Raw genomic sequence first — 111,587 nt, 5'->3', positions numbered from 1 at the left:
GGTGGCGCTGTGTGCTGCCGTAGCTGAGAATCAAGAGTGAAGGAGTGACGTCGGTATTATTGTGTGTGTGGGGTGGGTAGAGACGACCGGAGCAGCGGTGTATGAGTCTGTAAGACCTGTGTTTTTACATGCTGCAAAGTCATTAAAAAGAACCTCGAATCTCGTCAACAACTCAGTGTTTTGATGCTGTTTCTTCATGCTCAACTCAGCAACATATGAGTGAGGGAGTTAACCCCGAGGAAACTAGTAACTTCGGCCCTGGAGAAAGCGTCTCCCCTGTGTCATCAGACTACGGTCAGGGGACAGAAACAGGAAAGGTTAACAGTACTAATGTTTGATTTAGTGCATCAAACTGTTTCTTTTACGTGTTTACTGAATCAGGGAAAAGTTCCCTTTCACGTTTTAACTAACGTTTGATTTCAACTTCAACTTCATAGACTCCAATGCATTCCTAACATGCGGTTGGCTCTATTCAATAGACTTCTATGTAGAGGAGACCTTACCATGAGAGTGAATGGAGTTATCAGAACGCTGGTTTGTAGTGTATTAATAAAGTTTGACTGACTGACTTATCTGACTGTTTTGTTGACATTCTCTTTAGCACAGCTCCATCTAGTGGATGCATAACGCAACCCCAGTCAAACGTTTGACTGCAGTAGCTTCTATTCTATGCGCCTTATAATCCGGTGCGCCATATATATGAAAAAAGTTCTAAAATAGGCCATTCATTGAAGGTGCGCCTAATAATCCGGTGCGCCTTATAGTGCGGAAAATACGGTAACTTGAAATCTGTATGATTCGATTAAAATGACTTTGTAAAGTGCCATGAGACAACGTGTGTTGTGAATTGGCACTATATAAATAAAACAAATTCAATTGAATTCAATTAAATAGAACCTACGGAGAACCTTGCATGGTAGCCGGCGGCAGAGAAGCAGGAACATTGGAGGCCAGCGATGCAGAGAGTCTGGAGAATGGCCAGGGAACTGGGAGAATCAGTAAAGAACCTTGTCTGCAGGTTTGTCAGAGTGTGGAGGACCCTGTAGAAACCCTTTCTGGTTGTCGGCCGTGAAGGATGGAGGACCCTCTGGGAAACCTTTTCAGCAGGTGAACCACGAAGAAGCTTGCACGAAGATGTGGAGGGAACAAGGAGAATCTTTTCAGCTCATCAACCAATGATATATGCCAGTCAGCAGTAAAAGTATGTGAACAACAAAACAAAAAAGACATATTTCTCTTTTTGTCATAATATTTCTATTTCTTGGGGCTACTAAAAAATGTATGAGTCAAATGTAACGTGGGAGTTTAAAAGATAGTTATTGAATTTGTCCTGTGACTGTTAACATACTGTAATACAATAGATGACCAGTGCCTTCCACAGTGACAGCTAATATTCCTCAGAACATGTTACTTCCACCTGACCAGGTCCTGACCAAATAATTCATGGTATATTTCATCACCATGTTCTCACTTCAAGCAATCCTAAAGAGCCACTTTGAGGCGCAGGTTTCCTTTACTGAATAAAACTGAAATACTGACAACTCAACATTACAGAGAAGTGGAGAATTACAGAGAGGACAAAGTTACCAAGACAACCAGTTATTTCCTTACGCTACAGTAACTCGGATGGGACAATGAGTATCTGCACTTTCGCTCCCAAACCAAAAGCTTTTATTTCAATGAAATATGTAGTTTGGCCCAGTTGTTGGTGTCAGACTCCAGTGATTTCTGTTTCTGTTATGATGAGTGAGGTTGTTGCAGGACCAAAGTGCAGGGAGGGGGAGGCAGCATCATGGTAAGGAGATACGTGTATTTAATGATAAGAACTGATAAACTTACAGGTGCAAACAGGACAAGAAAAATACAGGCAGTTTCTAAGGACATGGAGCAAGTAGTACCCAGGGTAGTTTCCAGGAGGAATCAGTGGAGGACAATGATAACCAGAGAGTATAAATGCTGAGGAAGGGTGGACAATGGACCAATGAACACAGGGAACCAATCAGAGGGGAATTAGGAATAGCTGGTGGAACAGAGAGACTGAAGTCAACTGAGGGAGTTAGGCTAATTAACACAGATGAGCAGGGAGACCAGGGAGGTTACATAAAACATTTTAGTGAACAGCAATAAGTAAACAACGAGACTACCAAAAGAACATAAACAGGTAGAAAACAGATCTACCATGAAATACGAGCTAAAACATTTAACATAGGAATATAGGGAAATAACAAATACCTGACACCAGAATGAATCTAATATACATGAATGAACTAAAATATAGCAAATGGAGAACATGGCAGTGCAGAGAAAGTAGACAGAACTCAAACTAAAAACCCCTAACACAGGCAGATTCTGACAGTTTCTTTATTCATAACTTCACAGAAAGCAAGAATATTACCACATAACACCACATTGTGGTCACATGGAATATATAAAAGCTGACCGCAGTGGGATTGTTAGTAATAATACACACTCGTACTCGTACTTGTCGACTTCCACTTCATCCGGTACCGGGTCGAAGGGGGACCAGAATCATTAGAGACACCCAGACGTCCCTCTCCCCAGACACCTCCTCCAACTCCTCTGGAGGGAGCCCAAGGTGTTGCCAGGCCAGCCGAGAGACATAGTCCATCAGGCGTGTCCTACGCCGTGTCCTGGGCCTCCTCCCGCTGGAACGTGCCTGGAACACTTCCCAAGGAAGGCGTCCAGGAGGCATCTGGTATAGATGCCCGAGCAACCTCAACTGGCTCCTCTTGATGTGGAGGAAAAATGGCTCTACTCCGAGCTCCACCCTACGGAGGAAGCTCATTTCAGCCACTTGTATCCAGGATCTTGTTCTTTCGGTCATGACCTAAAGTTCATGGCCATGGGTGAGGGTAGGAACGTAGACTGACCGGTAAATCTCTTCACCACAACGCACAGCATCCCCAGTACTGCGGCAACCACACCGATCTGTCTGACGATCTCCCGCTCCATTCTTCGCCCACTCGTGAACAAGACCCCAAGATACTGGAACTACTCCACTTGAGGCAGGAACTCCCCTCCAAAGTGAAGAGGACAAGCCACCCGTTTCCAGTCGAGAACCATGGCCTTAGACTTGGATGAGCTTATCTTCTTCCCAGCGGCTTCACACTCGGCTGAGAACCGCCCCAGTGCATGATGTAGGTCCTAGCTAGATGTGGCCAGCAGGACCACGTCATCTGCAAAAACAAAGAGATGAAATCCACTGGTCCCTAAACTAGACCCCCTCCAGCCCTTGGCTGCACCTAGAAATACTGTCCATAAAAGTTATGAACAGCAGCGGTGACAAAGGGCAGCCTTGTCGAGTCCAACGTGCACCTGGAACATGTCCGACTTGCTGCCGGCAATGCGGACCAAACTCCTGCTCCGGATGGCCCCTAATAAAAGTCCCCCGACTCCATACTCCTGGAGCACCCCCCACAAGGCACCACAAGGGACACAGTCAAATGCCTTCTCCAGGTCCACATAACATTTGTGGACCGGTTGGGCAAACTTCCATAAACCCTCAAGTACCCTGTAGAGGGTATAGAGCTGGTCCAGTGTTCCACGGCTGGGATGAAAACCACATTGCTACTCCTGAAGCCGAGATTCGACTATTGGCCAGACTCTCCTCTCCAATACCCAGGCATAGACCTTACCAGGGAGGCTGAGGAGTGTAATCACCCTACAGTTGGAACGCATCCTCTGGTCACCCTTCTTATGAAGGGGGACCCCGGTCTGCCAGTCCAGAGGCAATGTCCCCGACCGCCACGCAATGTTGAAGAGGTGTGTCAACCATGACAGCCACAGCACATACATTTGAGGTACTCAGGGCGAATCTCATCTATCCCCGAAGCCCTGCCACCGTGGAGTTTTTTAACCACCTCGGTGACGTCAGCTTGGGAGATGAAAGAGTCCAACCCTGAGTCCCCAGCCTCTGCTTCCACCAGTGAATGCATCACAGCAGGATTGAGAAGATCCTCTAAGTACTCATTCCACCGCCCGATAATGTCCCTAGTCGAGGTCAGCAGCTCCCCACCCCCACTGTAAACAGTGTTGGCGAAGCACTGCTTACCCCTTCCTGAGGCACCGGACGGTTTGCCAGAATCACTTCAAGGCTAACTGGCAGTCGTTCTCCATGGCCTCACCGGACTCCTCCCGGGCCCAGGTGTTTGCCTCTGCCACAGCCCGGGCCACGGTATGCTTGGCCTCATGGAGCACATCAGCCACCTCAGGAGTCCCACAAGTCAACCACAGCCAATAGGACTCCTTCTTCAGCTTGACAGCATCCCTTACGGCCGGTGTCCACCACCGGGTTCGGGGATTGGCGCCGTGACAGGCACCACAGCCACAGCTACGGGCAGCAGCATTGACAATAGATACGGAGAACATGGTCCACTCTGACTCTATGTCTCCAACCTCCCCCGGGATTTTGTCAAAGCTCTCCCGGAGGTGGGAGTCGAATACATCCTTGGCCTAGGATTCCGCCAGACGTTCCCAGCAGGCCCTCACTATGCCTGTCCGGCTTTCTCCTCTTCTGGTGGATCCAACTCACCACCGGGTAGTGATCAGTGGACAGCTCAGCCCCTCTCTTCACCCAGGAGCCCAAACCATGCAGCCGAAGGTCTGAAGACACGACAACAAAGTCGATCATCGACCTCCTGCCTAGGGTGTCCTGGTGCCAAGCACACTGATGAACACACTTTTGCTGGAACATGGTGTTTATTATGGACAATCCGTGACTAGCACAGAAGTCCAATAATGAAACACCACTCAGGATTCAGATCAAGTAGGCAATTCCTCACAATCACGCCTCTCCAGTTGTCACTGTCATTTCCCACGTAGGCATTGTCCCCCAGCAGAATAATGGAGTACCTGGGAGGGGCACTATGCAGCACCCCCAACAGGGAAGGCAAGAAGGTCGGGCACTCCGCACTACAGCTCGGCCCGTAGGCCAAAACGACAATCAGAGACCTGTCCCCAACCCGAAGTCACAGGGATGCGACCCTCTCATCCACTGGGGCAAAGACTACATCCTGCTTCGCCTGTAAAATTTTGGATTACAAGCTGTTGCGCAGGAGGGTAGAGCTGTGTCCAGAGTGGCGCACGCCCTTTGCTATTGGCGTGCACATGAAGCAGCTGGTCAGTGCTGCGTCTGGGCTGACAACACCATAGGAGCGAGCACAACTTGTTAACTGTGTTGCAAGACGTAACTTGCAACAAATTGGCCAATCAACATTGGCCATATAAAAGACAAACGTGTCTGTCAATTAATTTAATAGAGGTTTGTCTCCCTTGATCTTTAAAATCTTTTCCGAGATTCACCATGTTCTTTTTTGAAAGTATGTGTTTGAACAGTTCAGAGTTTATCATAAACAGCCACAATATTCAAGCCTAAACCACTTAAAATAGTTTGTTGTAGGAGTTGGCAATCTGTATGTTTTAGCTTTGCAAATTTTAAAACGCAACATCACATCACTGTACTGCAAAGAATTTAAATCGAACATTTATATACATAAGAATAAATAATTTTCTAATGATTTTACTGACTTAATTTTGTTTGTTTTGCCAATATTTCATTGATATACGTGTTTAATTGTCAGTCAGTCAGTAATTTTCTATACCGCTTCTTCCATAGTGAGTCACGGGGAAGCTGGTCGCCAGTCCATCGCAGGGCAACACACAAACAACCATGCACACACTCATTCATACACCTAGGGACAATTTAGAGAGACCAATTAATCTAACAGGCATGTCTTTGGACTGTGGGAGGAAGCCGGAGTACCCGATGAGAACCCACACATGCATGGGGAAAACCAACAATATGGTGACTCAAATAACTGAATGTCCACGATTTAACTAGAATTTTATATGCTTTCTTTAATTAATAATGCTTTTGCAGGGGTCAGTAACAGCTTAAATTCGGCAACACAAAATAATTTAAATAATAGAAATGAATCAATCAACTCAACCTGTCTTTCCCTGATGCTGAAACTAGTGAGTTGGGAGAGGCTTTGAAGACGGAGGCTCATCCATGCACCTGATGGAGAAGATTCTTCAGGTAACAACGAGTGGTTTCTTGAAGGGAATACGACTCAATCTTCAGTTTTCGTCCTTTAGGTGGCAGGTACTGATGCTCCAGGCTTCGCTGGTTAAACAGGATCTTTGTTGTCATGTGTCTCCGAAGACAGTAGTTTCCAGAGGCTGAACAGTTGAAGGAAACCCGGAGACATAAATGGGGTTGATTCAGGACTTCCAGAAGCCTGAAACTTAGAGCAATCAGCTGTTCACCGATCAAGTTCACTTCTGTTGTCTGGATAAAAAGGCTTTAGATGAAATCAGATTCTTAATCTTGAGGCACAGTCCTTCTAAGGCAAACGGGTTGATCCTCTTTTTAATGCAGTCGATCAGTTGGGCTGTGTCTCTGTTCCTTTTCCATCTAAGCTTATTTTCTCTGTCCGATCTTGTTCGCTGGTCTTCTGCGAGGAAACAACCAACCAGTTCCTCTATTCTTGCCCATTTTATGGAGCATTTCCACCAGACTCTTTGTGCTCATTGGCCAGTGGTTGTTGCCATGGCTGTCCCATTGGTCACCCGTGACATAAGCTGATCTTCTTTTTCTGGAATTTCCCGAGTCGTGTCAATATCAGACATGCCATCATCATCTCAGTCCTGAGCTGTCTGCTGGCCTCTTCTTTGACCTGCGCCCCCGCCTCAGTCATCAGCCTTGTGCTGTAAGCTGCAGCTCTTACTTCCCCAATTCCTGAACATCTGCTCTATTCCTGTCTCACTCAACATTACACTTCCTCTTAAACAGAGGCTTTATTTCTTACATCGGTGCTGCTCAAACTTTTAGTTACAGCGCTCACTTCATTTACAGTTTAAAACCATCACTTCATTCTTTTTATTCATGCTTCACAAAGTATTAATGTTATATCTCTTTCATATATAGCTGATTGAGAATGTCAACCCTTAATGTTTTTTACTTTAACTATCAGTTCTTAACCACATTTCAATCATACATCTTTTAACTTTTAATCAAAGGTTACTAATTTTATTCAATACATGTGAAAGAATATAAAATCATCATACATCATTTCTTTGGATACACTTGTTTATATTTTTGCAAAAGATAAGACAGTTGATATATGGCAGGAAATACAGGTCCTTCTCAAAATATTAGCATATTGTGATAAAGTTTATTATTTTCCATAATGTCATGATGAAAATTTAACATTCATATATTTTAGATTCATTGCACACTAACTGAAATATTTCAGGTCTTTTATTGTCTTAATACAGATGATTTTGGCATACAGCTCATGAAAACCCAAAATTCCTATCTCACAAAATTAGCATATCATTAAAAGGGTCTCTAAACGAGCTATGAACCTAATCATCTGAATCAACAAGTTAACTCTAAACACCTGCAAAAGATTCCTGAGGCCTTTAAAACTCCCAGCCTGGTTCATCACTCAAAACCCCAATCATGGGTAAGACTGCCGACCTGACTGCTGTCCAGAAGGCCACTATTGACACCCTCAAGCAAGAGGGTAAGACACAGAAAGACATTTCTGAACGAATAGGCTGTTCCCAGAGTGCTGTATCAAGGCACCTCAGTGGGAAGTCTGTGGGAAGGAAAAAGTGTGGCAGAAAACACTGCACAACGAGAAGAGGTGACCGGACCCTGAGGAAGATTGTGGAGAAGGGCCGATTCCAGACCTTGGGGGACCTGCGGAAGCAGTGGACTGAGTCTGGAGTAGAAACATCCAGAGCCACCGTGCACAGGTGTGTGCAGGAAATGGGTTACAGGTGCCGCATTCCCCAAACCTGGGCTACAGAGAAGCAGCACTGGACTGTTGCTCAGTGGTCCAAAGTACTTTTTTCGGATGAAAGCAAATTCTGCATGTCATTCGGAAATCAAGGTGCCAGAGTCTGGAGGAAGACTGGGGAGAAGGAAATGCCAAAATGCCAGAAGTCCAGTGTCAAGTACCCACAGTCAGTGATGGTCTGGGGTGCCGTGTCAGCTGCTGGTGTTGGTCCACTGTGTTTTATCAAGGGCAGGGTCAATGCAGCTAGCTATCAGGAGATTTTGGAGCACTTCATGCTTCCATCTGCTGAAAAGCTTAATGGAGATGAAGATTTCATTTTTCAACACGACCTGGCACCTGCTCACAGTGCCAAAACCACTGGTAAATGGTTTACTGACCATGGTATCACTGTGCTCAATTGGCCTGCCAACTCTCCTGACCTGAACCCCATAGAGAATCTGTGGGATATTGTGAAGAGAACGTTGAGAGACTCAAGACCCAACACTCTGGATGAGCTAAAGGCCGCTATCGAAGCATCCTGGGCCTCCATAAGACCTCAGCAGTGCCACAGGCTGATTGCCTCCATGCCACGCCGCATTGAAGCAGTCATTTCTGCCAAAGGATTCCCGACCAAGTATTGAGTGCATAACTGTACGTGATTATTTGAAGGTTGATGTTTTTTGTATTAAAAACACTTTTCTTTTATTGGTTGGATGAAATATGCTAATTTTGTGAGATAGGAATTTTGGGTCTTCATGAGCTGTATGCCAAAATCATCCGTATTAAGACAATAAAAGACCTGAAATATTTCAGTTAGTGTGCAATGAATCTAAAATATATGAATGTTAAATTTTCATCATGACATTATGGAAAATAATGAACTTTATCACAATATGCTAATATTTTGAGAAGGACCTGTATGTGAGCGTGACTCGAAGACAGCAAAGGAAGCAGCTACACTCACAGAGGTCTTTACATCAGTCAGGAAGCCAAGTAAATCCACTGGGGGTGAACAGTGCTCTGGTGAAGCTCAGGCTAGACAATTTTCTAGTTCTAGGCAGTTCCCTGCCCAAAGATCTAGCAATTTTACAAAGGTATGTTCCAAGTCATCAGTTCAAGACATAGGATCTTATCACTGTCATAACTTTAGCCAAACACAACACTTTTGTCCTATTCTTAAAACAAAACTATTTCTTTTTTGTTTAGTCCCAAGACCAGAGACAGAAACTGTAGAAAAGAAAGTTTGCACTGTTCCTGTTCTGATTAATGGGCAGAAAGAAAAAGCTTTACTTGGCTCTGGGTGCTTCTGGGTGCACAAAGTGCAACGGCAATGCTGGAAGAGCTGCCCTTTTATGGAGAGCCTAGAAAGAGTAGAAAGTCCAGAGCTCATAAAAGCAGGGATAAGTTTAAAGGCTCAGGGGAAAATGAGAAAGCTTCCTAACCCAAATAATATGTTGGTGTTTGACAGTCCCTCAGACTTAGGTGCACCCAGAGAAGTGACCTGACTCTACAACCCTGGTTGGAAAAAGTAACCGAGGTGGAGGGAGTTCCTCAAGGCAATGTAAGCTGTCTGGAGGAAGCACTTGATTAAAGGAGGTATATTGTACCAGGAAAAAAGGTGTGAAGATTTAGCACTTCCACAGCAGTTTAGACTTGAGTTGATGGAGCTAGGCCACTCAATTCCATGGGCGGGTCATATGGCTTTTCACAAGACACTGAGTAAAATCAGCAGCCGTTTTGTTTGGCCAGGGATATATACTTAGGTTTCAAAGGTTTGTGAGTCCTGTGAAAAATGTCAGTTGACTTCAGGCAAAGGAGTAGCACAAGCCCAATCATTGAAACACCTTTTGAAAGGATAGGCATGGACATTGTAGGCCCCTTGGTAAGGAGCTCTGCAGGTCATCGCTACATATTGGTTATATGTGACTATGCTACACAGTATCTTGAGGCATTTCCACTCAGATCAGTTAAAGTCCGGCATATTGTTAACTGTCTCCTACAATTTTTCTCTAGGGTAGGAATACCAAGAGAAAATTTTATGGACGGTGGGACTAAAGTCTTGTCCCAAGTTATTGCAGCAGGTTTACAAGTTGTTAGGGATTAAGGGACTTAAGACCACACCTTATCACCCCCAAATGGATGGGCTGGTGGAAAGATACAACCAGACTTTGAAAAACATGCTGCTTAAGTTTGTCTCTGACACAGGTGCTGACTGGGATCATTGGCTGCCCTATCTTCAATTTGCTTGCCGGGAGGTCCCACAGGCTTTTCACCCTTTGAACTGTTGTATGGCCATCAAGTGAGAGGCCCAGTGGATCTGTTGAAGGACTGTTGGGAAGATCCCAAGGAGGGGGTAAACATTGCAGTGTACATCATCAAAATAAGAGAGAAGTTGGAGGAAATTACATCAACTGTACAGGACAGCATGAAAGCTGCTCAACAACATCAAAAGACCCGGTATGACAAAAAGGCAAGAGAAAGAGTGTTTCTTCCAGGACAGAGGGTATTCTTATTGCTTCCCACCAGTGACAACAAACTGCTGACAAAGTGGCATAGACCATATGAGATCACAAGGCAAGAGAGCTCTACATGCCGGAAACAACTATATTTTATGTCAGTTTTTTGAGAGACTTCCACAGTCAACAGGAACCTGTAATCCAGGAGTTGTTTGTACGTTCAGTAATGGATGAGGAGGTAACTGAAAAATTATTTCCAATCACAATACCAGAATGTGCTTCAGTTGACATTTCTCATTTGAGAAGGCAAACATAAAACCTCTTTTGGATCCTCAGCATGTTCAAGAAACACCAGGCTTCACATCACTGGTGCAACACAAGATTTGGGTGAAGGAAGATGCACCTAGTCATCAAAGGAGCTATCAAATACCAGAGCGGTTGGTACCAGTACTGGAAAAAGAAATAAAGCTGATTTTGGATTTGGGAATTATTGGGGAGTCAAGTAGTGAGTGGTGTAGCCCACTTGTTCTTGTACCAAAGAAGGATGGCTCCCTAAGATTCTGTATTGACTTCAGATGTTTAAATGCAATGTATAACTTTGATCTTTACCCAATATCCAGGGTTGATGACCTGTTGGAGAGAGTTGGCTTAGCAAGCAACATTACAACACTGGATTTATGCAAAGGACACTGGCAAGTGGCTTTAGAACCAGAGCCAAGAAGGATGACTGCGTTCCAAACTCCTGTTGGTTTGTACCAATTTAGAGACATGCCGTTTGGGCTTAAGGGGACACCAACAACATTTCAATGTTTAATGGATCATGTACTGGGAAATGTGTCAGCATTGTCTGCAGCATATCTGGGTGATGTTGTGGTGTACAGACAGTCCTGGGAGGAGCACGTGATCCATCTACAGGAGGTACTACACTGCATTAGAGTTTCCCTAGATTCCGCATCCTCCGCTCCGGTACGTGTCCGTTCCGTTCCGTTCCAGACTGCCTCCGTCAGTCGGTGAAAAGCAACACCTACTGCATGGTACTCTGTCGAGCTCCACTGCAAGTTCCATGGAGCATGCACGAGAGGTACATTGATTTACATGGCCGGAGACAGACGGACCGGAGCAGACCAGAAAACTGCAGTTGTTCCATAATTTTACAGAGAACAGCGGAGAGCCGGTCCGTCAACAGTGATGTTCGGAGCAGTCAAGGAGAATGTGGATCCGTTATCCTTAATTAACATAACAACGGAGTTGCTCCGTCTGACATACATGAACGGACCTGAGCGGAATGGAGTAGTAACGGAGGATGTGGAATTTAGGGGTTAGAGTGCCTGGACTGACTACAAACCCCAAGACGTGCACCATAGCCCAAAGAGAGATGGAGTACTTGGGCTTTGTTATTGGCTTTGTTACAGTAACAGACATTGTTTCTTTAACCAACCATCAAGTTGCAAATGTTTCTTCAGAGAAACATGTCTAAATAAGAGGAAATCTGTTACTGCTCTGATCTACCTTCTGTCTGTAGGTGGAAAACATTGATTTAAGTTTATAAACACAAAAATTTTTAAAGTGAACACGTATTAACTAATGAGATGTGCAACACCAAATCAGAGACATTTGCAGATGTTTCCTTTAATCTGCTTCTTGTGGCAGACATTAGATTCAGTGTTTTGCAGCTGAAAGCAGCAGGAATCAGATACGAGCAGCACAGAGATATAAGCACCTAACATATACAGCTTACATAGACACATAAACTCATACATAGACACATATACATATTTTTGGTACTAATGGAACCTGATAATTCTGGAACCTCATAAAACACTAAAAAGTTTGTGTCCACTGTTTGTCTCATTTTGCACACGATATTTGAATTGCACCTGGGTTGTAGATCGTTTTTTCGCACACAACCCAGTTTGCATTTTATACACGACACCTTTTGAAGATCAGGCCTATGTGTATATTTATAAACACTGACAGGTTGAACTGATGCTGCCCCCTTGTGGCATGAGTTAGTATTAAACCAGTAGTAAGTTTCTATTTGTGAAAAATCCCAAAGTGCTCATTTTATATTTACAGAAAACACAAAGTTACATCAACCAAATGAAATTACATGTGTGTCACAAAAGGCTGAAGTTTATCAGGAGTGTCTCATGTGATGCTGGAGAAGATGAGATCTTTGGTTTCACCTTCAGTTATCAAGAACACACTCCTTACATGAACTGAGGAGAAAAATCTCATTACAGTGAAGTTTGAAAAATTATTTTTGAAATTCTTCTGAGATGCATCAACAAAACAAAACCTGAATTAACTTTGAGAAAATAATAAAATGGAGACAAGAAGTTTTACAGAGGAAATATTTCACAAACTCTTGATTGTAAACAAGGAGAAAAAGGTTAGATTTACAGCTCTGCTGCTTATTCTGCAGGATGTAGAAACTTGATCTTCCTCCCTCTTCTTCCTGTGTCCAACCACAGCTTGTAGCTGGGTGGAATCAACATCTGCTGAAAGCTGATTGGCTGCAGCCTCTCTGCACTGACACGTGATTTGTAGATCAGAGCTTAAACTTGTTTCTGTTTTCAGAAAGTGAAACTCACAAAGTCACTGAGACTGAGAGGAGAAATGGAGCAGAATCAGCTGGACAGAGAAACCTTCTCCTGTTCGATCTGTCTGGATCTACTGAAGGATCCAGTGACTATTCCCTGTGGACACAGTTACTGTATGAACTGTATTAGAAGCTTCTGGGATGAGAAGGAGGAGAAGAAAAGCTACCACTGTCCTCAGTGCAGGCAGACCTTTACACCAAGGCCCGTTCTGAAGAAAAGCTCCATGTTAGCAGCTTTAGTGGAGCAGCTGAAGAAGACTGGACTCCAACCTTCTCCTGCTGATCACTGCTATGCTGGACCTGAAGATGTGGCCTGTGATTTCTGCACTGGAAGAAAACTGAAAGCCATCAAGTCCTGTTTATTCTGTCTGGCCTCTTACTGTGAGAAACACCTTCAGCCTCAATATGATTCAGCTACATTTAAGAAACACAAGCTGGTGGAGCCCTCCAAAAACCTCCAGGAGAACATCTGCTCTCGTCATGATGAGGTGATGAAGATGTTCCGTCGTACTGATCAGAAGTGTATCTGTTATCTCTGCTCTGTGGATGAACATAAAGGCCACGACACAGTCTCAGCTGCAGCAGAAAGGACTGAGAGGCAGAGAGAGCTGGAGGTGAGACGAGAAGAAATCCAGCAGAGAATCCAGGAGAGAGAATCAGAATCAGCTTTATTGCCAAGTTCGTACATACAAACAAGGAATTTGACTCCGGTACACTTTGCTCTTTGGTTTTGTTTTTGTATTACAGAATATACAAATTTACATTGTACAATATACACATATATAAATAATATATAAATAAAAAGGTGCATTTGCAACATCTGTATGCTGTTGTTTTGTACTCTATTAAATGTTCAACAGAGAAACAGCCTGGGGGAAGAAACTGTCTCTGTGGCGGCTGGTTTTAGCGAACAGAGCTCTGTAGCGCCACCTGAAGGTAAAACTCTAAACAGTTTATGTGCAGGGTGTGTGGGGTCTGCAGAGATTTTAGCAGCTCTTTTCCTGACCCTAGACCTTTATAAGTCCTGGATGGAGGGAAGGTCAGTTCTGATTATTCTCTCTGCATTCCTGATTATTTGTTGCAGTCTGGACTTGTCCTGTTTTGTGGATGAACCAAACCACACTGAGATGGATGAAGACAGGACAGATTGAATGATGGCAGTGTAGAAGATGACCAGCAGCTCCTGTGGAAGGTTGAACTTCTTGAGTTGCCTCAGGAAGTACAGTCTCTGCTGGGCCTTCTTTCGAACAGTGTCTATGTGTGAAGACCATCTCAGGTCCTCAGAGATGGTGGTTCCTAAGAACCTGAAGTGGTCCACGGCCGATACAGTGTTGTTGAGGATGGTGAGGGGGGTGTATGGGGGTGGTGTTCTCCGAACGTCCACCACCATTTCCACAGTCTTGAGTGGGTTCAGTTCAAGGTAGTTCTGACCGCACCAGTGTACCAGCCGATCCACCTGCTGTCTGTATGCAGACTCATCACCTTCCTGGATCAGTCCAATGACAGTGGTGTCGTCTGCAAACTTAAGGAGTTTCATGGACGAGTCCGGTGAGGTGCAGTCATTTGTGTACAGGAAGAAGAGGAGTGGGGATAGAACACCCCCCTGGGGGGCACCAGTACTTATTGATCTGGATCGGGAGAAGATGCTCCCCAGTCTCACCTGCTGCTGTCGGTCTGTCAGGAAGCTGTTGATCCACTGAAAGGTGGAGGCTGGGACGTTGAGCTGGGTGAGCTTCTGGTGGAGGATGTCTGGTATGATGGTGTTGAAGGCCGAGCTGAAGTCTACAAACAGGATCCTGGCGTACGTCCCTGGGTGGTCGAGGTGTTGCAGGATGAAGTGTAGACCTAAGTTAACAGCATCATCTGCCAACATGTTTGCTCAGTAAGCAAATTGCAGGGGGTCCAGCAGGGGGCCTGTGATGTCTTTCAGGTGCTTCAACACCAGCCGCTCAAAGGATTTCATGACCACAGACGTCAGGACTACAGGCCTGTAGTCATTTAATCCTAGGATGGTGGGTTTCTTGGGAACCGGGATGATGGTGGATCGTTTGAGGCAGGAGGGGACCTCACATTTCTCCAGTGACTTGTTGAAGATCCGGGTGAAGATTGGAGCGAGTTGATTTGCACAGGCCTTCAGACATGATGGGGAGACGTTATCAAGTCCTCCAGCTTTCTTTGTTTTCATGCGCTGAATGAGCCTGTTTACTTCTTCCTCGGAGATCTTTAGTGCCGGCAGAGGATCTGAAGGTAGGGGGTTGGTAGCTTTGTGGCAAGAACTTGTTCCTGAATGGGATGTGGAGGAGATGATTTGAGTGGCTTCTTGTCATGTCTGCACTAGAGGGTGACACGGGAGTGGATTTTCTCTCCTGTCCCATCCCGCTCCCACAGAAAAATGTCTTGTCCCATCCCAATCCCAGGCCAGCATAAAAATAAAATCCTGTCCCATCCCACTCCTGGTAAATTGACTCCCAATCCTGTGCCACTCCCATTTTTGTTTTCTTCATTTAGTCTTTTGGCAATTTCTTTGAAGGACCAGTTAGGACCCGTGGGACTCCCGAAAAAATGTCAGCCTCTATTCTGCAGTAGAAGCCATTCAGACGGTTGGCCAGGAGACGACTCTGTTCAGGATGAGTGGGGGGGCTTCTATAGGCAGTAAGGTTTCTCAGACCGGTCCATACCCCTGAAGTGTCACCAGTAGAAAGGCTGTTCTTAAGCTTCTCACTGTAGCTTCTCTTGGCTGCTTTGATCTCCTTTGTTAGTCTGTTCCTGGCCTGCTGTGAGCTTCTTCCTTTTCCGTGCGCAGATTCCTGAGAAAGATGTGAAACTGCTTCAACAGGAGGTGGAGGCCATCAATCGCTCTGCTGATAAAACAGTGGAGCAGTGACTTTAGTGGAGCAGCTGAAGAAGACTGGACTCCAAGCTGCTCCTGCTGATCACTGCTATGCTGGACCTGAAGATGTGGCCTGTGATTTCTGCACTGGAAGAAAACTGAAAGCTATCAAGTCCTGTTTAGTCTGTCTGGCCTCTTACTGTGAGAAACACCTTCAGCCTCATTATGATTCAGCTACATTTAAGAAACACAAGCTGGTGGAGCCCTCCAAGAACTTCCAGGAGAACATCTGCTCTCGTCATGATGAAGTGATGAAGATGTTCTGCCGTACTGATCAGAAGTGTATCTGTTATCTCTGCTCTGTGGATGAACATAAAGGTCACGACACAGTCTCAGCTGCAGCAGAAAGGACTGAGAGGCAGAGAGAGCTGGAGGTGAGACGAGAAGAAATCCAGCAGAGAATCCAGGACAGAGAGAAAGATGTGAAGCTGCTTCAACAGGAGGTGGAGGCCATCAATCACTCTGCTGATAAAACAGTGGAGGACAGTGAGAAGATCTTCACTGAGCTGATCCGTCTCATCCAGAAAAGAAGCTCTGATGTGAAGCAGCAGATCAGATCCCAGCAGGAAACTGAAGTGAGTCGAGTCAAAGAGCTTCAGGAGAAGCTGGAGCAGGAGATCACTGAGCTGAAGAGGAAAGACGCTGAGCTGAAGCAGCTCTCAAACACAGAAGATCACAACCAGTTTCTCCACAACTACCCCTCACTGTCAGCACTCAGTGAGTCTACACACTCATCCAGCATCAGTATCCGTCCTCTGAGATACTTTGAGGATGTAACAGCAGCTGTGTCAGAGCTCAGAGATAAACTACAGGACATCCTGAGAGACACATGGACAAACATCTCACTGACCCTCACTGAGGTGGAGGTTTTACTGTCAGAACCAGAACCAAAGAGCAGAGCTGGATTCTTAAAATATTCATGTGAAATCACACTGGATCCAAACACAGCAAACACACAACTGTTACTATCAGAGGAGAACAGGAAGGTGACAATGATGGATCAACATCAGTCTTATTCTAGACACCCAGACAGATTCACTAAAAATTCTCAGGTTCTGAGTAGAGAGAGTCTGACTGGATGTTGTTACTGGGAGGTGGAGAGGAGAGGGTTTCTAGTTTCTGTAGCAGTCGCATACAAGAACATCAGCAGAGCAGGAAAAGGGATTGAATGTGGATTTGGATGTAATGACAAATCTCGGGCTTTTTGAAAAAAATGGTAATTCATTTTGGTACAACAATACCAAAACCTGTATCTCAGGTCCTGGTTCCTCCAGAGTAGGAGTGTACCTGGATCACAGAGCAGGTCTTCTGTCCTTCTACAGCGTCTCTGAAACCATGACTCTCCTCCACAGAGTCCAGACCACATTCACTCAGCCGCTACATGCTGGAGTTTGAGTTAGGAGCCCTGGAAGTTCTGCAGAGTTCTGTAAACTCAAATAAACAGAATCACTTAAATATTCAATGAGTTTGGTTCAGATTATTTTCTTGATCATTGTTGTTTTATGTCTAAACTGCACAGGAATCAATAGTCAGAGATTGTCAGCACTTGTTTTTCTTCAGATTTGATGTTCTGGTTCTGTTGAATTTGTTCATTTCTCAACATTGTTCTCTAAAGCAGCTAATCAGAACCAGAATATTTGCTGTTTTTCCCTCCTTGTTGCTTTTAGCAGCAAAGACTGTGAACTCAGTAATAAAATGACAAATGATTCCCAGGTTGAAGAAGTGAAACCAGTTCTTTGATCACCTTCTTGTTTGAACACATTTTGTTGAGTCCTGACTCACAGGAGACAACAGATATTGTCTCATTGTGGACTTGAGCTGATTTCATGTCTTGTTGATTTTTAGGAGGAGAAACTTCACAATAAAGCTGTCATGTTGATTCACTGTTTAGCTCTGTTGGTGATGGCATACTGCCCCCTACAGGAAGGTTGTGTTGTTACATGACATGGAGTCCAGGAAGTGTTTATTATTGCTTCATTATTATTAGTTATATACAGGGTGGGCCATTTATATGGATAAACCTTAATAAAATGGGAATGGTTGGTCATAATAACTTCCTGTTTGTGGCACATTAGTATATGTGAGGGGAAAACTTTTCAAGATGGGTGGTGACCATGGTGGCCATTTTGAAGTCGGCCATTTTGAATCCAACTTTTGTTTTTCCAATAGGAAGAGGGTCATGTGACATATCAAACTTACGGAAAAATTCACAAGAAAAACAGTGGTGTGCTTCGTTTTAACATAACTTTATTCTTTCATGAGTTATTTACAAGTTTCTGACTTATAAAATGTGTTCAATGTGCTGCCCATTGTGTTGGATTGTCAATGCAACCCTCTTCTCCCACTCTTCACACACTGATAGCAACACCGCAGGAGAAATGCTAGCACAGGCTTCCTAGTATCCGTAGTCTCAGGTACTGCACATCTCGTATCTTCACAACATAGACAATTGCCTTCAGATGACCCCAAAAATAAAAGTCTAAGGGGGTCAGATCGGGAGACATTGGGGGCCATTCAACTGGCCCACGATGACCAATCCACTTTCCAGGAAACTGTTCATCTAGGAATGCTCGGACCTGACACCTATAATGTGGTGGTGCACCATCTTGCTGGAAAAACTCAGGGAACGTGCCAGCTTTGGTGCATAAAGAGGGAAACACATCATCGTGTTGCAATTTCGCATATCCAGTGGCCTTGAGGTTTCCATTGATGAAGAATGGCCCCACTATCTTTGTACACCATATACCACACCATACCATCAATTGTTTGGTTCCGACAGTCTTGGAGGGATCTATCCAATGTGGGTTAGTGTCAGACCAATAGCGGTGGTTTTGTTTGTTAACGTCACCATTCACATAAACGTTTGCCACACCACTGAACAAAATCTTCAGCGTAAACTGAGGGTCTTGTTCCAACTTTTGTTTTGCCCATTCTGCCAATTCAGTGCGCCGATCTGGGTCATCCTCGTTGAGATGCTGCAGTAGCTGGAGTTTGTAAGGGTGCCATTTGTGAGTAGCTAATATCCGCCGAAGGGATGTTCAACTAATGCCACTCTCCAGTGACATGCGGCGAGTGCTACGCTGTGGGCTCTTGCTGAATGAAGCTAGGACAACCACTGATGTTTCTTCATTAGTGACAGATTTCATGCGTCCACATTTTGGCAAATCCAACACTGAACCAGTTTCACGAAACTTAGCAAGCAGTTTGCGAACTGTAGCATGGGAGATGGGTGGTCTCGTAGGCTGCCTTGCATTAAAATCTGCAGCAATGACCCGGTTACTGCGTTCAACAGATATCAACACAATTTCTATCCGCTCCACACGTGTTAACCTCGGCAACATGTCAATGGCTGTAAACAAAAAGAAACTTGTAAATAACTCATGAAAGAATAAAGTTATGTTAAAGCAAGCACACCATTGTTTTACTTGTGAAATTCCCAATAAGTTTGATGTGTCACATGACCCTCTTCCTATTGAAGAAACAAATGTTGGATTCAAAATGGCCGACTTCAAAATGGCCACCACTCACATATACTAATGTGCCACAAACAGGAAGTTAATATGACCAACCATTCCCATTTTATTAAGGTTTATCCATATAAATGGCCCACCCTGTAGAATAAATCTGTGTTTTTAATCACTGTAAATAAAATTCTTGTTTGATTATTTTTGTGTTCTGAATCATGAAGATGGAAGAAAGAGGCTCAGTGTTGGTAGAACATGCAGTGGAGTGCAGTGAAACCTGCTGAAAGTGTCTGTGAGGAGGAAAACGTTCCAGGAAAGCTCCAACATTCCCACACGAACAGACAGCTGTTCATTTTCTTCATGTCATTTAAAGCAGGGATGTCCAACAGCAGCCAGGTGGACACGTCTGAAACATCTCAGCTAGAAACCACACTGTGTTGATGCTCTTTGACCTTTTGGCTCCATTAGTTCAGTGAAAAATGACAATGCAGCCGTTCAACATATTTTTATTTCAAACATAAAATTTAAAGGATGTTCAGCAGCAAAAACTGTAAGAAAGACAGAAAAATAATGTGAATTTATGGTATTTTTATGAAAGAGGCATTAAAGATATTCACTGTAAATTTGACCTAAATTTAATATTGTTGAGGTACATTAATGTGTTTTCAACAAATAAAGATCTAAAGTATTAAAGTAAGGTTTCTGGATTCAGGGCAATTTACTGTATCTGTTCCACTGATTCACTTTCTTCAGTTTTTTTATCATCATTTTTATAAACATTTTTAGCTTTAATTTATTCCAGATTTTTGTATGACCCAAACAGTTTGAAACTCAGAGAAGGTTAAACTTTCAATTTCCTTTTTGAGCAGCACTGCAGGGATTTCAGTTAATTTCAACCTGATTTTTGCTGGTTTTTTATTCTAATTCTGTTTATTTTGAACTATTTTTGCTGTTGGAAACAGTTCTTTGTTTCAGTTTGCAGACAGCAGCAGTAAAATGTGACTGAATATTGTTGAGAATTAAAATCATTTAGTTTCATACTATGTGTTTGCATGTGTATTCATAAAACTGAAATATATCATGTATAGAAGCTTAGTATGTTATATTTTCTGTTGTTCACTAGATGGCACTGTAGGCTCAGGTATATGAGCCAAGAGTTAACAGGTAGTAGGCAGGTGTTGAACCCAGAAGGGCATACAAGTTTTTGACCGCTATGGCGGAGTCTGTTAAGAATGCTGTTGTCGTGTATTTTAGAGTTACAAGGATTTGTACACTGATTACCAGTTGGGATGAATAAATAGTGAACCTGCAATCCAAAAGGATCTTTGGTATCGACTTTTTACACGCATCAGGTGGGAAAACAACAGGTCTAACGATTAGCCGCCTAGCGCGTCATAAGAAGCATCCAAGAATCAACACTTCAGTACAGTACTAGGCTGGCTGGTATACTGTCAAAAACTTGCCTTTTTCTTATGAGCAGACAAACTGAAATCACAGCTGCCTTGGTAAAGCATCAACAGTCTATGACTCTCCCACCACGTGACATTCCTGTGTTTGATGGCGATCCTCTGCAGTACAGAGCCTTTATTAAAGCCTTTGAACAAGGAGTTGAAATCAAAGCAACTAAAGCGGACAGTCTATACTACCTGGAGCAGTTTACTAGAGGCCAACCTCGTGAGTTGGTGCATAGCTGTCAGCATATGCATCCAGATCATGGTTATACTGTAGCAAAAACTTTGTTACAAGAACACTTTGGAAACCCTTACAAAGTTTCAACTGCATATATTAACAAGGCCATGTCCTGGCCAACAATAAGAGCTGAGGACATAAGGGCACTACAAAGTTATTCAGTATTTTTGCGTGGTTGCTGTAATGTAATGGATGAGCTGGAGTACATGCAGGAGCTGGACATGCCTGTGAATATAAGAGCAATCTTCACAAAGCTACCATATAAGTTACGAGAGTGCTGGAGGAGCAAAGCTTATGACATAATGGAAACAACTGGATATAGGGCAGGATTTAGTGATATGGTTGCATTCATCGAGCGACAGGTCAAGATTTTATCAGACCCTTTTTTCGGTGATTTACAAGACTACAGTTCCAGTACAACTTCCCTCAGTCGTCAAAGGCCCCAGTCTGTAGCTAAGATTAAGGGAAATGTAGTGGCCAGTACTGTAGCATCTGTGAGTGCGTCTGGAGAGGTCGAACAGCCATATTCTGCAGCTAGAGGAAGTGATAGCTGCTGTGTTTTTTGTTCATAAGCTCACTCACTTGAAGAATGTAAACAATTCGGAAGAAAACTGCATAAGGACAAAGTGTTTTTGTTAAGGAGAAAGGGTCTGTGTTTGGCTGTCTGCAGTGGGGTCATATCAGCAGGAATTGTGAAGCACGGTTAACGTCTGAGATTTGCAATGAAACCCATCCAACTGCGCTACATATAAGAAGACAAGCAACTTCTCCTGAGTGTGAAATAGGAACTCCAGAGCCTCTGGAAATTGTGAATGCAGCATGCGGCCATACAGGAGCTGGTAAGGGTCGTGGAATGCTGTCAGTGCTTCCTGTAAAGATTAAAGCAATGAAAGGGCAATGTGTTAGCGACTGTCAAACAAAGTCGCTGAGCAGCTGAATAGGGGAATCCTTGTTGACGCGCCAGCTTATCAAAACGCAATCCAAGATGCAGTTAAGATGGTTTTATTTTGTCGACATTGTCAATATCCAAGGTAGAACAGTATCCAAAGCAGCATAAAAATTGATCCGTAGGATTAAACAGTGATTAAGGACAAAAAACGTATTAGCTTAAGGCGGTCAGCAAAAAAAGGTAGACCTCCCCTATCACCGACTCACTAAAATCACCCAAGCCCAACAGGTGATCTACAATCACTAATAGCACCACGTGATCCCACGCTACACCTATCCACAACACAATGTATCATACAAACATATGCCTTCTTGGATCCAGGCAGCACCGGAACATTTGGTTCTGAAAGGCTGATGCATCAACTGAATCTCACTGGAAAGCGAACACATGTCCTTCAAACAATGGGTCAATCTAAGATAAGTCCAGCATTTTCGCTAGGTAATCTTGAGGTGGCTGGTCTGGAAAGTAATACATTCTATCCTCTGCCAGAAGTTATTACACAAAGACAAATGCCTGTCACCAAGGATGATATTGTAACATCTGAAGATCTAATAAGGTAGCCATACTTGTCAAGGATTCACATGCCATCCATACACGCTGAGGTTGATTTGTTGATTGGTACTAATGCTCCCAGGTTATTGGAACCTTAGGAGGTCATTAACAGCAAAGACAATGGTCCATATGCAGTCAGAACTGTGCTTGGCTGGGTGGTTAATGGGCCATTAGATAGCAAAAGTGCTCAGGAAGTCTCATCTGTAACCGTGAACAGAATCTCAGTGAGCAAGCTGGAGGAACTTCTCAAGACCCAGTATAACCGGGATTTCTGTGAAGGACCAACCAACAAACAGGAAATGTCTAGAGAAGATCAAAGGTTTCTCAATATTATGGAAACATCTGCAGTAATACAGGAAGGAAAGTACTGGTTGAACCTGCCCTTCAAAAGGATGGATGTCTGTTTACCAAACAACCTCACTGTAGCCAAACAGCGAATACAAAGACTCAGGAAAAGATTCAAATTCAATCAGCACTTTCAACAGGAGTATGTGGAGTATATGAACAACATCATCTCGTGCAGGTATGCAGAACGTATACCGGAGCATTTCTTACAATGTGACAATGGAAAAATCTGATATATTCCCCACCATGGGGTTTATCATCCCAGAAAAGGATATTTATGTGTGGTGTTTGTCTGTGCTGCAGCATTTAAAGGAGTGTCTCTGAATAGTGAGTTGCTCCCAGGCCACAATCTCACTAACACCCTGCTGGGTGTTCTTATAAAGTTCAAACAAGAGTCAATAAATATCATGGGAGACACAAAAGCTATGTTTCATCAGGTGCGGGTGCCAGAAGAGGACAGAGACTTCCTTCGCTTTCTCTGGTGGCCAGATGGAGATACTACACAGGAACCAGTGCCCTATAAGATGATGGTGCATTTATTTGGAGCTGTTTCCTCGCCCAGCTGTGCAGCTTATGCCTTAAGGAGAACCGCCCAAGACAATCAGAATCAGAGGTCATAAAACCGGCATACAGAACTTTTATGTTGATGATTGCCTGAAAATTGCAGGAACAGAAGAAGAAGTTATCCATTTGATACAGGATCTTGTTGCTCAGTGTGAAAAGGGAGGTTTTACATTGGAAAAATGGATAAGCAACAGTTGTGTTGTTCTGCAGTCCATCTCAGAGGAGCAGAGAGGTAAAGATTTGAAGATGCTGGATCTGGATATTGATAAGCTTCCAATGGAACGAGCTCTGGGTCTGCATTAGTGTGTAGAGACTGATGTTTTCCAGTTTAAGATGAGGCTGAAACAACAGGCTCTGAGAAGACGTGGAATGTTATCTGTGAACAGCTCTGTTTATGACCCTTTGGGTTTCTTGGCACCAGTGACATTACAGGGAAAAATTATACTGCAGGAATTATGTAAAAGAGGATGTAACTGGGATGATGCATTGCCACAAGATGTTTTACGTCAATGGAAAGGGTGGTTGGAGGAGCTGATGTCGCTAGCTACGTTTAGTGTGAACCGCTGCATAAAACCTGTGGGATTTGGAGCCATAAAGCATGCACAACTACACAATTTTTCAGATGCCAGTGAAGCTGGTTATGGGACCGTCATTTAACTTCGTATGATAAACTATGAAAATGTGATTCATGTTGCTTTCCTCATGGGGAAGGCTAGAATAACACCACTTAAGGTCGTCACCATTCCAAGGCTTGAACTGGAGGCAGCTGTTTTAGCTGTGAAGGTTGATGCTATGGTCAAATGGGAGCTGAATATGCACCTGGAAAAGTCAATGTTCTGGACTGATAGCACATCTGTGTTAAAGTACATCAATAATGAAAACAGACGCTTTCACACATTTGTGGCAAATAGAGTTGCGACCATCAGAGATTTGTCTGAACCTACTCAGTGGAAACATATCAGCTCAAAAGAAAATCCGGCTGATTATGTGTCTAGAGGGTTAAAGGTTTCAGATTCCATGAAAACCAGAGCATGGTTGGAAGGACCAGAATTCTTGTGGAAAAAAGATTAAAAGTGGCCTAAAGGGTTGATTGACGTAACTTTGGACGTTTGAGACAAAGAGGTCAGGAAGGAAGCTGCAGTCAACACGATTAACTTCGACACTCCTGCACCTACTGACCAGCTTATTGTACATTTTTCAGGCTGGAGAAGGCTTAAAAAAGCAGTGGCCTGGTACCTGAGACTAAAGTGTGCGTTGAAAGAGAAATATTGAAGGAGAAAACAACTAGATTTTTCGCTGGATAAGAAACCAGTTGTTCACCAAATGAACACCAGAAGGCGCCAAAGGACCATCAATATCCCAAAACCTAGAAGTCTGACATTGGCAGAGCTGCAGAGAGCAGTTATTTATCATTTCGTACTCCCAGCGGCAAAGGTTCCAGCATGAGATTACGGCTCACAAAACTCTAAAGTGAGCCGCCTGAGTCCCATCTATGTGTTGGATCCTGTGTTAGAAGATGAAATTTTGAGAGTCGGAGGCAGGCTTCATAAAAGTGCAATGCCAGAAGAAGCTAAGCACCCGATAATCCTTGCTAAAGAACAACACATCTCCTAATTAATCATCAAATATTATTAACCTCAAACTCTTGGACATGCAGGACGAGCTTACACACTGTCTGTTGTAAGGAGAAGGTTCTGGATTACTAAAGGGAGTTCTGCTGTGAGAAAAGTTATTGGCGAGTGCAGCATCTGCAGGCGGTACCAGAGTCAATCCTTGGTGCAGAAAATGGCTGACTTACCTGTCGCAAGGATTGTCCCAGACCATCCCCCATTTTTTAATACTGGGGTTGATTATTTTGGGCCAATTGAAGTTAAAAGAGGAAGAACATACTGCAGAAGATATGATGTTCTGTTTACCTGTATGGCAAGTCGAGCCATTCATTTGAAAGCAGCAGCTACACTTGACACAGATTCCTGCATCAATGCAATGAGGCGGTTCGTTAGCCGAAGAGGACAAGTGAAACACTTATGGTCTGACAATGGAACAAACTTTGTTGGTGCGGAGAGAGAACTGAAAGAAGCCCTTGTCAAACTGGACCAGGACAAAATAAGGTCATTCTTGGCACATGTAGAAATTAAGTGGGTTTTTAATCCCATTTTGTTGGTGTTTGGGAGAGAATGATTCGCCTAGTGAGAAGGGTGCTCAATTCAGTGTTGTGTCAACAAACCCTTGATGATGATGGGCTAAATACAGACTTGTGTGAAGCTGAAGCCATTTAAAATGATCGTCCTATTACAACTCTTTCAGATGATCCATCTTAAGATGGCGCCGCAGATGGTCGCCTCGGCGTGTTGGTGCGCATTGTTTTGTTTTGTTTTTTGCTTTAAAACGGTCTTCTGTGATGGTACCCGGAGCTCTCTCACCAGAGAAGAACTCATGAACATCAGGGCTGCTACACCAGAGGAGTTATTTCCAACTTTTCTACCTACTGCTCTGGAATATTTGGACATTCTGGTCAAAGGTGCGCTCACCTTAGTTCACTCGGTGAAACGCCGGAAGAGATGGAAACGGGCTGGGGTGCTGGTACGTCTTCGCCAGCGTGGACTACGAACACCGTTACCTGGAATATTTCTCTCTAACTCACTTCCCAACAAAATGGAGGAACTACAACTGTTGTTGGGGAAAAACAAGGACTTTTATTCATCGGCAGTTTTGTGCTTCACGGAGACGTGGCTGTGTGGATTAATACCGGACTCTGCGCTGCAGCTGGCAGGATTCCAGCTCTACAGAGCGGACAGAGACACGGAACTCTCCGGCAAAGTGAAAGGTGGAGGAATCTGTTTTTACCTCAACAGTGGTTGGTGCAACGACGTGACAGTGATTCAGCAGCACTGTTCTCCAGACCTGGAAGCCTTCATCTTAAACTGTAAGCCTTTCTATTCCCCCCGTGAGTTCACTTCGTTCATCCTGGTCGGTGTTTACATCCCGCCGCAAGCTAACGTGCAGGTCGCACAGCGCATGCTCGCCGACCAGATACTGAGTGTGGAGCGGACCAACCCGGACTCCTTAGTTATCGTCGTTGGCGACTTTAACAAAGGTAATCTCACCCACGAACTCCCCAAATATAGACAGTTTATAAAATGTCCGACCAGAGAGGACATCATTCTGGATCACTGTTACACCACCATCAGAGACGCTTATCACGCCGTCCCACGTGCTGCACTGGGCCAATCCGACCACATCATGGTCCACCTGATTCCTGCATACAGGCAGAAACTAAAGCTCTGCAAACCTGTTGTGAGGACGACAAGGAAGTGGAGCAGTGAGGCTGTGGAGAATCTCCAGGCGTGTTTAGGCTGTACAGACTGGGATGTGTTCAGGACTACTACCAACAGTCTGGACGAGTACACAGAGGCTGTGACTTCCTACATCAGCTTCTGTGAGGACAGCTGTGTACCATCATACACCAGGGTGAGTTACAACAACGACAAACCCTGGTTCACAGCTAAACTCAGAAGGTTAAGACTGGATAAGGAAGAGGCCTTCAGGAGTGGGAACAAAGACATATACAGAGAGGCTAAGTACAAGTTTGGCAAGGCAGTGAAAGAGGCCAAACGACTGTACTCTGAGAAGCTCCAAAACCAGTTCTCAGCCAACGACTCTGCGTCTGTCTGGAAAGGGCTCAAGCAAATCACCAACTACAAGCCGAAAGCCCCCCACTCCATCAACGACCGACGCCTCGCCAACGACCTGAACGAGTTCTACTGCCGCTTTGAAAGACAAAGGGACAGTCCTGCAACCATCTCCCACGACGCCCCCCAACAGCTGCAGCCACAATCCACCACCCCCATCTCTCCAACCTCAAGAGGGGCCTTGGCACCTCCAACCCCCACCCTGAAGTTCCCCCCCACCAGCCCCCTACCCACGCCGAGGACGGCTCTTTCCATCCAGGAGAGGGACGTCAACAAACTCTTCAGGAGACAGAACCCCCGGAAAGCTGCTGGTCCGGATTCTGTCTCACCAGCCAGCCTGAAGCACTGCGCTGATCAGCTGTCTCCAGTCTTCACAGACATTTTTAACACCTCACTGGAGACATGTCATGTGCCAGCCTGCTTCAAGTCCTCCACCATCGTCCCTGTTCCCAAGAAGCCAAGGACCACAGGGCTTAATGACTTCAGACCCGTCGCCCTGACCTCTGTGGTGATGAAGTCCTTTGAGCGCCTTGTGCTCTCACACCTAAAAGACATCACCGACCCCCTCCTGGACCCCCTGCAGTTTGCCTACAGAGCCAACAGGTCTGTAGATGATGCAGTCAACTTAGCCCTTCACTTCATCCTCCGGCACCTGGACTCCACAGGAACCTACGCCAGGATCCTGTTTGTGGATTTCAGCTCTGCCTTCAACACCATCGTCCCAGTTCTGCTACAGGAGAAGCTCTCCCAGCTGAGTGTGCCCGACTCCACCTGCAGGTGGATCACTGACTTCCTGTCTGACAGGAAGCAGCGCGTGAGGCTGGGGAAGCACGTCTCTGACTCCCTGACCATCAGCACCGGTTCCCCCCAAGGCTGTGTTCTCTCTCCTCTGCTCTTCTCCCTGTACACCAACAGCTGCACCTCCAGTCACCAGTCTGTCAAGCTTCTGAAGTTTGCGGACGACACCACCCTGATCGGACTCATCTCTGATGGTGATGAGTCCGCGTACAGATGGGAGGTGGACCATCTGTTGCACTGGTGCAGCCAGAACAACCTTGAGCTCAACGCTCTAAAGACAGTGGAGATGGTTGTGAACTTCAGGCAGAACCCAGCCCCACCTGCCCCCATCACCCTCTGTGACTCCACAATTGACACTGTGGAATCTTTCCGCTTCCTGGGAACCATCATCTCCCAGGATCTCAAGTGGGAGCCAAACATCAGGTCCCTCATCAAGAAAGCCCAGCAGAGGATGTTCTTCCTGCGGCAGCTGAAGAAATTCAACCTGCCAAAGACTATGATGGTGCACTTCTACACAGCCATCATTGAGTCCATCCTCACCTCCTCCATCACCATCTGGTACGCCGCTGCTACAGCCAAGGATAAGGGCAGGCTGCAGCGTGTCATTCGGTCTGCTGAGAAGGTGATTGGCTGCAGTCTACTGTCGCTCCAGGAACTGTACACCTCCAGGACCCTGAAGCGGGCAGGGAAGATTCTGGCTGATCCCTCCCACCCCGGTCACAGACTCTTTGAAACTCTCCCCTCTGGCAGGAGGCTGCGGTCCATCCGGACCAAAACCTCACGCCACAAGAACAGTTTTTTCCCATCTGCCACCAGCCTGGTTAACAAAGCCCGGAAACCACCCTGACACTGTCCCTTTCCCCCACACCCCCCCTTTTTTTGCTGACAGGACACCTGTAACCTGTAACTCTATGCGTTACATTAACGCTCAGCATGGACTCCTGCTTTACTTGCACAATGATCACCTGCACTGTTGTATTGCTCTTGCATCTTATACTGCTCTATATTTACTCTCACTCACTTAAAACTGTGCAAATATATTTATATTATATTGTAGATATGTTTATACTGTTTAATTTGTATTGTGTTGCACCGACTACGCCAAAACAAATTCCTTGTATGTCCAAAAACGTACTTGGCAATAAAGCTTTTCTGATTCTGATTCTGATTCTGACTTGGAGCCACACGTCTAATCATTTGCTCATGCTTAGAGGAAAACCATAATTTCCCCTTCAGTACAGTACTAGGCTGGCTGGTATAAGGAGTTTTAGTTATGCTTTTGATAGAAAAAAAACCTTAACATTACCCTCTAGTATTATAACACAATGAGTCTGCATTATTCAAGGTTAAAGCTTGCAGCTGTTTTCTGTCTGTATCGTGGGAAGCCGGCAGTGTATTAGGGAGGTGTGCTACTCCTCTCTGTGCTGGTCGAAACTTCTGATAATTATTCCACCCTGAAGATTCCTGAAGACGTGTGGGAAACAATTCTTTATTAAATGATGAAATGTATCTCTGTTTCTTTGATACTGTTTCTGGGGAGACATCCACTGATAGAATGATTGTGTATGTAACTGAAAAAAAGGTGCTGCATAGCAGCGTGGGGTTTAAAATGTATTGTAACACAGCCCCCAGTGAGACAACACACAGACGTTTCCAGGTACCCATGTAAGTGTGATGTCTCCCTCTCTGAATTCAGATTGGTTTTAATAAACTTGTGGAAACGTACAACTGATCTCTGACTGAGGATTGTCCTTTGGGGTGTCAAATTAAAAGAGTCGATGAGAGGTGAGGAGTAATGTAAGAGTTAACGGACGGCCAGGGAAGTTTTCCTACCTCGACAGTAGTGTAGTAGTTAAAATTTAGCTCCTCCATCTTTGCTATCTGGGTTTGATTCCCAGATAGAGAACATATTTTTTGTCTATCTTAGGAAAAATAAATAAATCACAAGGAGACTTCACCCGGTTAAATAAAGACCATTATTATAAGCATTATAAGTCTAAGTAACATAAGTAAATTCACATCACAACTACCTTTCCTTTTGACCCAGCCATGGTATCAAAAATACAAATTAAGATTCAATTCAAAAATACTTTATTAATTGAATTTGAGATTAAGATCATATCGACACCCTTTTCAGAATATATTGGCATCACAAACACCATTCATTTATCTAGTCAATTTAAAGCTTTATACAAAAAAATCATGTCATTATAATCATTCTGCCTATTTTACATTTATTGTCCACTTGTTGGCGCAGTAAAGCAAATGAAGCATGTTAATGCCTCGGCTCATTAATCGAATAATTGGGTGGAAAGCCTCAGTGCTTCAAGAGGCTTCATCTCACCATCACTACATCCCACTTGGTGTCAGGCCAAGCAACACAAAACCAAGAAATGACTCTCCCTGTCTCTACTCCTGTTCCCTCTTATCTTCTTCCCCACTGGTGAGTTCAATTACTGATCATCAACTCCTCTGCAGCAACAGCCCTTGTTCACCACAATAAACTTGGTGCACGTTTTTCACTAGTGGCAGTGTGGACCGATGCTACCACCTTGTGGCAGAAACCGGTATTAAACCAGCAGTAAGTTTCTGTTTCTGAAAAAAAATCCCAAAGTGCTCAGTTTATATTTACAGAAAACACAAAGTTACATCAATCAGATGAAAATACATGTGTGTCACAAAAGGCTGAAGTTTATCAGGAGTGTCTCATGTGATGCTGGAGAAGATGAGATCTTTGGTTTCACCTTCAGTTATCAAGAACACTCTCCTTACATGAACTGAAGAGAAACATTTTACTACAGTGAAGTTTGAAATATGATTTTTGAAATTCTTCTGAGATGCATCAACAAAACAAAACCTAAATTAACTTTAAGAAAATAATAAAATGGGGACAAGAAGTTTTACAGAGGAAATATTTAACAAACTCTTGATTGTAAACAAGGAGAAAAAGGTTAGATTTATAGCTCTGCTGCTTATTCTGCAGGATGTAGAAACTTGATTACCATCCCTCTCCTTCCTGCTCTCAAACACACCTTGAAGTTGGGTGGAACCAACATCTTCTGAAGGCTGATTGGCTGCAGCCTCTCTACACTGACACATGATTCATAGATCAGAGCTAAAACCTGTTTCTGTTTTCAGGAACTGAAACTCACAAAGTCACTGAGACTGAGAGGAGAAATGGAGCAGAATCAGCTGGACAGAGAAACCTTCTCCTGTTCGATCTGTCTGGATCTACTGAAGGATCCAGTGACTATTCCCTGTGGACACAGTTACTGTAGGAACTGTATTAAAACACACTGGGATGAAGAGGATCAGAAAGGAATCCACAGCTGTCCTCAGTGCAGGGAGAGCTTTACACCAAGGCCCGTTCTGAAGAAAAGCTCCATGTTAGCAGCTTTAGTGGAGCAGCTGAAGAAGACTGGACTCCAAGCTTCTCCTGCTGATCACTGCTATGCTGGACCTGAAGATGTGGCCTGTGATTTCTGCACTGGAAGAAAACTGAAAGCCATCAAGTCCTGTTTAGTCTGTCTGGCCTCTTACTGTGAGAAACATCTTCAGCCTCATTATGATTCAGCTACATTTAAGAAACACAAGCTGGTGGAGCCCTCCAAGAACCTCCATGAGAACATCTGCTCTCGTCATGATGAGGTGATGAAGATGTTCTGTCGTACTGATCAGAAGTGTATCTGTTATCTCTGCTCTGTGGATGAACATAAAGGTCACGACACAGTCTCAGCTGCAGCAGAAAGGACTGAGAGGCAGAGAGAGCTGGAGGTGAGACGAGAAGAAATCCAGCAGAGAATCCAGGACAGAGAGAAAGATGTGAAGCTGCTTCAACAGGAGGTGGAGGCCATCAATCACTCTGCTGATAAAACAGTGGAGGACAGTGAGAAGATCTTCACTGAGCTGATCCGTCTCATCCAGAAAAGAAGCTCTGATGTGAAGCAGCAGATCAGATCCCAGCAGGAAACTGAAGTGAGTCCAGTCAAAGAGCTTCAGGAGAAGCTGGAGCAGGAGATCACTGAGCTGAAGAGGAAAGACGCTGAGCTGAAGCAGCTCTCAAACACAGAGGATCACAACCAGTTTCTCCACAACTACCCCTCACTGTCAGCACTCAGTGAGTCTACACACTCATCCAGCATCAATATCCGTCCTCTGAGATACTTTGAGGATGTGACAGCAGCTGTGTCAGAGCTCAGAGATAAACTACAGGACATCCTGAGAGACACATGGACAAACATCTCACTGACCCTCACTGAGGTGGAGGTTTTACTGTCAGAACCAGAACCAAAGAGCAGAGCTGGATTCTTAAAATATTCATGTGAAATCACACTGGATCCAAACACAGCAAACACATGGTTGTTACTATCAGAGGAGAACAGGAAGGTGACAATGATGGATCAACATCAGTCTTATTCTAGTCATCCAGACAGATTCACTAAAAATTCTCAGGTTCTGAGTAGAGAGAGTCTGACTGGACGTTGTTACTGGGAGGTGGAGTGGAGAGGGTCATTAGTTTATGTAGCAGTCGCATACAAGAACATCAGCAGAGCAGGAAGTGAGAATGAATGTGGATTTGGATATAATGAAAAATCTTGGGCATTAAGATGTTACCAAAACGGTTCTAGGTTTGGTCACAACGACATCTGGACCTCCATCTCAGGTCCTGGTTCCTCCAGAGTAGGAGTGTACCTGGATCACAGAGCAGGTCTTCTGTCCTTCTACAGCGTCTCTGAAACCATGACTCTCCTCCACAGAGTCCAGAACACATTCACTCAGCCGCTACATGCTGGACTTTTGGTTGGTTATCCAAGTTCTGCAGAGTTCTGTAAACTCAAATAGACAGAATCCACTGAAGGTTCAGTGAGTTTGATTCTGATTTAATTCTCCAACAGATTATTTTCTTGATCATTGTTGTTTTATGTCTAAACTTAACAGGAATCAATAGTCAGAGATTGTCAGCACTTGTTTTTCTTCAGATTTGATGTTCTGGTTCTGTTGAATTTGTTAATTTCTCAACATTGTTCTCTAAAACAGCTGATCAGAACCAGAATATTTGCTGTTTTTCCCTCCTTGTTGCTTTTAGCAGCAAAGACTGTAAACTCAGTAATAAAATGACAAATGATTCCCAGGTTGAAGAAGTGAAACCAGTTCTTTGATCACCTTCTTGTTTGAACACATTTTGTTGAGTCCTGACTCACAGGAGACAACAGATATTGTCTCATTGTGGACTTGAGCTGATTTCATGTCTTGTTGATTTTTAGGAGGAGAAACTTCACAATAAAGCTGTCATGTTTCTTCACTGTTTAACTCTGTTGGTGATGGCATACTGCCCCCTACAGGAAGGTTGTGTTGTTACATGACATGGAGTCCAGGAAGTGTTTATTATTGCTTCATTATTATTAGTTATATAGAATAAATCTGTGTTTTTAATCACTGTAAATAAAGTTATTGTTTGATTATTTTTGTGTTTGTGTGTTTCGTGTTCTGTAAATCTAAAAGCTTCAGTTTGTGGATCCAGACCTCCAGGAGCTCCTCACACTTCATATATCTGTTCAACTCCTCATGTTCCAGCCTGAACTGTTTCCATTTCTACAAATCCAACTAGTCCACAGTTGTTCTGGGAGGAAAACCAATCAAAAAGCAGCAAGTCAGAAAGAAATAACACAGATGGTTTATTTTTATTCCAGCAGCAGATGCTTGTGCCTCGTTAACCAGCTATAATCCACTAATCTGGGCTCATTGTTTTAGGTCTGAGCTGTTGTGTTTGTTGTTCTACATGGAGCACACAGAACACTGTTAACATCAAGCAGCCTCAGTTTCTCAAGGCTTCAAGGTCCCAGACGGCCGATGCTCAGTGAGAGAGACTGATGGTGTGAAAGGCGTGGCCCAACATTCAGTTCAAACATCTGAATCATGAAGATGGAAGAAAGAGGCTCAGTGATTGTTTTTTCACACTAAAAAAACAATCATAGGAATCATCTTAACTATAGTAGAACTTCAGACATAAACATGATTTAAACTAAACAATGATAACTTACATACATTTTTCCAACAATTCCCTCCTGTTTATTATTGATTAGTTTAATATCACATCCATGTATACACTTCCAAAAAGCTTTATGCATAAACCTCATTAAACATTAAACTATTGTTAAGTTTAGTGACTTCTCTTCCAAAATGTCATCATAGTTCTGGTCCTTGTCCAGAAGTTGGTAATGTTGGGACAACATTGTACCAACAATTCCTCCAACCATCCTTAATATCATTGCTCTAATACAGGGAACAACGCACAGAGTAAAAAGGCAGAACAACAATAACACAGCGATGACAGGGGTCATGATTTTCAAAAGCAGTTGCCACCACGGTCCTGAAGTAAGCCACAAAAAAGGCTTCATCTGCTGGGATGGACATCCTGCTGCATACCCCTTTTCATTTCATTTAACTGGCGTATAGCATCGCTCACTCTGTGTCCGTCTTCGCCGTTGGTCTCATCAGGGATGTAGGTGCAGCAGGTCTCGTTCAGGAGAGCACAAACTCCCCCACAAACTCTGATTCTACCCCTCCCCCTACTTACTGGTCCTGCATAAAATATGTCATCTTCAGCATAGAAGGTATCAGTAGGGGGTTGTTTTTTCTTTCCACTGACCACCTTCTCAGCAAGCATTGCTCAGTTCTGCCAACTTCTAACCGAGCAGGTGGGTAGATCAATGTTATGTTTTGTGACCCAGTTATGAATCTCAGGTAAAGCATTTGCCTGGAGGGCTTTTTTTAACTGCTGTTGAAAAGGTCATCAGTATTATCATGTTGCAGTCCACTATTCCTTTTAAACACTTCTACCATTGTTATTTTGTACTCAATGATTGGTTCTTCTATTTTCTGTTTAGTCTAGTTAATGATGGTACGATCTGCTCTCTATCTAAACTTTCTTCCAACATTTTCCCACAACACCACAAGTCGTGGATTATCTGTTCCACTGGTGCTAAGGGTTCAGGGCTGTCGCAGCTGCAGCAGCGCCCTGGGGTGGTGGCTGCCTGACCCCCTGACCCTTAGTACACAACTGCATTATCTTCTTCTCTGGCTTCTGCTATATAAACCTCCTTGTGTTATGATTCTGGCCCGTCTGCCTGCTCTGCTCTGCTCTCATCCATGCAATCAACTCATCTGCTTCACCTGTCTGCTGCTGCGCTGCAGCGTAATCAACCTCATGCCACACACCTGTGGAGCTGCAGTTATATACAGGCCTCTGACAGGCAGATGGTGCCAGATTGTGGAGTAATTGTAATGATAAAAATGGACAAGTTATAGAAGAATGAATGGAAATAAAAAATCTAGTATGTATTAATGATGGGAGGGGAACAAGAATCAATGTAAGAACAGGGATGGAATCAGTTATTGATTTAACAATGGTTTCAAATGGTTTAGCTGGTAGTTGTGAGTGGGGCATTGATAAAAAATCAACAATAGGTAGTGATCATTATCCCATTACAATAAGAGTAGGATTAACTTTAAATAATAAGAATATAAATGTCAATAAAAAACTAAATTTTAATAAGGCAGGCTGGACTAAATTTAGATACTTGAGTCAAATAAACTTAGAGAAAGTAGATATGAGAATGGATATAAATGATGTAAATTTAAAAGTTTGTAAGGTAATCATGGAAGCAGCAGATAATTCTATAAAGAAAGCAGGGTGTAAAAGTAATAAGAAAATGGTACCATGGTGGACAAATGAATGTAAAGAAGCAAGTAAGTTAAGAAATAAAGCATTTAAGGTACTAAAAGGAAATCCAATTTATAAGAATTTAATTGATTATAAAAGAAAGCAAGCAATAGTAAGGAGAACTATTAAGAAGGTAAAAAGAGAATATTGGAGACATTTCTGTAGCACAATAGGGAAAGAAACAAAAATAGAAAACATTTGGAAAATAATTAAAAGAATGAATGGCATAAAGAGAGAGTTTGAATATCCTATATTAAAAATAAATAATATAAATATAGTAAAAGATGAAGATAAAGTTGAAATATTGGCAAGAATATTTAGTAAAATTAACAGTTAAAATAATATTAGTGAAGAGGGAAGAAAAGGAAGAGAAAATACAAAAGTTATATATAAAGATGTATTACAGAATGATGAAGAAACAAATAATCTGTTAAATGTTGAATTTACAAAAGCTGAATCAAATTATGCAGTTAGGAAGACAAAAAAATACAGCACCAGGTAAAGATCAAATTTGGTACAGAATGATAAGGCAACTTGGTGGAAAATGGAAAGATATAATATTACAATTATATAATAAAATATGGGAGGAGGGAAAATTACCACTGAGCTGGAAGGAATCAATTATAGTACCAATAGCTAAACCAGGAAAAGATAAATCAAATCCAGGAAATTATAGACCAATAGCCTTAACATCAAATCTATGTAAAATAATGGAAAAAATGATTAATAGTAGACTAGTATATTATTTAAATAATAAAGGATATATGTCAAAGTATCAAAGTGGTTTTAGAAAAGGGAGGAGTACTAATGATCCAATGCTATGCTTAGAGCATGAAATTAGAAGAGCACAGGTAAATAAAGAAAGTGTAGTGGCAGTATTTTTTGATATAGAAAAAGCATATGATATGATGTGGGTGGAAGGATTATTAATTAAATTACAAATACTGGGCATTAAAGGGAAAATATTTAAATGGATCAAATACTTTTTAACAAATAGGAAAATACAAGTTAGAATTGGGGAAGTGATCTCAGGAAAATATATAGTAGAAAATGGAACTCCACAGGGGAGTATTATAAGTCCGTTATTGTTTTCAATTATGATAAATGATGTATTTAAAGATATTGGAAAAGTAATGGGATGTTCACTTTTTGCAGACGATGGAGCTGTTTGGAAAAGAGGAAGAAATGTAGATTTCATTGTAAAGAAATTACAAGAGGTTATTATTGAAATAGAGAAATGGGCGTTACAATGGGGATTTAAGTTTTCAGTTGAAAAAACCAAAGTAATGATATTTAATAAGAAAAAAATAAACAAGGAAATAAAATTTTTATCATATAACCAAGAATTAGAGCAAGTAAAGTATATAAATTTTTTAGGATTATGGTTTGATGAAAAACTAAAATGGAATATACATATTCAAAAAGTTGTTGATAAATGTAAGAACATTTTAAATATTATGAGATGCTTGGCTGGCAGTGACTGGGGAGCAGATAGGAAATCACTAAAACAGATTTACACAGGAATGATAAGATCTAACATAGACTTTGGTTGTATAGTTTACGGTTCAGCAGCTAAAACACATCTGGTTAAATTAGATATTATCCAACATCAGGCATTAAGATTATGTACTGGAGCATTTAAAACTACACCAACAGCAGCAATAGAAATAGAAATGGGAGAAATGCCGTTAGAGTTAAGAAGAATAAAACTAGAAATAAATTATTGGTTAAATTTACAAGGTAATAACTTGGATCATCCAATTTGGGAAATTTTAAATCCATGTTGGGAAAAAGAAAAGAAAGAAATGAAGAGTTTTGGATGGACAATTGAAAATAAAGTAAAAGAATTTAAAATGATTGATTTAGAAATTAGTCAAACATCACTAATATCAATTATACCACCATGGATTCTACCAGAAGCAACAGTAGATATGTCAATAATGGAAAAGAAGCAAGATAAATCTTCCATAGTAGATAGTTATTCAGTATAGATACATTTAAATAATTATTATAGATATATTCAAATATATACAGATGCATCAAAAATAAATGGAAAAGTAGGAATAGCTTTTGTAGTACCAGAATTCAATCTAAAAATAGGAAAACGAATTACAGACGGCTTATCAGTATACACAGGAGAAATATTGGCTATATTATTAGCTTTACAATGGGTAGAATATATAAAACCATTAAAAACAGTCATTTGCTCAGATTTAAGCTCTGCATTATTAAGTTTAAAATATAACCAATGAAGGAAAAACAGGAATATGGTTTTATAAAATTCAGAAGATAGTAGGAGAAAGAAGAAATGGAAGACGAAATAGAAAGGAGGAAAGAGTGATAACAAGGTTGAGATTTGGGCATACAGGACTTAATTATACACTTTTTAAAATTCAAAAGCATGATACTGGTAAATGTGATTACTGTGGAAAATATGAAACAATAGAACATGTTATATTAGAATGTCATAAATATGAAAGAGAAAGAAGATATATGAGAAGAGAGTTTGAAGGTATTAAGGAAAAGGTTAATTTATTAGATATTTTGAGGAAGAATTTAGGGAGTAAACATGTACAAATAGTGATTCGTTTTTTAAAGAAAACTAAATTATTTCATAGAATTTGATATAGTAGATAAAATTGTGAAAGTATGGAGGATATAGATGGGTAGAATACAATGTAATGTGTAAGTATGTCTATATATATATATATACATATAGGTAAGATATATTTATTTATTTAATTTGTAGAATTAAATATATATATATAAATAGATAGACCGATACGAACCACAGTCCATACCAGTAAGTGGCGGTAATGCTACTAAAAGTTTGTTGCCAACCGCCAATAAAACCAACAAGAAGAAGAAGATGGTGCCAGATTTTTGAAAACATTTTGTGAGTAATTGTCCAGCCTTCTTTCCTGCCTGATCTCATTCTCTGACCTTGCCTTTCACAGATTATTCCCTCCTGCATGCCCCTTGTCTGACTGTTTGGATCCTGGTTTGTGACTCTGTTTTCTGCTTCTGGTTTCATGCCTCTGCCAGCCTCTTGTCTGACGCCTCTAGCCCTGGAACTCGACTCTGTTTCTGTCCATGGATTTACATCCCAGCCTTAGTGATGTCAAAAGGAGGTTTTTTGATGCATAGAATCATTTTGAACCATTGTGTCATAAAGTGGTTCACTACCCGAAGCTTCATTCAGTTCCCTTGGGTGACATCTAGTGGCAGCAGTGATTGTTGCACCAAATGAAGCCCTGCGAATGTGATGCACCTCTTGTGTAAATAATAGCACTTATGTATGTATAGATGCGTGTTGTACATATGTGTTTTTAGTAACCCAGTAAAGATTCTGAGTAATTAACTCATGAAAAAATTATAATTTATAAACAATGTAAACTGTAAGGGATTACAGATGAAAAAAAGCCATCAGGCTAATTCTGGCTTCTTAAACTTGAATTATCATTTGTTTTATGAAATTCCACTGTCCCATTTTAAATAAATGACTAAAAAAAATAAATGAAGTGAAAATCTTTGATTTGTCATTCATATCCATCCAGGACTTATACAGGTCTAGGGTCAGGAAAAGAGCTGCAAAAATCTCTGCAGACCCCACACATCCTGCACATAAACTGTTCAGAGTTTTACCTTCAGGCCGTCGTTACAGAGCGATGTTCACTAAAACCAGCCGCCACAGAGACAGTTTCCTCCCCCAGGCTGTTTCTCTGATGAACATTTAATAGAGTACCAAAGTCCCAATTCCACCTTGTATATGTGTATATTGTATATGTTTTTATGGACATAAAGATATATGCAGAATATATCTTATAATGCAAAAAAAAAAAAAAAAACCCAGAGAGCAAAGTGTCAAATTCCTTGTTTGTTGTAACCTGGTAATAAAGCTGATTCTGATATTTACTTTGGGAGTGTGCTTGTTGTACTGAGTGTTTTTGGACATTGTACTTGGTGTAATAAAGAGGGTGCTTGTGTTACTTCAGGTGTTTTTATTCAAGAAAAGTAATTTCTGCACAGTAGAAGGGCTCAAACTGTTTCTTTTTTTTTGGAGACAATTTCTTCAGCTTTGGAAAATCCTCTTTCACAGGGAACAGAGGAGGCTGGTTTAACAAGGAACTGTTTGGCTGGATGCTTTAGGTGTGAATACAATGAAAGGCTGGAAGTCCTTCACTATGAAGTTGCTTCCTGGATCCTAAAATAAATAAATAAAAGTAACTTCATTTTAACTAACAAACATTTAACTGTCATTATTTCTAATTCTGCATGTATATTTATGTTATGCTGACCTTGATTGGTGGCAGGAGGCTGAGTTTTCTTGTGTTTGTCTCTATAATGTCTCAGCATTGATGACGTATTATTATTATTATACGTCAGCAGCTGCGGGCAAAGCAAACACTGCACCTGTAAAACCAAGATAACAACCCGTTACTGCACCTCTTGGATAACATGATACCATGACTATAACACTACTGCATAGTATAGGCTATAGACCTTTTAATAAACACTTTGAATGTACATTACCTTGTTAGGTGGCATCAAATCGAAATATTCCCACACTTGGGAACGCTTCCTAGATGGTTGCTCCATGACAGAATAATCCAGCAAATCTCAGAATATCCAAAAACAAGATCTGTTTGTAACGTATAAAACGTGTTGAACAGGGATGTGAACCGGGGCTTGAGAGCATCTTAAATACACTGAATCGCGCCAGATGTTTGAAACTCCGCCAATCAACTCGAAGCAGTCAGCTGACTCGGTCTGAATGAAGCAGTGAAGTGGTTCACACGTCATCGGTGACGTCTCATGAAGCAAGCTCCGCCCCACTGCTTCACCATAGCAACCCTGTAGAGTTTTTGAAGCGTTGTTTGAAGCCTCGGTGTTAGAGGTGACATCACTACCTCAGCCTAGCCACTGGTTTATTCAGTCTGAGGACAACCTCGTGTTCCGGCCCATAAACTGTCTGGATCACTTCCTCTTCTGGATTCTGAACCTCGTTCCCAGGCTGAGAAGGTTAGTGGCTTTATTTAACTCTATTCAAGCTATGAGTTTTATTCAGTCACTAACTCGCCTCTCTGTTCTCAGTGGTACTTCGGTAAAGTTAGAAAGATATTCACAGTTTCGGCTTTTCCGGATCAATAACTCATCAGCGGAACATTGCCTCTAGAAAGCCAACACCTCTCTGCAACCACAGCAAGGCAGACAGTGAGCTACAATCATCTTTTCTTCAAAATGAGACTTGCATTGGCCTCTATGCAGAGATCGCTGCTCCTCTAATGCGCAGAGACCGTCTGCAAATTGCAACTCCAGAAAATATATGATGGAGAAATATTCAATAAAGTCGCCAAGGAGAGGTGTATTGTCATTGAAATCATTGTATGTGATCTGACGTTTTTCATTCTACATTTCTTGGATTGGAAATTAATACAAAAAAAAAAAAGGAATTTCCCAAAGACACCTAAATAGCCAAATATTCAGTAAAACATGGTCAATAACTTCACTTTAGCATGTTGTAGTGCCATCAAACTCATAGCACACAGGGAGAGCATCATCTTGAATCTTTTTAATAAACATAACATTGCCTTTATATATGCAGACATGCTCTTTTAATAAATCTGTATTACAACCAAATAATTAACTTTCCCTTTACTGTTTGCAGTGTGTCATAACCTGAAATCACTCAACATTACATCTTTGAGTTTTAACAAATTTTATTTCCCACACTATCAAGCATAAATAATTCAGTATTTGGTTACAGTCAGCAAACGTTACCAAGAGACTCTCTAGTTATTGCACAACACACAGTACCAAGGGGTGTCATGTCAATGCATTCAGTGTGGAACCATCGCTCACAGGTTTCACACTGTATCTACAACATGGGGATAAACATGTTTATCTTTGTAAAACTTTTAATATGAAGAAACTCATAGAGAATAAAATATTGTTAGGCACTGCAGTTAACGTATTGTTTATTAATTTAAAATTGAAATGAATCTATTAAACCTTTTTGTCTCACCCAAAGGGCAGCAATGACAGGATGGAGCAGGTCCCCATTTCCACAGAAGGAGGAGGACATATCCCTTGAATCTTGAAATAAACAAAGAGTATAAAATAACCTATTAGTTACAAAATAAAGGTTTAAAAAACTAATCTTTTATTACCTGATCCTTTGAGAATTTCTTCTGCCATGTCTTGTCTGAGTTTTTTAAAAGTTTTTAAATGGACTGAACTTATATAGTACCTTTCCAGTCATACAGACAAGTCAAAACCCTTTACACTAGAGCCACATTCACCCAATCACACTCACTAATGCTCACACATTCATACACCGATATGCAGATTGGTAGGCAACTTGAGGTTAAGTGCCTTGCCCAGAGGTACATTGACATATGTCAGGAGGAAGCTGGAATTGAACCCACAACCTTCTGATTGCAAGACAACTACTCTTCCTACTGAGCTTTTAATACCCATGTATCACCATCATCTTGGCCATCTGTATGAAAGCCAAACAAGCACATGCATTATGTTTGATCCCACACTGTAAATTCAACAATATCAAAAATGGTGTGTATAAATACCTCCATGACAAAACATTTACATTTCTTGATGAAAACGCATGTGTAAGGAAAAGGAAAAACAAAATATATATATTTCTGCTTTTATTTTTAATTTTGTCAAGATCGGTCCTCCATAAATCAGTGGGCCGTTGCGGCCAAAGAAGAAAATAATACTAATTCATGTAGTTCGCCTCCATACCAGTCGGTGGCGGTAATGCACCAAATCGTTGTTTGCCAACCGTCAATTAACAGAACAAGAAGACAACGACTTAGCAGCCAGAAAATGGAGAAGAAACGTTAGGGGGGAGCACAAAAATTAAGAGACAAGAAGAGGCTCGTCCTACAAACAGATGCGTCCAAATGTGAAAAACTGAAACATATTTTCTTCTGGAGCAACATCATCATCAGCTGTCGTGTTAACGTCTGGAGGACAACGTGACCGGGAGGAGGATGCTAGTCAGGTAAGTGGCTGTAATGTGATAACATTATTTTTCTAGCTTGTTACATTTTTTAAGACAACGTATTCAGGACAGTTTAGCTGTAAAAACATCGTTATCATGTGTGGACTAGCCTAGGCCCAGGTGGGGCTCAGTAGCCATTTGAGAGAAGTAAGTTAGGTCTTTCTAACATGTTTGATTTGAGACAACGTAGGGAGTCTCACTTTCATCTTGTGTTTAAAGAGCAGATTATAAACTACACAACATTTCTTAAATTGTGTTAATAGGCCAAGGACAAATCTGAGTTATGCAAAAATCAACTTTTTTTTCTGAACAAATGAGAAATGTTGAAAACTGGGTATTCTGAGAATGTGAAGCGGGAACGGAGTGGCGGCGGGAATTGAGAAGCGGGAAAAACAGTGAGATGGCGACATGGACGGAAAGTTTTGATATTGGAGCGATCTGTGACATTCAATTTATAATTTATGTGCATTAATTTAGTGGTGTTTGTTTTGTATATAAAGGATGATGCGCAGAATGAATGTGCAGCAGGCACTGGTGCTCTGTTTTAAACTGGTTTCCCTGAGTCAGCTGTTTTTTTACTGGGAAAGGTCAAATCTAAACCAGTCAAAAACTACCATATATACCTTTGACCTCAGAGGGTTAAAGCCTGTGAGCTAAATGCTGCTCTGCTGTCTTGTTGATTTATCAGGATTATATTGAAGTCAGTTTTATTCTTTTGTGTGGGTATTGTTGGATAATATATAAAATGAGACACTAGATGTAGAGTAAATGTGTACTTCTCTATGTTTCTCAGTCTATTATTCTGTCATTTAAATTAGTCTATAGTCTTATTATTTTTATTTTGTAAAACAGAAGCTTTACTTATTCAGTATAAATAACATGTAATTGTGCTTATCTGAGTCACAATACGTTAATATTTGTGAGATTTTTCTGTTTAGCTTAAATGAAATTTAAACATTCAAAGTAATATACCTGTTTGAAACATAGATATCAAACATGATGTAGGAGAATGTTTAATACATTTAAGTACATTTTAACATTTCAAATGCATTTACTGTTTAACAGTTAATAAAGCTACAGAATATGTTCACTTATGTGCAGGATGCAAAAAATCAACTTATTAGTGACTCAGATGATGTTAGCTAACCTTTACTAAACCTAGTTTAGAGACCATTGTTTACTTGAGAATCAACCACACATAGTACATTACATTTTTACCTGTGTTTACTTACCTGTTAAACCACAATTATCTGGAGGTATATTGTTTATTTTAATGCAGCTTTTTATATGGAAATTCCCCTAAATTTGAACCTAATGTCTCTACTCATATCTGCTGCCAGGCTGAATCACCATCCCAACAGAGTGAAAGTGTCAGGGAGGAGAGCAGCCTATACACACTTGATGAGGTAAAGACATATACATACACACACAAGGAAAATAATCTAGAGAAATGAATAAAACAATAAAAATTAGCTACAGCTACAAATGCTACAGTATATGACATGTTAAATGTATATATATATTTGTCTCTATCAAATAAACAAACAAATTATTGTGTACAACTATTAAATTCTAAAAACAAAAAGATTTAAAAAATCTTTACCAAATAGGGTTACTGGGTGTGACCAAATTAATATATACTGGTGTATTTAAAAAATACCAATAGTATCTCTTCCACTAGCCTGATATTTAAATTCTGCTGTGTAATGTGATATGGTTTATAATAATCCTATAAATGAGTAGAACTGTTCATGACATTTTAAACATGAGTAAAAGCAGCTAATACATGTTTGTAAAATATACATTGCTCCAAAAGTCAGTGCTCCTTAACTTTATGTGACGAGCATATTGTTGTGTCAAATGGCAGAACTGCCTAAAACTGTTGAATTATTCTTGATCCATTTTATTTACCTGGTTCAGACAGCAGGGGGCAGCACATGTGGCTTATGGCACTGATTGGGTTTTAAAAGCAGGTCTGCATCCTTTGTTTGAATCAATGCTGGAGAGAAGTGTAGACATGCACCGGTGAGTAAGAACCTTAGTTCTAGCAAAGTACATTTATTAAACTGCTTAGAACTTTGGAGAAGTTCTTTAAATTTAAGTTGGGTTTATGGTCAGAGGTGTTTGTAGTGCACAATAGGCTGTGTGTATTTAATAGGCCTGGTGAAGTCTGTGTTGATTTGATGCTGCTGTAAGTTGTTTGGTTCATTCTAATAGTGATTTTGTTTCAACATATGGGTTAAATGGGTTAAAGCATTATTTTGCTGTATAAAATGTTAATGGGAGATTTAGCCGGCAGATAGTTCAGGTTTTGGTTTCATTGATTGTAATGAATATTTCTTCATTGAGATTCAATTTAGAACAAATTTAGCTTTGTTTGCTTGCAAGGTTTTCAACCTGCTGATGCTGCTGATAAATCTGCTGTTGCAAACCTCATCTTGAATTAAAGTAATAAAGGATGATAAGAAGAGTTGAACCCTGTCTACTTCCTTCTCGATCCCATCAAGTCGGATCAGCGTTGGTTTAAAAAGACTTGACACATATTGTCCTCTTTCAGATGACTTCATGGCAGCCTGGCAGTTTTTGAAGAAATCTCTAACATGTGAGACGTCTGAATTAGACTCGGGCGACAACAAAGATGCACATGAGCGCATGGAAAGAAAACCCAAACCAATGCAGGTGTTCAAGTATGTACTCTGTGTGTTAATTAGTGTGTACTTGTAAATAGTTAACTGACATCAATGAGCTGTTACATGAAAATGACATAAATAATACATATAACTATGTTCTGATGTTTCTTTCTACATGGACATGAACATGGAGCTCTACTATATGCAAGCCTGAGATGTTGTTTTAGAAGCTAACTCTGCTTTAAACTTCTCCAGAACTTTCTCCATGACCCGTCTGCTGTGTTCCTTGGTCTTCATGATGCTGTTTGTTCTCTCATGTTCTCTAACAAACCTCTGAGGCCAGAAACAGAACAGCTGCATTTCTACACAGATAACATGTCATACAAGTGGACACTAGAGCATCCTGAAAGTATTCACAGCGCTGCACTTTTTCCACATTTAGTTATGTAACAGCTTTATTCCAAATGGTATCAAATTCATCTGTTTCCTCAAAACTCTCCACACAATACCCCATTATGACAATGTGAACTAAGTTTGATTGAGATTGTTGCAAATTTATTACAAATAGAAAACTAAGAAATCACATTTACGTAAGTATTTACAGCCTTTGCCATGAAGCTCAAAATTGAGCTGAAGTGTTTTCTGTTTCCACTGATCATCCTTGAGATGTTTCTACAGCTTAAATAGAGAACAAAAAACCCAACACCTAGACCTGCAGACGGCTTCTATAAACATCTGTGAAAGAATGGGTCGCTCTCAGGAGCTCAGTGAATTCCAGCTTGGTACCGTGACAGGATGCCACTGGGCACTGGGTCCAGTCATTACATTTCAATCATGTTTCCTTTTCTATGCTTAGTTCTCATGAACTGTAGTCCCCATTCAAATCCATAAAGATAGCTTTTAGGTCAGACCTTGGCAGGATTACTTCAACCTGACCTGACTTAGGTGCTCCTCTTCAGACATGATTGTAGTTCACCAAAACCAACTAAGTTCTGCTGATGAGGACTGCTGAATCCCAGCTACCTGTTCTTATCCAGGACTGCTCTATTCTACTTCAGTGAAACAGACTCCTGCATTTAAACGCAGCGGCTCCTGTATGTCCCCAGATTTCCTTGTTCCCTCCCCTTCAGATCTGCAGCTTAAAGCTGGGTGTAGCCAACGCTCCCTGAAGGTGAAAGCTGATTGGCTGCAGCCTCTCTGCACTGACACGTGATTCATAGATCAGAGCTCAAAGTTGTTTCTGTTTTCAGGAAGTGAAACTCTCACTGAGACTGAGCGGAGAAATGGAGCAGAATCAGCTGGACCGAGAAACCTTCTCCTGTTCGATCTGTCTGGATCTACTGAAGGATCCAGTGACTATTCCCTGTGGACACAGTTACTGTATGAACTGTATTAGAAGCTTCTGGGATGAGAAGGAGGAGAAGAAAAGCTACCACTGTCCTCAGTGCAGGCAGACCTTCACACCGAGGCCTGTCCTCCAGAAGAACACCATGTTAGCAGCTTTAGTGGAGCAGCTGAAGAAGACTGGACTCCAACCTTCTCCAGCTGATCACTGCTATGCTGGACCTGAAGATGTGGCCTGTGATTTCTGCACTGGAAGAAAACTGAAAGCCATCAAGTCCTGTTTATTCTGTCTGGCCTCTTACTGTGAGAAACATCTTCAGCCTCATTATGATGTGGCTCCATTAAAGAAACACAAGCTGGTGGAGCCCTCCAAGAACCTCCAGGAGAACATCTGCTCTCGTCATGATGAGGTGATGAAGATGTTCTGTCGTACTGATCAGAAGTGTATCTGTTATCTCTGCTCTGTGGATGAACATAAAGGTCACGACACAGTCTCAGCTGCAGCAGAAAGGACTGAGAGGCAGAGAGAGCTGGAGGTGAGACGAGAAGAAATCCAGCAGAGAATCCAGGACAGAGAGAAAGATGTGAAGCTGCTTCAACAGGAGGTGGAGGCCTTCAATCACTCTGCTGATAAAACAGTGGAGGACAGTGAGAAGATCTTCACTGAGCTGATCCGTCTCATCCAGAAAAGAAGCTCTGATGTGAAGCAGCAGATCAGATCCCAGCAGGAAACTGAAGTGAGTCGAGTCAAAGAGCTTCAGGAGAAGCTGGAGCAGGAGATCACTGAGCTGAAGAGGAAAGACGCTGAGCTGAAGCAGCTCTCAAACACAGAAGATCACAACCAGTTTCTCCACAACTACCCCTCACTGTCAGCACTCAGTGAGTCTACACACTCATCCAGCATCAATATCCGTCCTCTGAGATACTTTGAGGATGTGACAGCAGCTGTGTCAGAGCTCAGAGATAAACTACAGGACATCCTGAGAGACACATGGACAAACATCTCACTGACCCTCACTGAGGTGGAGGTTTTACAGTCAGAACCAGAACCAAAGAGCAGAGCTGGATTCTTAAAATATTCATGTGAAATCACACTGGATCCAAACACAGCAAACACAGAGCTGGTACTATCAGAGGAGAACAGGAAGGTGACATGGATGGGTCAACATCAGTCTTATTCTAGTCATCCAGACAGATTCACTAGTTATCCTCAGGTTCTGAGTAGAGAGAGTCTGACTGGACGTTGTTACTGGGAGGTGGAGTGGAGAAGGTTAGTTTATGTAGCAGTCGCATACAAGAACATCAGCAGAGCAGGAAGTGGGAATAAATGTATATTCGGTAATAATGACAAATCTTGGTCATTAAATTGTTCCCAAGAAGGTTATAAATTTGTTCACAACAACATCTGGACCTCCATCTCAGGTCCTGGTTCCTCCAGAGTAGGAGTGTACCTGGATCACAGAGCAGGTCTTCTGTCCTTCTACAGCGTCTCTGAAATCATGACTCTCCTCCACAGAGTCCAGACCACATTCACTCAGCCGCTACATGCTGGAGTTTGGGTTGGTTATCCAAGTTCTGCAGAGTTCTGTGAACCCAAATAGATGTTCTGTCTTGTTTCTGATTGTTGATCAGGGTTCATGGTTCTGATGTCTCTGCTCTGCTGTTCTGTTCTTCTTCATTGTTCTTGTTTAAATGTAGTTCTCTGTGTCTGTGTTCCAGGAACCAGAAAGGATTTCACTGCTGATGTTTTCTTTCATTCTTATTTGACACAGAAATATTTCTCCACATGAAAATCTAAACTTCTCTGGGCTCTAATGGTTCTGGTTTCATATTTGTATTGATGTATTTGGATCTTCTGGTTTCTCTTCCACTGTTCTGCAGAACAAATGTTGTTCTTGTTTAAATCAGTTGAGATTGAAGTGAACTGAACTTGCTTCTGGTTTCTTTATTGTGATCCAAAGAAGAAAACTGAAACTAACATCAACTTAGAACTGATGCTGTTTTCTTCTGAATCCTTTAGATTTAGATCAGAAAAATATATGTCTGCTGTTCTGTCTCTTTGGATTTCTTCAATAAAACAACTTGATTCCAGAGAAATGTGGAAAGTTTTATTTTCATTCTAACAATAAATTGTGAGTTTTGTCGTCTAAAGAGCAGAAACATTTCCTTCAGAGTGTCTCATGTGATGCTGGATCAGATCAGATGTTTGGTTTCACCTTCATTCATCAAGAACATCCTCTGCTTCCACCACTGCTGCAGAGAGATTACAGAAAGAAAGCATTTATTACAGGAACTGATCAGTTCACCTGTCAATACAAACAAATATCAATTCAATTAGTGATTTTTATCCAGAGATAATTGGCTCATCATACTTATTCTGATTTAGTTCATAATTTATGTTAAAAATATTAAAAGTCAGACTAAATATTTGATTCCAGCTTCCTCCACCACACGTCAAAGTGTCAGATCTGTGTTAGTGTGTGATGTGTGTGTGGATGGGTGAATGTAACTAGTGTTAAAGAGCTTTGAGTTGTCAGTATGACATTATATAAGCTCAGTCCGTTTAGATGCTGACCTGCAGGATGAAGAGGAAAGGTGAGAGGAAGTTCTCCTGTTCCTGTGCTGCAAACCTCCATGCAGATACACAACCCTGCAAACCCTGTCAAAGCACACAGAAACCTCTACAAGCAGCAGCTTCTGCAGCAGAGACGCTCATTTTAAAGATTCATTGGATATTCTCAACTATGTTGGCAGCGTTGGACAAAACCAAATAAATGGAGGCAGAAAACTTCAATGAGTTAATAAGATGTTTGAGAGCAGCTTCAGATCAGCTTCTATCCTCTTATTTTCTGTATTTTCTGTGATTTGATGAACAAACAATAAAACTACTGAGAAAAGAATAACAGTCTGTGAATCATCAGAAAATAGTTTTAATGTCCAGAACATAGCAGACAATATGTGTTTCTTTCTGGCTTTGTTGAAATAAAACATGTTAATTACAAAGAGATTAGGTTGTTTTTGATCAGTGAGATAAAGATCATGTTCCTCCGTCTCTCATTCCAAGGAAAAACAGCTAAAGAAGTGAAGCTCATCATTTCTCCTGTCACTGAGCAGCATCAGGGTTACAGGTTGGGTTTCATGTTAACAAACTCTTCTTCAACACTAGAGGGCGCCATCATCCTGGTAAAAGTCATCAAGAGAAGTTCCTCAGTGTGTCAGCATGATGGAGATTGTGGATTAAACCTGGGAGAAATGTTGTAGACGTGTCATAAAATGATAGTTTAGCTTTCAACAATGTAATAAACAGGAAGAAGTGTGTGACTGAGCTTCATCTGGAGACCAAAAAGGATTTAACAAGCTGCTGGTGAGTTGGAGTCTTGAACTAGAGTCTCCATCTCTGCTTTCCAACAAGTTACAAAGTGTTTTCATTTCAGTATTTTTCTTAAACTTAAGTTGTTAAAGACCCACAGTGAACTTAAACTATGAATGTTATAAAATATGAATGTTATGACTGAAGTAAAAGCAAGTTTTTAAAAATAATCTGTCGTTTGTAAATAGTTTTTATGAAAGGGTGAAAAAAAAGAGATGAATCAGATTTGGTTTAAAAAATGTGGAGATTATTTTCATCCTTTCCATATTATTATCTATCTACAATAAAGCTGCAGTAAATGAGAAGAAATAGATTTGTACATATTTTCATCTGCATCAGAAGTCAATCAGGAACTTTTCAGACTATAGCTGCAAATGTTGAATAATGCAACGTTACATAAATAAAAATGAAAAATAATGTAATTGCTCCTAGAAACACTCAACTAGATCTCCACTTTCCTCACTCTCTGTGTCCGACTCCTCCGATTCAGACCCAATCCACGTTTCTTCTTGGCTCTCTGCAGCAGCAGCTCATCCTGAGAAAAGTTTCTATCTTCTGCTCGTTTACGATTGTGAAGAAGCCGTATTGCCTTGACGATGTTGGCCCCGTTATCGGTTCTCTTCCCCTATACCCCACGCTTCCAGTGTCAGATCAATGCAGCCGGCGATGGCCTCCCCGGTATGTGGGGGCTCCATTCGGTGCAAGTTCAGCAGAGCATGGTGGACTTGGCCTCCAGGTGGGAGGTCAAAGCAAGCTGACACACCCATGAAAGATGCAGTTCATCCCCTTTTGCTCCAGCCATCTACACAGAGGGTTAGCTTTCTCACCTCTTTTATGAGCTCTTTCAGTTTGTTGTAAAATGGGAGTTTTTACTCTCTCTCCTCCCTGTGCACCACCGGGTCCGTTTCTCTCCAGTTCCGAGTCCCAACCAGTAAAACCAGCAAAGTATTTACCTTGTGAAATACTGAGAAATGGTTAAGTATAAAATCAAGATTTAATGCCAAAATGATCAGTATACAGAGTGTACAGTTGAACAGATACAGAGTGACATTCACCTTCGGTACCGGGCCCCCCTCAGCCCATCTTAGGGAAGAACCGAGAGGAGCAAAGAATGGAGCGTGAGTCCTGCTTTTATCTATGCCTGTTCTTAACCCTCCTAAAGGTTGTCATCCTCTTCTATCAGTTTATCTTTGACTATGTGTTGCGTCTTATGTGAAATCAACAGCTAATCCAGCATGACCAAATGAACACTGTCGGATTTAATTTCAACACTATTGAAGTGTCTATATGGGTCCACACCAGATAGTGTTCATTTAACTCTTTTTGGAGAGTTGGTACCTTAACTCTAATTTAGTGTCAAATAACAAATCTGTCTGGAGTTGATAGTTTAACACTTACTAACACCAACTAGGTGTTGAAACATCAACTCTTTCATAGGAATCTTTTAACTACTTAGGAGTTATCCTGCAAATAATACTAACATGTGTGCATTTACTGTTTTGAGCTTTTAAAATTTCCTTGGGAAATAACAATATTTTAAAAAGAGGCAATATTTTTATTTTCTGAAAAACATTTATTTCAAAATGTGCACCACAATTGTAAATGATTTTCTAAAACATGTAACAATGTGGAACAATGTACATGCTCTCGCCTTCATTAGAATATTGTTGATCTAAAGGTCTGACATAGGTGAGCTGGTCAATGCAAATAAGAGCGAGCTCATTACTTCTTTCCTTAATACAGTATGCATGAAAGTGTTCATCAAAGTACAAGGTGTTGACAGTACAGCCTATAATGAATGCATGTTGTTCATGTATTATGATATAGCACATTTTCTTAAACATAGGTAGATCGTTGGACTTTCCAGAACATAAAAACAGGCCAACCTGGTTTTCAGAGCCATAATTTCTGACCCAATTTGTAGTTAAAACATTTGAGCATGAATCCACATTTAATGTCTCACACAATAGATGTCCCCCTTCCAAGCTATCAACTATTCTTCATTTTAAAGGACCAAGCTCAAATCTTTTAAAACTATAGTTTTCATAGTAGAAGGCCAATTGACGCTGATGTCGCTTTACCAGAGATTTTGTAAGATTTTTAAACATTTTGACAGACTTTTTAAAAACCCTGTGCTTGGCTTCAAAATGCAAACACCATACATGGATAAGAGGGACAATTTTCTTGATACATCTTGGATAGTGAATCATTAGGTGGTGTTCAGGAATGAATTTTCTATCAGGGTACAAGTTCTTCAACATGTTGTGGTGATCACAGATCAGATGTTTCAGATAACATATCATGCCATCAGTAAGGATTGGGGACAATACGATGTCAACAATCTGCAACAACAGGAGAACAAGGTTCCAGTGGTTATTGCCCCGCTCAACAATGTCTCCAAAAATGAGTGGAGTATTGCGGAGGATGCATAATGACTGAATGGCGTTTAAACCTAAGTGCTTGCTGTTATCATCTATTTTTAACCCACTTGGTTTATTTTTACGCTCTAGAAAACCATAATTAAAACTCTGTATCCTGTCTAGTAATGTACTAATGGAGATGGAGCCATTTTTGATCATGTACTGAAAGAAAAGTTGGAGCTCATATTGCACAACCCCTTCCAAAAATAATCATGCATTATATCAACTGCATAATTGTCAGAGTTGTGAAAATATTCTAATGAATTGAGCAGACAAGATCTTTTAACTCCATAAACAGAAGAGAGAGCAGGGTCTTCATTTAATGCCTTACAATGTTCAATATGAAGTTCTCTGGAGCGCAGAACAAGCCCAGAATTATCTTCAGTAAAAACAGACTGAATTTCTTCCTTGTCAAACAAAACCTAAACCAGTTTGTTGCACTAAACGACTCAACAAAACCTCATAAGCCATTAAAAGCAAGGTTGTCTCCTGTTACTTGAATAACAGAACCAAACACTGGCTCTTCACTAAATGGAAGCAGAATTCCTTCAGTTTCTAAACTTTTCAAGTCATCAATCAGAGGCTTTAGTATTTCTTTAAAACCATATTTTCTTAAGTCTTCAGTGTAGAAAAGAGCAGCTAGATGTACATTCATCAGCACAGAGTTAACCTTTTGTGGAAGGTTTTTTAAAGTGAAATATATACAGCCATGTTTGTGGATCCCTTTCTTGGAACCCAGTGGGTTAACCGTTTCAAAATCATCATAATACAGCAAAATCTGTGAAGCATATTTCTTTGGTGAAAACAGAGGATGGTTTTAGAAATATAATCCATCATTAATGTCTGTGTATAACCCAGTCTGTCTTTGTTTCTCATGCAAGAAACTTTCTCTAATTTCGTTATTCTTGAAAACTGAATTCAATGTGCCTAAGATGGGTACATACATGTATTTGTCTGTCTCAGGTATTTGGCTATAAACACCTGTAGTTCTATGTCTATGTGTATCCAATCTTACACCAAGTACAAATTCTTCAGGCTCAACTATTTCCCATTTTTCATCATAATATTTCTGTGTTTTTTTCTCAGTGTTAAAGTCTGAAAAAGGGTTAATTAATTGATTTAAACTGAGCTCAAGTCTTTTGTAAATGTCTGATTCCTTACTATAAGGAGGAAATGTTTGGAGTACTACTTCCTGCTTGACTCTGAACATCACTGACAACTTCCTCAACAGAACAAATTATTATTTGAACACTTTCAGAAAGACCAGAAGCTTGTAAGTGAGCAACAATAGATCCACACATTCCAACAAGTGAGTCCAGTTTGATAATGGTGGGAACCTGTGATACAGATGCAGAAGTAGATGTTTCATCACTTAATAGGTCTCCTTGAGAATGAGTTTCTTTGACAACGTCCTGTTGCGTCTCTACATGTTTATCATGATAATAACTATGTACATTGTGAAGATGTTTTCTGAAGCCATTGTAAGAACAAAAAGATGAAAAACATCCCTGCTCTCCGCATTTTAAACGCAAATGTTTGGCTGGATATAAACCGTGATGAAAGTTGAAATGTTGACAAAGAACTGAGCAACTTTTGTGGTGCATTTTACAAACAAAGCATATGAACATTGTCAAACTGTTTTTTAAACCCTCCTATAAGTTTGTGGACCTTGGGGCATTTTAGCGCTCTCGCAGTAGATGTGCTCTCAGCTCCTTGACTCGTGGGCTTTCTTTGGTGTTCCCAACATCAATGTTGTAGATTGTGGTTTGAATGAAGGTGTAAAAACTGGAAAGAGCTTCATCATATGAGAGGCTGAAGACAAAGTGTGCTTTGAATAGCCTATCAAAAGCAGCTACTGATGTTGGAGCATCACAGGGTGTAGCTTTCTGGTCCCCAACAATGAAGAACCTCTGAATGTTCTTCCTTTGCTCACCGATGGAGAGAAGGAATGGCTGCCTGGTTGACATATAATGACTATGGTCCTAAGCAAGTAAACAGTTTAAAATTTTTTTACTCAAATTCTTCTGTTTGCTGGGAACAGGAGTGTGTATTGACCCCAAAATCTGCCGATCACGGTAACTTCCTCTGGAAAGCAAAGCCATTACAGACTTTGTTTCTCTGATCTCATAAGAGACACCAAAGGTAACTACATTTATGGCATCATTCCTATTTTTATCTTGTGGCTTACATTTTTACAAACTACTACAGCATACAAACCAAAAATTGTAAGTTAGAAAAAGTCCTAATGGTGCATACCTTGACCAATCTTAAAAGATCAGTGGCTGCCTGTGTGGAGCTAATCTTTGCTGTTTTTTAGTGGCCTCTTGATGTGGGGGGGCAGGAGATGCAGCAGCAAGAGAAGAGCTGCCACATCACTATCCCAACCTTAAAGACAAAAATCATTAATGAGACAAAAAGTTCAAATTTACTGGAAAACTTACTGTTAACTTTACTTAACTTTACTGTTTTTTTGTGGGAGATAGTTTTCAGTTCGCCGGGGATCCAGTGGCGCCATATTTTTATGCTAACATTCAACATTGTTTAAGGTGTATCTAACTTGATGAGTTTAGCCAACAAATACACTGAATATTCTTCTAAAAGCCAAGCCTTTTTAATGCTAAAGCATTTGCCTGCAAACATTAAATATTAATGAGCTAAAACGAATTATATTTTCACCAAGCAACGTGGCTAATGCCTATCACACAGCTTTGTCTTGACTCAAAAACATACAGAATTAGAAATCAATAAAACTACTTAAAACCATCTTAGAAAAAAATGACTTACCAAGCGTGGCAAACAAGACAGAAATAAAGAAAAATGGAGAACAAAATGTTCAGCTTTCGTCGGAACCTGTGGTTCTGGAGGTGGAGGCAGTGAATTTACTCTTTCAGTGTCAAGTCCACTGTGGGAGTTTAGGGTTAGGAGGTCAAGAGTTCATGTTTCCATGGCAACACCTGCAGATTTATATAGAGACACTCGATTTTAACTACTTATATTTGTCACCTCAGAGTTACATTATTTAAATGTAACTCTACTTAGAGTAAAATTAACTCTTCTTTTCCACAAAGTCTATTAACACCAAAATATTTAACACTTTTGAATTTGCTGTGCCGGGAAAGCGTTCTTGTCATCACTCTAATCTTTGGCTCCTTTCACGGATTAAAGCTGAGACTCTGCCTGGGTCGATCCAAAATATTAACATTACTTCCAGTCAGAATAAACATGTTGGTCAGATTATAACAAGGATTTAAACCTAAATCTTCCAGGAGTATGAATAATTGTGAGCTTAACTGTTGTTGTGCTGAGATGTTTGTTACCACCTGATTTAAAGCTATGACAGAATTCATGACATTTTCCTTTTTAAGATTGTTTGTTGGATTTTGAGTAACTGCTGCAAATTAAATCATGATGTTTAATAAATAAAAAACTTTCTTTCTTTCTTCTACACATGATTTTATCAGTCAGGAAACTGACTGAGGTGAAAATGGTATTTTTATGGACTTGTGTTCTTGTTAGATAAATCTGAGGTTCATTTTCTGTCTAGTTTTAAAACACATGGAGCAGTTTCTGTACACTGAATCATGTAGCAACAAATCATCTCTAATAACCATGTTCTTCTGGCCTGTAGATACCAGTTCTAAACGTCTCAATGTAGCTCCATGTTAAGGTTGTAATTTACAGTTCAATCTGATCCTAAATGAAGCGTAAACACAAAGTTTTTGATTTTGGGGTTTAATCCACACATTCTAATATCCACAACCCCATCAATTCTCTCCTTTATTTCAGTTTATTCTGACATGCAGATTTTCTGCTACATGACGACCGTGTTAAAAACATCCAGTTGTTTCACCCACACCATCTCTGCAGCTTGTTTTCCAGCTCTACAAACACTGATCATCCTCAGTCTCTGGGAGGTTTGATCAAAAACAGTCAGTGAAGCTGGACAATAAATGTCAGTTTAAGGGGAATTCAAACTGCTGACAGTTTCAGCAGGAGATCCATTTTACCCACTGAAATAAAATGATAAATGATTCCCCAGGTTGAAAAAGTGAAACCAATTCTTGGATCATGTTCTTGCTTGAACACATGTATTTTCAATGAGAGCTTGACCTCTAATCCATGAGTGACACCATTTATTTCCATAATCCTATTTTATACTGTGAATGACATAGAGCTATGAAAATCTCCATGATTGGGGACGAGGGATAGCTGTCGACCACAGTTTAAAAAAATTTCAAATACCATGTACGGATTCTCAGATATTAGACTTTGTTCGGGAGCATGTTCAGGCATTTTTGTCTTTTTCTCCATTTTCCTACTCTTTTCACCTTCTCTTGTGCCTTTATTATTATATTTTCAACAAAAATGTGTTAATATTCTCGATCCCCTGTCCGTTCTGATAAAAACGGTCCAAGAATGACATCCATCGCCCCTACGGTTTCCGAGTTATGGGCAGTAGTTCGAGAGCATGCGCCTCCATGTTATAAAGCCAGGCCAGGGGCAGAAACAAAGTGAGGTGCTGCTTGAGTGAGAAACAGCAGCTGTTGGGCGCTCATTAGTTACCATAGCAACAGAACACAGCTGCCAGTGACCTTAAGTAACCTCTGACAGAGACTGGCTCTGAGGCTGAGATCAGGCCAGAAACTTTCATAAGTGATCACAAGAAGTCAGTCATAGCTGACAACCACACTAGACTTTCAAAATAAGACCTACACATACTCTCCAAAATAAAAGCCTTTTTTTCACACTGAACATCAACCTTCCATATTTACAAATGACTTTTTAAAGCTGATAATAGCATACACGATTTCAGCCGAGCAAGCAGGTTCTATATGACTAATGGAAATAACCCAGACTTGAAAGGACAACCCTGCTAGATTTTCAAAATAAGACAAAACATGCTCTACAAAATAAAAGCCTTTACATTTTAAACTATAGAAAATTGCAACACTGGGCTTCACACTAATGTTGGAGCTCATCCAGTGTAGGAAATAGGACCTGGTCAGCCCTTTAAAATAAGGCTTACTGAAATGTTCAAAATAAAAGCCTCAATCTTTAATAGTTACTAGTGATTATTTAAGTTGATAATAGCATACATAATGATTTTAGAATAGCAAACAGGTTCTATGTAACTAATAAAAGTAACCCAGACCTGAAAGGACAACCATGCTGGATTTTCAAAATAAGACAAAACATGCTCTACAAAATAAAAGCCTTTACATTTTAAATTATAAATAATTGCAGGACTGGGCTTCACACTACTGTTGGAGCTCACCCAGTGTTGGAAATAGGACCATGTTGGCCTTTTAAACTAAAGCTTACTGAAACATTCAAAATTAAAGCCTCAGTCTTCCAGAGGTAGTAGTAATTTTTTAAGCTGATAATGGCATACATAATGATTTTAGAATAGCAACCAGGTTCTTTATATCTAGTGGAAGTTCGCCAGACCTGAAAGGACAAATATACTGGACTTTCAAAACAACACCTAGACATATCCTTCAAAATAAACGTCTTCATATTTCACACAGCGATAATCGCAGCATTGGTCTTAACACTATTGCTGGGACTCTGTGATGGAAATTGATCTACGTTATCCTTTCAAAATAAACTCAGATATTTACAAAATAAAAGCCTCAACATTCCTTAGTTGGGGCCTGCCATAGCACTGAAGGGAGAACAGTGAGTGACCTGACTCCCATGCCATTGCCTTGTGGCATCTATTACTACACATCTCTAAACTGGACTCTTTATTTATTGGCGAATGCCAAAGCAATGCAAGGACATATGATTACTGGTGAAACAAGAACAGGTATAGATAGACATCTTAACCTTCTACCCTCAATCATGATGCACACCGTTCTGTTGCTTTGGTTCCGTACCTCAGCCCCAAACCTTTGGCTCTGGTCCAAGAAGCACGCACCAAGAGGCAGGCCCCGTCTAAATTTCTTCAGAAATGTTCTAGTTTATTATTATTATTATTGTGTGAATGCTGAAGAATGAATAATTTTAAACGGCTATTTCATAGACTTTTGAATATAGGCTGTATTAAGCATTAGCATTTTAGCTAATTTTAGCTTATATATTGCTTTTTGCATGGTAGCTGGGTTAAATTAATATCAGCCTTCATGCTAGTGATAGCCACTATGCTTTTTAGCTTCTCTTTCTCCTCTCTTCTCTCTTAACTGAAGAACACGTTTGCCTTTTTTAGGCAATTTCTTCTTTGTTTTTGTGTTTGTTCAGCATATTTGTTGTTAGTTCATTCTTTTTCTGAATTTTCTGCTATTTTTTATGTATTTTAGCACTGATTTCAACTTCTTAGGATATATTTTTGCTTCAGTCTATGCTTTTTCAACTCATCCATGGGCAGCTCTTTCCTGCTTTTTTGAAGTTTTTGTCAGTTCTTGCATTTCAACAACTGTTCGAACAAGTAGTTTTGAGGTAACTTTACATTGTTCAATTCAATTCAATTCAGTTTATTTATATAGCACCAATTCACAACACACGTCGTCTCAAGGCACTTCACAAAAGTCAGGTACATACATTCCAATTAATCCTAACCATTGAACAGTGCAGTCAGATTCAGTTATTTATTCAAATTGGAAAAAAAGTTTTTCTATCTAAGGAAACCCAGCAGATTGCATCCAGTCAGTGACTTGCAGCATTCCCTCCTCCTGGATGAGCTTGTTAAGCTGTTTTATAGCTAATAAGTCTTCCTGCTTAAACAGAACAGATGACAGTTTTTCTTTGCTGTTTCTACTTCTACTAATTTATCAGATTTCAGCAGATTTTCTGCAGTCAATTTCAGCTTGTTTCTGCCAGCTTTCAGCTAAAATATTTAGCTTACAGCATTCACACTGCATTTTCGCAGGAAATGCAATTTTTCTAGTTAATAAAGGTCCCCCTTTAATTAGAAACTGTTTTAGACTATTATCTCCTATTTTGCTTTATGAAATGCACAAGAAGGACTTTCTTCTGCTCATAAAAATGTAACTGACTTTTACCAAAGAAAAAGGTTTTGAGGTACTTTTTACCTTTATTTGACACTGGTAACTTTACTATAATTTAAGTAAAATTTTATCAAAGTAACTGTACTTTTACTTGAGTACATTATGTTTGTACTCTTTCTTGTACTCCACCTCGGAAAGCCAGTACTGAAGATGCTAGAGAGTGAGAAGATTATAGATGGTGGAGCAGAAAACAGTCGTTTGCTGCAGAGGTTACTTATACAGGGAACAATGTAGAGGTATTTTATCAGATTGAACTTTCAGAACCTACTGTTGGTGATTTGTGTTAATTTCATTTTTATAAATGAGCAGTAGGATGTTGGACTTGAATGAAAGTTTTGCCTTGTAGGACTCTGCTGATATTACTTAGCAGTTTGGTGATTACAAAGCACAATTTCATTTATTATTAAAAGGAAAATGGAATTTTGAATGGAGAAAGAGATTATTAATAGATTTTTGTTCAACTGTATTTCTTCAGTGGTTTGTATTGTTTTATTATAAATATTTTAATTGTTTCACAGAACATACATTTCAAAAGACAAATTGGTCTTGAATAAGAAAAAAAATCAAATGGACTACATAAAGTATTTTAACTGAAGACATTCTTTTAAGTTTAACATGACATTAATATCAATTGGGAATAACACAAAAATTTAAGTTCGAATAAGAATAAAACAGTACAATTTAGAGAGACCAATGAACCTAATAGTCATGTTTTTGAACTGTGGGGCAAGCCTGAGCACCAGGAGAGAACCCACATATGAAAATATTTCTTTTTTCTTCATTTAAATGTTTTTACATGTTTTACATCATCCCTGTTTGGTTTAGATAAGGTTTCCTTTTAAATATATATATTTTTTTGGTATTTACCCAGGTTATCTATGTCATACTAAAAGTTAGAGTTTAAACAAAACCCAGGTGATAATTTCTGTTATAAAATGTAAGACTATAAGCATATCCCAGCATCTTCTGTGGCAATAAAACAAAATATTAACAGATCACCAAATAACCATTAATATCATATTTACTGAAATAGTTATTAAAAGGTTATTCTTTGATTGTTAGGTGTACCAGTCTCTACCTATTGCCAATGCCTTTAAATTCTTTTAAATATGGCCTGGCCTTATTTTGAGAGCTCAACTATAAGTAATGGAATTGCTAGAAAGATTCAAATAAAAATTTCAGGAACCAGTGTCAGAACTCTATCTGATAAAGACATCAAAAATACAGAAAGCCTTTGGAAAACTCTTCCAGCTATGTGCACACAAACCCCAGTTACTCTTTGAATCATATTGAAAGAAGCTAAAGTGCAGGTCTTGATCCAAGCAGGCTGCTGAGCTGCACTGGAGATGGAAGAGCTTTCTACAGCCCCCATAGAAGGGTTATTGTCCTCTGTATCTTCAGTCCTGTGTATTTTGTTATTTCTCCTTTGATTCAATCCTTGTCTTGATGGAGATGCTTTTTGAAAATTTATTTTGGGGTTTTCAAGAATTACTCTTAATTCATGTCTTCTCCTAGATGCAGAAGGGTCCAGATGTTCCGCAGACAACTGAGACATGTAGACGTTTTGTCTGCTTAGAGGAGAGACACCACTAGTTGGATCTTCTGTTTGAATTGAGGATGAAACTAAAGCCACTCCAGGAAAGTGTGATGTCTCTGCATTAGTTGATTCAAATGTCTCTCTTGTTGCCTCAGTCAAGTCTGGATGACTGCTGTTAGAGGGTCTTTGCTTCAGGTTGTCGGTATATAAATTCAGGTTCTGGATGATAGAAGGATTTCCTTGTAGTATTACAAAGATTACAGGATCTGCTGAAGTCAAAGAGGCGTTTCGGTGCAACTTTGTGCATCCATCAAATGTGTTTCTGGATCCATTGGTGGTCTGATTCAGAGGTGTATCAAAGTCTTTAAGATTCTGTTGTTCTGAAGCAGTTTGGGCTTTAGAAAAAGAATTACATTTAGATTTTGGCCCAGATGCTTGAGTCATATTGTCAGTGGTCTCATCTGGCTTTTGAACCACATTAGACACATAGCCAGTACTGGAAACCTGTTGGGTCCTTGCCTTAGTTGATTCTGTTTCTGGCAGGGTTCTGTTTGAGCAATTGTTTTTAGGCTTGAAGATTTGAACCTTCTTATCAGTTGTCTCTATTTTTGTCTGGATCTTAGCAGAAACACAGTTTGGGTCAGAAATCTTTGACGTTTGTCTTTTCTCAGTCAAGTCTTGATGACTGCTGTTAGAGGGTCTTTGCTTCAGGTTGTCGGTATATAAATTCAGGTTCTGGATGATAGAAGGATTTCCTTGTAGTATTACAAAGATTACAGGATCTGCTGAAGTCAAGGAGGCGTGTCGGTGCAACTTTGTGCATCCATCAAACGTGTTTCTGGATCCATTGCTGATCTGATTCAGAGGTGTATCAAAGACTTTAAGATTCTGTTGTCCTGAAGCACTTTGGGCTTTAGAAAAAGGATTATATTTAGATTTTGGCCCAGATGCTTGAGTCCTATTGTCAGTGGTCTCATCTGGCTTTTGAACCACATTAGACACATAGCCAGTACTGGAAACCTGTTGGGTCCTTGCCTTAGTTGATTGTGTTTCTGGCAGGGTTCTGTTTGAGCAATTGTTTTTAGAATTGAAGATTTGAACCTTCTTATCAGTTGTCTCTATTTTTGTCTGGATCTTAGCAGAAACACAGTTTGGGTCAGAAATCTGTGACGTTTGTCTTTTCTCAGTCAAGTCTTGATGAATGCTGTTAGAGGGTCTTTGCTTCAGGTTATCGGTATATAAATTCAGGTTGTAGATAATAGAAGGATTTCCTTGTAGTATTTCAAAGATTACAGGATCTGCTGAAGTCAAAGAGGCGTTTCGGTGTAACTTTGTGCATCCATCAAATGTGTTTCTGGATCCATTGCTGATCTGATTCAGAGGTGTATCAAAGTCTTTAAGATTCTGTTGTTCTGAAGCAGTTTGGGCTTTAGAAAAAGGATTATATTTAGATTTTGTCCCAGATGCTTGAGTCATATTGTCAATGGTCTCATCTGGCTTTTGAACCACATTAGACACATAGCCAGTACTGGAAACCTGTTGGGTCCTGGCCTTAGTTGATTCTGTTTCTGGCATGGTTCTGTTTGAGCAATTGTTTTTAGAATTGAAGATTTGAACCTTCTTATCAGTTGTCTCTACTTTTGTCTGGATCTTAGCAGAAACACAGTTTGGGTTAGAAATCTGTGACGTTTGTCTTTTCTCAGTCAAGTCTTGATGACTGCTGTTAGAGGGTCTTTGCTTCAGGTTATCGGTATATAAATTCAGGTTGTGGATGATAGAAGGATTTCCTTGTAGTATTACAAAGATTACAGGATCTGCTGAAGTCAAAGAGGCGTTTCGGTGCAACTTTGTGCATCCATCAAACGTGTTTCTGGATCCATTGCTGATCTGATTCAGAGGTGTATCAAAGTCTTTAAGATTCTGTTGTTCTGAAGCACTTTGGGCTTTAGAAAAAGGATTATATTTAGATTTTGTCTCAGATGCTTGAGTCATATTGTCAGTGGTCTCATCTGGCTTTTGAACCACATTAGACACATAGCCAGTACTGGAAACCTGTTGGGTCCATGCCTTAGTTGATTCTGTTTCTGGCAGGGTTTGGTTTGAGCAATTGTTTTTAGAATTGAAGATTTGAACCTTCTTATCAGTTGTCTCTACTTTTGTCTGGATCTTAGCAGAAACACAGTTTGGGTCAGAAATCTGTGACGTTTGTCTTTTCTCAGTCAAGTCTTGATGACTGCTGTTAGAGGGTCTTTGCTTCAGGTTATTGGTATATAAATTCAGGTTGTGGATAATAGAAGGATTTCCTTGTAGTATTACAAAGATTACAGGATCTGCTGAAGTCAAAGAGGCGTTTCGGTGCAACTTTGTGCATCCATCAAATGTGTTTGTGGATCCATTGGTGGTCTGATTCAGAGGTTTATCAAAGTCTTTAAGATTCTGTTGTTCTGAAGCAGTCTGGGCTTTAGAAAAAGGATTATATTTAGATTTTGTCCCAGATGCTTGAGTCATATTGTTAGTGGTCTCATCTGGCTTTTGAACCATATTAGACACATAGCCAGTACTGGAAACCTGTTGGGTCCTTGCCTTAGTTGATTCTGTTTCTGGCAGGGTTCTGTTTGAGCAATTGTTTTTAGAATTGAAGATTTGAACCTTCTTATCAGTTGTCTCTACTTTTGTCTGGATCTTAGCAGAAACACAGTTTGGGTCAGAAATCTGTGACGTTTGTCTTTTCTCAGTCAAGTCTTGATGACTGCTGTTAGAGGGTCTTTGCTTCAGGTTATTGGTATATAAATTCAGGTTGTGGATAATAGAAGGATTTCCTTGTAGTATTTCAAAGATTACAGGATCTGCTGAAGTCAAAGAGGCGTTTCGGTGCAACTTTGTGCATCCATCAAATGTTTTTGTGGATCCATTGGTGGTCTGATTCAGAGGTGAATCAAAGTCTTTAAGATTCTGTTGTTCTGAAGCACTTTGGGCTTTAGAAAAAGGATTATATTTAGATTTTGTCCCAGATGCTTGAGTCATATTGCCAGTGGTCTCATCTGGCTTTTGAACCACATTAGACACATAGCCAATACTGGAAACCTGTTGGGTCCATGCCTTAGTTGATTCTGTTTCTGGCAGGGTTCTGTTTGAGCAATTGTTTTTAGAATTGAAGATTTGAACCTTCTTATCAGTTGTCTCTACTTTTGTCTGGATCTTAGCAGAAACACAGTTTGGGTTAGAAATCTGTGACGTTTGTCTTTTCTCAGTCAAGTCTTGATGACTGCTGTTAGAGGGTCTTTGCTTCAGGTTATCGGTATATAAATTCAGGTTGTGGATGATAGAAGGATTTCCTTGTAGTATTACAAAGATTACAGGATCTGCTGAAGTCAAAGAGGCGTTTCGGTGCAACTTTGTGCATCCATCAAATGTTTTTGTGGATCCATTGGTGGTCTGATTCAGAGGTGAATCAAAGTCTTTAAGATTCTGTTGTTCTGAAGCACTTTGGGCTTTAGAAAAAGGATTATATTTAGATTTTGTCCCAGATGCTTGAGTCATATTGCCAGTGGTCTCATCTGGCTTTTGAACCACATTAGACACATAGCCAATACTGGAAACCTGTTGGGTCCATGCCTTAGTTGATTCTGTTTCTGGCAGGGTTCTGTTTGAGCAATTGTTTTTAGAATTGAAGATTTGAACCTTCTTATCAGTTGTCTCTACTTTTGTCTGGATCTTAGCAGAAACACAGTTTGGGTCAGAAATCTGTGACGTTTGTCTTTTCTCAGTCAAGTCTTGATGACTGCTGTTAGAGGGTCTTTGCTTCAGGTTATCGGTATATAAATTCAGGTTGTGGATGATAGAAGGATTTCCTTGTAGTATTACAAAGATTACAGGATCTGCTGAAGTCAAAGAGGCGTTTCGGTGCAACTTTGTGCATCCATCAAATGTGTTTGTGGATCCATTGGTGGTCTGATTCAGAGGTTTATCAAAGTCTTTAAGATTCTGTTGTTCTGAAGCAGTCTGGGCTTTAGAAAAAGGATTATATTTAGATATTGTCCCAGATGCTTGAGTCATATTGTCAGTGGTCTCATCTGGCTTTTGAACCACATTAGACACATAGCCAGTACTGGAAACCTGTTGGGTCCATGCCTTAGTTGATTCTGTTTCTGGCAGGGTTCTGTTTGAGCAATCATTTTTAGGCTTGAAGATTTGAACCTTCTTATCAGTTGTCTCTACTTTTGTCTGGATCTTAGCAGAAACACAGTTTGGGTCAGAAACCTGTGACGTTTGTCTTTTCTCAGTCAAGTCTTGATGACTGTTGTTAGAGGGTCTTTGCTTCAGGTTGTCAGTATACAAATTCAGGTTGTGGATAATAGAAGGATTTCTTTGTAGTGTTTCAAAGATTACAGGATCTGCTGAAGTCAAAGAGGCGTTTCGGTGCAACCTTCTGAGTCCTTCAAATGTGTTTCTGGAGCCTGTAATAGGTATTTGTTGGGTATTTGTATTAGATGATTTAGTTTCTGGGTCAGTTGTGTCGGTATGTCTTACCTCGAGGTCCTGTGGTTTCCGGTGGATTAAACAAAACCAACCTCTTCTACAGCAGAAGCAACCTGCTGGATCATCAAGATCACAAATTCCCATATTTTTTAAAGTTTCAAATAAAAAGTAATGCATTTCAGCGATTTCTCAAAGATTTATCTGTGTGTTCTTGACTGATCAACAGTTGAAGTTAAATGGAAGGTAAGCAAGAAGGAGCAGACAATTCCATTCTAAGGAACATGTCACAGCCTATGATGTCACAGGGGATCAAAGCAGTTTGTCAGCACTATGTGATAACATTAAAACTGGTCAAAGTAACGGCTCTTGCTAGCCTTTCAAAAAATGAGTATTTTACCTTCTGTTGCATAATTCTGACTGTGTACATGGAAATGGCATAAGATTTAGTCAGGTTAGAGCCAGCTCTTGGCATAGGTGGGTTTTTACAGGGCGGCGTGTGCTGAATAGGGTGCTGCTGCTGCAAGAAACAAAACAATAACTCAAATAAATAATAATAAAATAATATTTTTTTTAACTAAATCTCTCTTCTACATTTAACACATCTCTTAGGGAACAGTGATTAGCTTGCTCCCTAAGGGAGAAATTTGAGGTTAATTGCCTCGCCCAGGAGCACAACGACATGTGACAGGGGAAAGCTGGAATCAAACCTAAAACCTTCCATTGAGCCACAGTGGCCCAGGTGGAACTGGGAATCAAATAAAAAGAAAACAAAAAAATGCAACACGATGCAGCCTGACTAGTGCCCTTTTCTTATGCTCTCAGTCGTTCTTTTTTCAGGGAAGATTATTTTTTACTTGGCCTCATCGCGACAAATTTCGCTCTAGAGTCACCATTCTTGGTCAGTTTGTATAATCAGGCCTTTGCTGTCCCACAATCGCTCTAGGTCTCACGGTTTTTGGTCAAACCCCTCCTGGTCAGCAGAAGTCAAAAAATTCTGAATCCCTTTCAGCGCCCTGTGGTTTTTGGGACTAAGGTATGCAGGCTCAGGGAGAGACGGATCAGTAGCAGCTGTTCACTTTCAAACACAAACACACCATAGCAACAGAACACTGCCTCTTCTAAGGTAGGAGAACACCACAGCTTGGCCTTTCAAGGTCAAAGCGACAGATACTGTACAGAATAACACAACCCCACAATTTTAGCCCACATTACAGCAAAATGAGGAGTCACATTGATCCTAAATACCTAACGAGCTCAAAGCAGCAGTGGAAACAGGATTTATGATTCAAGCTTTGAATCTAAGTGTACCAGGTGCTGTTTAAAATCAGAGCCATAGTCATATATTTGTGCTCCACAGTCTCAAAATAAAGTTTAGAGATACTCTAAACCTCAAAGATGTACACAATACATTACTGAGAAAGTATACTTTACATTGTTTATTAATAATGGAACAAAATCAGTCCTTAAAAGACAATCATGCTGGACAAAATAAAACCTTGACTTAATCTACAAAATAAAAGTCTCTGATCCACACAAGATGGCATAACATACACAAGGACTTTCATAAAATGTCTGCTTGGCTGCATGGTCTGCCTGGAACACCTCCAGAGGAAAGCGTCCAGGAGGCATCTGGTATAGTTGCCCGAACCACCTCAACTGGCTCCTCTCGATGTGGAGGAGCAGCGGCTCTACTCCAAGCCCCTCCCGGATGGCCGAGCTCCTCACCCTTTCTCTAAGGGAGTGCCCGGCCACCCTACGGAGGAAGCTCATTTCAGCCGCTTGTATCCGGGATCTCGTTCTTTCGGTCATGACCCAAAGTTCATGGCTACAGGTGAGTATAGGAACGTAGACCAACCGGTAAATCTTCGCTTTTCAGCTCAGCTCTCTTTTCACCACAACGGACCGGCACAGAGTCCCCATTACTGCGGCAGCTGCACCAACCCCTCTGTTGATTTCCATCTCCATTCTCCCCCCACTCATGAACAAGACAAGCTACTTGAACTCCTCCACTTGAGGCAGGAACTCCCCTCCATCCTGAAGAGGGCAAGCCACCCTTTTCCGGTCGAGAACCATGGCCTCGGACTTGGAGGAGCTGATTTTCAGCCCAGCCGCTTCACACTCGGCTGCAAACTGCCCCAGCGCATGCTGTAGGTCTTGGCTAGAAAGGGACCAGCAGGACCACATCATCTGCAAAAAGAAGAGACGAAATTCACTGATTCCCAAACCAGACCCCCTCCGCCCCTTGGCTGCGCCTAGTAATCCTGTTCATAAAAGTAATGAACAGGACCGGTGACAAAGGACAGCCCTGCCAGAGTCCACAATGCACCGGGAACAGGTCCGACTTAGTGCCAGCAATACGGACCAAACTTCTGCTCCGCTTGTACAGAGACCGGATGGCCCCTAATAAAGGGCCCCCGATTCCACATTCCTGGAGCACCCCCCACATGTGGACCGGTTGGGCAAACTCCCAAGAACCCTTGAGTACCCTGCAGAGGGTGTAGAGCTGGTCCAGTGTTCCACGGCCGGTACGAAACCAACACTGCTCCTCCTGACCCTGGCATAGGCCTTACCAGGGAGGCTGAGGAGTCTGATCCCCCTATAGTTGGAACACACCCTCCGGTCACCCTTCTTATGAAGGGGGACCACCAACCCAGTCTGCCAGTCCAGAGACACTGACCCGGAGCGGCACGCAATGTTGAAGAGGCGTGTCAACCATGACAGCCCCACAACATCTGTCCTTCCCAAAATCGCTTGAAATTAACAAATTTCAAAATTTTGAACTTTTCTACACTGTCACATCTCCTACACTGATTTATGTAGACACATTAAAATCTCCAGGATTGTTCACCAATCTCTGCTGATACCTATGGTCCACAAATTATTCGGATACCTTTTATCGTTTCCTCGTGAAGTAGGTTTGTTTGAGAGTGAAAAATTCACCTTCACTCAGGTTAAAAATTGTCAAAATTATCCACTTTTTCACAGGGTCACACCTCCCAGACAGATTTTTGTAGAAAATTGAGAAGTTCTATGATTGTTCACCAGGACCTGTTGATTAATACAGTGCATGAATCAAATTGATAGCCCTTATATTTTCCGAGATATTAGACGTTGTTTGAGAGCATGTTCAGGCATTTTTGTGTTTTTCTCCAGTTTTCCCTTTTTTCACCTAGTGTTGTACCTTTATTATATTTTCAACAAAAATGTATTAATATTCTCGTTCCCCTGTCCGTTCTAAGAAAAACGGTCCAAGAATGACGTTGATAGCCCTTATGGTTTCCGAGTTATGGGCAGTAGTTTGAGAGCATGTACCACCATGTTATGAAAAGGCTGGAATATACTGTAGGGATCAGGGGAACAGCGCTAGGCTGGTTTAAAGCTTATTTGTCTGACAGATTCCAGTTTGTTCATGTAAATAATAAATCATCTTTAAATTCCAGGGTTAATTGTGGAGTACCACAGGGTTCAGTACTTGGGCCAATTCTCTTTACTATATACAGGTCCTTCTCAAAATATTAGCATATATTTTAGATTCATTGCACACTAACTGAAATATTTCAGGTCTTTTATTGTCTTAATACGGATGATTTTGGCATACAGCTCATGAAAACCCAAAATCCCTATCTCACAAAATTAGCATATCATTAAAAGGGTCTCTAAACGAGCTATGAACCTAATCATCTGAATCAACGAGTTAACTCTAAACACCTGCAAAAGATTCCTGAGGCCTTTAAAACTCCCAGCCTGGTTCATCACTCAAAACCCCAATCATGGGTAAGACTGCCGACCTGACTGCTGTCCAGAAGGCCACTATTGACACCCTCAAGCAAGAGGGTAAGACACAAAAAGACATTTCTGAACGAAAAGGCTGTTCCCAGAGTGCTGTATCAAGGCACCTCAGTGGGAAGTCTGTAGGAAGGAAAAAGTGTGGCGGAAAACGCTGCACAACAAGAAGAGGTGACCGGACCCTGAGGAAGATTGTGGAGAAGGGCCGATTCCAGACCTTTGGGGACCTGCGGAAGCAGTGGACTGAGTCTGGAGTAGAAACATCCAGAGCCACCGTGCACAGGCGTGTGCAGGAAATGGGCTACAGGTGCCGCATTCCCCAGGTCAAGCCACTTTTGAACCAGAAACAGCGGCGGAAGCGCCTGACCTGGGCTACAGAGAAGCAGCACTGGACTGTTGCTCAGTGGTCCAAAGTACTTTTTTTGGATGAAAGCAAATTCTGCATGTCATTCAGAAATCAAGGTGCCAGAGTCTGGAGGAAGACTGGGGAGAAGGAAATGCCAAAATGCCAGAAGTCCAGTGTCAAGTACCCACAGTCAGTCATGGTCTGGGGTGCCGTGTCAACTGCTGGTGTTGGTCCACTGTGTTTTATCAAGGGCAGGGTCAATGCAGCTAGCTATCAGGAGATTTTGGAGCACTTCATGCTTCCATCTGCTGAAAAGCTTTATGGAGATGAAGATTTCATTTTTCAGCACGACCTGGCACCTGCTCACAGTGCCAAAACCACTGGTAAATGGTTTACTGACCATGGTATCACTGTGCTCAATTGGCCTGCCAACTCTCCTGACCCGAACCCCATAGAGAATCTGTGGGATATTGTGAAGAGAACGTTGAGAGACTCAAGACCCAACACTCTGGATGAGCTAAAGGCCGCTATCGAAGCATCCTGGGCCTCCATAAGACCTCAGCAGTGCCACAGGCTGATTGCCTCCATGCCACGCCGCATTGAAGCAGTCATTTCTGCCAAAGGATTCCCGACCAAGTATTGAGTGCATAACTGTACATGATTATTTGAAGGTTGACGTTTTTTGTATTAAAAACACTTTTCTTTTATTGGTCGGATGAAATATGCTAATTTTGTGAGACAGGAATTTTGGGTTTTCATGAGCTCTATGCCAAAATCATCCGTATTAAGACAATAAAAGACCTGATATATTTCAGTTAGTGTGCAATGAATCTAAAATATATGAATGTTAAATTTTCATCATGACATTATGGAAAATAATGAACTTTATCACAATATGCTAATATTTTGAGAAGGACCTGTATACTGTAGCATTTGTAGCTGTAGCTAATTTTTATTGTTTTATTCATTTCTCTAGATTATTTTCCTTGTGTGTGTATGTATATGTCTTTACCTCATCAAGTGTGTATAGGCTGCTCTCCTCCCTGACACTTTCACTCTGTTGGGATGGTGATTCAGCCTGGCAGCAGATATGAGTAGAGACATTAGGTTCAAATTTAGGGGAATTTCCATATAAAAAGCTGCATTAAAATAAACAATATACCTCCAGATAATTGTGGTATAACAGGTAAGTAAACACAGGTAAAAATGTAATGTACTATGTGTGGTTGATTCTCAAGTAAACAATGGTCTCTAAACTAGGTTTAGTAAAGGTTAGCTAACATCATCTGAGTCACTAATAAGTTGATTTTTTGCATCCTGCACATAAGTGAACATATTCTGTAGCTTTATTAACTGTTAAACAGTAAATGCATTTGAAATGTTAAAATGTACTTAAATGTATTGAACATTCTCCTACATCATGTTTGATATCTATGTTTCAAACAGGTATATTACTTTGAATGTTTAAATTTCATTTAAGCTAAACAGAAAAATCTCACAAATATTAACGTATTGTGACTCAGATAAGCACAATTACATGTTATTTATACTGAATAAGTAAAGCTTCTGTTTTACAAAATAAAAATAATAAGACTATAGACTAATTTAAATGACAGAATAATAGACTGAGAAACATAGAGAAGTACACATTTACTCTACATCTAGTGTCTCATTTTATATATTATCCAACAATACCCACACAAAAGAATAAAACTGACTTCAATATAATCCTGATAAATCAACAAGACAGCAGAGCAGCATTTAGCTCACAGGCTTTAACCCTCTGAGGTCAAAGGTATATATGGTAGTTTTTGACTGGTTTAGATTTGACCTTTCCCAGTAAAAAAACAGCTGACTCAGGGAAACCAGTTCAAAACAGAGCACCAGTGCCTGCTGCACATTCATTCTGCGCATCATCCTTTATATACAAAACAAAAACCACTAAATTAATGCACATAAATTATAAATTGAATGTCACAGATCGCTCCAATATCAAAACTTTCCGTCCATGTCGCCATCTCACTGTTTTTCCCGCTTCTCAATTCCCGCCGCCACTCCGTTCCCGCTTCACATTCTCAGAATACCCAGTTTTCAACATTTCTCATTTGTTCAGAAAAAAAAGTTGATTTTTGCATAACTCAGATTTTTCCTTGGCCTATTAACACAATTTAAGAAATGTTGTGTAGTTTATAATCTGCTCTTTAAACACAAGATGAAAGTGAGACTCCCTACGTTGTCTCAAATCAAACATGTTAGAAAGACCTTACTTACTTACTCCATCTCAGGTCCTGGTTCCTCCAGAGTAGGAGTGTACCTGGATCACAGAGCAGGTCTTCTGTCCTTCTACAGCGTCTCTGAAACCATGACTCTCCTCCACAGAGTCCAGACCACATTCACTCAGCCGCTACATGCTGGACTTTGGGTTTGGAACATTGGAGGTTCTGCAGAGTTGTGTAAACCCAAATAGATGTTCTGTCTTGTTTCTGATTGTTGAACAAGTGGATTAAAGATGGTTGAAAACCATGACTGAAAGAGTGATGCAACATTACCATGAAATGTTTATGTTGAGAACCAAAGATTATCTTGAAGAATCTAAAGGTGAAGTGAAGTTAGTCGTGGAACCAACTTAGGTAATAATCAGCAAACCTTTAGACAACCATTCACAATGCAAGACCAGATAAAATATTATTATAAAAAAATAATGTTTTAAAGAATGATCTGCTGAATAAAACCAACCTTCTGGATGACAAGTTCTCAATGGTGTCTAATTAGTTGTCTTTACTTATTAAAATAATATTCAAAGAAATATAATTAAGGTAATGGTAAAATATTTAAGGAAATATTTTGGAAAAGAGCCACACCTTTGTGGAGAAATGGGGCTTAATGGTGTTTACTTAGTTATCAAGTTTAGTAAAATAATGTTTAGGGAACTATTATTGACTAGATTGAAAACTAATAACCTTTCTGGGTAAATATTATTTAGCAGGTAAGTGTCCTGTTAGCACCGTTCTCATCAAAGTGTCTGATGATGTCAGTCAACGTGGCTTTACAGATTCTGAGCAGAGGAAACAAAGGAAATATTCAGCTTATGGATGACATCGACGAGTGTTGACAAAATTGGTATGACAACACACCACGTTAATAGGTATTTGTTTTTTATTTTTTCAACACCTCAAACTTTTATTAAAAATACAACCCCCCCCCCCCCCCCCCCCCCCACTCAAATCGATTTCCACATTGTGAATGGGATACAGTAAATGCTAACATCTACGCTAGGAAAAACACTGTTGTTGTGAACACTGGTCACCCAGCGCAGGGGGAAGAAAAACACAACTTCAAGCTTAGATTAAAAATACAAACACCTCACTCAAGTCGATTTTAATATTTGACTGGTCAGGTTTATGTGATTTGTCCGCTTCAGTACATGATTTATTTACAGTATGATGCATCATAATAAGTTTTTTAAAAGTTATCAAACTCACCCCATGAGAAACTGAAAGGTATTCCGGCAGACTTCGATGCCTCCGATGGAATAAATTGTCCTGCCGTGTTTTCTTTTCCTTGGTGTCTTCTTGGTGGATGTGATCATTGCTGAAGTTTCTACTGTACGCCGGTTTGCTTCAAGATGTCCGATTATTCTCATGTCCTGCCACTCCCTTTCTGCTGCTAAATAATCCATCCGTATGTTTTACATGATCTCTGGAGAAAGTTTGCGGCTACAGGACTGTGTCCCAAGTGAAGAGTTCTCCTTTCTTCTTCCATAACATTTACAGTCAAAGTTTCGTATCTTCTCAGTTTCACTGTCTCTGTTTTCCTCAAATGTTGTGATAAGAATAGCTTCTGATATCTTCCGTTCTAGCTCCTCAGCCGCCAGTCCAAAGCTTTCTTCATCATCCTCATCTTGGGTTGAACTTGGAATGTTCTCCAAAGTAATGCAGTCGCTATCATCTTCCTCTTCATCTCCTCCTGATTCAGAATCTGAAGAGAGTCCGGCGGCGGTGGTACTGCTGAACATGTTCTCCCACAGCAAAGTGCTGTAACAGCCGCGATTCAGTTCGTTTGCAACACGTTGAACTTGGTCCATCGTGAAGAAACACATTATTTTTCATAGAAGATGTTAAGTAGCCACGAGGTTTCTTGAAGCACGCTGGTTATTGGTCGACAAGCAGAACAAAATCCAGCGTGGAGCCAAACAAAGCTGCTACAGAAATGAGCTGAGACTTTTCCCCTCTCCAAAATGTAAATACGAGCTGGCTGAGTTATAGGCTGAAAACAAGCAGAGTTTAAATATAAAATTTACCATTTTAAAACCTCTGAAACTGTCATTTAAAGAACTGAGTGGATACTTCATAATTTCAACTTGCACATTTTGCAATAAAACGAAAATCACCATTTTCTCAAAAATTGACGGTTTTTCCTCATTTTCTCCCTTTGTGCTCTGCTGACTTGTTCCAGGTTTTGCCGTGGCGTGTCACATATTTTAAGAATGTTTCACCACACTTTTTAGTCTAGTTGTCATCCTTAAAACACTGGTAGAAGTATTCATACCGCATAGGTTGTTCCACAAGTGATGCTGTACAACCACATATTTCAATATATTTTCTCTTTATTAAGCAACACAACTTGCACTGAAAACAACTATTCATACTTATTACATGTTTATCTGCTTTAATGCTGTGAAACCACAAATTACAAAGCATTTTAGTGGGGTTTTATGTGATGACCAAAACAAAGTACAATGATAAAAACACTTTGTTTGCTGCTGTTAAACTAAGCAAAATCTGAAAAGTGTGGCCTGCATGTGTGTTTAGCTCCCACCAGTCAACACTTATAGAACCACTGGGTTCTTTACAGCTGGAAATGTTTTGTCAATATGTTTCTTTCAGTTTGAGGATGTAATAATGTCTCAAACTAATCTTATGGATTGTCCACAAAAATACTTGTCCTTTCTAAAACATGAATATGGTTTGGTATAAACCCTGGATCACCAGTGACCTGAAGGACCTGCTTAACAAGAAAAAAAGAGCCTTCAGAGAGGAAGACAGGGAATTATTGAGGAGTATACAGGAGCAACTTAAAGTCAGGATAAGACACAGCTGTCGGGGTTTTGGAGTCTGTCTTTGTTTTTTGCCTGCTGCTTACATTGTTCCACCAGATGCCGTCTGAGCTTTGGAGGTGAGAAGGAACAGGTGCTCGCAATTGCTCATCAGTGAGGAGGAGGATAAGAGAGCAGCTCGCCAGCACTCCTACGCCTGAGTGTTTGCCTATAGTGGCAACAAATGGCGGCCAAACTTACCTTAGCTTTCTGAAACTCCTTTGTGATTCCAAGTAACCAGGCTTGACTCCAGTCCGGTTACGGCTGTGTTGATTCCTAGTTTGTGCTGATTTCCTCGTCTCAAGTTCCTAGTAAAGTACCTGGATTCCTTCTCCAGCTGGCGGCTGCTAAAACCTCCTCCTTTCTGGCTCAAGAACAAAGCGAACCCTGTCCACCCTACGACGTACATACCTCTGAGCCCGGCACCGTAATTCATCACTCAGTAAGAAAACAAACCTCAGAGATACCGCAACACTGTATGCTGTGTGAAGGAACTAACCCTGTATGCTGTGTGAAGGAACTAACCCTGTATGCTGTGTGAAGGAACTAACCCTGTATGCTGTGTGAAGGAACTAACACTGTATGCTGTGTGAAGGAACTAACCCTGTATGCTGTGTGAAGGAACTAACCCTGTATGCTGTGTGAAGGAACTAACCCTGTATGCTGTGTGAAGGAACTAACCCTGTATGCTGTGTGAAGGAACTAACCCTGTATGCTGTGTGAAGGAACTAACTCTGTATGCTGTGTGAAGGAACTAACACTGTATGCTGTGTGAAGGAACTAACCCTGTATGCTGTGTGAAGGAACTAACCCTGTATGCTGTGTGAAGGAACTAACTCTGTATGCTGTGTGAAGGAACTAACACTGTATGCTGTGTGAAGGATCTAACCCTGTATGCTGTGTGAAGGAACTAACACTGTATGCTGTGTGAAGGAACTAACCCTGTATGCTGTGTGAAGGAACTAACACTGTATGCTGTGTGAAGGAACTAACCCTGTATGCTGTGTGAAGGAACTAACCCTGTATGCTGTGTGAAGGAACTAACTCTGTATGCTGTGTGAAGGAACTAACCCTGTATGCTGTGTGAAGGAACTAACCCTGTATGCTGTGTGAAGGAACTAACCCTGTATGCTGTGTGAAGGAACTAACCCTGTATGCTGTGTGAAGGAACTAACTCTGTATGCTGTGTGAAGGAACTAACACTGTATGCTGTGTGAAGGATCTAACCCTGTATGCTGTGTGAAGGAACTAACACTGTATGCTGTGTGAAGGAACTAACCCTGTATGCTGTGTGAAGGAACTAACACTGTATGCTGTGTGAAGGAACTAACCCTGTATGCTGTGTGAAGGAACTAACCCTGTATGCTGTGTGAAGGAACTAACTCTGTATGCTGTGTGAAGGAACTAACCCTGTATGCTGTGTGAAGGAACTAACCCTGTATGCTGTGTGAAGGAACTAACCCTGTATGCTGTGTGATGGAACTAACACTGTATGCTGTGTGATGGAACTAACCCTGTATGCTGTGTGAAGGAACTAACACAGTATGCTGTGTGAAGGAACTAACACAGTATGCTGTGTGAAGGAACTAACCCTGTATGCTGTGTGAAGGAACTAACCCTGTATGCTGTGTGAAGGAACTAACACTGTATGCTGTGTGAAGGAACTAACACTGTATGCTGTGTGAAGGAACTAACACTGTATGCTGTGTGAAGGAACTAACACAGTATGCTGTGTGAAGGAACTAACACAGTATGCTGTGTGAAGGAACTAACCCTGTATGCTGTGTGAAGGAACTAACACAGTATGCTGTGTGAAGGAACTAACACAGTATGCTGTGTGAAGGAACTAACCCTGTATGCTGTGTGAAGGAACTAACCCTGTATGCTGTGTGAAGGAACTAACACTGTATGCTGTGTGAAGGAACTAACACTGTATGCTGTGTGAAGGAACTAACACTGTATGCTGTGTGAAGGAACTAACCCTGTATGCTGTGTGAAGGAACTAACCCTGTATGCTGTGTGAAGGAACTAACTCTGTATGCTGTGTGAAGGAACTAACCCTGTATGCTGTGTGAAGGAACTAACCCTGTATGCTGTGTGAAGGAACTAACCCTGTATGCTGTGTGATGGAACTAACACTGTATGCTGTGTGATGGAACTAACCCTGTATGCTGTGTGAAGGAACTAACACAGTATGCTGTGTGAAGGAACTAACACAGTATGCTGTGTGAAGGAACTAACCCTGTATGCTGTGTGAAGGAACTAACCCTGTATGCTGTGTGAAGGAACTAACACTGTATGCTGTGTGAAGGAACTAACACTGTATGCTGTGTGAAGGAACTAACACTGTATGCTGTGTGAAGGAACTAACCCTGTATGCTGTGTGAAGGAACTAACCCTGTATGCTGTGTGAAGGAACTAACCCTGTATGCTGTGTGAAGGAACTAACACTGTATGCTGTGTGAAGGAACTAACACTGTATGCTGTGTGAAGGAACTAACCCTGTATGCTGTGTGAAGGAACTAACACTGTATGCTGTGTGAAGGAACTAACCCTGTATGCTGTGTGAAGGACCTAACCCTGTATGCTGTGTGAAGGAACTAACCCTGTATGCTGTGTGAAGGAACTAACCCTGTATGCTGTGTGAAGGAACTAACCCTGTATGCTGTGTGAAGGAACTAACCCTGTATGCTGTGTGAAGGAACTAACCCTGTATGCTGTGGGAAGGAACTAACACTGTATGCTGTGTGAAGGAACTAACCCTGTATGCTGTGTGAAGGAACTAACCCTGTATGCTGTGTGAAGGAACTAACCCTGTATACTGTGTGAAGGAACTAACCCTGTATGCTGTGTGAAGGAACTAACCCTGTATGCTGTGTGAAGGAACTAACCCTGTATGCTGTGTGAAGGAACTAACCCTGTATGCTGTGTGAAGGAACTAACCCTGTATGCTGTGTGAAGGAACTAACCCTGTATGCTGTGTGAAGGAACTAACCCTGTATACTGTGTGAAGGAACTAACCCTGTATACTGTGTGAAGGAACTAACCCTGTATGCTGTGTGAAGGAACTAACCCTGTATGCTGTGTGAAGGAACTAACCCTGTATGCTGTGTGAAGGAACTAACCCTGTATGCTGTGTGAAGGAACTAACCCTGTATGCTGTGTGAAGGAACTAACCCTGTATGCTGTGTGAAGGAACTAACCCTGTATGCTGTGGGAAGGAACTAACACTGTATGCTGTGTGAAGGAACTAACCCTGTATGCTGTGTGAAGGAACTAACCCTGTATGCTGTGTGAAGGAACTAACCCTGTATGCTGTGTGAAGGAACTAACCCTGTATGCTGTGTGAAGGAACTAACCCTGTATGCTGTGTGAAGGAACTAACCCTGTATGCTGTGTGAAGGAACTAACACTGTATGCTGTGTGAAGGAACTAACCCTGTATGCTGTGTGAAGGAACTAACCCTGTATGCTGTGTGAAGGAACTAACCCTGTATGCTGTGTGAAGGATCTAGGTGGAATTCAACTTCAAGCAGGCACAGAATTCATCCATCTGGCGCCGCTTTGTCTCTTTCTCATAAAAAAAGCTCCATCCACCCAACCAGTAAGTCTGATAGAGTTCATCAAGAAAGTCTGATTACTATTTCCCATCACTTACCAAGCCTTCTCTCCATACAGTGGGTGCAAACCAGTTCCAGTTCCTGTTATCATATCACTTCATCAAAAATAAACTCTTCAACTTTTTCTCTGTCTCCTGAGTGTTCTCTGCATGTGGGTCAGATCTTTAAACAAAAAGATGACAGAACACTCAGACCAAACTGACCCAGCAGAGACTCTCAGGAGAACAATTTCAGAACACAGCCACCAGATCCAGTCCCACGAATCCACCCTAAGAGCCCTATTTGAACAACAGAAACAAACTAAGTTCTCTGGAGAGGTGGGTAATTGTCGTGGCTTTTTGCTTCAATGCTCTCTTGTGTTCAACCGGTCCCAGCACTCATTTCCTCATGACGATGCAAAGATATCTTACATTTTAGGGCTATTGACAGGCAAAGCTCTCCATTGGGCAGAGGCCAGATTCCCAGATTGTAACCAGTCCGGCAGTTCTTTTGAGAACTTTATCCAAGAGTTTGAGTTAACTTTTTCTTCCGAGTCTGATCCAACTAATGAGAGTCGCCACATGTGGACCCTGAAACGACGAAATAGACCATTAACTGAATTCCCAATAGAATAGCGTTTTTTCAATCCTTGGATGAAGCATTAAAAGATGAACTAGCTTTATTGGATGAACCCAAGGAACTCAATGACTTTATTGCATTGGCAACCCGCATAGACAACCGAATGAGGGACAGAAAAAGATCTCGATCTGAGAGAGTAACCATAAGACCACAAGCCAGTTCTGTGCCTCCTACCCACAACCCTCGTTCTCCGCCTGCTAGCCATCCTGAACCTGAGCCCATGCAACTGGGACATGCCAGACTCACCCCTGAAGAGCGACTGAGATGCAGAGACTTGAAGTTATGTTTATATTGTGGGTCTCCAGGTCACTTTATCACCCTTTGTCCTGTACGGCCAAAAGATCGGGTCCGTCGGTAGTAGAAGGGGGCCAGGCGGATCGTTCTCACTTAAACCCTTCTTCCAGGTTTACTTTACCGGCTACCTTGTTTAATAATCAAGAAGCCTTAAGACTGTCTGCATTCATTGACTCAGGGTGTGAGCAGAATCTAATAGACCAGTCATTGGTCAATCAAGCACACATTGAGGTGGAACCACTCCAAACCCCGTTTCTGGTTCAGGCATTGGATGGAAGTTCTCTTCACCGCATTACTCATCGCACCAAGAGTATGGAACTTGTCCTTTCAGGCAATCACAGAGAGCACATTACATTTTTGTTTTTCCTGTCCGTCACAACTCTCTAGTTTTAGGTTTATCCTGGCTCCAAGTACACAACCCACATTTAAACTCGTCTGAGTTACGTGTAACTTCCTGGTCCGCTAAATGCCTCTCTTCTTGCTTACAGTCTGCTGTTTCCCCCAAGTCATCTCTAGCGGATTCTGTGGAGGAAGAGCCGCCAGACCTGACTCAGATTCCCGAAGAATATCATGACCTGAAAACAGTGTTCAGTAAGTCTAAAGCTCAGACCCTTCCACCTCACCGACCATACCATTGTGCAATCGACCTACTACCTGGAGCACCCCTACCCACAAGTAAACTCTATAACATCTCTCAATCCGAACGTCAAACTATGGAGAAACACATCGCCAAATCTCTAGCAGCTGGAACCATTCGCCCGTCCTCGTCTCCAGTAGGAGCTGGATTTGTCTTCGTGGAAAAGAAAGACGGATCTCTCCGTCCCTGCATTGATTATAGAGGTTTGAACCAAATAACAATCAAAAATAATTATCCTCTGCCTTTACTATCATCTGCTTTTGAACCAGTACAGATTTCAACCATCTTCACAAAATCAGACCTCCGGAACGCCTAGCATCTTGTCTGAATCCAAGAGGGAGACGAATGGAAAACCGCCTTCAAGACGCCATTTGGCCACTTCGTTTGGTCCTTCAGCGACTTCTGGAAAACCAACTGTTTGTAAAGGCAGAAAAATGCGAGTTTCATAAATCTTCCATCACATTTCTGGGATTTATTCTCGAGGGTGGACAGGTACGCTCAGATCCTGAGAAAGTCAAAGCAGTGTTAGAATGGCCTGTCCCTGACTCTCGCAAGCAACTTCAACGATTTTTGGGCTTTGCTAATTTTTATAGACTGTTTATTCAAAATTACAGCCAGACTGCAGCTCCCCTGAATGCTCTGACCTCATCCAGGACTCTTTTCCGGTGGACCCCCGAGGCAGAGGAAGCATTCTGTTCACTCAAGGAGAAGTTTTCTCAAGCAGCCATTCTTACCCAGACTGGTAATAAACCAGCAGTAAATTTCTGTTTCTGAAATAAATCCCAAGGTGCTCAGTTTATATTTACAGAAAACACAAAGTTACATCAACCAGATGAAAATACATGTGTGTCACAAAAGGCTGACTTTTATCAGGAGTGTCTCATGTGATGCTGGAGAAGATGAGATGTTTGGTTTCACCTTCAGTTATCAAGAACACTCTCCTTACATGAACTGAAGAGAAACATTTTATTACAGTGAAGTTTGAAATATAATTTTTGAAACTTTTCTGAGATGCATCAACAAAACAAAACCTAAATTAACTTTAAGAAAATAATAAAATGGGGACAAGAAGTTTTACAGAGGAAATATTTAACAAACTTGATTGTAAACAAGGAGAAAAATGTTAGATTCACAGCTCTGCTGCTTATTCTGCAGGATGTAGAGACTTGATAACCCTGACTCTTCTTCCTGCTCTCAAACAGACCTTGAAGCTGGGTGGAACCAACATCTGCTGAAGGCTGATTGGCTGCAGCCTCTCTGCACTGACACATGATTCAAAGATAAGAGATCAAACTTGTTTATGTTTTTAGGAAGTCAAAGTCACTGAGACTGAGAGGAGAAATGGAGCAGAATCAGGTGGACCGAGAAACCTTCTCCTGTTCGATCTGTCTGGATCTACTGAAGGATCCGGTGACTATTCCCTGTGGACACAGTTACTGTATGAACTGTATTAGAAGCTTCTGGGATGAGAAGGAGGAGAAGAAAAGCTACCATTGTCCTCAGTGCAGGCAGACCTTCACACCGAGGCCTGTCTTCCAGAAGAACACCATGTTAGCAGCTTTAGTGGAGCAGCTGAAGAAGACTGGACTCCAAGCTGCTCCTGCTGATCACTGCTATGCTGGACCTGAAGATGTGGCCTGTGATTTCTGCACTGGAAGAAAACTGAAAGCCATCAAGTCCTGTTTATTCTGTCTGGCCTCTTACTGTGAGAAACATCTTCAGCCTCATTATGATGTGGCTCCATTTAAGAAACACAAGCTGGTGGAGCCCTCCAAGAACCTCGAGGAGAACATCTGCTCTCGTCATGATGAGGTAATGAAGATGTTCTGTCGTACTGATCAGAAGTGTATCTGTTATCTCTGCTCTGTGGATGAACATAAAGGCCACGACACAGTCTCAGCTGCAGCAGAAAGGACTGAGAGGCAGAGAGAGCTGGAGGTGAGACGAGAAGAAATCCAGCAGAGAATCCAGGACAGAGAGAAAGATGTGAAGCTGCTTCAACAGGAGGTGGAGGCCATCAATCACTCTGCTGATAAAACAGTGGAGGACAGTGAGAAGATCTTCACTGAGCTGATCCGTCTCATCCAGAAAAGAAGCTCTGATGTGAAGCAGCAGATCAGATCCCAGCAGGAAACTGAAGTGAGTCGAGTCAAAGAGCTTCAGGAGAAGCTGGAGCAGGAGATCACTGAGCTGAAGAGGAAAGACGCTGAGCTGAAGCAGCTCTCAAACACAGAGGATCACAACCAGTTTCTCCACAACTACCCCTCACTGTCAGCACTCAGTGAGTCTACACACTCATCCAGCATCAATATCCGTCCTCTGAGATACTTTGAGGATGTGACAGCAGCTGTGTCAGAGCTCAGAGATAAACTACAGGACATCCTGAGAGACACATGGACAAACATCTCACTGACCCTCACTGAGGTGGAGGTTTTACAGTCAGAACCAGAACCCAATAGCAGAGCTGGATTCTTAAAATATTCATGTGAAATCACACTGGATCCAAACACAGCAAACAGACAACTGTTACTATCAGAGGAGAACAGGAAGGTGACAATGATGGGTCGACATCAGTCTTATTCTAGTCATCCAGACAGATTCACTGATTATCCTCAGGTTCTGAGTAGAGAGAGTCTGACTGGACGTTGTTACTGGGAGGTGGAGAGGAGAGGGTCATTAGTTTATGTAGCAGTCGCATACAAGAACATCAGCAGAACAGGATGGGGGAAAGAATGTGAGTTTGGACGTAATGACAAATCTTGGGCATTAGATTGTTCCCAAAAAGGTTATAAATTTGGTCTCAATGATTTCTGGACCTCCATCTCAGGTCCTGGTTCCTCCAGAGTAGGAGTGTACCTGGATCACAGAGCAGGTCTTCTGTCCTTCTACAGCGTCTCTGAAACCATGACTCTCCTCCACAGAGTCCAGACCACATTCACTCAGCCGCTATATGCTGGACTTTCGGTTTACTGGGGCGGAGGTTCTGCAGAGCTCTATTAACCCAAGTACACAGAATCCACTGAAGGTTCAGTGAGTTTGATTCTGATTTAATTCTCCAACAGATTTTTTTCTTGATCGTTGTTGTTTTATGTCTAAACTTAACAGGAATCAATAGTCAGAGATTGTCAGCAATGGTTTTTCTTCAGATTTGATGTTCTGGTTCTGTTGAATTTGTTAATTTCTCAACATTGTTCTCTAAAACAGCTGATCAGAACCAGAATATTTGCTGTTTTTCCCTTCTTGTTGCTTTTAGCAGCAAAGACTGTAAACTCAGTAATAAAATGACAAATGATTCCCAGGTTGAAGAAGTGAAACCAGTTCTTTGATCACCTTCTTGTTTGAACACATTTTGTTGAGTCCTGACTCACAGGAGACAACAGATATTGTCTCATTGTGGACTTGAGCTGATTTCATGTCTTGTTGATTTTTAGGAGGAGAAACTTCACAATAAAGCTGTCATGTTTCTTCACTGTTTAACTCTGTTGGTGATGGCATACTGCCCCCTACAGGAAGGTTGTGTTGTTACATGACATGGAGTCCAGGAAGTGTTTATTATTGCTTCATAATTATTAGTTATATAGAATAAATCTGTGTTTTAAATCACTGTAAATAAAGTTATTGTTTGATTATTTTTGTGTTTGTGTGTTTCGTGTCCTGTAAATCTAAAAGCTTCAGTTTGTGGATCCAGACCTCCAGGAGCTCCTCACACTTCATATATCTGTTCAACTCCTCATGTTCCAGCCTGAACTGTTTCCATTTCTACAAATCCAACTAGTCCACAGTTGTTCTGGGAGGAAAACCAATCAAAAAGCAGCAAGTCAGAAAGAAATAACACCGATGGTTTATTTTTATTCCAGCAGCAGATGCTTGTGCCTCATTAACCAGCTATAATCCACTAATCTGGGCTCATTGTTTTAGGTCTGAGCTGTTGTGTTTGTTGTTCTACATGGAGCACACAGAACACTGTTAACACCAAGCAGCCTCAGTTTCTCAAGGCTTCAAGGTCCCAGACGGCCGATGCTCAGTGAGAGAGACTGATGGTGTGAAAGGCGTGGCCCAACATTCAGTTCAAACATCTGAATCATGAAGATGGAAGAAAGAGGCTCAGTGATTGTTTTTTCACACTAAAAAAACAATCATAGGAATCATCTTAACTATAGTAGAACTTCAGACATAAACATGATTTAAACTAAACAATGATAACTTACATACATTTTTCCAACAATTCCCTCCTGTTTATTATTGATTAGTTTAATATCACATCCATGTATACACTTCCAAAAAGCTTTATGCATAAACCTCATTAAACATTAAACTATTGTTAAGTTTAGTGACTTCTCTTCCAAAATGTCATCATAGTTCTGGTCCTTGTCCAGAAGTTGGTAATGTTGGGACAACATTGTACCAACAATTCCTCCAACCATCCTTAATATCATTGCTCTAATACAGGGAACAACGCACAGAGTAAAAAGGCAGAACAACAATAACACAGCGATGACAGGGGTCATGATTTTCAAAAGCAGTTGCCACCACGGTCCTGAAGTAAGCCACAAAAAAGGCTTCATCTGCTGGGATGGACATCCTGCTGCATACCCCTTTTCATTTCATTTAACTGGCGTATAGCATCGCTCACTCTGTGTCCGTCTTCGCCGTTGGTCTCATCAGGGATGTAGGTGCAGCAGGTCTCGTTCAGGAGAGCACAAACTCCCCCACAAACTCTGATTCTACCCCTCCCCCTACTTACTGGTCCTGCATAAAATATGTCATCTTCAGCATAGAAGGTATCAGTAGGGGGTTGTTTTTTCTTTCCACTGACCACCTTCTCAGCAAGCATTGCCCAGTTCTGCCAACTTCTAACCGAGCAGGTGGGTAGATCAATGTTATGTTTTGTGACCCAGTTATGAATCTCAGGTGAAGCATTTGCCTGGAGGGCATTTTTTAACTGCTGTTGAAAAGGTCATCAGTATTATCATGTTGCAGTCCACTATTCCTTTTAAACACTTCTACCATTGTTATTTTGTACTCAATGACTGGTTCTTCTATTTTCTGTTTAGTCTAGTTAATGATGGTACAATCTGCTCTCTATCTAAACTCTCTTCCAACATTTTCCCACAACACCACAAGTCGTGGATTATCTGTTCCACTGGTGCCAAGGGTTCAGGGCTGTCGCAGCTGCAGCAGCGCCCTGGGGTGGTGGCTGCCTGACCCCCTGACCCTTAGTACACAACTGCATTATCTTCTTCTCTGGCTTCTGCTATATAAACCTCCTTGTGTTATGATTCTGGCCCGTCTGCCTGCTCTGCTCTGCTCTCATCCATGCAATCAACTCATCTGCTTCACCTGTCTGCTGCTGCGCTGCAGCGTAATCAACCTCATGCCACACACCTGTGGAGCTGCAGTTATATACAGGCCTCTGACAGGCAGATGGTGCCAGATTGTGGAGTAATTGTAATGATAAAAATGGACAAGTTATAGAAGAATTAATGGAAATAAAAAATCTAGTATGTATTAATGATGGGAGGGGAACAAGAATCAATGTAAGAACAGGGATGGAATCAGTTATTGATTTAACAATGGTTTCAAATGGTTTAGCTGGTAGTTGTGAGTGGGGCATTGATAAAAAATCAACAATAGGTAGTGATCATTATCCCATTACAATAAGAGTAGGATTAACTTTAAATAATAAGAATATAAATGTCAATAAAAACTAAATTTTAATAAGGCAGGCTGGACTAAATTTAGATACTTGAGTCAAATAAACTTAAAGAAAGTAGATTTGAGAATGGATATAAATGATGTAAATTTAAAAGTTTGTAAGGTAATCATGGAAGCAGCAGATAATTCTATAAAGAAAGCAGGGTGTAAAAGTAATAAGAAAATGGTACCATGGTGGACAAATGAATGTAAAGAAGCAAGAAAGTTAAGAAATAAAGCATTTAAGGTACTAAAAGGAAATCCAATTTATAAGAATTTAATTGATTATAAAAGAAAGCAAGCAATAGTAAGGAGAACTATTAAGAAGGTAAAAAGAGAATATTGGAGACATTTCTGTAGCACAATAGGGAAAGAAACAAAAATAGAAAACATTTGGAAAATAATTAAAAGAATGAATGGCATAAAGAGAGAGTTTGAATATCCTATATTAAAAATAAATAATATAAATATAGTAAAAGATGAAGATAAAGTTGAAATATTGGCAATAATATTTAGTAAAATTAACAGTTAAAATAATATTAGTGAAGAGGGAAGAAAAGGAAGAGAAAATACAAAACTTATATATAAAGATGTATTACAGAATGATGAAGAAACAAATAATCTGTTAAATGTTGAATTTACAAAAACTGAATTAAATTATGCACTTAGGAAGACAAAAAATACAGCACCAGGTAAAGATCAAATTTGGTACAGAATGATATGGCAACTTGGTGGAAAATGGAAAGATATAATATTACAATTATATAATAAAATATGGGAGGAGGGAAAATTACCACTGAGCTGGAAGGAATCAATTATAGTACCAATAGCTAAACCAGGAAAAGATAAATCAAATCCAGGAAATTATAGACCAATAGCCTTAACATCAAATCTATGTAAAATAATGGAAAAAATGATTAATAGTAGACTAGTATATTATTTAAATAATAAAGGATATATGTCAAAGTATCAAAGTGGTTTTAGAAAAGGGAGGAGTACTAATGATCCAATGCTATGCTTAGAGCATGAAATTAGAAGAGCACAGGTAAATAAAGAAAGTTTAGTAGCAGTATTTTTTGATATAGAAAAAGCATATGATATGATGTGGGTGGAAGGATTATTAATTAAATTACAAATACTGGGCATTAAAGGGAAAATATTTAAATGGATCAAATACTTTTTAACAAATAGGAAAATACAAGTTAGAATTGGGGAAGTGATCTCAGGAAAATATATAGTAGAAAATGGAACTCCACAGGGGAGTATTATAAGTCCGTTATTGTTTTCAATTATGATAAATGATGTATTTAAAGATATTGGAAAAGTAATGGGATGTTCACTCGTTGCAGACGATGGAGCTGTTTGGAAAAGAGGAAAAAATGTAGATTTCATTGTAAAGAAATTACAAGAGGTTATTATTGAAATAGAGAAATGGGCGTTACAATGGGGATTTAAGTTTTCAGTTGAAAAAACCAAAGTAATGATATTTAATCAGAAAAAAATAAACAAGGAAATAAAATTAAAATTATATAACCAAGAATTAGGGCAAGTAAAGTATATAAATTTTTTAGGATTATGGTTTGATGAAAAACTAAAATGGAATATACATATTCAAAAAGTTGTTGATAAATGTAAGAACATTTTAAATATTATGAGATGCTTGGCTGGCAGTGACTGGGGAGCAGATAGGAAATCACTAAAACAGATTTACACAGGAATGATAAGATCTAACATAGACTTTGGTTGTATAGTTTACGGTTCAGCAGCTAAAACACATCTGGTTAAATTAGATATTATCCAACATCAGGCATTAAGATTATGTACTGGAGCATTTAAAACTACACCAACAGCAGCAATAGAAATAGAAATGGGAGAAATGCCGTTAGAGTTAAGAAGAATAAAACTAGAAATAAATTATTGGTTAAATTTACAAGGTAATAACTTGGATCATCCAATTTAGGAAATTTTAAATCCATGTTGGGAAAAAGAAAATAAATAAATGAAGAGTTTTGGATGGACAATTGAAAATAAAGTAAAATAATTTAAAATAATTGATTTAGAAATTAGTCAAACATCACCAATATCAATTATACCACCATGGATTCTACCAGAAGCAACAGTAGATATGTCAATAATGGAAAAGAAGCAAGATAAATCTTCCATAGTAGATAGTTATTCAGTATAGATACATTTAAATAATTATTATAAATATATTCAAATATATACAGATGCATCAAAAATAAATGGAAAAGTAGGAATAGCTTTTGTAGTACCAGAATTCAATCTAAAAATAGGAAAACGAATTACAGACGGCTTATCAGTATACACAGGAGAAATATTGGCTATATTATTAGCTTTACAATGGGTAGAAGACATAAAACCATTAAAAACAGTCATTTGCTCAGATTCAAGCTCTGCATTATTAAGTTTAAAATATAATCAATGAAGGAAAAACAGGAATATGGTTTTATAAAATTCAGAAGATAGTAGGAGAAAGAAGAAATGGAAGACGAAATAGAAAGGAGGAAAGAGTGATAACAAGGTTGAGATTTGGGCATACAGGACTTAATTATACACTTTTTAAAATTCAAAAGCATGATACTGGTAAATGTGATTACTGTGGAAAATATGAAACAATAGAACATGTTATATTAGAATGTCATAAATATGAAAGAGAAAGAAGATATATGAGAAGAGAGTTTGAAGGTATTAAGGAAAAGGTTAATTTATTAGATATTTTGAGGAAGAATTTAGGGAGTAAACATATACAAATAGTGATTCGTTTTTTAAAGAAAACAAAATTATTTCATAGAATTTGATATAGTAGATAAAATTGTGAAAGTATGGAGGATATAGATGGGTAGAATACAATGTAATGTGTAAGTATGTCTATATATATATATATACATATAGGTAAGATATATTTATTTATTTACTTTGTAGAATTAAATATATATATATATAAATAGACCGATACGAACCACAGTCCATACCAGTAAGTGGCGGTAATGCTACTAAAAGTTTGTTGCCAACCGCCAATAAAACCAACAAGAAGAAGAAGATGGTGCCAGATTTTTGAAAACATTTTGTGAGTAATTGTCCAGCCTTCTTTCCTGCCTGATCTCATTCTCTGACCTTGCCTTTCACAGATTATTCCCTCCTGCATGCCCCTTGTCTGACTGTTTGGATCCTGGTTTGTGACTCTGTTTTCTGCTTCTGGTTTCATGCCTCTGCCAGCCTCTTGTCTGACGCCTCTAGCCCTGGAACTCGACTCTGTTTCTGTCCATGGATTTACATCCCAGCCTTAGTGATGTCAAAATGAGGTTTTTTGATGCATAGAATCATTTTGAACCATTGTGTCATAAAGTGGTTCACTACCCGAAGCTTCATTCAGTTCCCTTGGGTGACATCTAGTGGCAGCAGTGATTGTTGCACCAAATGAAGCCCTGCGAATGTGATGCACCTCTTGTGTAAATAATAGCACTTATGTATGTATAGATGCGTGTTGTACATATGTGTTTTTAGTAACCCAGTAAAGATTCTGAGTAATTAACTCATGAAAAAATTATAATTTATAAACAATGTAAACTGTAAGGGATTACAGATGAAAAAAAGCCATCAGGCTAATTCTGGCTTCTTAAACTTGAATTATCATTTGTTTTATGAAATTCCACTGTCCCATTTTAAATAAATGACTAAAAAAAATAAATGAAGTGAAAATCTTTGATTTGTCATTCATATCCATCCAGGACTTATACAGGTCTAGGGTCAGGAAAAGAGCTGCAAAAATCTCTGCAGACCCCACACATCCTGCACATAAACTGTTCAGAGTTTTACCTTCAGGCCGTCGTTACAGAGCGATGTTCACTAAAACCAGCCGCCACAGAGACAGTTTCCTCCCCCAGGCTGTTTCTCTGATGAACATTTAATAGAGTACCAAAGTCCCAATTCCACCTTGTATATGTGTATATTGTATATGTTTTTATGGACATAAAGATATATGCAGAATATATCTTATAATGCAAAAAAAAAAAAAAAAACCCAGAGAGCAAAGTGTCAAATTCCTTGTTTGTTGTAACCTGGTAATAAAGCTGATTCTGATATTTACTTTGGGAGTGTGCTTGTTGTACTGAGTGTTTTTGGACATTGTACTTGGTGTAATAAAGAGGGTGCTTGTGTTACTTCAGGTGTTTTTATTCAAGAAAAGTAATTTCTGCACAGTAGAAGGGCTCAAACTGTTTCTTTTTTTTTGGAGACAATTTCTTCAGCTTTGGAAAATCCTCTTTCACAGGGAACAGAGGAGGCTGGTTTAACAAGGAACTGTTTGGCTGGATGCTTTAGGTGTGAATACAATGAAAGGCTGGAAGTCCTTCACTATGAAGTTGCTTCCTGGATCCTAAAATAAATAAAGAAAAGTAACTTCATTTTAACTAACAAACATTTAACTGTCATTCTTTCTAATTCTGCATGTATATTTATGTTATGCTGACCTTGATTGGTGGCAGGAGGCTGAGTTTTCTTGTGTTTGTCTCTATAATGCCTCAGCATTGATGACGTATTATTATTATACGTCAGCAGCTGCGGGCAAAGCAAACACTGCACCTGTAAAACCAAGATAACAACCCGTTACTGCACCTCTTGCATAACATGATACCATGACTATAACACTACTGCATAGTATAGGCTATAGACCTTTTAATAAACACTTTGAATGTACATTACCTTGTTAGGTGGCATCAAATCGAAATATTCCCACACTTGGGAACGCTTCCTAGATGGTTGCTCCATGACAGAATAATCCAGCAAATCTCAGAATATCCAAAAAACAAGATCTGTTTGTAACGTATAAAACGTGTTGAACAGGGATGTGAACCGGGGCTTGAGAGCATCTTAAATACACTGAATCGCGCCAGATGTTTGAAACTCCGCCAATCAACTCGAAGCAGTCAGCTGACTCGGTCTGAATGAAGCAGTGAAGTGGTTCACACGTCATCGGTGACATCTCATGACGCAAGCTCCGCCCCACTGCTTCACCATAGCAACCCTGTAGAGTTTTTGAAGCGTTGTTTGAAGCCTCGGTGTTAGAGGTGACATCACTACCTCAGCCTAGCCACTGGTTTATTCAGTCTGAGGACAACCTCGTGTTCCGGCCCATAAACAGTCTGGATCACTTCCTCTTCTGGATTCTGAACCTCGTTCCCAGGCTGAGAAGGTTAGTGGCTTTATTTAACTCTATTCAAGCTATGAGTTTTATTCAGTCACTAACTCGCCTCTCTGTTCTCAGTGGTACTTCGGTAAAGTTAGAAAGATATTCACAGTTTCGGCTTTTCCGGATCAATAACTCATCAGCGGAACATTGCCTCTAGAAAACCAACACCTCTCTGCAACCACAGCAAGGCAGACAGTGAGCTACAATCATCTTTTCTTCAAAACGAGACTTGCATTGGCCTCTATGCAGAGATCGCTGCTCCTCTAATGCGCAGAGACCGTCTGCAAATTGCAACTCCAGAAAATATATGATGGAGAAATATTCAATAAAGTCGCCAAGGAGAGGTGTATTGTCATTGAAATCATTGTATGTGATCTGACGTTTTTCATTCTACATTTCTTGGATTGGAAATTAATACAAAAAAAAAAAAGGAATTTCCCAAAGACACCTAAATAGCCAAATATTCAGTAAAACATGGTCAATAACTTCACTTTAGCATGTTGTAGTGCCATCAAACTCATAGCACACAGGGAGAGCATCATCTTGAATCTTTTTAATAAACATAACATTGCCTTTATATATGCAGACATGCTCTTTTAATAAATCTGTATTACAACCAAATAATTAACTTTCCCTTTACTGTTTGCAGTGTGTCATAACCTGAAATCACTCAACATTACATCTTTGAGTTTTAACAAATTTTATTTCCCACACTATCAAGCATAAATAATTCAGTATTTGGTTACAGTCAGCAAACGTTACCAAGAGACTCTCTAGTTATTGCACAACACACAGTACCAAGGGGTGTCATGTCAATGCATTCAGTGTGGAACCATCGCTCACAGGTTTCACACTGTATCTACAACATGGGGATAAACATGTTTATCTTTGTAAAACTTTTAATATGAAGAAACTCATAGAGAATAAAATATTGTTAGGCACTGCAGTTAACGTATTGTTTATTAATTTAAAATTGAAATGAATCTATTAAATGTTATTTTGCTGATGTGTGTGTTCAATATCTAAAGCTGATGTAATATTTTTTCACTAAGCAGTGTAAGAAATGTGACAGTCGTGTCAACAACAAACGGGCTTATTTGCAGTGCTGGGGAAAACAATCGGGACACCATGCAGTTTGAAATACAGCCGAAAAACTAAATGATCTTAAAGAAAAACATTGAACTGTACATTGGTTGGTTATACATTCTTAACATATTTAAGGTTGTTTCAGCACTTTTTTCCAGTGCTGTATTTGCTCTGTGTTTTAAATGCTGTTTAGAGACTTTTTTCTCTTAGAGATTAAGGACTAGGCTTCATTTTCACAGCTCACATATTTTAGACAATAGGCAGACCAACTTGCATTCGACTGCCACAAATGTTAGAGATCCAATGTGTGTTGATTGTACTATTAAGTGTAAAAAGAACATAATTATACACATTGTTGACACTTCCTTGCTTTCTAAACGTTTTTAATGAAGTCAAAGTTGTTATTTAAGGGGTCCCAGTACACAATTTGTACACTGATTTAAATTCAATTCAATGATCCCTCTTGATATTGTAGCTGTACGATATGGCAGGCCGTTTTATCATTTATTAGCTTATTAGCTCAGATATCTTAAATATAATTCTTACTAGGATTAACTCTAATTTCAGATCTCCATAATCCACTTAATACTAGTCATAATGACCATTTCAGATATCAGAAATGAAGAAAACGTTCCAGATATCCAGAATAACAATTCCTGCCATCAAAAATATATTTCTACTAGTAGAAATGTTATTACAGATATCAACTACTGATTATATGACTAGTTAAAATGGAATTTCAGATATCTGAGCTTATTTATTCTCAATCACATTCTCCAGCGATACAGTAGGATTACATAAATTCGTCCATTTATTCAGGTTAACTTTAATATCACCTGTAATGTCAAATTGACTTACATGAACAAATGACACAATACATTAAAATAATACTAACATAAACTGTTAGAAATCACTTGTGTTTAACGTTCACTGTGATGACTGGCAGCAGGAGCTCAGTGCCGACAGTCCGGTCAGATCTCTACCGGGCTAGCTCGCCCCACCGCCGGTAGGGCTGGCGAGGCAAGCCGGCAGTTACTACGGTGGGAGCGGAAAACTCCGAACACGTCGGAGCACGTTTGAAATTAAGCGATGTCTTGATAAATCAAGCAGATTTTTCACGTCTACACAGTTATATTCCCGCACTAAAAACATTGTAAAAGTTCATTTGTGTCACAGAAAGTGTAATTTTTCACAGTTTACTCACAGCTTTTGCCACTGTGGTCCGCCATGGCTGCCCCTGTTTGACCAAACTGCTTCGACCCACAATGAATCATGGGAAAAGATGGACCGCGAAGAATACTCACAACTCATCCTTCAAATCGGGCAAAAGAAGGACACTTTTGTCTGCAGCATCTGACAGACCTTACGCGCCGCGCTGTGACGTAATCAGCCCACAAGTAACGCACTTGGAAGGATCCAGCCCCTGAATTGGGACACACCCTCGGCCTGCACATGGATCCTCCTCCTTCCTGTATATTAACCAATAGGAGAGGAGCTGGAGAGAAGAAGGCAGCCCTCCTCATTTGCATAATGAAGCAGAAATGCATACGGTAAAGAAAAAAGAGAGACGAGGAAATGTAAAAAGAACAAAGGCATGTCTAAGGAAAAGGAAAAAGAAAACATTTACATTTCTTGATGAAAACGCATGTGTAAGAAAAAGGAAAGACAAAACATTTACATTTTTTTATGAAAACGCATGTGTAAGGAAAAGAAAAAACAAAACATTTACATTTCTTGATGAAAACGCATGTGTAAGGAAAAGAAAAAACAAAACATTTACATTTCTTGATGAAAACGCATGTGTAAGGAAAAGGAAAAACAAAATATATATATTTCTGCTTTTATTTTTAATTTTGTCAGGATCGGTCCTCCATAAATCAGTGGGCCGTTGCGGCCAAAGAAGAAAATAATACTAATTCATGTAGTTCGCCTCCATACCAGTCGGTGGCGGTAATGCACCAAATCGTTGTTTGCCAACCGTCAATTAACAGAACAAGAAGACAACGACTTAGCAGCCAGAAAATGGAGAAGAAACGTTAGGGAGGAGCACAAAAATTAAGAGACAAGAAGAGGCTCGTCCTACAAACAGATGCGTCCAAATGTGAAAAACTGAAACATATTTTCTTCTGGAGCAACATCATCATCAGCTGTCATGTTAACGTCTGGAGGACAACGTGACCGGGAGGAGGATGCTAGTCAGGTAAGTGGCTGTAATGTGATAACATTATTTTTCTAGCTTGTTACATTTTTTAAGACAACGTATTCAGGACAGTTTAGCTGTAAAAACATCGTTATCATGTGTGGACTAGCCTAGGCCCAGGTGGGGCTCAGTAGCCATTTGAGAGAAGTAAGTTAGGTCTTTCTAACATGTTTGATTTGAGACAACGTAGGGAGTCTCACTTTCATCTTGTGTTTAAAGAGCAGATTATAAACTACACAACATTTCTTAAATTGTGTTAATAGGCCAAGGAAAAATCTGAGTTATGCAAAAATCAACTTTTTTTTCTGAACAAATGAGAAATGTTGAAAACTGGGTATTCTGAGAATGTGAAGCGGGAACGGAGTGGCGGCGGGAATTGAGAAGCGGGAAAAACAGTGAGATGGCGACATGGACGGAAAGTTTTGATATTGGAGCGATCTGTGACATTCAATTTATAATTTATGTGCATTAATTTAGTGGTTTTTGTTTTGTATATAAAGGATGATGCGCAGAATGAATGTGCAGCAGGCACTGGTGCTCTGTTTTGAACTGGTTTCCCTGAGTCAGCTGTTTTTTTACTGGGAAAGGTCAAATCTAAACCAGTCAAAAACTACCATATATACCTTTGACCTCAGAGGGTTAAAGCCTGTGAGCTAAATGCTGCTCTGCTGTCTTGTTGATTTATCAGGATTATATTGAAGTCAGTTTTATTCTTTTGTGTGGGTATTGTTGGATAATATATAAAATGAGACACTAGATGTAGAGTAAATGTGTACTTCTCTATGTTTCTCAGTCTATTATTCTGTCATTTAAATTAGTCTATAGTCTTATTATTTTTATTTTGTAAAACAGAAGCTTTACTTATTCAGTATAAAGAACATGTAATTGTGCTTATCTGAGTCACAATACGTTAATATTTGTGAGATTTTTCTGTTTAGCTTAAATGAAATTTAAACATTCAAAGTAATATACCTGTTTGAAACATAGATATCAAACATGATGTAGGAGAATGTTCAATACATTTAAGTACATTTTAACATTTCAAATGCATTTACTGTTTAACAGTTAATAAAGCTACAGAATATGTTCACTTATGTGCAGGATGCAAAAAATCAACTTATTAGTGACTCAGATGATGTTAGCTAACCTTTACTAAACCTAGTTTAGAGACCATTGTTTACTTGAGAATCAACCACACATAGTACATTACATTTTTACCTGTGTTTACTTACCTGTTAAACCACAATTATCTGGAGGTATATTGTTTATTTTAATGCAGCTTTTTATATGGAAATTCCCCTAAATTTGAACCTAATGTCTCTACTCATATCTGCTGCCAGGCTGAATCACCATCCCAACAGAGTGAAAGTGTCAGGGAGGAGAGCAGCCTATACACACTTGATGAGGTAAAGACATATACATACACACACAAGGAAAATAATCTAGAGAAATGAATAAAACAATAAAAATTAGCTACAGCTACAAATGCTACAGTATATGACATGTTAAATGTATATATATATTTGTCTCTATCAAATAAACAAACAAATTATTGTGTACAACTATTCAATTCTAAAAACAAAAAGATTTAAAAAATCTTTACCAAATAGGGTTACTGGGTGTGACCAAATTAATATATACTGGTGTATTTAAAAAATACCAATAGTATCTCTTCCACTAGCCTGATATTTAAATTCTGCTGTGTAATGTGATATGGTTTATAATAATCCTATAAATGAGTAGAACTGTTCATGACATTTTAAACATGAGTAAAAGCAGCTAATACATGTTTGTAAAATATACATTGCTCCAAAAGTCAGTGCTCCTTAACTTTATGTGACGAGCATATTGTTGTGTCAAATGGCAGAACTGCCTAAAACTGTTGAATTATTCTTGATCCATTTTATTTACCTGGTTCAGACAGCAGGGGGCAGCACATGTGGCTTATGGCACTGATTGGGTTTTAAAAGCAGGTCTGCATCCTTTGTTTGAATCAATGCTGGAGAGAAGTGTAGACATGCACCGGTGAGTAAGAACCTTAGTTCTAGCAAAGTACATTTATTAAACTGCTTAGAACTTTGGAGAAGTTCTTTAAATTTAAGTTGGGTTTATGGTCAGAGGTGTTTGTAGTGCACAATAGGCTGTGTGTATTTAATAGGCCTGGTGAAGTCTGTGTTGATTTGATGCTGCTGTAAGTTGTTTGGTTCATTCTAATAGTGATTTTGTTTCAACATATGGGTTAAATGGGTTAAAGCATTATTTTGCTGTATAAAATGTTAATGGGAGATTTAGCCGGCAGATAGTTCAGGTTTTGGTTTCATTGATTGTAATGAATATTTCTTCATTGAGATTCAATTTAGAACAAATTTAGCTATGTTTCCTTGCAAGGTTTTCAACCTGCTGATGCTGCTGATAAATCTGCTGTTGCAAACCTCATCTTGAATTAAAGTAATAAAGGATTATAAGAAGAGTTGAACCCTGTCTACTTCCTTCTCGATCCCATCAAGTCGGATCAGCGTTGGTTTAAAAAGACTTGACACATATTGTCCTCTTTCAGATGACTTCATGGCAGCCTGGCAGTTTTTGAAGAAATCTCTAACATGTGAGACGTCTGAATTAGACTCGGGCGACAACAAAGATGCACATGAGCGCATGGAAAGAAAACCCAAACCAATGCAGGTGTTCAAGTATGTACTCTGTGTGTTAATTAGTGTGTACTTGTAAATAGTTAACTGACATCAATGAGCTGTTACATGAAAATGACATCAATAATACATATAACTATGTTCTGATGTTTCTTTCTACATGGACATGAACATGGAGCTCTACTATATGCAAGCCTGAGATGTTGTTTTAGAAGCTAACTCTGCTTTAAACTTCTCCAGAACTTTCTCCATGACCCGTCTGCTGTGTTCCTTGGTCTTCATGATGCTGTTTGTTCTCTCATGTTCTCTAACAAACCTCTGAGGCCAGAAACAGAACAGCTGCATTTCTACACAGATAACATGTCATACAAGTGGACACTAGAGCATCCTGAAAGTATTCACAGCGCTGCACTTTTTCCACATTTAGTTATGTAACAGCTTTATTCCAAACGGTATCAAATTCATCTGTTTCCTCAAAACTCTCCACACAATACCCCATTATGACAATGTGAACTAAGTTTGATTGAGATTGTTGCAAATTTATTACAAATAGAAAACTAAGAAATCACATTTACGTAAGTATTTACAGCCTTTGCCATGAAGCTCAAAATTGAGCTGAAGTGTTTTCTGTTTCCACTGATCATCCTTGAGATGTTTCTACAGCTTAAATAGAGAACAAAAAACCCAACACCTAGACCTGCAGACGGCTTCTATAAACATCTGTGAAAGAATGGGTCGCTCTCAGGAGCTCAGTGAATTCCAGCTTGGTACCGTGACAGGATGCCACTGGGCACTGGGTCCAGTCATTACATTTCAATCATGTTTCCTTTTCTATGCTTAGTTCTCATGAACTGTAGTCCCCATTCAAATCCATAAAGATAGCTTTTAGGTCAGACCTTGGCAGGATTACTTCAACCTGACCTGACTTAGGTGCTCCTCTTCAGACATGATTGTAGTTCACCAAAACCAACTAAGTTCTGCTGATGAGGACTGCTGAATCCCAGCTACCTGTTCTTATCCAGGACTGCTCTATTCTACTTCAGTGAAACAGACTCCTGCATTTAAACGCAGCGGCTCCTGTATGTCCCCAGATTTCCTTGTTCCCTCCCCTTCAGATCTGCAGCTTAAAGCTGGGTGTAGCCAACGCTCCCTGAAGGTGAAAGCTGATTGGCTGCAGCCTCTCTGCACTGACACGTGATTCATAGATCAGAGCTCAAAGTTGTTTCTGTTTTCAGGAAGTGAAACTCTCACAGTCACTGAGACTGAGAGGAGAAATGGAGCAGAATCAGCTGGACCGAGAAACCTTCTCCTGTTCGATCTGTCTGGATCTACTGAAGGATCCAGTGACTATTCCCTGTGGACACAGTTACTGTATGAACTGTATTAAAACACACTGGAATGAAGAAGATCAGAAAGGAATCCACAGCTGTCCTCAGTGCAGGAAAACTTTCATACCGAGGCCTGTCGTGGAGAAGAACACCATGTTAGCAGCTTTAGTGGAGCAGCTGAAGAAGACTGGACTCCAAGCTGCTCCTGCTGATCACTGCTATGCTGGACCTGAAGATGTGGCCTGTGATTTCTGCACTGGAAGAAAACTGAAAGCCATCAAGTCCTGTTTATTCTGTCTGGCCTCTTACTGTGAGAAACATCTTCAGCCTCATTATGATTCAGCTCCATTAAAGAAACACAAGCTGGTGGAGCCCTCCAAGAACCTCCAGGAGAACATCTGCTCTCGTCATGATGAGGTGATGAAGATGTTCTGTCGTACTGATCAGAAGTGTATCTGTTATCTCTGCTCTGTGGATGAACATAAAGGCCACGACAAAGTCTCAGCTGCAGCAGAAAGGACTGAGAGGCAGAGAGAGCTGGAGGTGAGACGAGAAGAAATCCAGCAGAGAATCCAGGACAGAGAGAAAGATGTGAAGCTGCTTCAACAGGAGGTGGAGGCCATCAATCACTCTGCTGATAAAACAGTGGAGGACAGTGAGAAGATCTTCACTGAGCTGATCCGTCTCATCCAGAAAAGAAGCTCTGATGTGAAGCAGCAGATCAGATCCCAGCAGGAAACTGAAGTGAGTCGAGTCAAAGAGCTTCAGGAGAAGCTGGAGCAGGAGATCACTGAGCTGAAGAGGAAAGACGCTGAGCTGAAGCAGCTCTCAAACACAGAAGATCACAACCAGTTTCTCCACAACTACCCCTCACTGTCAGCACTCAGTGAGTCTACACACTCATCCAGCATCAATATCCGTCCTCTGAGATACTTTGAGGATGTGACAGCAGCTGTGTCAGAGCTCAGAGATAAACTACAGGACATCCTGAGAGACACATGGACAAACATCTCACTGACCCTCACTGAGGTGGAGGTTTTACTGTCAGAACCAGAACCAAAGAGCAGAGCTGGATTCTTAAAATATTCATGTGAAATCACACTGGATCCAAACACAGCAAACAGACGACTGTTACTATCAGAGGAGAACAGGAAGGTGACATGGATGGGTCAACATCAGTCTTATTCTAGTCATCCAGACAGATTCACTGATTGTTCTCAGGTTCTGAGTAGAGAGAGTCTGACTGGACGTTGTTACTGGGAGGTGGAGTGGAGAGGGAGAGTTTATGTAGCAGTCGCATACAAGAACATCAGCAGAGTAGGATGGAGGAATGAATGTAGATTTGGTAATAATGACAAATCTTGGTCATTATATTGTTCGCAAGAAGGTTATGAATTTGGTCACAACAACATCTGGACCTCCATCTCAGGTCCTGGTTCCTCCAGAGTAGGAGTGTACCTGGATCACAGAGCAGGTCTTCTGTCCTTCTACAGCGTCTCTGAAACCATGACTCTCCTCCACAGAGTCCAGACCACATTCACTCAGCCGCTACATGCTGGAGTTCTGGTTTGGTACATTGGAGGTTCTGCAGAGTTGTGTAAACCCAAATAGATGTTCTGTCTTGTTTCTGATTGTTGATCAGGGTTCATGGTTCTGATGTCTCTGCTCTGCTGTTCTGTTCTTCTTCATTGTTCTTGTTTAAATGTAGTTCTCTGTGTCTGTGTTCCAGGAACCAGAAAGGATTTCACTGCTGATGTTTTCTTTCATTCTTATTTGACACAGAAATATTTCTCCACATGAAAATCTAAACTTCTCTGGGCTCTAATGGTTCTGGTTTCATATTTGTATTGATGTATTTGGATCTTCTGGTTTCTCTTCCACTGTTCTGCAGAACAAATGTTGTTCTTGTTTAAATCAGTTGAGATTGAAGTGAACTGAACTTGCTTCTGGTTTCTTTATTGTGATCCAAAGAAGAAAACTGAAACTAACATCAACTTAGAACTGATGCTGTTTTCTTCTGAATCCTTTAGATTTAGATCAGAAAAATATATGTCTGCTGTTCTGTCTCTTTGGATTTCTTCAATAAAACAACTTGATTCCAGAGAAATGTGGAAAGTTTTCTTTTCATTCTAACAATAAATTGTGAGTTTTGTCGTCTAAAGAGCAGAAACATTTCCTTCAGAGTGTCTCATGTGATGCTGGATCAGATCAGATGTTTGGTTTCACCTTCATTCATCAAGAACATCCTCTGCTTCCACCACTGCTGCAGAGAGATTACAGAAAGAAAGCATTTATTACAGGAACTGATCAGTTCACCTGTCAATACAAACAAATATCAATTCAATTAGTGATTTTTATCCAGAGATAATTGGCTCATCATACTTATTCTGATTTAGTTCATAATTTATGTTAAAAATATTAAAAGTCAGACTAAATATTTGATTCCAGCTTCCTCCACCACACGTCAAAGTGTCAGATCTGTGTTAGTGTGTGATGTGTGTGTGGATGGGTGAATGTAACTAGTGTTAAAGAGCTTTGAGTTGTCAGTATGACATTATATAAGCTCAGTCCGTTTAGATGCTGACCTGCAGGATGAAGAGGAAAGGTGAGAGGAAGTTCTCCTGTTCCTGTGCTGCAAACCTCCATGCAGATACACAACCCTGCAAACCCTGTCAAAGCACACAGAAACCTCTACAAGCAGCAGCTTCTGCAGCAGAGACGCTCATTTTAAAGATTCATTGGATATTCTCAACTATGTTGGCAGCGTTGGACAAAACCAAATAAATGGAGGCAGAAAACTTCAATGAGTTAATAAGATGTTTGAGAGCAGCTTCAGATCAGCTTCTATCCTCTTATTTTCTGTATTTTCTGTGATTTGATGAACAAACAATAAAACTACTGAGAAAAGAATAACAGTCTGTGAAACATCAGAAAATAGTTTTAATGTCCAGAACATAGCAGAAAATATGTGTTTCTTTCTGGCTTTGTTGAAATAAAACATGTTAATTACAAAGAGATTAGGTTGTTTTTGATCAGTGAGATAAAGATCATGTTCCTCCGTCTCTCATTCCAAGGAAAAACAGCTAAAGAAGTGAAGCTCATCATTTCTCCTGTCACTGAGCAGCATCAGGGTTACAGGTTGGGTTTCATGTTAACAAACTCTTCTTCAACACTAGAGGGCGCCATCATCCTGGTAAAAGTCATCAAGAGAAGTTCCTCAGTGTGTCAGCATGATGGAGATTGTGGATTAAACCTGGGAGAAATGTTGTAGACGTGTCATAAAATGATAGTTTAGCTTTCAACAATGTAATAAACAGGAAGAAGTGTGTGACTGAGCTTCATCTGGAGACCAAAAAGGATTTAACAAGCTGCTGGTGAGTTGGAGTCTTGAACTAGAGTCTCCATCTCTGCTTTCCAACAAGTTACAAAGTGTTTTCATTTCAGTATTTTTGTTAAACTTTAGTTGTTAAAGACCCACAGTGAACTTAAAGTGAAAAATATGATGGAGTAACTGGGCTTCTCTTGTGTTGCCTCTTGAACCAAAGCCTAAAACTACCAACCAGACACTGGGAACCATAGGAGAGGAGAGTAGAGAAACTTTGTTAACTTGGACTTCCAGCTGACAATAAAACACAAAACAACCAACCACCACCTGATGCCGTCCAGAGAAACACAGGTTGCTTTTATAGAGATAAGATGTAACGACCATGGTTCAAATACTTTTAAATATTTCATTAGTTTTTATTTAATTTTGACCTCTGATTTTCATTCTATTTTAGTTTTAATTAGTTTTTAGTGTTTGTTTGCTAGTTTAGTTTTTGTTTTTTGAAAATACTCAGTTTCAGTTAAGTTTTTATTAGTTTTATTTAAGTTTTTATTAGTTTCAGTTAAGGTTTTAGTCTTTTATGTAATACGACTTATATACCAGGGCCAAGACTGAAAATAAATTAAATAATAGAAATAGTTGTGTTTAACAAAATCCCAGAAAATGATGATAGATTTTAAAAAATGTCTTATTTTTGGCAGATGAACAACCAAACATACCAGACAAATATGAAAGATATGGCAGAGTAACTTTCAGAGGTTATGTAAACGAAGTAATAGCACCTTCAAGGTAGGTATTGTAGATTAACAGAAGTTAGCCATTTTGAAGTCATTTGCTAATTTCATTTTGAATGTTATGAAGCTCAACATTAAATTCAGGTGTTACAGTTCTGAAAAAACAAACAGTGAAACTGACTGACAACACCATAACAAAAGCCAAGCCATCGTGATACAATAAGGCTTTGGATACTTTCTGCAAGTATTCTGGTAGTTTACACCACAGCTGCTGGAAGTTGGTGGGATTTGATTTTTGTAGTGTTAAGATATCCCTTAATGAAACATTGTTGAAACAGAAAAGTACCAAACTGAACTGTGAGTGTGGATGGGTGAAAAGGAGACATACATCAGTCAAGTCAGATATTTTTGTTGATCTTAAGGGAAACCTGTTGCTCCAGAGATGTGGTTGTTCTGTTTCTTAGTCCAGATGTTAGCAGTCCACACACAGAAAAGATGCGTTCAACAAATGCTTGTGAAGCAGGGGCACTAACAAGATCCAAAGCTGCTGGGAAAGTTTTAGATCAACAACCTGCCTTGATTTCCAGAAATGCAGCGTTGTCTCATTGACCTCATCCTGTTTGACCTCAGTGATTCACTTCTCAACCTCAGTTAACAGAACGTCTTCATTTACAGATGAGAAGTTGCCCTCTATACGAGATGCAAGGAAGCCGTATTTCTGAAGAACAGTAAAAAGGACACCTGGGACAGTTTTGGTGGGATCTGCTGTGTCCTCGTCCTTAGTAGTAGTGGCTGGGTTCTACTGAGCTGCCAGGTTCTGCACAAAGGACGGTGCTGCTTTCATCGGTGATGCTGAATCTGGTGACTGAAGAATCAGTGAAACATTTGGGTCCAACAGACAGGCTCCTGCTGCTGTACCATCAAACTGTGTGGAATCAGGATGAAGAATACCAGCAAACCGCTCTCTTAAAGACTTCAGCAGGACCTGAGCTAAGGGATTCCTCAAAGGGCTCGTCAGCAGGTGGGCCTCAAGGTTGAGCAGACATGGCACTACTTGTGAGAGTGACTGACTGTCACTCTGAAGCTGGTCTGTATGGATGGCAAAGGGTTCAAACAGCTTGACAGGGTTCTCCATCTTGGCCCAATCACTTGTGAGGAGTGTGTCCATCCCTAACTCCTCAAGAACTTGCTTTAGTTCAGCTCTGGTTTCTAGCAGTCGTCTCAACATGTCAAAAGTACTGTTCCACCGAGTGGTACAATCCTGGATCAGAGTTTTGCTCAACTTTTTCATCATGTCTTCATTTGCCACAGATGATTTCCTTGCAGCATGAACCAATTTTCTTGCTTTTGTTCTGACTGAATCAGCAGTTGGGTGTTTCATGGCATCCTTCATGGTGAGCTGGAGTGTATGTGCAAGGCATGGCATCCTGTGGAGCTTGCTGCTCTCCCCATCTTCTTGAAGCTCAAGGTCTTCAAAAGAAAACAGGCAAATTTTGTTCTATTTCCACTTAAGGTACGCATTTAATTTAATACAAAAATATTTCAGAAACTATAGGAATTAGCTCCATATGATTTCAGGTTATGCTGCAGGTCTCTCAAATAAGGCTGGACAATAAATCAATTTTATTGATTATTTCAAATTTGCTTCATATGAAGATTTTCGTTGTTGGAAAATCTAAATTTTTGTTCAATGCACTCCTTAGTATTTAGTTCAGAGACAAAAACACGCCTGATTCCCACAGAAACACAGAAAATTGCAGCTAGCAAAGTACAGCTTGTTCACAAAAAAGGTTATTTTACAATCATGTTTTACAGCTTGTATTTAGTCCCTCTTAATTCAGCTCAACTGCCTAAAAGATGACTGAAGTAAAAGCAAGTTTTTAAAAATAATCTGTCGTTTGTAAATAGTTTTTATGAAAGGGTGAAAAAAAAAGAGATGAATCAGATTTGGTTTAAAAAATGTGGAGATTATTTTCATCCTTTCCATATTATTATCTATCTACAATAAAGCTGCAGTAAATGAGAAGAAATAGATTTGTACATATTTTCATCTGCATCAGAAGTCAATCAGGAACTTTTCAGACTATAGCTGCAAATGTTGAATAATGCAACGTTACATAAATAAAAATGAAAAATAATATAATTGCTCCTAGAAACACTCAACTAGATCTCCACTTTCCTCACTCTCTGTGTCCGACTCCTCCGATTCAGACCCAATCCACGTTTCTTCTTGGCTCTCTGCAGCAGCAGCTCATCCTGAGAAAAGTTTCTATCTTCTGCTCGTTTACGATTGTGAAGAAGCCGTATTGCCTTGACGATGTTGGCCCCGTTATCGGTTCTCTTCCCCTATACCCCACGCTTCCAGTGTCAGATCAATGCAGCCGGCGATGGCCTCCCCGGTATGTGGGGGCTCCATTCGGTGCAAGTTCAGCAGAGCATGGTGGACTTGGCCTCCAGGTGGGAGGTCAAAGCAAGCTGACACACCCATGAAAGATGCAGTTCATCCCCTTTTGCTCCAGCCATCTACACAGAGGGTTAGCTTTCTCACCTCTTTTATGAGCTCTTTCAGTTTTTGCTTTGCTAAATCCATCTTGGACGTGTCGAGGTAGGAAAACTTTACTGGCCGTCCGTTAACTCTTACATTACTCCTCACCTCTTATCGACTCTTTTATTTGGCACCCCAAAGGACAATCCTCAGTCAGAGATCAGTTGTACGTTTCCACAAGTTTATTAAAACCAATCTGAATCCAGAGAGGGATATCACGTTCTGGGTTTGGATCGGACCAAAGTACAGATAAGAACTTGGCAGCCGCATGATGACAGGAAGACTTTTCTTTAATTAAAGGTCTCCAAAACGTAACATAATCCAACAAGTACAAACATGAGTCGAGCCAAAAACTTACATGTGTACATAGTTCTGTAACGTAGCAAAACTGAGCATAAACAAGGGTAGTGAACGAGGAATAGTGACGGAGGAACCAGCGGGGAACAAAGAACACAGACCAACTAATATACAGGGAGAAAACAAAGGCAGGTAATCACAGGAACTAAGAACAGGTGTGGCAACGAGACATGGAGGCATAAGGGACAGGTGGAACTAATTAACAATAAAGGAAACCATAGACCTAAGAACGGTTAATACAAAAACACAAACCAAGTCCAAGGATGTCATACCATGACAAGGGAGACATCACACTTACACTGCTACCTGGAAACGTCTGACTGGGTCTGTGTTTCATTACATTTTATTCCCCACGCTGCTGTCCAGCACCTTTTTTTCAGTTACATACACAATCTGTTATGATTTTGGGTTGTTTGGTTTTGGTTTCGGGTTTTGTTATATGTTTTTCACATTTAAGGTTTTGAATCGTTCTTCTGTTTATTATTATTATTATTATTATTATTATTATTATTATTATTGTTAGATTTTGAATCATGCTTCTGGTCATGCTTTAGTTTTGTCGTCTTGTTCATGTTTTGTCAAGTTTGGTTTTTGGATCTGGTTGCTTTAGTTTCATGTTTTTCTAGTTTCTGTTAGTTTGTGTTCAAGAGTCTCTGTTTTGCTCCAGCCACGTTTTGTTCTCCTGTCAATTAACTTTATTCAGTTCACCTGCTCCAAGCTAATCTGGCTCCTTTCTTCACCTGGTTCCCGTTCCTTATATACACCTCCGTTCTGTTTATTCTTTGCAGAATCATTTTCTGGATCATGCTTATGTCCTGCTGTTCACGCCAAGCCGGTCTTGCCAGTCCGTTTATTGTTTTGGTTCCTGCCTCCTAGTGAGTGAGGTTTTTGTTATTAAATATTTTTTCACTTACCATCATGCTGCCTGCTTGTCTGCATTCTGGGGTCCAACGCTGCACACAGCCTAACACAATCATTCTATCTGTGGATGTCTCCCCAGCAACATCATAAAAAAACAGAAATACATTTCATTATTTAATTAAAGAATTGTTTCCCAAACGTCTTCAGGAAGTTTCAGGGTAGAATAGTTATCAGACGTTTCGACCAGCACAGAGAGGAGTAGCACACCTCCCCACATACACTCCCGGATACAGACAGAAAACACCTGCAAGCCTTAACCTTGAATAATGAACACTCATTGTGTTAAATACTAGAGGCTACTGTTAAGGTTTTTTTCTAACTATCAAAAGCATAACTAAAACTCCTCATTAAAATCAATCTATAAACAGCAGAGTCCCAAAAATATCTTAGTCTTAGCTACTAATAATAAGGCATTTATATTTCCACACTACTAATAATAAGGCATTTATATGTCCACAAGCATTACGGCTTTCTCTATAATGCTCCACTTGATATTTATTAAAAAAAAACTTTATTAGAAATTACTGTGGGATTATTTCAAATGCAATGGACATGGAGATGGAAATGAAAGGGGAAAAAATAAGAACGAAAGCAGAGAGGTAAGTCAGAAAGTTAAAATTGAGAGGAGATAAGAATAGAGGAGAGAAAGAAGGATAAAGAGAATAGATAACACCCTACAAGAAGCTTCTATGCACAGATACATCTGTGTTTCTGTAATCACCTCAATCCAAACATCTGTGGATGTGTGAGTGTGCTTGTGTACATAAGGTTTCTCCATAAGAACATTCAATAGCGGGGGGCCACAATAGAGTTGTGGCCCCCAGATTTCTGTCTTGATTCTGTTGATTCTTTCACGAAGCAGATGAAGACCCATTTTTTAAAACTGGCTTTTAACCCGTTTTATGCTTAGTGATGTTACATGTATTTATTGTAAAGCACAACGTGGTCTTTGACCTGTGAAAGGTGCTATTTAAATGATTTTTTCAAAGACAGAAAACAAGAACAAACATCAGAGTACTGAATACTTTATCACAGGACAAAGGAGTTTTTATTTCCTCCCCAGCATACAACTTTAAATATCCAGATCTCAACAGGCGACCACTAGATGCCAGCAATTGTTACACAGTTGCTTTGGTGCATCAGGACCACAAACTCTACAAGTAAAGTAAAAAATATGGAGCTAAAAAAAACAAAACGTAGTCCAAGCTTGACTGTAGAGTCCAACTACAAAAAAAAAAATAGCTTCAAGCTGATTTTCTCTTTGTTGTAGTTTAACTTTATTCATCCAGTTAATCAATGAGAGACAAAATGAGTAATCAACCAGACACAAATCCAACTAATTAAATAACATAATAATAAAATACAAACAATTTTAAGTACAAGGGCAGAAAAAAAAGCTAAATGAAAAACTAAAAAAAAAGCCTTTGACATGAGTTTAAAATCTGTGAGTTGATTTAATGGGAACACCTTCAGCTTCTGGTTGAACTGGTCTTAAGTTAAGGTGGCAGAGCAAGAAAATCCTCTTCTGCTGAGTTCTGTACGTTTGGAGGAAGGTGAAAGTAATGAAGGACTGAGGGAGTCAAATGGGTCAACCATGGATTTATGTAAACATGTCAGTGTGTTGCATTAAACTTACTGTGAACATTATGTTGATATAATAATGGTAAATTTCATTTTTCTCTGATTGTTTCAATGACATTAGTGTTTAATAGGGTGTAACACATTCAGCCTTCAAAAACCCAATTACCCCAAATCCCTTTCCAGACTCAGAAGCTGCTACAATCTTCTTGCTGAAGGCTTCAGGTAGTTCTTATGATCAGTTTTACTGTAGTGTTCACTCACTTCAACAATCAGAGGCACACCAAGCTAAATGTTTGAGGCTTAAACAAGACAAACCACTTTCAACATGATTAGTAATCATGTTCCCATCATGTGCGCCTGCTGTGATACCCCTGTGTGTGATTTTAGTCCCTTCAACTAGAAATCAATGTTAATTGTTTTTCAGAAAGTTTTATTCCATTTTTTAGACAATTTTAAAATAAGTTTTAATATATTCCTCCTAAATTCTCAATTTGTTATAATTCATTTTAAATATCCATGTTCAAAGGTCTTAGGGTTGTAGGGTGTCCTTTTTTCACAACTGTGAATGTTTACTTTGTCCTCAACATGGTTAGTGGGAGGGTTGTCGTTCCTAAAAGATGGAACCCGACTCAGTTTAAGGAAATATCTTCCACTGACCAAACAGGAGAGAAGAAAGATCAGTTTGGTTGAAATATTTTCCACATAGAGGCATAAAATGAGTAAAAACACTTAAAAGGACACAGAGAAAGATTCAGGTGAATAAAGGTTTTTATAAGCAGCAATTTATGTTAAATTTAAACTGTGGCCCTCCTCTATGTTTCAGCAAGAAGAAGATGGATGGAGACATAAACATTTCTATCATCTCAGTGTGCTTTAAGAGGGGGGCAAGGATCACCCTCCTCTGCAACTCCTTGTGCTACCAGAGGGGGCAGACTACGACTCACCTCTGCATTTACCTGTTCTCCCAGAGAGGACCCTGCCACCTTTAGGTCCTCACACATAAAAATGAATTAGTGATGGCCTGAATAAACTGAAATTAATGAAAGTAAAAAACTACATTTTACAACAATTTAAAGCTTTATGGTAAAAGTACATCATATTTGAAAGACTATTTCAAGTCACACTATTGAGAAAGTCTGGCATTCCTTCCTCTTCTTGCTGCTCTCAAGCAACACCTGACCGGTCGTTCGACATTCTTGCTCTGGAACTGACGGTTGGTGTAACCAGACTACATTCCTCTGTACAAACAAACGCTTAGAATATGTTCTCAGGAAGTATGGAAGTATAAAGCTAGATCTTATGGATCAAGAAACATTCTGCTGTTCTATCTGTCTGGATCTATTGAGGGATCCAGTGATTGATGGCCAAACAAACACAAAACATCCAAGACAGACAAATGGCCAAATTTGAAGCTTCAAGAATTCAAAGAAATTTTTAACAATCTCTTTTCAGAATATGTTTTCTCAGCCATATCTTTTGATGCTATAATTGATCGATTTTATAATGACAATCGTCAGGATCCTTTTTAAGATGAGTGCACATAGTCCACAGAGATCTCAAACTATTTAGAAGCACAGCAACAGTTTTCTCTAACATGAATCCAAATTTACTGATGCTGAAACCTTTTGCCAATTCTTTGTACTGTAACTCTGTAATAATAATAACTACAATCCTGAGGGTTACTGTTATAATTCTCTTTTTGTTTGGCTCAATTTAATCGCTGCTGCATTCAAGAATTTCTCTGCTCAGGTTAAATGCAAAGAAGTATTTTAAGTCGGCGTTGACGTTTTTATGCAGTGTTAAACTTAACCAGAAATGAAGCCAAGAAGCTTGACTCCAAACTGGACTTTGTTCCCACATAGTGTTTCAAAAGGAGAACAGAAATCATTTTCTGTAATTTGGGCTATTTGAATTTTGAGAGTTGGGGAGAAAATTATTACTAGAACCCCTCTTTAATAATCTAAATGCTGATAAATGTTCCAATATTTTATTTCTTAGTAATCTGAAATTACCTTGTGTACCTTGTGTACTCCTAGGTATTCTTTTAATCTTTAAACCCTAAGAAATCAAACAAGGAGACTGGAGTTTGAGCCGACCATCCTCTTTAGTGTTGAGAAGACCTTAATTTCTTTTTTTTTCCTAAAATAAAGGATTTTAATTGTCTTTATTCCATTATAAAGATTGAAGGATTGGCTAAATATCCCCAAAAATATTAGTGTATTATTTCTGCTTGGACAATAATCAGATTTAAAATGATTAGTTCACAGCTCCTAATTTACCTCAGATCATATTTGCTCCTAACACAGTTCATAAGAAGCTTCAGACAAACATTATGCTAAAAAAAAACCAAGAACAAAACAAAAAATACAGATGTGTTTTAAAATAAAGAAAAAGCATGCTTAAAAAACTTGGTACTGTGGTGGGAAATAACTCCACGGTTGTGACTGCTCTGTCTATGATTACCTGGCTCTTTTCTTGGTCCATGTACCAACTGTGGAACCGTGGGTCGAGCATGGTTGCCAAATTCATTAGTTCCACAACCACTGGGTCTTCTTCATACTTGCTGTTCAAGTACTCCAGTATTGAGCTTTTTATGGATTTTGTCAGTTCTGTGTCGTTCTCCTTCATGAGAAGAATGCTACTGTTGAACAGCTGAAGGACAGGCTTCAAGCATGAGATAGTAACATAGTCCTCAGCAGACAGAGCATCAGTGAACTCGACCAGAGGACCCAGGGCTTTGCTCACACAATCCAGAACCTGTAGATCTTGCCATGTGGGGACCAGGTGCCTTGTTGATCGGTCAGCAGCTAAGACCTGGTTGATGGGCTTTTCTTGCTCCAACACCCGCTGGATCATTTTCTGTTTGGACCCCCATCTCGTGGGAGATTCTGTGATGAGCTTGCGTTGAGCTGTTCCCTCTTTTTTTTGAGCCTCCAGCAGTGTCCGCTGCCTCTTCCAGCTGTTGGAGAAAGAACTCACAATCTTCTTACAAGCTGCCACGGCTCTGTCAATGCTGGGATCCTTCATACTTCTCTCTGCATTATAGGTTGGGTAGGGGAGGAGAGACAGACCGAGAGATTGAAATCATAGTTTTAATTTCACCATTATCCTTCCACATAAAATAAATATAATTACAAATAATCATTTTTATTTCTTAAATCAGTGTGAATTTATGAAATATTAGCCTTTTTAACATTTTGAGTTCAAGGTATAATCTGATCACAGTCCTTCCAAGTGAGATTCTTACATTTTTATGTTTTTCATAATATTAGTGATATGTCAATATACGATTATTTGTGGACCTTATTGTTGGCAAGAACAACAATAAGGCATCCCACATATTGTGTGGGAGGCCTATTAATCCCACACAATCTGTAATTTATCCATTAATTTATTTTTCAATATTTTCTTAACATGTAAAGTACAGCTGTGGTGTTTGTATATCATCTAAGAGAAAGTAGTTAACATTATGTAATAATTCAGATACAGGTACATCTTTGCAAAATATAGTGTGTTTTAATGAGACCATTTGTCAGATTAAAAGTATCTTTAGAAAATAAATAATTTAAAGCATAATTTCCAACATACTTTACAGTAATTTTGTTATTATATATATATATATATATATATAGTTGACCAAATTGATGTACAACTGTAATAATTTTCTTAGCTGTATATGAAAAATAATCAATCATGATAATTAACAGAAATAAATGCTGGAAAATATCAGTCTGTTAGGAAGTAATCCATATAATCCCAGAGAGCAAAAGATGTTAATTCAACATTGATTTATGGTCAGATTGGTTATTTTTGGTTGAGGTTGAAAAGCCAATGTTTATTCCATGTTTAATCACTCATGGAATATCAATGGTTGAAAAACAGTTGTTGAATCAACAATGAATCAACACGGATATATTTAGGTTGAAATGCCAACGTTAACTAAGCATTGTTTCAATGTACGTGGCCTGACATTTCTTTGTGCGAAAAGAGCGGGAATTCAAATTCTCACGAGACCTGTAGTTTTCAACTGTCAGTCCTGACCGGAGCAGCAGTACTTTTTTCAAGGGAAAGCGGGAAGCTGCCTTTACTAAGGTAAGAGTTTTTCTAAGATTAAATAAATGAATTGTATGTGTAATGATTATATAATGTCTCATGCATTGACTCGGGAGTTATTTCGTGTTTTGGGAACTGTGCTGCGTCTTGCCTCATTTGGCGTTAGCT

The 111,587-nt window shown here is 40.2% G+C and overlaps 5 protein-coding genes, 6 long non-coding RNA genes and 1 pseudogene across 27 annotated transcripts; 8 read left to right on the top strand and 4 right to left on the bottom strand.

The window, feature by feature from the left end:
• Positions 1–12,868: 12,868 nt before the first annotated feature.
• Positions 12,869–17,218, top strand: LOC124870328 (annotated as a pseudogene).
• Positions 17,219–30,950: 13,732 nt separating this feature from the next.
• On the top strand, positions 30,951–33,271 carry LOC124870327 (tripartite motif-containing protein 16-like). Its single transcript, XM_047368948.1, has one exon. It carries the CDS (start codon positions 30,987–30,989, stop codon positions 32,649–32,651), a length of 1,665 nt encoding a protein of 554 aa, XP_047224904.1. The 5' UTR covers positions 30,951–30,986; the 3' UTR covers positions 32,652–33,271.
• Positions 33,272–39,599: 6,328 nt separating this feature from the next.
• LOC124870544 lies at positions 39,600–39,945 on the bottom strand. The gene is made up of 2 exons (XR_007038802.1): positions 39,831–39,945; positions 39,600–39,736 (listed from the first exon to the last, which is right to left on the bottom strand). It is a non-coding gene; the product is annotated as an uncharacterized LOC124870544 (long non-coding RNA).
• A 473-nt stretch (positions 39,946–40,418) lies between these two features.
• On the top strand, positions 40,419–41,418 carry LOC124870545. Its single transcript, XR_007038803.1, has 2 exons — positions 40,419–40,554; positions 40,627–41,418. It is a non-coding gene; the product is annotated as an uncharacterized LOC124870545 (long non-coding RNA).
• Positions 41,419–42,353: 935 nt separating this feature from the next.
• Positions 42,354–71,976, top strand: LOC124870627 (tripartite motif-containing protein 16-like). 2 transcript variants are annotated; one of them, XM_047369448.1, is made up of 5 exons: positions 42,354–42,559; positions 43,900–43,965; positions 45,117–45,246; positions 46,440–47,955; positions 71,764–71,976. In XM_047369448.1, the coding sequence occupies exons 4-5, from the start codon at positions 46,473–46,475 to the stop codon at positions 71,943–71,945; spliced, it is 1,665 nt and encodes a 554-aa protein (XP_047225404.1). In that variant the 5' UTR covers positions 42,354–42,559; positions 43,900–43,965; positions 45,117–45,246; positions 46,440–46,472; the 3' UTR covers positions 71,946–71,976. The 2 variants fall into 2 exon arrangements, with proteins under 2 accessions (XP_047225404.1, XP_047225405.1); XM_047369449.1 differs by lacking the exon at positions 71,764–71,976 and having other exon boundaries at positions 46,440–48,630.
• On the bottom strand, positions 44,523–73,713 carry LOC124870622. 12 transcript variants are annotated; one of them, XR_007038832.1, is made up of 6 exons: positions 70,491–71,756; positions 60,598–65,863; positions 55,108–55,277; positions 54,580–54,708; positions 49,109–49,192; positions 48,205–48,786 (listed from the first exon to the last, which is right to left on the bottom strand). XR_007038832.1 is itself a non-coding variant. In XM_047369436.1 (3 exons), the coding sequence occupies exon 3, from the start codon at positions 65,521–65,523 to the stop codon at positions 60,496–60,498; it is 5,028 nt and encodes a 1,675-aa protein (XP_047225392.1). In that variant the 5' UTR covers positions 65,524–65,863; positions 70,491–70,556; positions 72,961–73,713; the 3' UTR covers positions 59,099–60,495. The 12 variants fall into 12 exon arrangements, 2 of the variants coding, with proteins under 2 accessions (XP_047225392.1, XP_047225394.1); XR_007038834.1 differs by having other exon boundaries at positions 48,205–48,783; XR_007038830.1 differs by lacking the exons at positions 48,205–48,786; positions 49,109–49,192 and adding exons at positions 49,743–49,776; positions 50,347–50,867.
• A 7,336-nt stretch (positions 73,714–81,049) lies between these two features.
• On the top strand, positions 81,050–100,010 carry LOC124870624 (tripartite motif-containing protein 16-like). Its single transcript, XM_047369441.1, has 2 exons — positions 81,050–82,721; positions 99,486–100,010. Exons 1-2 carry the CDS (start codon positions 81,083–81,085, stop codon positions 99,512–99,514), a joined length of 1,668 nt encoding a protein of 555 aa, XP_047225397.1. The 5' UTR covers positions 81,050–81,082; the 3' UTR covers positions 99,515–100,010.
• LOC124870633 lies at positions 89,695–90,578 on the bottom strand. Its single transcript, XR_007038844.1, has 2 exons — positions 89,926–90,578; positions 89,695–89,831 (listed from the first exon to the last, which is right to left on the bottom strand). It is a non-coding gene; the product is annotated as an uncharacterized LOC124870633 (long non-coding RNA).
• Positions 90,596–91,511, top strand: LOC124870635. The gene is made up of 2 exons (XR_007038846.1): positions 90,596–90,647; positions 90,720–91,511. It is a non-coding gene; the product is annotated as an uncharacterized LOC124870635 (long non-coding RNA).
• Positions 93,696–100,010, top strand: LOC124870625 (tripartite motif-containing protein 16-like). 4 transcript variants are annotated; one of them, XM_047369442.1, is made up of 4 exons: positions 93,696–93,930; positions 95,271–95,336; positions 96,488–96,617; positions 97,811–100,010. In XM_047369442.1, exon 4 carries the CDS (start codon positions 97,850–97,852, stop codon positions 99,512–99,514), a length of 1,665 nt encoding a protein of 554 aa, XP_047225398.1. In that variant the 5' UTR covers positions 93,696–93,930; positions 95,271–95,336; positions 96,488–96,617; positions 97,811–97,849; the 3' UTR covers positions 99,515–100,010. The 4 variants fall into 4 exon arrangements, with proteins under 4 accessions (XP_047225398.1, XP_047225402.1, XP_047225400.1 ...); XM_047369446.1 differs by lacking the exon at positions 95,271–95,336; XM_047369444.1 differs by lacking the exon at positions 93,696–93,930 and having other exon boundaries at positions 94,844–95,336.
• On the bottom strand, positions 99,585–104,603 carry LOC124870628. 2 transcript variants are annotated; one of them, XR_007038840.1, is made up of 3 exons: positions 104,127–104,549; positions 100,489–101,156; positions 99,585–100,166 (listed from the first exon to the last, which is right to left on the bottom strand). It is a non-coding gene; the product is annotated as an uncharacterized LOC124870628 (long non-coding RNA). The 2 variants fall into 2 exon arrangements; XR_007038839.1 differs by having other exon boundaries at positions 99,585–101,156; positions 104,127–104,603.
• Positions 104,604–105,153: 550 nt separating this feature from the next.
• Positions 105,154–108,419, top strand: LOC124870634. The gene is made up of 3 exons (XR_007038845.1): positions 105,154–105,188; positions 105,653–105,739; positions 108,190–108,419. It is a non-coding gene; the product is annotated as an uncharacterized LOC124870634 (long non-coding RNA).
• The last annotated feature ends 3,168 nt before the right edge of the window (positions 108,420–111,587 follow it).

Source organism: Girardinichthys multiradiatus, chromosome 6, assembly GCF_021462225.1.
Source record: "Girardinichthys multiradiatus isolate DD_20200921_A chromosome 6, DD_fGirMul_XY1, whole genome shotgun sequence".
Classification (NCBI taxonomy): domain Eukaryota; kingdom Metazoa; phylum Chordata; class Actinopteri; order Cyprinodontiformes; family Goodeidae; genus Girardinichthys; species Girardinichthys multiradiatus.
Note: the sequence above shows the minus strand (reverse complement) of the source record. Positions and strands in the feature narration are given on the sequence as shown.

Excerpts from the sequence above, each read along its gene's own strand:
- LOC124870625 (XM_047369446.1), top strand. The coding sequence starts at position 97,850 with ATGGAGCAGAATCAGCTGGACCGAGAAACCTTCTCCTGTTCGATCTGT.
- LOC124870327 (XM_047368948.1), top strand. The coding sequence starts at position 30,987 with ATGGAGCAGAATCAGCTGGACAGAGAAACCTTCTCCTGTTCGATCTGT.
- LOC124870624 (XM_047369441.1), top strand. The coding sequence starts at position 81,083 with ATGGAGCAGAATCAGGTGGACCGAGAAACCTTCTCCTGTTCGATCTGT. Across the intron at positions 82,722-99,485 it reads TTCGGTTTACTGGGGCGGAG|GTTCTGCAGAGTTGTGTAAA; the intron begins GTTCTGCAGAGC and ends GGTACATTGGAG.
- LOC124870622 (XM_047369436.1), bottom strand. The coding sequence starts at position 65,523 with ATGCATTACTTTTTATTTGAAACTTTAAAAAATATGGGAATTTGTGAT.
- LOC124870627 (XM_047369448.1), top strand. The coding sequence starts at position 46,473 with ATGGAGCAGAATCAGCTGGACCGAGAAACCTTCTCCTGTTCGATCTGT. Across the intron at positions 47,956-71,763 it reads CATCTGGACCTCCATCTCAG|GTCCTGGTTCCTCCAGAGTA; the intron begins GTCCTGGTTCCT and ends ACTCCATCTCAG.